This window comes from Helianthus annuus, chromosome 14, assembly GCF_002127325.2.
Source record: "Helianthus annuus cultivar XRQ/B chromosome 14, HanXRQr2.0-SUNRISE, whole genome shotgun sequence".
Classification (NCBI taxonomy): Eukaryota; Viridiplantae; Streptophyta; class Magnoliopsida; order Asterales; family Asteraceae; genus Helianthus; species Helianthus annuus.
Genome location: NC_035446.2, coordinates 154,820,769 through 154,956,031, shown reverse-complemented (window position 1 = coordinate 154,956,031; position 135,263 = coordinate 154,820,769). Strand labels below are relative to the sequence as shown.

The 135,263-nt window shown below is 38.7% G+C and overlaps 2 protein-coding genes, 1 non-coding gene and 2 pseudogenes across 4 annotated transcripts; 3 read left to right on the top strand and 2 right to left on the bottom strand.

Annotated features, from left to right (window-relative positions):
- Nucleotides 1-16,567: 16,567 nt before the first annotated feature.
- On the top strand, nt 16,568-75,415 carry LOC110907637 (annotated as a pseudogene).
- On the bottom strand, nt 46,998-47,089 carry TRNAY-GUA. The gene is given in 2 exon segments: nt 46,998-47,033; nt 47,053-47,089. It is a non-coding gene; the product is annotated as a tRNA-Tyr (tRNA).
- Nucleotides 75,416-75,600: 185 nt separating the features above from the next.
- On the top strand, nt 75,601-80,115 carry LOC110907636 (annotated as a pseudogene).
- Nucleotides 80,116-87,430: 7,315 nt separating this feature from the next.
- Nucleotides 87,431-91,944, top strand: LOC110904493 (FAD synthase). The gene is made up of 16 exons (XM_022150338.2): nt 87,431-87,736; nt 88,643-88,688; nt 88,768-88,937; nt 89,109-89,226; nt 89,359-89,441; nt 89,551-89,610; nt 89,698-89,952; nt 90,048-90,144; nt 90,253-90,303; nt 90,391-90,471; nt 90,613-90,684; nt 90,805-90,867; nt 90,943-91,092; nt 91,193-91,250; nt 91,350-91,402; nt 91,483-91,944. The coding sequence occupies exons 1-16, from the start codon at nt 87,636-87,638 to the stop codon at nt 91,558-91,560; spliced, it is 1,536 nt and encodes a 511-aa protein (XP_022006030.1). The 5' UTR covers nt 87,431-87,635; the 3' UTR covers nt 91,561-91,944.
- Nucleotides 91,945-93,339: 1,395 nt separating this feature from the next.
- Nucleotides 93,340-95,810, bottom strand: LOC110904492 (S-adenosylmethionine synthase 2). Of its 2 annotated transcripts, none has more exons than XM_022150336.2 (2): nt 95,684-95,810; nt 93,340-94,834 (listed from the first exon to the last, which is right to left on the bottom strand). In XM_022150336.2, the coding sequence occupies exon 2, from the start codon at nt 94,825-94,827 to the stop codon at nt 93,655-93,657; it is 1,173 nt and encodes a 390-aa protein (XP_022006028.1). In that variant the 5' UTR covers nt 94,828-94,834; nt 95,684-95,810; the 3' UTR covers nt 93,340-93,654. The 2 variants fall into 2 exon arrangements, with proteins under 2 accessions (XP_022006028.1, XP_022006029.1); XM_022150337.2 differs by having other exon boundaries at nt 95,689-95,771.
- Nucleotides 95,811-135,263: the final 39,453 nt, after the last annotated feature.

Below are 135,263 nucleotides of genomic sequence, written 5' to 3'. Positions count from 1 at the left end.
TCTCTTAGCACACGATTGTGTTAAGATTGTTTTTATAGGATAAACCAACAAAGCGGATTCAATATAAATAAATAAATAAATAAATAATTAAATTCGTATATGATGTATGCAAACGAGATTAACGCAAGCTTCAAATTTGGGAAAACGTCACCACAAGGTGATCGTGATCAAAGAAACAATTTAATGAAGTCGAGGACCAAACAAGCCTGTTATGGTTCAAAACAAATGAAGTGCTTGTTGGTACTATTTTGAATATGATAGGGACCTTGAATTGAATATGTATTGCGAGCAAGTTCAAACAGTTGAACTTGGTTTAAACAAAATGAGTTCATGTATTAATAAGAAAGTTCTGACATGGTCACAATGAAAACCATGTATGCCAAAGAAAATTGAGTTTTTCAAGAAATTCCTTGACTCGATATCAAAGAGTTATTGTTTTGCAAGAAACGCGGTTTACAATGCAAAGATCAAGTATAGCGAAACGATATTTGAGTTTTGATAAAACAACAAATTAGAATGAAGCCCTCCAGTGGTCTTCATAAATCAAATGAATCACATGCGCAACAATAGTGCATGTGTAATGTGTGGATTTACCAAGAAATGAAGCAGATCAATATTCGCTACTATGAAAGAAATCCTCATGGTATGATGACCATTAAGGGGAAGTAGCAATGCAAAAGTCTATTTACAGAGGTCAGAATTTTAACAAAAGAAATTTAAGAATTTTATCTGGGATTTTGTGTGATAACCGTTGTTTAAATGACATTACCAAGGAATGTCGAATGAAATAGGGGATTGTAAAGGTATGTGACTTCTTTTCCAGTGTCAAGAATTGGATTAGACTATGCGCCGATTGTTGTGAAATCTTGTTCTATCGTACCTCAGCAAGCTTCATGTCATTTGTAGGATCATGTGGCAAAATGCTGCTTTTTTTTATTAGTAGCTTTTCTACTGACGGGATTCGCATTGGTGTCGTCGTGCCCAATTATATTTTTCAAAGGTCTTGCCTTGAAAGTCGTGTGTGATATACTTCAACGTCTGTGGACGTATAATTTACGTTTTCATGTGTTTTCTTGTGCACTAGCACAATTTTACATGCTTCTTACTTGTGTTAATAGTCTATGGTAATGCATTGGAAATTTTTATACTTTTGATGGTGTCCCAACTTAAAGGGTTTCCATCGTTTATTTTGTCGCACGAGTTACGAGACAGATGATCAAACGAAATAATGTTTGATATCGGAATTATAGATATATGCAAGAGATTTCTGATAAAGAAATTTAGAATTATTATTGACACATATGCTTGTGTTTTATTCTTAATTATCAATCGTTATGGTTTTTGGAATTTCTTATAGATATACATATCTATATAATCATATATTTCACATGCTGTAATATACATACCTTTTATAAGGTTAATGTATTTAACAGATACATATTTCTAAAAACAAGTCAAATATCAGATCATGGTACTATTTAGGGAAATTTGTCACTTGTTTGGCATATTATACTCCTTCTTACCCGGTTCTCGCCGGAGAGGTAATTATTATGTTTCCCATAAATAGTATATTTTCAAGATTTTAAAAGTGCCTCTTTTATTAAGGCTTTCATCCAGAATCAAGGAAATTTGTATTCCCCTAACATATCTTATTCTAGACCAAGTAGTATCAATAAACAAGAATTAGCAGCAATTAAGTGTTATTGCTTATTTATCGTACCTTGCAATGTTCTAATTATCATTCTTACGGCATACCCATACCCATCACCCTTTATTTGCACAAGTATTTAGCTTATCTCAAAGCTTATACTAAGGCATCTTTTCTTAAGTTCAAGTCTAAATGCTATCATGTGTGCTACCAGTTAATAGCAATTTCCTAACTCTTTTATTTAAGCTTAGATATTATTATCACAACACCTATTGGCTTAAATCAGTGGCTCTGATACCACCTTCTGTCACGACCCCCGACCCCACCCTGGACGGAATCGGGAGCCGCGAGCAGCCAAGTGGTACCGGTGGTTATTTTGAAAAGTAGTGCAGCGGAAATTTCATCAGGACCGTGAGTTAGGAAAAATATCAGAGTTTAGAAAACACCGGATTTTATTTATTAAATAGATGGGACAAAATGATGTTTGGAAAGTTAGCTTTAATATGGGATAACCCGATTACATAAAACAATTTTCCTTAATTTAATTTAATTGACAAATCAAGCCACTTCTGTAAGCCTTTTTGGGTGCCGTATCCAACTCTTACTCCAATCTACCTGAAACGCGTTTTAAAAAGGTTTTGTCAGCAGGAAATACTAAGTGAGTTCATTCAGGTTTTATAAAAATATATTTGTTATAATTTACAGCATTAAGAGTTTTTATATTTGCTTCTTTAAGATTGGCAAAAACTTAATCACTGCAAAGTATAACTAGAAAACAGTGTTATAAGTTACAGTATTAAGAGCGATTACAATGTTTATATCTATCAACCGTCTACCCACGGTATTTGTCACTCGACCACCTATTGGCTATCTCGTTGTCCAATGGTGTCTGTGACTATGGTCATATCACCCCTTGGCTAACCCGTTGTCCAATGGTGACGGTTATCAAGTAATGTATACAAAACCCCACATACCGGCTGTAACTTGGTGATTACAAAGACTTAATCCCTGTAATTATAACTTTGAAAATAGGGTTTTGGAAATAATTTGATAAAAAGAGAATGACTCACAGTATAAGCATGATTTAGCAAGCTTCTTGATTCTATTCCTTCTGATAATTAAGCGTATACTTTATTGTTCTGAATCTTCTGATGATTTAACAGCTTGTTTGATTGTAAGTGTGTAGTTGGGAGTATTCTGGTAGTTAAACATATAGATTAACAGAATGGAATACGTATTTGTGTAAAACCCAAATCAAACCTTAACGGTAGTCACGAGATTCGAACCTTAACAAAATTCACAAAGTATAGCACTTTGGATTCCGTTTACCGAAATTCACAAAGTACAGCACTTTGGCATTTATTAGATGGTTCCTGAATCGATCGGACAGAACATCGCATCGGTGATTATTGGTTAGAACACTAACGTATAGAGAGAAGAATAGAAGAAATGAACAAGGAAATGAATTCCTAAGCTTCCTATTTATAGGTAAGAAGTATGAAACTTCTAGGAAGTTTCCTATAGCTTTTCTAGGAAGCTAGCTATACATTTTCTAGGAAGCTTCCTACCCACATATATCTATCCTCTTACACCTTCCTAGCACCTTCCTTTTGATATTATCTATTATATATATATATATAATATATATATATATATAATCCTATATAGGGTAGGGTTCCAGCGTGAACCTAATCACTGCGTGAACTAATCTGGACCATTGATTTCCTTTTTAGTTGTTAAGGGTATGATTGTAATTATATAAAAAATTAGATTTAAATCATTATTTTAATAATTGAATTAAGTTACATCTTTCCTATTTTAAATTCATTATCCACATTATCTTTTATTTCATTTTTATTTTTTAGATTTCACCACCAGAATTCGGATTATGATTTTTAAGATTCACGTAACCTTCATATTTCAACGGTATACACATGTGTACTTTGATATGAATTGAACAGTACACATGTGTACTCAGCATGGTACATATGTGTAATTAGCTACATAATACATACATATAAACAAAACTTGTAAACCTATTTTATATTAAGCAAATAACAATTTCCATAATGTTTGCCAAACCAAAAAAAAACATACAATTACAAGTTCAAGTTTCGTGAAAACAATAAACGCAACATAATCGGAAAAATAAAAAAAGACATAGTCTTTTACAACTATTCGCCGCGTTGTATGCTGAATCATCCTTATCGACCAAGCAAACAAACATACGTGAATCATCCTTATCGACCTCATACGTGAATCATCCTTATCGACCTTCCATCTCCACTTTCCTCGTTTACGACGTCTCCTATAATAACATAAAAAACTCAGCAATTAGTATGTTGCATAATTCACAAGTGTACATCAACAACTTTACACATTCAATACACAAAAAAATATGAGATATCACAAAAACAAACGCTATACACATGTGTACATCGCATTAAAAACATAGCAAAACCAGAATACACATGTGTACAACGCTTTAAAAACAGAGCAAACTCAGAATACACATGTGTACAGCGCCTTAAAAAAAGTTGATTATGTCTTTGCAAACAGGTAAATCTAACAGCATGATTATGTCTTTTTTATTAACAAAAATAAATAAATAAAATCTAAATTTAAAAAAAAATAATAATATTAATAATAATTACCATCCATGTTCCATCTTCCATCTGAGGAAACATAACCTTTTTTAATTGAAAGGTTAAGATCTGTAAGAACTTGAACAGCCTCAAGAAGAATTCCATCGTTTCTTGCACTGTCAATCTGAAATCAAAAAAAATTAATTAATTATTAATTATATAAATATAAATTTATATAATACACATAAATTAACTTTAAAAAAAATATATAGAAAATTACCATGATGCGTGTTGCGTCTGCACATCCAGCATTATCAATCATGACCCTAACGAAGAAAAATTATACAGACAAGTCAACAAAAGCACGAAATTCAAACTTTGAAGTTTTGAAGATGAAAATTGGGGCAAACGAATTAGTCAAAATTGAATCGCTTAAGAAATTTCTGGAAATCGGTTTAAATGGATCTGCGAAGAACACCATCCGGAATGGTTTCGAAACGAAAAAATGAGTTGAAAACTTACAGATCTGGTGTTATCACGGGTTGTGAGAGTTCGTCGATACCCTAAAACCTCGCCGCCGCTGTCGGCACTCCTCTCCGCCGCGAGCCACTTCACCCCTGTCGTCATCCATCACAATCACAGCACCACCGATTCCGGCACAAAATTCAATCTTATTGGATCTTTCTGGTACGATTCCGGCGAGCTCGGTGGCGGTGGTGCCGTAACCGTGGTTGGTGGCGACGCCGCACTGCCAGTGCCAGGGGTCTAGATCGATAGGTTTTCATCACAAGCTTCAACAAGTTATTACTTTGTCTCAATATAGAATAAAATATTTTCTTATAAAACTGTGCTTAAAATAGATGAATTCAAGTAATTATTAGATATAGTAATAGCATTGGTTTTGGTACGTATTTAATATAATGGAAAGAATTTAGGTTTCTTTTTTTGAATTATTTTGATTGCGTAATTACGGTTATACCCTTTTGTATTTAATTAAATTAAAAAAAATTAACCAAATAATTACCATCATGCCACTCATTTAAATCTTAAGATCATATAAATTAACGGCCAAGATTAGTTCACGCAGTTCACGCTGGAGAAATTGTTCACGTTTGAACCTAATCCTATATATATATATATATATATATATATATATATATATATATATATATATATATATATATTCTTCATGTATATCTATTTAGGTGTTTAATAAATTTTACTTAGCTGATTAATTAATCTTACTTGGCTTAATTAATCTTGCTTAATCTTAATTAATCTAGCTTAGCTTAATTAATCTTGCTTAGCTTAGCTTAATTAATCTTGCTTAACTAATTAATTAATCATACTTAACTTAATTAACAGATTAATTAATCTACTCAGCTAACTTAACTGCTAAGTTTATTTAACTATTAAGTTTACTTAGCTATTAAGTATTCTAGTAGTTCCCTGATTACGAGTTCTAATTTCTAGACACAATGGAACTCGTATTAGTGTATTAACTCAATTCAACTTTAACGACAATTCACGAGACTAAAATCCTCACAACGAATGACAAAGGCATAGCCCAATTACGGGCAGCACTTAAACATCCATCGGATAGTTTCAATCGATCGGACATTGAATCGTACCAGTGACTAGAGTTATCACCCTAATACGGGCAGAGTTTCGGGATTTAGAATATAATACCCGAGCTATTACTTTGCTATAAAAGAAGCTAAAAGAAGAAAAGAATTGAGCGAATTGAACTGAAACTATCGACTGCTATTTATAGGCTGGAAACGGGGCGCCTCGCGGCCCGCATAACTTTAAAGGAACACTTACGCGGCCCGCGTGGGAGTGTGGATCAGATCAGAGGTTGTTGAGTCATCGGTGGTCGCGAGGCGTGGACAACACGTGTCCCTTAAGCTTATCCGGAGATCTGCCTTGCTGTCGCGGTCCGCGTAGACTACCATTATGTCTTACGCGACCCGCGTGGACTCCAATTTCTTGATTTCTTGGTTTTTTTCACAAGGATTAGGGTTTCAGGGGTCCGGGTTTCCACTTACGGAGCGTTTTAGGATATTTTTGTGCGAGTCGTTACACTTAGTGTCATAACCTCCGACAACATCCTAGGCGGGAGCCGTGAGCCAGTTACAGGTGGTGTCGGTGTTTATTAAAGTTGTAGCGGAATATATATCATGAGGATCGTAGCTAGGAAACAATTTCAGAGTTTGCAAAACACCAAAGTTTAATATTGAACAAATGGGATAAAACCCATATTTCATTCAAATGTTTTTATAGGAATAAACCCTAATTGACAAAACATAATTTCTTCTTTTTATTCAGGTAATCCTAGTCACTTTATTTAAGCCTTCTGTGCTCCACAACGGGCTTCTATTACCTTCACAGTAAGTTACCTGAAACGCGTTTGGAAAATATTTTATCAGCGAAAAATACTGGTGAGTTCATTCATTTGTATAAAAAGATAGATTATTATATTTTACAGTATCAAGGGTGATTACATTGTTTATATCTATCAAAAACTCAATCAGTATTTGTCATACGTTGGCAGTTCTGATGTGACGGTGGTCATATCACTCATTGGCTAACTTTCATCCAATAGTGAAGATTATCAAGTACTGTATACAAAACCCCACATACCGGCAGTAATTTCAAAATACATAAACTTAATCACTGATGTTTTATGCGATTTAGGCGCATAGTATGGTTAAAAACCATATTTGGCACCTAAAAGCTTGTTACCTACTGATGTTATGAATAATCTTTTATACTTTAACAGTAAGTAAAAGTTTTGAACTCAGATTTCCAGATTTGACCCTAAAGCTTATGTAAAATGACCAAAATGCCCATTCGGTGCATAGTTTGGTCACAAATGATAAATTTCACATATATACAATATCTTACTGATATAACCTACTAAAATAAATATTTTTACTGATCAGTTTAGACTAGAACCTCAGATTATTATTTAACCTCTTTTATAATCTTAAAAATGACCAAAATACCCCTACGGGGCTTAAATTGATTTTAAATCTGTTTTGGGCATAATGGAAGGTATCCTACTTGAAGGGGTATGGTCCCAGATCTCGCGTCAGCATGACCGCGAGTGACCATTACCCTTATCAAAACCCCCACTAGCTAATGACCTATCTGTGTCTGTGCGGGCACGCGCGAACACAGAGGTCGAATCCAATTTGCCCAATGATGGAGGAGGACTTACCTGGAGTATGAGAACGGTACCGCATCTAGTGTATGAAAACGGTGTACGCATAGCGATGCGGCCTAGCACCGCATCCTGTGAACACTTCTATCAATACAAGGGATCGGGACAACAGCAACAGTCACCACAAGTGGCGATGCGGCCTGGCACCGCATCCCACAAATCTTAGCCAAAGTAAGAACGCGGAGACAATAGTGGTTACCGCAGGCAGCGATGCGGCACGGCACGGCACCGCATCCTGCCCACGAGGCAAGTGGGGCTGACCCCACAGATCAAGTGGCACTAATCACAGTCGCATGTTAGGCCATACGTAAGCGACAGACTGAAACTGCAGTAGGACGTGGCTTCACCTCCATAACCGACAAGCCTGACACACCTGCATAAGGGCAGCACGTCGTCAGTCCGCCCATTCAACTCCTCCTTCAATCCTCGGCTATAAATACCAACCCCAAACCAGGTTTGAGGTATCTCTTCACAACTCTCTCACTACTACTACTATCACATTTTGCTTCCCAAGCAAACTACTGATTCTCACGCCGGAGAGTGGTAACAAGGAGCACCCCCCACCCCTTTCTCCTTGTTACGAGTCACGGTGTGTTTTCCTTGTGCAGGAGACAGCCCAGCTGACGGTCAAGCCACCGATCCTCAGAAAGAAGGGATTAACCCTACTTGACGAGACCAGTGAGTTAACCCCGCCCGGTTAACCATTGTTTCATCATTGGCGCCCACCGTGGGGCCCGAACCCACGATCAAAATCATCACACACAGATGAACGAAACTACTTCAAGGAAAACTGATTCCCATTGAAGCATGAAGGAAAATGGCTACAGAACAAATGCGGACGAGATTCCAAATCATCTAAGGAGATCTCGTTGAGCAACAAGCAAACGAACAGAGGTAACAAGTCTGCTTATGACTTTGTTTACCCCCTTATGAGCTGCATAGATAAACAATGGTGGGCATCGCCATGCCTATGACCATGTTTATTTGACCATTATCCAGATTCAAATTGTTCGACCAAACAAGGCCAACAATGACGCAAGTACCCAACTTTGCAATAACGCAAAGCAACGAGGTAACCGCAAAGGACGTGCGGTTACTTGAGAACTAATTGGAAGAACACGAAAACCCCATAGAGTAGGGTTCATCATTACATGTCCAATTGCTGAACATAGAGCTTGAGCAAAGCTACTCACAGCGCTGCATCATCTACCGCAGAGGTTACAACTAAATTTGCGGGTGCGGACATCTTCCGTCACCATTACAAATGTTGGTTCGAAGCCTACTCTCTTCTTCATTCACCACCCCAAAGGTTGGTTCGAAGTTTGTAGACATCTTCAGCCACGATCTCAAAGGTTGGTTCGACACACCAACAGGTGGCACCCAACCCTGATGACATCAAGAAATGGTAGACCATACTACCAGATCAAAACCCTAGGCTGAGAATTTCGCATCAGACGAAACTTGCTCACCGGTACGGAAGCGACGTCACATGACTCTACCGGACCCTCGGTTTGATTTACTAGAAGCAGGAGCCATCCACATGGCCTAGAATCTTCTACAACATACGCACTACCTTCTAGACACCATAGTCCAGTACTCCTCCCACATGCAACTTGCATACGGAAACAGCACTAGACTGGGGGGACTTGAAGGGGTATGGTCCCGGATCTCGCGTCAGCATGACCACCAATGACCATTACCCTTATCAAAACCCCCACTAGCTAATGACCTATCTGTGTCCGTGCGGGCACGCGCGAACACAGAGGTCGAATCCAATCTGCCCAATGATGGAGGAGGACTTACCTGGAGTATGAGAACGGTACCGCATCTAGTGTATGAAAACGGTGTACGCATAGCGATGCGGCCTAGCACCGCATCCTGTGAAGTGTGAACACTTCTATCAATACAAGGGATCGGGACAACAACAACAGTCACCACAAGTGGCGATGCGGCCTGGCACCGCATCCCATAAATCTTAGCTAAAGTAAGAACGTGGAGACAACAGTGGTTACCGCAGGCAGCGATGCGGCGCGGCACCGCATCCTGCCCACGAGGCAAGTGGGGCTGACACCACAGAGCAAGTGGCAACAATGACAGTCGCCTGTCAGGCCATACGTAAGCGACAGACTGACACTGCAGTAGGACGTGGCTTCACCTCCATAACCGACAAGCCTGACACACCTGCATAAGGGCAGCACATCGTCCGTCCGCCCATTCAACTCCTCCTTCACTCCTTGGCTATAAATACCAACCCCAAACCAGGTTTGAGGTATCTCTTCACAACTCTCTCACTACTACTACTATCACATTTTGCTTCCCAAGCAAACTACTGATTCTCACGCCGGAGAGTGGTAACAAGGAGCACCCCCACCCCTTTCTCCTTGTTACGAGTCACGGTGTGTTTTCCTTGTGTAGGAGACAGCCCAGCAGACGGTCAAGCCACCGATCCTTGGAAAGAAGGGATTAACCCTACTTGACGAGACCAGTGAGTTAACCCCGCCCGGTTAACCATTGTTTCATCACTACTGATATCACAACATGTTTAAGGCATATTAACTTGTGAAACCTGTACATGATTCTTTTGGTTACCCGTTATGCATTTTTTCGCGTTCAGTATGGTTTATGTGACTAGTTTGCATAAATTGACCGAAACGGGTCAAACCTTATCATTTTCACTTCAAAATCCAGAATGTGTTTAGTTTACCCATATTGTACAAGTCTTCATACTTGTCGGGTCTAAATCACATTCTAATCCGGTCTTCGCTTAATCTTGCGTTTTGAACCGTGTACCTTTCTTTAAAACTAACCGGTCTAAGTTTAAACTTAGGTAAGACCCGTTAGGAATCTAATAGGTTACTAAAACCTTAGTTCCAAATTTAGGAGCCTAGTAAAAGATAATTGCACTTGCTGATTGTTATACGGCTGAGATAAATTTGTATTTTGCTCAGGTAAATACTTTTAACTTAATTTCCGTTATACGGGCTTGGGATACGGTATTATAATAATACCGCTTGATCGGGTATGAAATCGTATAATCGGATTGTGATTAAAAAGATGCATAACCCGTTTTAATCCGTTTTGTTTGATGCAATGCCCTTGGGGGGTTAATGACCATGTCCTGAATATCCTCGGCTCATTTATAAATGGCCACGGCTTAAGCACGGGTTGTAGGCATACACCTGATAGATGCGTATGTATAAATGGCATCTCACATCTCTTGTGGGCATATACTTGTGGCGTGTCAATTAATCTTGTCTCGGCTCTTCTAACCGAGCCCTGAATGGACGACAAACATATAAAACTGTATACAAGATTATTTTTAAATAATTGTCCCAAGTTATAAAAGATTTTATGCCTGGAGCATCCAAATCACTTTTATAAATACTTTTCAAAATGAGTCAGTTAATTGTATTTACCAGTGTCAACTGACGTATTTTTAAAAAAGGTTAAGTGCAGGTACTAAGTGAAATGGGCTGGCTACTCCTAGTATCAAATAAAGAGTCTTGCAAGCTTTTGATGCTTAAATCTGTTGAACAATATCTCTTTTTGTTTTGATCCGCATGTGGATCCACTTTACAACCATTATGTAATAATTTATGTTACTTTCAATCGGTTTGTAATATTTTTACTTTAGACTTCCGCTGTGCATTAAAATGTGATTATTTGACTATGATGATATCAACTACGTCACAATACTCCCCACCGGGCCCACCGGTAATACGTGGAAATATCGGGGTGTGACATATCCCTATCAGAATTAATAGATACTGGCACTCCGTGGAGAGATACTATCTCATCCACGTACAACTGAGCTAACTTATCAGAGTTCTGCGTTTCTTTAATAGGTAAGAAGTGAACTGACTTAGTCAGTCTGTCGACTATAACCCATATCGTATCATTCCCACGTTTTGTTCTTGGTAACTTAGTAATAAAATCCATAGTTACCATTTCCCACCTCTAAGTGGGAAGTTCAGGTTGTTGCAGCAAACCTGACGGCTTTTGATGCTCGACTTTAACCTGTGCGCACGTCAGACACTTAGCCACATGTGTGGCTATAGATTTCTTCAAACCTATCCACCAATAGTTTGCCTTTAGATCCTGGTACATCTTATTACTGCCTGGATGGACTGAAAATTTTAAACTATGAGCTTCCTGAAGGATCAAATCTCTAAGTCCTCCATGGATTGGAACCCAGATTCGACCATTCAATCTAAGGATTCCATCCTTTCCATAAGACAATTGATCAGCAGTTACGCCCAATTTCTCATTTGGAAAGTTAGTTTCCAATACGGCTTCCTTCTGAGCAGCTAACAGCCTCTCATTCAAGTTATTCTTTAGTTCAATACTTTTAGCGTTGATCCTTATTGGTTTAATCCTTTCCTTCCTGCTCAAGGCATCAGCGACAACATTTACTTTGCCCGGATGATAGCGAATTTCACAATCATAATCATTCAAAGTCTCCATCCAACGACGTTGCCTCATATTGAGATCTTTCTGATTAAAAAGATGTTGAAGGCTTTTGTGATCTGAATAAATCACACATTTGGTTCCATATAGGTAATGCCTCCAAAGCTTTAGTGCAAATACAACGGCACCCAATTCCAAATCATGGGTGGTGTAGTTCTTTTCGTGCACCTTTAGTTGACGAGAAGCGTAGGCAATAACCTTGCCTCTCTACATGAGCACACAACCCATACCAGTGTATGATGCGTCGCAATAAACAACAAACTCTTCTATCCCTTCTTGCAATGTCAACACAGGAGCATTGCTTAATTTCTGCTTGAGGATCTCAAAAGATTCTTGTTTCTTGGAACCCCAGTCAAACTTCACATTCTTGCGAGTTAACGAAGTTAGAGGTGCAGCAATCCTAGAAAAGTTTTCAATGAAATGTCTGTAGTAACCTGCCAAACCTAAGAAGCTGCAAATCTCTGTAGGTGTTTTTGGTGCTTGCCAATTCATAATCGCTTCAATCTTAGCGGGATCCACCTAGATACCACGCTCACTTACCACATGTCCAAGAAATTGGACTTCTCAGAGCAAAAATTCACATTTAGAGAACTTTGCGTAGAGCTTCTCTTGTTGCAGAAGTTTAAGAATACACAGCAGATGTTTTTCATGATCGGCTTGACTCTTGGAATAAATAAGTATGTCATCGATAAAGACAATGACAAACTTATCTAGATACGGCTTGCAAACGCGATTCATAAGATCCATGAATGTTGCAGGTGCATTAGTGAGCCCGAAAGGCATCACTAAGAACTCATAATGGCCATATCTTGTTCTGAATGCAGTCTTGTGTACATCTTCGGTTCTGACCTTCAACTGATGATAACCTGACCTCAAATCGATTTTTGAAAAGAAACTTGCCCCTTGAAGCTGATTGAATAGATCATCGATCCTTGGCAATAGATATCAATTCTTGATTGTAACTTTATTCAACTCACGATAATCAATGCATAAACGCATTGAACCATCTTTCTTCTTCACAAATAGAATAGGCGCTCCCCAAGGAGACGAGCTAGGTCGAATAAAACCCTTCTCCAATAAATCATCCAACTGTGTTCTTAATTATTTCATCTCGGTCCGTGCCAAACGATAATGAGCTCGTGCTACTGGTGCAGCTCCTGGAATGATATCAATCCTGAATTCCACTTGTCTGTCTGGAGGTAAACCAGGTAATTCTTCAGGAAAAACGTCTGAATATTTAGAAATAACAGGAATATCTTCAATCTTGGGCTTCGGCTCATCCATCGTGACCTGTGCCATGTAGATGACACAACCTTTCTTTAAACACTTTGATGCCTTAAGCATAGACACTTGTTTAGGCAATCCATGCTGCATATCTCCTTGAATAGTAAGTGGCTCACCATAAGGAGTTTTGATAACCACTTGTTTCTTATCACATACAATTTGGGCTTGGTTTAAAGATAACCAATCCATGCCTATAACTATATCGAACCCTGCCTATTTCAACGGAAGCAAAGACAGCGGAAAAGAGTGATTCTTAATGGATATGAAACATCCATCTAAAATTGTTGAAGCAGTCTCTATGGTACCATCGGCCAATTCTACCTCATATTTTATGTTTAGGGCTTTAACAGAGAGATTTAACCATTTACAAAATTTATTGTCTACAAAAGATTTATATGCGCCAAAATCAAACAAAACTCTAGCATAAACATCATTGATGAGGAAAGTACCTGTTATCACATTATCATTCTGTACCGCCTCCTGAGCATTCATCTGAAAGACCCGAGCATTGGTCTTTTTAGCCTCCTCAGGCTTCTTTGGGTTTTTCGGGCAGTTAGTCTTTATGTGCCCCTTCTCGTTGCAACCATAACAGGTTGCATCCTTTATTTTCTTGCAATCCAAGGTTTTATGCTCTTTTGACTTGCAAATCCCACAAACTTTAGGATTTGTCTGTGATTGCGATTGTGATTCGAGTCTGCACTTCCCAAAATGGTGCTTCTGGCAGGTTTTACACTTGGGCTTCTCACCTGTCTGTTGGGTATCCTTCATAAACCCAGAACTCCTCCTATGATCTGAGTTCCCCTTTCTTTTCTTATCGGAGCGATGAGAACTCTCATCCTCCCTTTTCCGTTTTCCTTCATCAGAAGCTTTGACAGATTTATTTCTCACTGCATCGAGTGTGAGAGATAGAGACAGATCCACCACTGACCTGTATGTAGTAGGTCTGGAAGCTTTCACATTACCCTTGATTTCTGGAGCCAAGCCTCCAATAAAACGTGCTATGCGCTTTGGTTCCGGTGTGACCAAATAAGGAACCAATAGAGACATGGTGTTAAAACTTGTAACATACGCCTGACAATCCAAATTCTTCATGACCAGAGTAAAGAAGTCAGTCTCGATTTTCTCTACCTCATGCTGAGGACAGAAGTTTTCCTTGATCAGTGCTACAAATTGTTCCCAAGATAAGTTATACAGTGGAACCTTCCCTGTGGCTTGGATTAACGACCTCCACCAAGCCAAAGCTTCCCCTTTAAATGATTATGAAACAAACTTCACAATATCCTGTTCCGCACAACCACTGATATCAACTACAGTATCCATCTCATCAAGCCATGTCATACAGTCAATGGCTCCTTTTTCTCCTGTAAAGTCCCTTGGCTTGCAAGAGACGAAGTATTTGTAAGAACAAGTCTTTGTGCGCGGTTCCTGATTCAGCACAATTTGTTTAGATGGGAGACTCTTCTGATTCGACGAGTGACGGGAATCGTCCTTATTTAACTCATGTGTTTTAGAAGGGGGCCTACTATGAGCCACAGATTGAGTCTTTGTGCGAGTATTACTTGGTTCCTTGAATTGTCTGTCAATGGCTCTAGTAACAGCATTATCTATCATTGCTTGTAGGTCTGCACCAGCTACATTTATTCTGGTGGTATCATTTCTCTCCTTTGGATGACTATTGACCTCTTCTAATTCAGACATGCCGAAGCTTGACTGCTATAAAACAATTAACAATATTTTATTCAGAGGTTTATTATGGAATCATCATTTTTGATGATTCATTAACTATAGTAAACATACACCATATTGGTTAATTTGTTAATCAAATTTATTTTAAATTTTTCATTATAATTTATTCCAGTTATAAATCATTAAGGATATTAGAGTGGCACAAAAGGCGTAGTCACAAGGACAGTTTTAATTTATAAGGCATGATCTTATAAGATCGAGGCTTTAAGGTTTGAACATAGTTCATCACCTTTGACAGAAAGTCATAGACTGTATTGTTATTTGAAAATATGGCCCGTAGGCACTTCATCACTAATGGATGTTTATAATATGATCATCTTAATGATGATACAAGCCATGATTTTCTAGATCATTGGCTAAATAAAGAACTTGGAAGAATCCAATATAAGAATGACTAGTGTGACTTTATCGAATCACATTCGTCAAGAGTGCTAGCATGTTTTCAGATGTTAACAAGGATTTATTATCTTAAAAAGGCTTTACCATCATGGCCATGTCTAAAATGACATATGGGCAAGGTTACACCTTTAAGATTTTCTTTTAATATTTATTGGCAGATCAATTAAAAATTGAATTAATATTTTGATTTGTTTTATATAGTACATGCATATACATAATGACAAATAAGAATTTAAAATGAAACATTCCATAAATTGTCTTAAGAAGTACAATGGTTGCCCTAAACGGGACTTTGAAGAAATAACATTGTCCATGCAGGGACTAAAATAAGAAAGACAAGTCCACGCAGGGACCAAATACATAAATGAAATGTCCACGCAGGGACTTAATTGAAAAAGAAATAACAAAACAATAAATAAGGATTTCTAATAATCCCTCTTCTTCTTCCCCTTAATAAGGTTTGCCAAACCCTTTAGAAGACCGCGGCGACTTCTATGCTCTTCATCTACCGTTTGTTCCACCTCGTGCAACCTTTAAAGGATTTCTTGCTCCTGCGGTGGTTGAATTTGTAGTGGCTGTGGCGGCTGCTGCTACTGAGGTTGTGGAGGTGGTGGGTATTGATACCCATATGCAGGGTAACCCAGTTGGGTACGTAGGTGGAAAGGGTCCGGGGTAGAGAGTATTGTAGTTTGCCGCTTCAATGTACGGGTTAACTGCAGGTGCATTGTTGTAGTTATAACCCGAATAAGCTGGTTGCTCAAACGGGTTGTACCCAGCTACACCTGGGTAAGATGGAATTGGGTTTTCATAACCCATTGGTGGTACTGGTGCGACTGGTGCAGAGTCGACTTCAGAAACTGCATTTGAAGGCCCACCCATTTGTGGGTCTTCATGAAGCGGCGGGTAGTTGCTGTTGCTGGAGTGTTGGGGGTGCTGAAATGGAAACTCCCACGCACGGACATCCGTGCAGTTCTTCATCGCCTTGATGGTTCGGGAGGCAGTGGATGCTCTGGCGCTGGTGGTGGCGTCGTAACCGCCTGAAAATGTGGGTCCTCAGAAGGGACCTGGTGGTGTGGTGGTGAGTTGCGGTGAGGGGGAGTATACTCCCACTTGTATGAATCCTATCTTTCGGCCCAGATATCAGGGCCCTATAAGGCGAACCATGAAAGGATGATCCACTAGAAATTTCAATGGGATGCGTCGGCGTCCCAGATGGCGGCATCTCAGGATCTGGATCTTCGTCCATATCCATGTTTTGGTACTCCTGAAAATGATCAGCCAGTCCCAAAGGGTTTTGACCCTCTGGTTCTTCTATCTAGTTCATCGGGTTGGACCGACTTTGAAAATAAGGTGTCGGGTTCTGGAAGGAATGGTGTGAACCCGATCGCTGCAGAGGAATGTAAGAATGGTGAGAGTCGTTGGGCTCGTCCTCCTGCTGTGGCCCAAAGGAATGATGATAAGACGGTGAGGAGTTGAGCGAGACAGAGTGTCTCGCAGGCTCGAGGTTTGTCCTCCAGTCTTCGTGAGGACTTGATCCGAATGATGCGGATGGCGTACGCTGGTGAGATGGTTCGGCTTCGTGATCGTTCCTAGTCAGAATTGGTGCTTTTCCTTGTCTGCCACGTCCTCTTACTCTAGGTGGCATGTTTGCTTGTGATCCTGACAAAACAAACAAAAGAAACAAACAATTAGGATTAATCCTAGGTCCTTTACCTAGACTCGGAAGTCAAGGAATGTGCAACTGTGTCATTGAGATTAAACACAAAAGACTAGTGTTTAATTCACTCAATGTTGGCTCTGATACCAACCTGTCACACCCTGATATTTCCACGTATTACCGGTGGGCCCGGAGGGGAGTATCGTGACGTAGTTGATATCATTATAGTCAGATAATCACAGTTTAATGCACAGCGGAAGTCTTGAAAATAAAATATTAAAACAACCCGAAACACAAAGTATAATGAAATATTATACAAGCGGTTGTAAGTGGATCCACAGGCGGATCTAAAACATAAAGTAAATTGTTGTTCGAGAGATTTTAAGTATTAAGAGCTTGCAAGACTCTTTAACTAATACTCAGGAGCTTCCAGCCCATTTCATGTAGTACCTGCACTTAATGTTTTTGAAAAATACGTCAGTTTACACTGGTAAATACAATTAACCGACTCCTTTGAAAATTTTTATGAAAATTGATTTGAAATGCACAAGGCACAAATATTATTTTATATGTAACACCCGTCTAATTTTCTTAAATTTTTTTTTATAATAGATTATAAATTTACAAAATAAAGTATTGATTAAATAACATAACTTTCATTGAAGAGATTCATAAGTAGCATTAACCTTAGTCAACTAACGACTAAGTTAAAACGTTACCAAAAGTTGTTTAACAATTGTTTACAACCCATACACAAAAAGTCTATTAAAGATTTAAAACATTGCGGAAGCTTCAAAATGTAGTGTTCGGTTCTTCATCATTTGCTTGACCGTCCTCCGTAAGAATCCACCTTGTTACCTAGGGTCAAAACCATTAAAACATTAGTTTTGACATTGTTATATAGTACATAAACACAAGATCCAACATCAAATTTTAAATAATAAAATACTGATTTTTCTGGTTCCACCGTAACTTACGGTGTCACCGTAAGTTACAGTAGGTCCTGGAAATTCCTGGTCCGCCGTAAAACAGGAGTAACCCACCGTAAGCACCTGACCTCTACCGTAAGTTACGGTACTACCGTAACTTACGGTAGTCCCTGGAAATCCATAATTATGTTTGATTTGTTCCTTTCACTCAACCCAACTCTCGGATTTCGCTTCTCTAACATACCAATACATTAAATTCTCGTATTCCTAATATGTTATATATTAACCAATATCAAAGATCAACCCATCATATTCCAGAGCATTAACCATGCCTTACTTGATTATTCGACCCGTTTGGCTCATCTAAGGAATCCTCCCATATGACGACTACCAACGAGTTCCAACCAATTTTGACCTACTATTCAATGTAGCGACATCACCGCTTTAATTCAAAACAACTCTTATTCTAAAATTCAATTACGTATTATATAATCATCAAAATCTACTTAATGTAACGGGTCAAGTTACATACCTTCAAAGCAAGCCCTTCAAACGTGTGTCCACACCGGTTTGCCCGCTAGATGCCCCGGCTTCCTTTCCTATAGAGTTCAATCACTTTATGTTTAGAACTCTTTGTTTCACATACATAACGCACATTTTGTCATACATCATAATTATGCGTTTTTAACTTACAATTCAGTTTCAAGCCTTCTTTGAGGCATTTCAACAAACACTATAAGGGCAGGATTTTTTTTACATGTTTAAACATCAAATCTCTAGTTTATTATTTAGCCCTAATTTCACATCATTCAACCTTTTTACATAATTGATAACTTCAACTTTTCTGGAATCACTTCAAAATGGTCAAATTACACTAGATTCACAATCTATTTCCTAGTGTTCATCAAATTACACATAACCCACTAATCACCTACAATGGTGTTTATGGATTCACCAAATTTTCTTATGATTTCAACTTCTATTTGTCTAGGGTTTGTCCCTAAACATCATAGTTATTCCTAAATCATCATAAGGCAAACATGCAACTAGAATTTCAGATTTTTCCCAATTCATGAGAATTTCAAGTTAAGAGTTTTCATTAAATTTTACATACCTTATAATCCTCTTGCGATGAGGATCACGATTCTAAGCTCGGATTTTCGTTTGGACCAAATTTGCACCTCCAATTTGAGAGTTTAAGTAGAATTTTAGGGTTTGAGAGTGGGGGTGTCGCCCCTTGCTTGTTTTGATCGACCAGACCCCCAAAATGGGGTGTTTGGTTTGTTTTTATTTGTTTGATTAAAATCAAGTTTCAATTTTAAAAACTTAAACCCCTCCACTTTGATCAACATGAAATTTGGTTGCTTTTTAATCCTACGATAAGTTATTTCTAGACTATTAACTAACTAGGTTATAATTCCTAGTTAGTAAATTCTTGTTTATTTATACTTTATAACTCTAATATAAAGTTTTATATTTTCGGGGTGTTACATTATAACTTGAGACAATTATATAAAATAATCTTGTATACAAATTTATATGTTTGCCGTACGTTCAGGGCCCAGTTAGAAGAGCCGAGATAAGATTAATAGACACACCACTAGTATAAGCCCACAAGAAGTTTCCTCACGAGTGAGATACCATTTTACATACGCAACTGTCAGGTGTATGCCTACACCCCGTGCTTAAGTCGTGGTCATTTCAAATGAATGAGCCGAGGATATCTAGGACACGGTCATATTAACCCCCAAAGGCTTTGTATCAAACAAAACCGATTAAAACGGGTCATCTCAATGATTTAACCACTAATTGATTAAATATTCAATACCCGACCAAGCGGTAATAATTTACCGTATCCCAAGCCCGTATAAGGGAAAATAAGTTAAAAGTATTTACCTGAGCTAAAATGTAAATTCTACTCAGCCGTATATTCTAATCAGCAAGTGCAGATAGCTTTTACTGGGCTCATAATCTTGAACGAAGGTTTTAATAACCTATTAGATTCCTAACGGGTCTTATTTAAGTTGTAACTTAGACCGGTTAGTTTTAAAGAAAGGTTTACGGTACAAAACGCAAGATTTAGCGGTGACCGGATTGGGATGTAATTTAAACCCAACAAGTATGGAGACTTGTATAAAATGGGTAAACTAAATACATTCTGGATTTTGAAGTAAAGATGATAAGGTTTGACCCGTTTCGGCTAATTTATGCAAACTAGTTACATAAACCGTACCGAACTCGTATATGCTTAACGGGTAACCGGATGAGTCATGTACAAGTTTCACAAGTTAATATGCTTTAAATATGATATGATATCAGTAGGATATCTTTAATTATGCCCAAAACGAATTTAAAACCAATTTAAGTCCCGAAAGGGTAATTTGGTCATTTTAACGTTTATAAAAGAGGTTTAATAACAAACTAAGGTTTTGGTCTAAAATATTCAGTAAAAAGATTTATTTTATCAAGTTACATCAGTAAGATATCATACATATGTGAGGTTTATCATTTATGGCCAAATTATGCATCATAGGGGCAATTTGGTCATTTCACATATGCTTTTAAGGTCAAATTTGGAAATCTGAGTTCAAGACTTATACTTACTGTTAAAGTATAAAAATTTATTTATCAAATCAGTAGGTAATAAGTCTTAGGGGTTAAATATGGTTTTAAACCATACTATGCGCCTAATTAGCGTAAAAGTCGGTATTTGACGATATTTGAGATGTTTACAAAATTTTGAAGTTTTGATCAGTCTTGAATGTTAGAAATATTTTATTTAACACATGACATCAGTAGGAAAAGGTTTGGCATATAAAAGATATGTAAATTTCATTTTATTAATGAAAAGGGCATTATCATCAATTACCGAATTTATGCTAGAACTCTACGTTATAGTCAGTATAAAATTTGACAAAAATTTCCAAAAATCCTTAGATATTATATTATACCAGGAGGTAACAAGTTTGGTGGCAAAAATTGGGTTTAAATATGATTTATGCCAAAAATACAATTTAATTAACAAAAAGTTTTGTTTTACGATATCTTGCATAACTTTTATTTTAGACCAGAAACTAATGTTAAATTTTTATGATATACTTATATATCAGTAATAAAGCTTTTTGTCCTCTCACATTTTCAAAAATCTCGTTTTTATAACATAAGGGCATAATGGTCCATTTTTAAGCATTTAACGGAAACATGCAAATGATATCTGATTTCTAAGGGACCATGTAGTATGACCTCAGAGGGTTATACTAACATATAATATGGTCACAAAGAAACCCTAAGGCATAACTAAACTAAGTTAATTCGGGTCAGAACTGAAAGTCAGAGCAAAAGTCTACTTTTGCGACTTTAGGTTGTGAACCGAGCCTAATACTCAGAATTGTCGGGTTGAACATGCCTAAACATGTTATTTTATTATTTACCAAGTTATTTAAGTGTTAAAATGTATTTTATAGTTTCTACATTATCAGTTCTAATTTATTTAGTAAAAACTGACTCGTTTGACTTTTCTGTTAAGTAGTTTGACCCGACAATTGACCAAGTAAAAGTGATAATTAGGAGGTGCCCTTTTAAGAGTTTAACGCCTACATCATTTGTAACACCCCGAAAACGGGTTTGGTGATTTAACCACGTTAACACTACAGGACAGGTAAAATACAGTTAGTGGTAAAACTTACCCGGTAAATTTTAGGATTTGAATAAATAAATCTAATATTTATTAAAAGGATGAGAAAAACTTTGAGAAAAGCAAAGTATGTAAAAGGCCCGATATTTAACGGGACTTAAAATAAAACGGGTCGAGAACAAGATAAAGTAACTAGGAAATAAATAACCTAGTACAAGTCTTGTAATTAAATGAAAGAACAAAATATCAAGTTATAAACCAAACTAAAGTTGAGGGGCTTATGTTGTTAAATTTGAAACTTAATAATAAAAAAAACACCAAACACCCATTTTGGGGTGTCTGGTCGATCAAGAACACAGGGGGCGACCAAGACTCCCCTCACAACCCTAGTTCTTGCATTTTCACCAAATTGAAGGCTCAAATCTGCTCCGAGTCGAAATCCAAGCATAGATTAGTGATCACCTCAGTGAAGGGATCATGAGGTATGTGAAATTTTACTATATGGTTCCATCTTAAATTTTAGATGAACTTGTGAGATTCGAATCTGAGCTTGCATGTTCGTTGTTTGGATGAAATTAGGGATGAAACTATGTCTAGGAGTAAACCCTAGTCATTTATTTGTTAAATTGATGTTCATGATTGTGAATTCATGATCATACTCTCATGTGTCAAGTGGGTTTTGGAGAATTATGTTAAACACTAGGATTATCTTTGTTAACTTAGTGTATTAGAGCTCTATGAAGCAAATCCAGATTTGTTGATACGAAGATTTGTCATGAACATGTGAAAAGATGTTTAAATCTTGGTTAAATAGTTAGTCATGAGTTTGATTTCTAGTAGTAAAAATTTCATGCTCATAAGGTGTTCGATGTAATGCCTAAGTGAAATTGAGTACCTACTAGTTCATATCAAGAACTTGATTATATAAGGTGTTGTGATGAATGCTAGTGATATGATGAACGGGTCTCACTTATAGGTGAGAACCCATAGTTCTTGTGAAATGAATGAATAAATTAGTCTTGATAATCGCTAGAACTAACTAAAGTGATTGAAATGTGATAAACATGGTTAGAACTTTGGTTAAAACGGTGGTCTAAATATAACGCCTACCGGGTAATTAAAGAATGCTAAAACTAGTTGATGAACTCGAATATGCAATTAGTATACTAATGGGCATTTGACTTTTAAAAAGGTCAAACTGACCTACGATGTGATGAATGATAATTAGATATAGAAATGTGTAAGGTGGAATAATCGTACTAAGTCATGATTAAACTAACCACCTTGTGAATGATGAATAATAGTTGGCGCTTAACCAGCTAGGTGAAGCTTGGGGAGAAAGCGGGTCAAATAAATCAAGTACGAGATGAAAAGCGTAAGCCGGATGAAAAGTAAGTAAAGCTTACACCCTGTTTAGAAGTTATGCATTTAATTCTCGGTTACAATTACGACAAAGGTTGTATTCGAACTTTGATTCCGACATGAAGTGGTACGGGTCGGAATATATCAAAAAACGCGAAATGGAAATTTGGTCATAGATGACATATATAAATTGAATCTTTGAATGGCCACTTTGTAAGTAGGCCTAAATGAATAAAAACAAATGGGAAATGGTGATTTCGTCAAGTATAAAAATGGGTAAGGGTTGAAGTTTAAATCGACACCAATTGGCATAAGCCATGTTGGGTTAACGTGTACGAAACGGATTTAAAAGTCATAACTAAATGGTAAGGAATCCGAAGTGACTTACTTAATAAAATGGTAAATAAACACCATTGGAATATAAGCGCAAAATGGTTGGTCGTTTAGACTAAACGGGTCAAATGGTAATGTTAATACCATTTGAAAAATCACGACTAATAAGCACTTGTCGAGTCTTATGCTTACAGGAAAAAGCGGCTTACGAATTAGTGTTGCTATGAAATAGCAAATTGTTGAAGCAAGGTATTAAAACGGGTCAATAGTCTGACCCGAGCCAGGTACGCAAACATAAGGATGTAGTTAGAAGTGATATTTTGGTCAACTATTAGCGAAAGTCCTACGTTACAAAAAGAAGGACTAAAATTGACCAAAAGGCCCTTGAGGGGTAAATTGGGCAAACAACCTTTAAGAGTTGCTTAGAGTTAAGCGTTTTGTTAAATGGAGTCCTTGGGATACGTATAAAAATGGGGATAGGATGTAAACTAATAGAAGCGTGATTTAAAGCTTGCAAATGTTAAACACCCTTAACGGGTCAAAACAAGTATATATGCAAAATAGGATAAGATTGCATAAGAAGCCCGTAACTAGAACCTAACATAATAGGATATATCGAAAATATGAAGATCATGAGAATTTGGGATCAAACAAATATGTTTGTTTGATAAAGTGCATAATTGGGTAAAAATTCGATAAAAAGGTAACGAGTCGAAGGCTTAGAAGTCTCAAAATTTATTATGTTGGATGTTGGATTTTAACTCCATATGATGGAGAATTAAATTACGGACGCGTAGGAAAAAGAAACGGGTAAAACGGATTAAAAACGAGAGAGTTATGCTCGTTTCTGTGAAAACGGGTCATGCTGGGAATGTACAGCAACTGTTTAAGCAACATTCTGTGAAAACAGGGGCTAGGCGTCACGCGACGCCCCCTAGTTCTGGAAAAATGTTATTTTTTGTTTGTTTGACCCATGGAACTTGTTTAAACTTATTATTTAACTATCAAAACTAACTTTTAAGTTGGTTTCGATCATAGGTGAATGCCAAGAGTGCCCGGATGAAGATCAAGCTCGATGAAGAACCGAACACGAGATTAAAGCTTCCGCACGGCGATACGTCGTAACTTTTAAACGACGAACTCAATTACATTATGTTGTACTAATTTTTACTTTTAAATTGTAAAAGTTTTAGTAAACTCGTATTGTCATACGTATGTGTAATCGTATAAATATGTGTTTATACGAAACTTATATAAAATATTGTATTATAACAAGCTAGGGTCTTACAAGTTGGTAATCAGAGCTCATGGTTAAAAAGTAAAGTGTGTTCGGTTCGAGGCTTGATCGCAAATCCGGTAAGTACATGTATGTTAATGATTTAGCATGTTAAAGTGTTGTAAACAACACATATGGTTATCGTGTAATACACGTTACACCAATAAAAACGATATAGAGTAAATATAGTCAACGAAATTACACGCGTTGATGCGTATAGTAGAAAAGCCCTGTATTATAATGTGGGCATTCATTAATGTCGATATTGCTAACTTTTGTGAATGTTTTAATTGAAGGACACTCGCATCTGAAGATGACGAGAGTTGAACGAATTGTGGATATGACGGTGGAACGGTCCGAGGTATGACGAGAAGAGCATACTCATCAAGGACCTAAATCGCGTAGTGATCGCAAACAAGGATAAAGGCATGGAAAGCCCGTTAGGGCAAGCATTACCAGTGCACGCTTTTAAATTTAATCGCACAGGTAGTAATATGCAACAAATATGTAGAAATTGAAAGTTGCATACGTAGATTAAAAACTTGAAAAACCCCGAATAGAAAATGTATTCGGGATATTGTTTCCAAGAGAAACAAATAGAGGCATTACTTACATAGGGCGTGATGTGAAAACTATAAAAAGGTCATGCGTGTCATGTGTTAATCACTTACTCTGGCCAAGTAAGTAGTGGCATATGATACCATGAGCTTCTTGTAGGGACACATTTACGTCCGATGTAGTAAGGGCGGGGTGAATGGGACTAACTTAAATGGTACCCAAATGAATCAAATAAATAAGATGTTTGATAGTAAACGTAAACGCAAACGCAAGTCGGACGACGGAAGCGTATTACGTTAAAATGACGAGCCCGGGAGAAGGGACAAAGATCGAAGTAAATGAAAATACAAACCAACTAACGAGAATGTTAAGGCATGGGGATAAAGGTTTGACTGACATAAGTGATGAAATTCACGTGGACAAGTCAAACGAATTAAATAATGAATAAAGAACTTAATTGAATAAAAGCGATAGATTTCGCTAAGACGACCAAATAAATTAAAATGATGTCTAAAACCATATAAGAATGGTTACTTGATAATGATTATGGTAAAAATACCCGATGGACGGGTAGGATTGTGGTGAATGCGCAAACCGAGAGAAGGGAACGCGAAATAGAAAGTCAAAAGACTCGGAATAGGAGTCATGACTAAAGGATGACAAGAATTTTTGCAAACATAAATTTTGGTAATTACGTTCAACCATTTCAAAGTTGGACGGGTCAAATAGAGAATGAAGTTTGACATTCATAAGTGATGAAAATTCATCCAAAATGAGTCAAACGAGTCAATTAAGGAATAACGCTTAATATAATAGGAAACGCAAACCGGTGAAACCGGAAAGCTAAAAAAAACAATAAGATAGAAGGACCCGGGTAATGGGTTGTAAAGGAGTATAAGTATGAGCCGGGTAACGGTAAGTGTAGGACAAACCGACGTGTAAATGACGTTAGAAGTCGTAAAGTCGGAAAGATAGTCCGAAAGTAAACAAATGAAACCTTAGACTACGGTCAAGGTCAACTAAAGTTCAAAAGCAAAATTAAATGATTCCAAACATAACAAAGGATGCTTTAAAGCTATATAAGTATAAATAGACATTTGAAGGTAGACGTGAATAAAAGACGATCCATGGGATCATCATAACCTACGGGATAAAACGTAGTGATAAGGTCTACGGGACCAAGGAGACCGTTGGGTCATAAATAGAAAGAAACGAATTGTTGGGTCTCACCTTAAAAGGTGAAACATATAAAGAAATAGCCCATGAGGCTAAGTGAAGAAACCTACGGGTCAATATTGTAAAGCAAGGGAAACTGGTTACAATTCTCCGTGTAAAATAATAACGGTCGGGAATAAAACTTAGAACGGAAATTCCTACACATGAGAAAAAGATATAAGACAAGGAGAAAATGTAAACTAAAAACTTAGTTTTTAGTCAAAAGCAATATTTTAACAAACATAAGTAGTATAAGATGGTTTAGAAAATATTAAACACACATAAGGCCGGAGATGGCAAAATAGTATACTCGTGTGACAGGGTATGAAGTGACGGTGGCTAATTAGTCTAGCCGGCAAAACTACTCAAAGTTAAGAAAATGTCATGACAAATACAAAACGCTTGTTAATATAAGACAAGCGCGTGATAAACCTGTTAACAGACTAATGAGACTAAGCGGACACGTGACAACTCGGACAATAAAGATAAAGGATATAAGCTGAAAGTAACGGCCCGCGAGACCTTACACATGAAAGATGTATGTGTAAAACGAGAACGGAAAACAATAAATTGTGGGTTGTCAATTTCCTTGATATGATTAATTGACATAGTTAAAGAGAAAAACGTTAGACTAAAATTCAGTTTTACTAAGAAATAGCGTTTTTACAAATATAAATTCTGATATGAATTCAAATAGTAAGCATGAAGGATACAAGTTTTGACACTAATAGGCGCAAGACGATATATTCGAAAAAGTGATGTTTTCGAAAACAAAAGGTTGATATGAATTAAACATGATGTGACACGATCACGGTCAAGAAATGCAATGTGAGGTAGAATAACATTATAACCAAGCGAGCGGTAAAAGTAACTGGACTAATAAACCTAGTTAGTGAGACCGATTAAGGTCAGCAATTCAAATCAAGAAATTGGTTTACTTGTAAGCGGTAGATTCGGTATAACTGAACCGAATAAATAAATTTGAAAACAAAAGAATTTGTTGCTAAAAGTGAAAGATTTCACTAAAGACATTTAAACGGGTCAAAGTTGTCACACCCCCAAAATACCACCCAAGGGAAAACCCTATTAGGCGTGTGACAAACCAATAACGAGCCACCAATCATTTTGAACCAATCACAAGTTGTTAACTATAATCATCAATTGTTAACGAAAAGTGCCTTAAATAAGTTTAAATGTGACATGTTCAGCGGAAGCAAATGTTAAACCAAAGTTAAACAGTTTCAAAACCAAGGTTTAGTATCAATGAATCAATCACATGAATCCACCCAGTCGACCCATGACCACTCCAGCATCTCCAGACAGCAAGTTCCCAAGTCCAAGATATCTAACGACCTGCGAGCATGCAACAAGTGTATCAGACAACGCTGGTGAGTTCATAGTTTTACAAAAACGTTGGTTACCAAGTGTTTAGTTAATCCATTGAATTTAATTCCGAAAGTAATGTTGAAAACAATGTTGATAATACCCCAATACAAGACGGCTTCTGATTATTTTGCCCTTTCTCCAATGCTCCTATCAAAGCATTGGTCATGACTAGGTCATTAGTTCAACACCCGTCCTCCCAGGAACGGGGTGAGGTTGCCAAACCTAAGTAGCGCTACTAACTAATACCATGTTACCTCCCAGGTAACCAAACAACACGGAGGGACTTTAAAGGTGATAGGATGAGTATATTATCCAACATTCCCATTTTTACCCAAAAGACTTACCCCTCCCAGGGATACCCACTGACTGTCCCAACCACCGGGACGCATGCTCAATAGAGATGAACTCACCTGTGGTTTGCTCGGTAGAATTAATTATGTGTTCACAGTTTGATCAATCCAATCTTAGTATCAGTTCCAGTTATGGTCAGTTTTATAGCGTGTAATCATACGTTCCACATACACATTTCACATGAAACTCATACATAATGATATGCAATTCACAACAAGAAATCATGCATCGCACTAGTTACAGCATTCATTGGACACTCAGTTTCATCTTTGCTCATTGGTTTTCATCATGTGTACATGTATTGCATCACACTTAGCAAAACCACGCATGCATTCGTCAAATTATAACAACAACATCCACTAATTTATTCACTCAAAATTATTCAATCCTCACGTTTTACACACCACAAAGTTTCATACAAGTCATTACTTAACAAGTCAAACGTAGCTTCCCGTACTGTGTGGCCCAACTAGTTCCTGGCCCACTACGACATGTGACCCAGCCCATTGTTGTGCAACCGACTTGTGGTCCCCCTACCCGGCCCAGTTCGCGTGATACCCAACAACGTTGCAGGCCCAACGAGATACATGGCTGACTTCGAGTGTACAACCCAATACCTCAATTTAATCCATCCAGTGTGTGTTACATTAGATTCTAATCAGATTTCACATGTTATCAAATCAGTTTTGCACACCTCACATGTTATTAAATCAGATTTCAATGAGGAAAATTCAGCATGTTACCACTAAAACTAACATATTATAAACACTATCAACAACACAATACAATCGGTTCAATCATTATTTACATCGGCCCAATCATTATTTTATGTGATCAGATCCCTTTTCAATTTGTAGATGATTTGAAATTGATTTATAATAGTCAGCCACTTTCTCAATAATTTGTCAGAATTGCATGTGATCTATATAAAGTTGTCGGTCATCATATAATATTGCATGAGAAATCTATTGAGGTCCAATGAAAAATCAAATACAATTAAACCAAAAGTTGATTGTTTGAATTGTGTTAGTTGTTATCACCAGAAAGTGTTATTAAATCATATCACATCCGAAATCGTTCTAACAAATCATAACAATCTACAAGTAATTAAAATCAATTAACAAGAAACTGAAATCACATGCTCATCATATAATACGATACGAATACAAACTATAATCAAGAACTATAATCATGTAATCAGTCAAGGGTTGAGGACAATTATGAATACACTAACCGAACGAACTATGCTTCGAAGGTGGGGGGTCTGCTACCGTCGATTACTGAAGATGAGTAGGGGATGTGTTAGGGTTTGTAACTAATGAAATACAAACCACCTAAATTACGTAAATAAGGGGGCGAAAGGGATTTGGGCCGGAGAATAACAAACATGAGAGATTTGGGCCGTAGGGTAACAAACATAAGGAAACAATTTAAGTAGTTGGGCCGAGTTGTTTATGTAAAAAAATATGGCGGCCCAATAGTACATGTTACAAGTGCGGCGACCCTCCTTCACAAATATGTATTATTTACCCGAGTTGTCATACGTTAAAGTTTAAGCTTAACGGGGTTGCCACAAGATTAAACGTTACTAACCTTTTCAAGTTCGGGTTGTCACATCATCCCCAACTTGAAAGAAATTTCGTCCCGAAATTTGACAAGTAATCATAGAGGAGTTAAGTAACAGAAACTCACATTAAACTATATGCAACACTACTCACATAATAATCAAGCATTTCACACAATCGCTAATCATCCAGATAACTACGCAGACACAACGTAAACCAAATTGTAGGAACAGGATCGCGAAGTCAGTGGGGTGTCACATCATCCCCAACTTGAAAGGGAATTTCGTCCCGAAATTCGCCAATGATGTTAGTAGTTGATTCCATCGTTTAAATAAGTTGAGGACACCAAAGCTTCCTCTGATCATTGCGTTTAAATAACAAAGAAATCACAGACGTTTCATCGGACGAACACTGCCTTAAATTCGAGACTTAAATGGCATTGTGCACGTTACCCAATTCGTCGGTTATCCCGAGTTTGTAAGTCACGTTATATATTCTTCCCAGAGTGTTGTATGGCTCAAAGTGATGTAGATTAAGCTCGCAACGCTTCCCAAGCGTACCACACCCTCCCAGGGTGAGACTTTCAACATGATACGATGGCTTACAGCGATCTTCCTGTGTTTCCTAAGCCTATCAGCTTTCCTGACGGTCGCTCGTTGCCGCCAGACGATTTCCGATCCAAGCAATCTTCCCAAGAGTTTCAAGTACAATTCGTGGACCTGCGATTGCATTGTCAACCACCTTAATCCAATAAAGGGGTTGGTGACACTGTCCATGCAATATCTCAAACAGAGCTGTTTGAATACTAGAATGGTAACTGCCGCTGTAGAACTCAGCCAAAGGTATGCGTCCTTCCAATTTTTACCAAGTCAATCCCACACATGCTCACGGCATGTCTTTGAGTGTCAGGGGGTTCCGTTCACTCTGACCATTTGTCCCATGGTGATAAGTATTGCTCATGCCTAGACATGAGCCAAGAGCGTTGCGTAGTGTCCGTCATAAATCAGGCATAGCTCAAAATCAAAAGTAACAGAAGTTGGCACCTCGTGCCTAAATCCGCCTCTCAGAGGGGTATTCACAAGCTGTGAAGACTCGTCAGTTTCCTTGATTGCAATAAAGTGTGCTGATTACGTGAGACAATCGACGATCGCCCAGGTGATAACAATAACGTTTTTGTTTCGAGTTTTAGGTAGACTAGCGACAAAATCCATGGCAGTTTGTTCTCATTTTCCATATAAATGTTGTCGGTTGCTGATACTCCACCTCCCACAAGTCAAACGTCATTCACATACTTCGCCGGGTGGGCCTTCATGCCCGACCACCAGTACAAGATTTATAGATCCTAATACCTCCTATCGAAACTCAGACGACTAAAATATCGAAGCCGATGTGCTTGGTCAACACAAGTTCCCTATAGTTTCCGTATAATGAGGCCCACATTCGTTCCATGAGGTAGCGAATATCGTCCGAACCGCCAACGGGTACTTCTCCATGCCCCGCATGGGTTTAACTTGAAAATATTCTTCCTTCTGAGCAGAGTGAGTCTGATCAGGCAGGTTAGAGTCGATAGTGAGCTGCAAAACTCGTGCTCATTCAAGTTTCACAGTCGTAATCCTCCAAAAATTCCATCCAGCAATGCCATTAACTGATTTATCTCTTTCAAAACCCAGGCATACGGGAGGCCCTTGTGATCGGTCTAAGTAGTGCATTCGGTACCGTCCAAGTAATGCCTCTATCTCAAATCCAAAGACCACGGTTTCCACCGCAGATTGTGTGTCGTGCAGTTCCTCCTCGTAAATCCATCCTGTAAGTCATCACCCCCCCCCCCCCTCGTGTTGCAATCAGTGTGCAACTGGGACTCTGATTCGGATAGAAACGATGCTCAGTGCATTGCAGGGTCGGAATTCGAAAACTGAAAAGACGTTCTCCTGTTTTGTCTCCCACAAATACACAGCACCCTGCTGTGCTAAAGAGGTTAGAGCTGCGCGATCTCGAAAAAAAGAAATCCTGCGATGAATCTGCGATAGTATCTTGTGAGACCAAGAAATTGCCGTATCCTCGAAGGGATCTTTGGTGTTGATCGGTTTCTAACAAAATGGACCTTAGCGAGATCCGCGTGTATTCCCACTTCGTTGCTTATACGACCAAAATGTATCTCTCGAATCCAGAAGTTACCTTTAACAAGACTTCGCGTGGAGTGGATCCTCCCTCAGGAGCTCTAAAATAAGATACAAATGTCGCCCATGATGTTCCTTCCTCTTGGAAATGATCCAGGACGTCATCCATAAACGCGGTCGATTCATGTGGTCCATAAGGCTGTTGGTGTGTTGATTAACTCAATGGTCATGGTGTACAAAGTCGCAATGGCCGCATTACGTTCGCTATGCCGTTTCAGGAGCATTCTCCTCTTGGTCTTCCGTCAATACATGGTCGGGGCAAGCAGTTCTTGATTGACACCTAGCTGAGTTTTAGATAATCAGTACACATACAAGAAGGCTTTATCTTCCCGAATATAGCTGGGGCTCCCCAAAGCGAACAAAAACTATGTCTAATAAAACTCCTGTCCAGCAGTCCTTGTAGGTAGTCCTTGCAGCCCTCCTGGTACAAGACGGTATGTAGCGCGAGTAATCAGGGCTGCCCCTGTCGTGAAATCAACCTGAGATTCTGCCTAACAGTGGTGGAAGTAAATCTGAAATCTCCTCGAGTAGCACACTGAGAGGAATCATGAACAATTGGTGGATCCTCAATCCTCTTTTCCATAACCTTAGCATCAATGACAGTTGCTAACATAGCGGGGTAATCCCTCCGTAGACACTTCTGGGCTTTCATTGCCGAAATGATGCTATCCATTACACTACTCTGACATATTAGAGCATATAGTGACGCGAAATTTCTTCTCACAGGGTATATCTGCACGATTTCTGAATAACCAATCCACACTAACTACTGCATTGTAACCATCAGGGGTAGTAGAAGGAAGGTCGATGTCGAACACCAGTCCCCCAAGGTCGAGTTTGCATCCCAACGAACATATAAGGCTTCAATTGGCTTGCATCAGCCAACACCACAACAGGTTCGGTTTCAAGGAGCATCAGGGTTAAATAGAACAGAGACGAAGCGAATAGCTACCCATCCAAGCTATCGTGACTAAATGTCCTTCCATGAGTTTCATTTCCAGTGTTGTCTTTGTCATGAGAATTTCCAGTACTGCCGTCATTCCCTTGGTTGTCGTCACCTTCGTTTCCATACTGTGAGCTACGATCACGAGTACCTTGATGTTGCCGCGACTGTTGCCTCTAATATTGTTGCCTATAACGGTGTCCTGCGTCCTTTCACCAACAAGGTCCAGCTTTTCACATTCCGTGCCACGTCCTAAGGCACTACTCATGGTGCGGGCGGTTACACAGTCCGCTCTACAGTCACTCGTCATCGATTTTATCCCAATTGGTTCGTAAGAGTCGACTCCCATGAGTCGCTGGCAGGGGTTAAGGATTCGATTGGAGTCAAATCGTTGTTGTTCGTTGCCGGTAACTAGGGTCGTTCAAATGCTGAAGTCGGTAAAGTACTACGTTTACCCTTTTGTCCATCGTTCTTGCAAGTTGACTGAGTAATACACGGTATGTCACGAAAGTGTTGCAGAAGTGATCGCACTTCGGGATCTAAGGCGTCAACACGCTATGTTCCAGCAAACAAAGATAAGTGAGGGAAGTATGGTCTAATCATTTGACGCTGAGCCATCCAACTCAGGGACGTTCGTACTAGCACCTAACATTCTACACAGTTCGCTAGGCGTTCAGATGTGTGATCAGGTGGTACTCGATAACGTCGAGATACGTAAGGATCAGAAAGGGGTGAAAAGATCAAGTTCGAGTAGGAGACAATCACTGCTATGACTCCTATAGACCGCTGAGTTCTAACATAACATCAATTAACAGAGCGGAACCCCTCTCACACTCGTTAAACCTCACTGGGACTCACATGCACCCCACATTATTATTATGTGTGCACCCATAATAATAAGTTGATTTGCATGCTTATCTCAGTGCCTCTTAACTTGCGCTAAAAGGTTCCCCCACATTCAAATAGCAAACGAAAGGTTTTACAGGATCAAGAATCACAATAGTCAATGGGTAGTGTCACACTAACAGATCACAAGGGGTTGGTAACATAAGGGCTCATACTACTGTGCCAAGTGTGCATTCACGTGTAGTGTTATACATAAGTGTACACTAGATATACTATGCAATAGTAAATGAGAAACGAACCTTGCAGTCTGGAGCTGAGTGTCGTGGTCGATTTTGGTACTGTTCGGTTATAGTCTGGTTTTATGAAAACGTTTTAAAACCAAGTTCACTATAACCAGTGGCTCTGATACCAAACTGTCACACCCCCAAAATACCACCCAAGGGAAAACCCTATTAGGCGTGTGACAAACCAATAACGAGCCACCAATCATTTTGAACCAATCACAAGTTGTTAACTATAATCATCAATTGTTAACGAAAAGTGCCTTAAATAAGTTTAAATGTGACATGTTCAGCGGAAGCAAATGTTAAACCAAAGTTAAACAGTTTCAAAACCAAGGTTTAGTATCATTGAATCAATCACATGAATCCACCCAGTCGACCCATGACCACTCCAGCATCTCCAGACAGCAAGTTCTCAAGTCCAAGATATCTAACGACCTGCGAGCATGCAACAAGTGTATCAGACAACGCTGGTGAGTTCATAGTTTTACAAAAACGTTGGTTACCAAGTGTTTAGTTAATCCATTGAATTTAATTCCGAAAGTAATGTTGAAAACAATGTTGATAATACCCCAATACAAGACGGCTTCTGATTATTTTGCCCTTTCTCCAATGCTCCTATCAAAGCATTGGTCATGACTAGGTCATTAGTTCAACACCCGTCCTCCCAGGAACGGGGTGAGGTTGCCAAACCTAAGTAGCGCTACTAACTAATACCATGTTACCTCCCAGGTAACCAAACAACACGGAGGGACTTTAAAGGTGATAGGATGAGTATATTATCCAACATTCCCATTTTTACCCAAAAGACTTACCCCTCCCAGGGATACCCACTGACTGTCCCAACCACCGGGACGCATGCTCAATAGAGATGAACTCACCTGTGGTTTGCTCGGTAGAATTAATGATGTGTTCACAGTTTGATCAATCCAATCCTAGTATCAGTTCCAGTTATGGTCAGTTTTATAGCGTGTAATCATACGTTCCACATACACATTTCACATGAAACTCATACATAATGATATGCAATTCACAACAAGAAATCATGCATCGCACTAGTTACAGCATTCATTGGACACTCAGTTTCATCTTTGCTCATTGGTTTTCATCACGTGTACATGTATTGCATCACACTTAGCAAAACCACGCATGCATTCGTCAAATTATAACAACAACATCCACTAATTTATTCACTCAAAATTATTCAATCCTCACGTTTTACACACCACAAAGTTTCATACAAGTCATTACTTAACAAGTCAAACGTAGCTTCCCGTATTGTGTGGCCCAACTAGTTCCTGGCCCACTACGACATGTGACCCAGCCCATTGTTGTGCAACCGACTTGTGGTCCCCCTACCCGGCCCAGTTCGCGTGATACCCAACAACGTTGCAGGCCCAACGAGATACATGGCTGACTTCGAGTGTACAACCCAATACCTCAATTTAATCCATCCAGTGTGTGTTACATTAGATTCTAATCAGATTTCACATGTTATCAAATCAGTTTTGCACACCTCACATGTTATTAAATCAGATTTCAATGAGGAAAATTCAGCATGTTACCACTAAAACTAACATATTATAAACACTATCAACAACACAATACAATCGGTTCAATCATTATTTACATCGGCCCAATCATTATTTTATGTGATCAGATCCCTTTTCAATTTGTAGATGATTTGAAATTGATTTATAATAGTCAGCCACTTTCTCAATAATTTGTCAGAATTGCATGTGATCTATATAAAGTTGTCGGTCATCATATAATATTGCATGAGAAATCTATTGAGGTCCAATGAAAAATCAAATACAATTAAACCAAAAGTTGATTGTTTGAATTGTGTTAGTTGTTATCACCAGAAAGTGTTATTAAATCATATCACATCCGAAATCGTTCTAACAAATCATAACAATCTACAAGTAATTAAAATCAATTAACAAGAAACTGAAATCACATGCTCATCATATAATACGATACGAATACAAACTATAATCAAGAACTATAATCATGTAATCAGTCAAGGGTTGAGGACAATTATGAATACACTAACCGAACGAACTATGCTTCGAAGGTGGGGGGTCTGCTACCGTCGATTACTGAAGATGAGTAGGGGATGTGTTAGGGTTTGTAACTAATGAAATACAAACCACCTAAATTACGTAAATAAGGGGGCGAAAGGGATTTGGGCCGGAGAATAACAAACATGAGGGATTTGGGCCGTAGGGTAACAAACATAAGGAAACAATTTAAGTAGTTGGGCCGAGTTGTTTATGTAAAAAAATATGGCGGCCCAATAGTACATGTTACAAGTGCGGCGACCCTCCTTCACAAATATGTATTATTTACCCGAGTTGTCATACGTTAAAGTTTAAGCTTAACGGGGTTGCCACAAGATTAAACGTTACTAACCTTTTCAAGTTCGGGTTGTCACAAAAGTAACGGATTCATAAGGAACTCGATAGTATATGAAAGCGATGGATATCGCTAAGTTAACTAAACTTGTGGAAATAACGAGATTACGTTATTCCAAGTTGCACTATGTCGTATGAAATACGTAGACAATAAGTGACCGAAAAGATGTTACCATACTTATCTGGTAATATTAACAATTGGTTAAAAGTATAAGTAATATTTAAAAGATTTCTCGGATCAAATGCATTGAGTTTAAACTCAATGAATTATGTAAGAAAAGGTTTCGAGGACGAAACCTCTCTAAGGGGGGTAGACTTGTAACACCCCGAAAACGGGTTTGGTGATTTAACCATGTTAACACTACAGGACGGGTAAAATACAGTTAGTGGTAAAACTTACCCGGTAAATTTTAGGATTTGAATAAATAAATCTAATATTTATTAAAAGGATGAGAAATACTTTGAGAAAAGCAAAGTATGTAAAAGGCCCGAGATTTAACGGGACTTACAATAAAACGGGTCGAGAACAAGATAAAGTAACTAGGAAATAAATAACCTAGTACAAGTCTTGTAATTAAATGAAAGAACAAAATATCAAGTTATAAACCAAACTAAAGTTGAGGGGCTTATGTTGTTAAATTTGAAACTTAATAATAAAAAAAACACCAAACACCCATTTTGGGGTGTCTGGTCGATCAAGAACACAGGGGGCGACCAAGACTCCCCTCACAACCTAAGTTCTTGCATTTTCACCAAATTGAAGGCTCAAATCTGCTCCGAGTCGAAATCCAAGCATAGATTAGTGATCACCTCAGTGAAGGGATCATGAGGTATGTGAAATTTTACTATGTGGTTCCATCTTAAATTTTAGATGAACTTGTGAGATTCGAATCTGAGCTTGCATGTTCGTTGTTTGGATGAAATTAGGGATGAAACTATGTCTAGGAGTAAACCCTAGTCATTTATTTATTAAATTGATGTTCATGATTGTGAATTCATGATCATACTCTCATGTGTCAAGTGGGTTTTGGAGAATTATGTTAAACACTAGGATTATCTTTGTTAACTTAGTGTATTGGAGCTCTATGAAGCAAATCTAGATTTGTTGATACGAAGATTTGTCATGAACATGTGAAAAGATGTTTAAATCTTGGTTAAATAGTTAGTCATGAGCTTGATTTCTAGTAGTAAAAATTTCATGCTCATAAGGTGTTCTATGTAATGCCTAAGTGAAATTGAGTACCTACTAGTTCATATGAAGAACTTGATTATATAAGGTGTTGTGATGAATGCTAGTGATATGATGAACGGGTCTCACTTATAGATGAGAACCAATAGTTCTTGTGAAATGAATGAAAAAATTAGTCTTGATAATCGCTAGAACTAACTAAAGTGATTGAAATGTGATAAACATGGTTAGAACTTTGGTTAAAACGGTGGTCTAAAGATAACGCCTACCGGGTAATTAAAGAATGCTAAAACTAGTTGATGAACTCGAATATGCAATTAGTATACTAATGGGCATTTGACTTTTAAAAAGGTCAAACTGACCTACGATGTGATGAATGATAATTAGATATAGAAATGTGTAAGGTGGAATAATCGTACTAAGTCATGATTAAACTAACCACCTTGTGAATGATGAATAATAGTTGGCGCTTAACCAGCTAGGTGAAGCTTGGGGAGAAAGCGGGTCAAATAAATCAAGTACGAGATGAAAAGCGTAAGCCGGATGAAAAGTAAGTAAAGCTTACACCCTGTTTAGAAGTTATGCATTTAATTCTCGGTTACAATTACAGCAAAGGTTGTATTCGAACTTTGATTCCGACACGAAGTGGTACGGGTCGGAATATATCAAAAAACGCGAAATGGAAATTTGGTCATAGATGACATATATAAATTGAATCTTTGAATGGCCACTTTAAGTAGGCCTAAATGAATAAAAACAAATGGGAAATGGTGATTTCGTCATGTATAAAAATGGGTAAGGGTTGAAGTTTAAATCGACACCAATTGGCATAAGCCATGTTGGGTTAACGTGTACGAAACGGATTTAAAAGTCATAACTAAATGGTAAGGAATCCGAAGTGACTTACTTAATAAAATGGTAAATAAACACCATTGGAATATAAGCGCAAAATGGTTGGTCGTTTAGACTAAACGGGTCAAATGGTAATGTTAATACCATTTGAAAAATCATGACTAATAAGCACTTGTCGAGTCTTATGCTTACAGGAAAAAGCGGCTTACGAATTAGTGTTGCTATGAAATAGAAAATTGTTGAAGCAAGGTATTAAAATGGGTCAATAGTCTGACCCGAGCCAGGTACGCAAACATAAGGATGTAGTTAGAAGTGATATTTTGGTCAACTATTAGCGAAAGTCCTACGGTACAAAAAGAAGGACTAAAATTGACCAAAAGGCCCTTGAGGGGTAAATTGGGCAAACAACCTTTAAGAGTTGCTTAGAGTTAAGCGTTTTGTTAAATGGAGTCCTTGGGATACGTATAAAAATGGGGATAGGATGTAAACTAATAGAAGCGTGATTTAAAGCTTGCAAATGTTAAACACCCTTAACGGGTCAAAACAAGTATATATGCAAAATAGGATAAGATTGCATAAGAAGCCCGTAACTAGAACCTAATATAATAGGATATATCGAAAATATGAAGATCATGAGAATTTGGGATCAAACAAATATGTTTGTTTGATAAAGTGCATAATTGGGTAAAAATTCGATAAAAAGGTAACGAGTCGAAGGCTTAGAAGTCTCAAAATTTATTATGTTGGATGTTGGATTTTAACTCCATATGATGGAGAATTAAATTACGGACGCATAGGAAAAAGAATCGGGTAAAACGGATTAAAAACGAGAGAGTTATGCTCGTTTCTGTGAAAACGAGTCATGCTGGGAATGTACAGCAACTGTTTAAGCAACATTCTGTGAAAACAGGGGCTAGGCGTCATGCAACGCCCCTTGGCGTCACGCGACGCCCCCTAGTTCTGGAAAAATGTTATTTTTTGTTTGTTTGACCCATGGAACTTGTTTAAACTTATTATTTAACTATCAAAACTAACTTTTAAGTTGGTTTTGATCATAGGTGAATGCCAAGAGTGCCCGGATGAAGATCAAGCTCGATGAAGAACCGAACACGAGATTAAAGCTTCCGCACGGCGATACGTCGTAACTTTTAAACGACGAACTCAATTACATTATGTTGTACTAATTTTTACTTTTAAATTGTAAAAGTTTTAGTAAACTCGTATTGTCATACGTATGTGTAATCGTATAAATATGTGTTTATACGAAACTTATATAAAATATTGTATTATAACAAGCTAGGGTCTTACATCATTACCAATACATTGCCACTTTCAATTCGAACAATGGCTGGACCGTTAGTGATTAATCACAAAGTCAGAGTGTCATTACGACATCTTTGACTTTCGGTCATTAAGCTAAATAAACTTAACTACATGAGCTAATAACGCTTACAAGGGTCCTTAGTACGAAGATTAGACTTAAGAGAGCTTCCTTTATGCTTAGGATGCTCCAAAGAATGCTCCAAAGATTTAGAAGTTGTGAGAGTAAGAAAATTTGAAGTGCAAGTGAATGAGACTGCCCCAATGCCTCTATTTATACTACTTCAAGGCATCCTATGATCAATCCAGGTGTTATATGTTGAATTCAGATGTTAACAAGTGTCCTTGATGGTATTAGAAACCAGCAAACAGTCCCTAGTTTCGAGTTAAAGCTGAAATGGGTGAAGAAACATGCAGAACCTGCACCTGTGCATTGTTGCTGTGAAAATCAAGTCGTCGCGTCGCGCGACGGCAGGGGGATGTTGGTGTCGCGCAGCGCGTCCCCTGGGGGGACCAGCATACCAAGTTTCAAACTTGGCAGAATCAACCCCTGGACCTTTAAAACCTCCTAACTTCTATTTTATGCACTTTTAACCCATAAAGTTTATATTTGGATGATCTTTAGGTATAGGTATCGTTAGGTCCGGTTTCGTTAAATGATAACCGAAAACACTAGTTTTGCTTCGTTGATGCTTTTAACCCTTTATTTACGAAGGTGAACGTATTTAATATCAAAACCTCGTGAATTTTTCGTCACTTGTTCTTAAGAGTATAAACAATCGTTACAAAGCCCCGGGTTCGTTAAAAGGTCACTCAGAGGTAGTAATTTAACATGTTAACACATTTAACCCTCGCGTCTTGTAAACTTTCATTTTCTTTCACATACGGCTTCATACGTTTCACAATTTATTCGTTTATGAGTATAAACATCATGTAGGGTTGTTGAAAGACATAGTTTTCAAATGTTGACACTTTGGATCCTTCTACACACATACTTCCGTTGTTTGTCAACTTTAGTCCCTCAAAATCAATCCATTTCACGTTTAGAGTTCATGACACGTGTCTTTATTATATTGGACATGGTTTTGCGAGGTGTTACATCTGCTCATTTCCTACCAATGAAGGAAACTTTCAGTATGGAACAGTTAGCTAAGTTGTATGTAAATGAAATAGTTTCATTACATGGAATTCCTTTATCAATTGTTTCTGATAGAGATAGCCGTTTTACTTCTCATTTTTGGACAAGTTTCCAAAAAGCAATGGGAACCAAGCTGAATCTAAGCACAGTTATCATCCTCAAACGGATGGACAAAGCAAAAGGACAATTCAAACCATGGAAGATATGCTTAGAGCTTGTGTAATTAATTTCGGAGGAAATTGGGACGACCATCTACCATTAATAGAATTTTCTTACAATAACAGCCAATGTTTTAAAAACCGGTTTTTAAATCAAACCGGATCACGCTAAAAAATGGTTCAACCGGTTGAACCAGGTTGTACCGAGCGGTTCAACCGGGTTGACTAGCTAACTCTATAATTTTATAAATTACAAAATCAACTCAAAAGTTAATCTAAAAAATGCATGATTATTACATATTAAAAGATGATCCAAAAGTAAATTCATTATAAAAAATAATTCAAAAGATAATCGAAATCATTCAATTTTCCAACGAGCTCTTTTAAATGAAAGTGTACGACATGTTTAAGCCATTTGAGTGTTAAATACATCAAGTTCATGATCGCATAAAAGATGAAATTCACTATTATCGTCATCCTCATCAACTAGAGGATATCTATTTTCGTTTCATACAATATTAAATAAGAACTTTTAGTTACGAATAATCATAATATATAAAAATTATGTAAGATAAATAACATATATAATAAAAATAAGTAACAAACCAAACTAAAATAACCCTGGGCCGGTACCGGTATTACGTTTCAAACCGGTATACCGGATTTTACCGCCGGTACAAACCTTATGCCGTTTCACTTATTTACCGGAGTGTTTCGTACCGGATTTACATCTGGAAACGGTAATACCGGTATAACCGGCCGGTATTTACCGGTTTTTAAAACATTGATAACAGCTATCATACCAGTATTAATGTTGCACCATTCGAAGCACTTTATGGACGAAAGTGCCGAACTCCAGTCTGTTGGGCATAAATTGGGGAAAAGCAATTATCTGGACCAGAAATAGCACAAGAAACAACGGACAAGATTATTCAAGTCAAAGAAAGACTGAAAGCAGCACACGATCGCCAGAAGAGTTATGCTGATAACAGGCGAAAGCCGTTAGAATTTCAGGTAGGCGATAAGGTATTATTAAAAGTTTCTCCTTGGAAAGGAGTAGTCAACTTCATCAAGAGGGGAAAGCTATGCTCCAAGTATGTTGGACCTTTTGAAATTATTAGAAGAATAGGACCAGTAGCCTATCAGCTACAACTGCCAGAGGAAATGGCAGGAATACATGATGTATTTCATGTATGTAATCTCAAAAAGTACTTAGCCGATGAATCACTAGCAGTGCCTCTTAAGGACATAGAGGTAAATGAGAAGCTTAAGTTTGTAGAAAAACCTCTACAAATTGAAGACAGGAAAGTCAGGAATCTCAAACACAAGAGATTGGTATTAGTCAAAGTAAGATGGGATTCCAAGAGAGGACCAGAATATACTTGGGAGCTTGAATCAGAAATGCAGAGGAAATACCCACACCTGTTCCAGTAGACCTCGAGGACGAGTTCTAAAACAAGGTGGGGAGGATATAACAACCCTCCTAAAATATTTCGGACACTTCTAAAATATTTATAACACCCTTATACGTCCTAAAATACACCCCATATACGAAAATCGAGCCCAAAATACCTTTATATAATTAAAAATAAAATAAAAAGAAGGAATTAGGGCGCTCGCGGGCCGCGAAGACTTTGTCTTCGAGTTACGCGGGGCGCGACAACTTAAGACAAGGGCGCACCCGGTGCCGCCACATGGCACGAACGTGTTGGGTCTAGTTAGAGGTGTACAAAAAAACCGATTTTAGAACCAAAACCGGGAAAAAAACCGAAACCGGTTTTTTTTAACCGGACCGGTTTTATAACCGAACCGCCGGTTTGTGACTGGTTACTAATCTTGATCTGAAAAAACGGTTAATAACCGAAACCGGTTTTAAAAAAAACCGGTTTTTTTTTTGGAAAACCGGTCCTAACCGGTTACACTGGCTATTGTTTTGGAGTTGAAAAACCGGTTAGTAACCGAAACCGATTTTCGTTTTGGGTGAAAAAAACTGGTTCGGTTAATAACCGAAACCGGTTTTTGAAAAAAACCGATTTGTACACCTCTAGGTCTAGTGTTTGAGTAAGCCAAGCTAGGGCCTACCCTAGTTGGCCTCGCGGGACGCGAAGCCTGTTACTGAAACCTTCGCGAGGCGTGACAAAGTGTCGAACAGACACTATAAATAGCAACCATCGGCCTTCAGTTGCAATTCGTTCATTCTCTCGATCTCTCTCTTAATTTTCTGCATAGCAAATATAATATCGGGCATAATACCTCCCTAAATAACGAAGTTCTGCCTCGTTGTAAGTATCATAACCCCCGGTTACGTATTAGATACGCTGCCCGATTGATCTAGCACTCCGTAACGGCTGTTGAGGCTCTGCCTGACGTAGTCGTTGGAGTTCTGTCTCGGGGAGGGTATAACTAATGTAAATATTGGGTTATTATACTAACGCGTGTGCATTGTTTAATTAATAAATTATAACCAGGAAAACACAAAGAAAAACCCTAAAATAGCAATGTGAGTAATCTCCTTTTTGTAAACCTTTTTATAAACTATTTTTACAAAACCTTAAATATTTTACAATGTGATTAGCAGTGATTGAGTCTTTGTAATTCTTCAATTACTGCCGGTATGTTGGGGTTTTGTATACAAAATGTGGAACACGTTACCATTGGACAATGAGATAGCCAATGTGTAATATGACCCACCAGTCAGGATTGACAGTACTGAATGAGTAATTGTGTAGATATAAACATCGTAGTCGCTCTTAATACTGTAAATTGATAAAACCTGTCTTGATTAAATTGGGATTCACTCACCAGTATTTCCCACTGACAAAATGTTTTTAAACGCGTTTCAGGTAACAAAATGTGAGAGCCAAATAGAAGCCAGCTGGACAGCACTGAAGGCTTGGAAATGTGGCTATAAAAGCTACCTAAGTAAAGAAGATATTTTATTCAATAAAATAGGGTTTATCCCTATAAACATGTTTGTAATAGAAACTTGGGAATTTTCCCATGTGTTTAATATTATAAAAATATGGTATTTTACTTTGATAAAATATTTCATAACTACGGTCCTGATGTAAATTCTACTGCAAAATTGATAACACTGATACCACTGATACTGGCTCGCAGCCACCCGCTCTCGGGTGAATAGGGGACGGGGGTTGCGACAGTATAGCCTTACACAGGCAGCACTTTGTCATCCGTTGCTATGTTTCAGATCGATCGAGCAGGGTATCGAATCAGCGATCAGAGATAGCTCGGTGTACCACCTCATTAACGGGCTGAGGTGGCACTCTCATTATTCAACAACGCACGGTCTTATAAAATGTAAATGCTAGTCCTATGTCGCCTATTGAACTTCCCAACCTACTTCACATCTTTATATAATAGTTAGGCATGATGACTTTATTCAGAAGTACGGGTGTAAACAACTTAAGCCACTTGTAACCTCTACTCGAGTACTCATGATCGGCTCGTTAAAAACTCAAATCAAGACGAGATTAAATAAGCTTGTGCTTAAAGTAAACTTGATAAATAAATTAATGTGAACCTAAGCTTTACTTATCGAGATCGAGTAGCCTACATGATCCCATTATTTTTTCTATAATTTTTATTTAATGTATAAAAATATAAACTCACGTTATAATTATATGAAAAATATGATAAATAACTAAATATAATATAGAGTAAATTACAAGTTTTGTCGTTTATGTTTACGCCAAATTGCAGGCGTTGTCATTTAGCATAAAAGTTGACAAGTTTCGTACTTAATGTTTCAAAATCTTGCATGTTATGTCCTTTAGGCCAAACCCAGTTAGATTTTTTTGGTTAAATCTAACTTTTGACCAAAAAATCTAATGGGTTTGGCCTAAAGGACTTAACGTGCAAGATTTTGAAATATTAAGTACGAAACTTGTCAACTTTCGCGCTAAAGGACATCGCCTGCAATTTGGTGTAAACATGAAGGATAAAACTTGTAATTTACTCTATAATATATGTTATGTATAATATCTATAGTTATAACCGTGAAGAATCATATTCGGATTACAACATTCTGGGTATTTAACCGTGTAGAATCGTATTTCGATTACAACATTTTGTACCCATGAATCCCTTTAATTCTTGAAGAAGAATGCAAAGTTCCAGAAGCTATTCTCAGCACAAACAATATAATTCTTCAGGACAATGACACAACGGTCTTGCGCATCACCAATAAAAGCGGAGAAGACAACGTCTTATTTAAAGTAGTATGACAACCTGTAGTGGGGCGTTTTGTGGCTGGGTTTTGCCCCATAGCGCCCAATGGCGCCTGAAACACCATGACGAGGGGCTTTATGGGTCCAAAAAAAAATAAGCAACGCTATCTCCTTCGCGGTGCCATGTTGCTTGCTTTTCAAATTATGACCGTTACAAATGGTCAAATCTAAAAAAAATAAATTCAATTAATTTTCAATATTCCTTTTAAATACTAACCCCTTCTCCCATATTTTTATAAACCCACACACTCTCAAACCTTTTTTCTCTCTAGCTTTTTTTTTAAATCCACAAATTTTATACAATGCATCCCTTCAACCGTGGTTTTATTCCTCCCCGATCGAGTGCGGACCCAAACCAAAGTGGTAATCCTACCCGCCCCGTGTCTCCGGTTCCCACTCGACTCACCCCTTTTGGATTTGGTTTTGTCGATTACAATCAACAAAATACCGGGTTCATGAATCTTTTGAACCAACCGCTCTCATGGGACCCGGATCTCTACGGGTGGAACCCGAATTAAAACACCGACGGAATGGGGTCGTCTCAAGCGTTCGGATCGGCTCAAGCTTTCGGCTCCCCACTACACGAACTCGGGACTAAACGTATGGAGGAGAACCGCGAAGTGACCGAGATTATGCGGGATAGACAATGGGCTCACGACTTTGAGTTCTACTCGAAATCGCACGACCACCTAATGGGAAAAGCGTTGAAGATGACGTTGGCACAAAAGGAGCAAATAGAAAAAAAAAATATAACCTTTGATTGTGTAATGTTTTTTTTTATTTTATTCTAGTTTAATTTTTTTTTATTTACTTTTTTGATTTTATTGTAATTTTTTATTTAATGAAATGATTTTTAATTTTAAAAAATTTAGAAATTAATTAAAAATGAAAATTAAATAATTAAGTAATGATGACGTAGGGGCTTTATGACTACGGCCTCAAGTGACATAACGCCCCATAAAACCCCTGTGTGACGTCGCACGACACGTGTCGCATAACGCCTACAAAAAGACTTTATGACTACGAATGACCTAATAAGTGAGGTCAGTGTGATAATCACCTTCTACTTTTTAAATTTTATAATCTTTTACATTCACCTTCTACTTGTTAGATTTTATAATTTAAATTGGTTTAAGGGATTAAAGTAAGTTGGATAGATTAAAGGTAAACCCAATCCCACCTAATACTTAAAAGGCTTAACATTTTCTTCTTGCTCAGCTGTACTAAACACATTAGCTATAATGCCACACATCAGTCCAAAATCCAATAGGAAACAAAGTGACGGGTGATCAAAGGGCATGTGGTCTAGCGATGTCAAGCTTTCTCGTATGTTTGAAAGTTCGAGTCTCATGATGGACAAATGTGTAGATTTAGAAGTAGAATTAGAAGGTGCGAGTATCCCTTAAAAAACAAGTAAAGGATTCTTTATGTCGACTACAGTGAATGCCAAACTTATATATGAAGGAACATGTGATGATAGTACTAAATCTAGTGTCAATGCATATCAAATGTTAAATGCAAGTATAAGAGGTTGTTGAGAAAACTAAACGATCTCATAGTCAGAAGAAATATGCATAGTTTTAACAGCAACATGTTGATTTCATATGAGTTTATAAAAACAAAAGTAGTTAACTAAATACATAATGTTAATTATCTTTTATCATTCTTTATACACCAAAAATTAAAAATATCAGAACTATAAGCATTATATCGAAAGACAGTAAGGGTCTCTTGCAAATAGGCACACGTAAATTAATTAAAAAAAAACAATAGATTTTATTTAATTAATAAGTTATATATAAAAAAAATCCGACCTGCCGGATTCGAACCAGCGACCTAAGGATTTCAGTCAGGTGTTGCCTACTACAGTCCTCCGCTCTACCAACTGAGCTAAGGTCGGTTTTTGTTTAGTTTCGTTAATAAATCTTTATATTATAACAATTACTATATTAATAGATTTCACTCATATATATGTTGTTTCGTTTATTCATATTTCATAGTTTCCCGATTTGTGCATAGAAATTGAAAACGTGGGTTTAAGTCTACGTTTGAGACGTGGATGTATTAAGTTGTATGATTGTACGAGTCTTTAAAGTTAAAAATAAGTGTATAGAATATATTATGATCCATTTCTTTTAAAGCGTGTACGTAAGTTAATAAAAGAAAGTTCGACCTAAAAACGCAATCAAATCTTGTGAATCAAGTTTAAACTTGCTAACATCATATAGTGATTTGCAATAGACAAAATAAAAAGTTTAAACTTGCTAACATCATATAATGATTTTCAATAGACAAAGTAAATACGATTGGTGTTGGTAGTCTAATGAAAGAAGCAAAGCTTCTAGAAGCACTTAAATTAAGTCCATGCGTAGTGGGCAATATTCACATTTGAGCGTTTTGCGTCATGTGGCAGCCTAGTCAGCAATGGGGCATTATTGGGCGTTTTCTAAAATGGGTGTAGTGGAGATGTGGAGATTGTGGAGCATTATGTTTGTAATAAAATAAAATAAAAAAACATGCGAAAAATCTTATTGGCCAAATAATAAAAGCTGAAATGTGATTGGACAACAAAAACCCCCATTAGGCGTGATTTAAAAAACGCCTCAACAACAAAACTGCCAAACATGCCCATGCGTAGTGGGGATGGGGGCGATATGGGCATGATTGAGCTCCAAAAACGCCTAAATTTACAACCACTACGGGTGATCTAAGAAGGTCATGGACTCAAGCCTTAAAAAGAAATAAAAATAAAACTTTTTGTTAAAAAAATAGACAAAATAAAATTTAGATAGAAGACATGCTTTCCATTTTTCAAGACAGTCCAAAAACAAGTGTTGCTTCTTTCATTTAGTGAACCTTTTTACATAATAAAATCCTCCTTAGAAGTAGGGTTGTGAAAAACTAGGTGGCTTGGAGTTTCTTTGGATTTAATTTGGAAAAAGTTTGCTCAGTATTGTTTGGTTTAGTTTGTTTGTTAGCTTGGTTTGGTCTGACTCAGATTATTTTACCTTTAATATATTTTATATTTAGTTATTTACGCACATAACAAATTATAAAAATAATGATTATTATTTACGGGTCTTTAGGTGTGTAGTTGAATATCTATGACATATTTTGGGGTTGATTAGGATGCTAATGAACTTATATTTGAAACTTATTTAACATTTGGTTAAACTTGATTTGGGCTTGTGAAACTTATTTTGAATATGTTCTTTTAAACTATTAATGATATATTAGACTATTACATTTTAAAAGTTGTGTATTATTTTAGACTATTAAATTTTAAAAGCTATGCATTACTTTTGTTAATTCAAGCCTAAATAAATCGAGCCGAGTCAACTCGGTCAAAAACCAAGCCAAGCTCGAGCTTAGATTTTCGTCTCCATTTCAAATACAAGCCGAGCCCAAGCTTACTTCTGGCTCGGCTCGGTTTGGCTCATGAACAGACCTGCTTAGAAGCATAATCATATTCCAAATCATATGAAATTAATGGGATTCCCTTGCGGTACGTGACGTGAATTTGATTGGTATCGATGTTGGTCCATATGATACTGACATTCTCTATAATGACCGAAAAAGAAATCAAAAAAATAATGTCGGATAAAAAATTATGAACGTTTAAAAAATCGGGAGGAATATGCATGTGTCTTGCATGTGGAGAGAGCAAGTCAACAAATAGGTTTTTCCAAAATGCCCTTTCACTCCTCTTTTTTTCCTAAATTTCCATCTTAGCCATTGATTTGAAAACTGTAAGGTTAAAATATTTTCTTATCCTACTTAGATAAAATTAGTTTTTATTTGATCCTACCCATATATATATATAGTTATGAATTATGGCTATCCGAAATTCCGAAAATAAATTTATGTTTTTGAATCTCAAGTTTCAACTTCTATGTTGGACTTTCAACTTGTGGAGGCCCACTTTTGGATAAGATAAGAAAAGCCCATGAAGATATTTGCATTGGACCACAAGTTTAGGAGTTCATCATGTTCAAGATGAGCCTCTTTGTGAGTTGTGACTAGGAATGGCAATGGGCCGGGCTTGGGTCGGGTATTAGTAATTCCAGGTCCGTACCCGGTTGTAATTATTTATCCCATACCCAGCCCGTTACCCGTCGGGTATTTGTCGGGTATCGGGCATACCTGCGGGTATCAGGTATACCCGTTAATTTCTTAAAAATACCCGTTGGGACAAATGTGCAATTTTTACTTTGATGTCTATATAATTTACTGTTTTAATGACTATAACAATTGAAGATATGATTAATAACTTACATATCATATTCAGACCACATATATCAAACTAAATCAAAATGATTACTTAATTAAGTAATTGTATCAGGACCACCTAATTGCATAAACATCCACATAATAAAGGGAGATAGCTTCCGTATCTAATATACATGCTCAAAAATAAGTTATATGTTCACTAAACACTTGCCAAATACATATCCACATATGACTATAGAGAAGGTAATAAGTACATGTACTAAGTTAATATATAGGGAAATCTATAATATGATACTTTCGGGTATTATTTGGGTAAATGGGCCGGGTATTTGGCGGGTGTCACTAAATCCCATACCCGTACCTGTACCCGATTTTTTTTCTTTTTTTAAGCCCGTACCCGACCCATACCCATTAGGCTTCGGGTATACCCGACCCGTATTTTTCGGGTTTCGGGTATACCCGTCGGGCTTGGGCTTTTTTGCCATCCCTAGTTGTGACGACCATGTGTCTGCTAGTTGATGGTTGGTACTTGGTCGTAGTAGATCTTTCAGTCATCATTTGTGTTGAAGAGGGTTTTTACAATTTTCCTTTAATGTCAATAAAATTAAAATTAGTTTAAAAGTAACAAAATGGGTAGAAATTCTATTAATCTATTGTCTGAATGCATACTAATCTCTTTAGGTAAACTAATTTGTTAGTATTAAAGTAAAAACTTTTTTTTACTTTTATTGCCATGAAATACACGAATAAACAAACTCCATGTATCTAGTCAGTTCAAAATGTACAAACTATGCATGGCTTTTGAAAAATAACGTTGATACGCGAAGGTGGATACTAAAAAATTAAATATTCAACAAAAACTTCATGTATAAATAAGAAAAATAAAGTAAAATATGGGACACGTTTATATGACATTTGCTATGATACTTGAACATACACTATAGACATGAAATAATTACGTATTTCACGAGGCTAGATGTAAAAAGTGACACCGATATAAGATTTAGGGTTTGTTAAAATGTAAAAAGTTATAAACCTATAAATTTTTTTGTTGGTTATTAATCCCTAAACAATTCATAATCGATATAATCGATAAATATAGAAGAAAACTTAAGACACGATTTTCCATTTCAAGAATATTTAGTTAATTCTCCTATATATTAATAAAGGAACGGAATGAACAGTAAAATAGAGAGGTATTTAAGGGTTTCTTTTATCACATAAAAATACCACCGCCTCCCATTCTTGCGGTTGAAAGAGATAGAGAGTGCACGAGGGAGGGAGGGAGAGAGCGCGACGGAGGCAGAGTAAGATAGAGAGAAGCACGGCGGTGATGGGGAACCGGCTATGGTCTCCGGCCGACTGTAATGGTGTCGATCGTCGCTGAATGGGAACTTCACGGTCGGGGGTTCTAGGGTTCCGGCGGCGGTACTGGTCACTCTAATCAGTCGAATCTGGAGACGGAATGGGAGGCTTGAAGGTGATCTTGAACGACCACAACCTCAGAGACTTGAATCGTGTTTCAGCGACAATTTCGGTAAGCACTTTTGGTCTGCATTGTAAGCTTTTTGCTTAAAGATTTCTAATTACAATTAATGTTCATGTGGATTCTTTGATTGATTTGATTTACCATCTTTTTGAGTTGGTTTCGAATTGAGATTCGTGTCATCTCTGATGATAAATGTTCAAACTGATCATCGTTGTAACAAATGGATATGGACAAAACGGTTTGAAACTATTTTCATTGTACAGTGGCCCCATTGGGGATCCATATTTACACATTGGGAAACCTAAATATCGGGCTTCCTTCAAATTGTTTTTTTCTTGGAAATCAATCTATCCTGTTAATGGAATGCATGTAACATTTATCAAAGCTGTTGTTCCTAAAGAGAAAAGTATGTTTGTCATGTCTGGTGATTGATATAGTATCAGGTCTGCATTTTATTAATTAGTTTCTTATAGAGTTATAATTTAAAAAGATACATAAGATATTAATTAGTTTCATATTGAGTTATAATTTAAAAGAGATATAAGATAATAATTAGTTTCTTAAAGAGCTGTAGGAAAATATATATGAAATGTTTAAAAACGTGTATAATATGACACATTCATGATGCACCTCATTATTTTGACAGTTAAAGGTTAGCCCAAGATATCTACTTATAAACTTGGTAATTGAGGTGACACAACCACAGCCCCTCACTTAACCGTGAAAACCACCGAACCCTTTAGTCACGTTGAGCATGCACACACCCACAATCCCTTACTGAACCACCCCGAACCACTACCAGCTGCAGTTAGAAAGTGGCTCTTCATCGGGGCTCCGTTCAGTATCACATTGTTATTCATTTTATCCATCTTACTCGTCATTCTGAACCAACAAGTTTTAGCCATGAATTCAACATTGCTGGAAAAATATTCCCAGAAACACTCGCAAGCTGATCGCTTGAAATGGCAGAGAACAGCTTTCCATTTTCAACCCGCGAAAAATTTCATTTATGGTATAGTAAATTTACCCGATCGAATTCGCTATTTTTGTTTTTATTTCAATATTAATTGGTTTTTTCTGTTGGTTTATTTCATGGCTATTGATAATATTCTTGGCTGGACTATGCTTCAGATCCTAATGGTATGTCATCATTCCAATTTTACTTTGCACTTTTAAAGTGAATAAATAAATTTATTATTGTGTTTTTAAATAGTAGCATTTAAATAATGCTTACTTAAATAATCTCTTGTAACAATTATACTATTGTAACTGTTTATGTGATAAAATAAGTTTTATTTGTATTTAAACATTAATCTACACATTAAATTATCCAATTTAGTTTATTTGAGAAATTCCTCAAATGCAGGTCCGTTGTTTCACATGGGTTGGTATCATTTATTCTATCAACACAACCCGTATCTACCGGTTTGGGGGAACATGCCATGAGGTCTGTCACACCCCGATATTTCCACGTATTACCGGTGGACCCGGTAGGGAGTATCGTGACGTAGTTGATGTCGTCATAGTCATACAACACAAATTTAAATGCACAGCGAAAGCAAAAGATAAATATATTACAAACCGATATAACGTAATATCAAAGTACTACAAACGGAATGTAAAGGGATCCACAGGCAGATCAAAATAAAGAGGAAACTTTGTTCAACAGACTTCAGGCATCTAAGCTTGTTAGACTTCTATTTGATGCTAGGAGAGACCAAGCCTATTACGCGTAGTACCTTCACTTAGTCTTTTTGGGAAAATACGTCAGTTTACACTGGTAAATACAATTTAACTGACTCATTTTGAAAATGTTTTAAAATTGATTTAAATGCACATGGCACAAAAGATTTTTATAACTTGGGATAATTATTTGAATATAAACTTGTAAAAGAGTTACATGTTTCTCATGCGTTCAGTAGCCCGGGTCTACATCGGGTTAAAGATCAATAGACACACCACATGATATAGTCCCGCAATGGTTAATCCCAAAACCGGCGGTTATACCTTAATATTTATTTATGCACCAACGGGTGTACGCCTACACCCGCATGCTTAGGTCGTGGCCATTTCATAAAATGATGCCAAGGATATCCGGGACATGGTCATTAACCTCCCAAAGGCTTTAAGCAAACAAAACAATTTTAACAGGTCTTTTCAATGATTTAACCAACATTTGATTAAAGATTCAATGCCCGACCAAGCGGTATTTATATACCATACCCCAAGCGCGTATAGGGAAAATAGGTTGAAAGTATTTACCTGAGCAAATTTATACAATTTATCCCAGCCGTATACCACCAAGCAAGTACAGATAGCTTTTACTGTGCTCCTAAATCTGGAACGAAGGTTTTTAATAACCTATTAGATTCCTAACGGGTCTTTAATTAAGCCTAAGCTTAGACCGGTTAGTTTTAAAGGAGGATACGGTTCAAAACGCATGATTAAGCGAGAACCGGATTAGAATGTGGTTTAGATCCGACAAGCTTGTATACTTGTTTAATATGTGTAAACTAAACACATTCTGGTTTTTTATATAAAAATGATAAGGTTTGACCCGTTTCGGCTAATTTATGCAAACTAGTTACATACGCCGATCCGAACGCAAAAAGGGCGTAACGGGTAACCACAGGAGTCATGAACAGGTTTCCTAAGTTAATATGCCTTGAATATGTTGTGATATCAGTAGGATACCTTCCATTATGCCCAAAACGAGTTTAAGACCAATTTATGCCCCGTAGGGGTATTTTGGTCATTTTAAAGGTTATAAAAGAGTTTAAATATTAATCTGAGTTTCAGGTCTGATATAATCAGTAAAAATACTTAATTTAATAAGTTATAACAGTAGGGTATCATATATATGTGAAATTTATTAATTATAACCATACTATGCACCGTAGGGGCATTTTGGTAATTTCACATAGGCTTAAAAGGTCAAAACTGAAAACCTGAGTTTAACACTTTTCCTAATTGTTAAAATATATAAGTTTACTTAAAATATCAGTAGGCATCTAAGACTCGATACAAGACGAAGTCGACAGATGCATGCACTAACAGACTCCCCTCAGATGTTGACGAGCCTTTCATGTCGAGTCTTTGCGTCTTCAATCTTTATCAGTCTTTGGGCTCTTTTCTTTCTCTCAACACCAACAAACTCCCCCTAACAATGTGCTGGCATTCCTTCAGTTCATTAGCATCATCTGCTTCAGGATCATAATCTGGCTCTTCAAAACCCATTCCAAGGTCGTGCTTTGGCTCTTAACTAGCTCAGGTAATCTGCACATTCTCTACCTCAAAGTAAGTTTTACAAAATTTAAACATTACAAATTTAGGAATTCAAACTCCCCCTCAAATTTAACTATAATCTTGATGAACCACATGTAGATTTGATCAGAACACATTTATTTTCAAACACAGATTCTCCTTCATAAAAATGTCTTCATGTTTAGCACTTGGAACTTTGAAAATCAGCTTTCCAACATCAGTTGTCGAAAATCTTTTTGAATTTTTCACAAAGAAGAAATAAAATGCAGTAAAGAAATATATACAAACAATATTTTTTGTAAGTTTGTGTAAGAGGATCATATCAGTTTATGAGACAAATCACCAACACCGTTAAGCTTTATTTCATTTTAAGTTTTAAACAATTCACTTAGATTGTCAGTATACTGGTCCACTTAAATTTTCACACAAAGTTCAATTGTTTCGAGATACGATATTAATGTCTTAAGAAACTTAAACTTACTCGCGTGTCCCACTACTTGAATATACTCCCGTATCCAGATCCCAATATTCAGTCTTACAGGTGAGTATACCACAGATGATATCTGTAAGGGGTTAGATGCGAAATCGTGAGAGCTCAGGTCCAAACTTCCGTTCAGCAGAGAGATGACAGCTCGACTTTTGGTGTATCCCCTTTAGATGATCTTTTTTACAACAACAATGATTATCAATTTTATTGTTTCATCAATTTGCTGAGGGCGGCGCTATATTTCAAGCAATGCGAAAAGTATTATACGAGGACTAGGTCAGAATTTTCATTCAGCAGAAGTCCCGGGATAATACCCCAGATATCACTGAGCATAAAGACCTAGTATCTCAGAAAGAGGGACCTTTCAAACAAGATTTCGGGGTTACCCATATATCCAAGTTTTCTTACCCACGACGTAAGCAAGTTTGAAATTTAGATTTATATCTCATCACAATCTACTAAATGTGCAAAAACCTACTGGCATATCCGCAGTGAGATTGTTTATCACATTTTTAACTTTCCAAATCTTTAGCATGTTGTGACAGTCCACCGATGTACTATCATTTCCTCTTTTAACAACAAACCTCATTTTGGTTTTATCATGTTTTTGACTTTTTCAAATTTTCTAATGTTTTGGATTTTCTGAAATTTTCTGCTCCCCCTAAAATGCAAACACATATAAAGAAATTTGAAAACAAACTGTACAAGAAAATTGACAACCAATATCAAATCGCTTCAATTCGCCATCCACTTTGCATAAACAATCAGAACTTCCCCTTACAACAAACTCTTTTCTCAATTTGATTTCAAAACACTTAAATTTGTTTTAATCAAAATGATTTTTCCGGAAAATAAGTTTGTTTGATTTTACAACTTGTAGGGATAGATTCATCATTTTGTTCATTTAATCACATATATGAAGATTACATCAAGTTCAAACTAATGACCTTGACGAATCACTTGTAAAATCCAACCTCTTACCACTTGTAAGAATATCCAAAACATTTAACAACATGTAGGAATAAAACATATACACAAAACATTTTATCAATCAAGATGCCGATTCCTGCTTCACACTTACCACCATGGAAGCTCCGGCATAGTCCATTACCTATAAAAATTTAACCATTTCAAAATCTTTCACACAATCAATTTTGTCAAGAAAGATGCCGATTCATGATCCACGATTACAAACTTGGGATCTCCGGCAAGTCAGTTTTTTTTTTAATGAAAGAAAATGTCCACCCAGGCCTGACCAGCCTTGGGTGAAACCAACTCATCTGCTGTTGGGGTGTAAGTTGCTTTCTTTGTAGCATAAAAATCTTTTACCCCTTTAACCTTCTTATCAATCATTTTTCCAAAAAGCTTCTTTACAATTCCATTAAAAATTTTCTCAACATCAAATTCATCCTTTTTAGAATAAAATTGATTCGAGATCTCAACTTTCCCAATTTTTCGTTTAAAATTTTCAGTCCTTAATTGTGGAAAGTTCTCATCATCCATTTGAGGAACTGAGTTTTCACTCTTTTTAACAACATGTGGCTCCTCTGATTTTGTGGAATTAGATTCATCGCCAGATTTCACATCAGATTTCTTAACAACCCATTTTTGGTTGTCAAGCTTCACACTTCTCCTGTAAAATTTCTTTGAACATTCGCCAACTTCATATGTTGAATTTTCAAACACTTTAAATTTTTCAGTTGGTGGTTCGGTTTTATCAACAACCACTTCTTTCAGTTTTCCAGAAATTCCCTGTTTAGTTTTTGTTGCTAATGGACAGTTCCATGCAATGTGACCAACTTCATTGCATCGAAAACAGGTTCTGGTTTCTTTTCCCTGAACTGCATTTTTCTTCTTCTCAGTAAGAAATTCTTGATTTGATTGTCTCCAGAATGAGTTCTTCTTTTCTTCCTCAGCAGACGATCCTGAAACAAATTTTGTATTTTTAGAAATTTTCTCATTTTTATAGTTTTCTGGTGGAATAAAACCAAGACATTTCTTTTTGAAGTTACCGTTATGGTTTGGTTTCTTTTGAAAACCAGAACCAGAACTGTAACTCTTTTTCTTGTTTAACCGTTGTTGAACTCTTGAAGTGTATTTTTAGGTTTTTCATTAAGATTTAAATCTTTTATTTCAGAAATATTAATTTCTATCATTTTGAAAACCTTTTTGATCATTTCAAATCGAACACTTCTTATTGGAAACTCTTTATCAAAATATAATTTGTCAAAATCCTTCAAAGTATATGCAACTTCAAATGTTTCGTCATTCAAATTAGATTTTGACAACAAAAATTCTTTACTATAAACCCGTTTTTCCGACGATTTTGAACTCCTGACAGACAAACTCGAACTCCTGACTGACAAACACGAACTTTCAGACTCGGACTTTGACTCTGACTCCTCATCCTTATCCAACACCTGATCGGCCATTCTTTTTATTAATTCGAACTCATGATCTGTGTCGGACACCGTGAATGTTATGTCAATGTTGTCTGGCAATACATTGGTTAACTCAGATTCTAACTTTATATTGACTGCCTTTTTTACTTGTTCCTCATTTGGTTTTCTAGGCGAGTACCCTTCCCAAACTGGAGGCGGACACTTGTTATAACAAACACTCTGTTTCTTACCAGTATCCTTTTTCTTCGACTTCTTGTCTTCAAAGGCTTCAAAACCTGCAGCAGTTGGATAAATTCTGTCAATTATATAATCAGAACTTGTATAACTTCTCAACAATCTTCTGATTCTTTCATTTTCAACTTTCTCAGCTTCCAACTCTTGCTTCCATTTCGCACATTCTTCGATGTAAAAGTTTATCTCTTTCTGCTTTGACATCATTGTTGCATTCATCATCTTCAAAGCATTTTCTCTTTCTGAATTTGTATTTTGAAAATTATTCACTGTCTTGTTCAAAACATCGTACGACTCTTTTACATTCTTAACATCGAACAACAACTTTTCTTTCAATTTTTCAGATTCACTAAACCTCTCGTCTTTTTCTTCACATTGTTTGCAAGATACAGAACATGTAAGACATGGTTTTGTGACTTCAACGATCTTTTCGACCTCCACTGTGACACTTCGGAATTTCCCGGACAATCTTTCGATGTAACATGCGTGTACGTATACTATTAAATGAAAAAGTTGTGTATTGTTTTGATGTTCTATGTGATCTTTGTGCTAGTGTGTTATACGTATGTATATATATATATAGATATAAGAGAGTGGGTGTGTATGTGAGATGAACCGGAACCCGAAACCACAACCAAACCCGAGACCCGACTCGAGACCACCCGGTCTCGAGTGAACCGTGAACAACAAAAGGAGCCGGTTGTTTGGATTGGGCCGTTTGGGCCTTGTAACCGAGAACCCAACCCGGAAACCCCCCTAGCCCAACTCGGTACATTATATAAACCCAACCCCACCTCCCTTAACCATTTTACACACTCTCTTCTCACACTCTCATCTCTCACACAAAAACCCTAAAGTTTTAGCAACCAAGACCACTCTTCTCATCCCTCTCGGATCGACCCACAACAAGACCGCAATCGGATCTTCCCTTTTCTTCTCTCGGATCTTTGAGCTTCACACAACCGGTTAGCATAAACATCCCTATAGTTGCTTCGATTGTTTGTGTTGTTACTAAATGATGCTTGATTATTGTTAATAATGTGATGGTAGCTAAATGATGGTTAAAAATGCTTGGTCTATGTTGAAAATGCATGATATCCGATTTGTTTTGGTTTTTGTTAGAAGTTCATGATAGTCGGTTATAATGACATATTTTGGATGATTCGGATAGCTTATAAAATGTTGTGATATTCGGTTGTTATAATGAGGGTTTAGATAGATTACTATTGCATGTTCGGATTATTGTTGTTGTTCGTTTAGGATGAGGGTCCGATTGGAGGTTCTATGCAAGGTTTTGTGTTGTTTATGGTTGAATGTTGTTTGATTATGGTATGAACATCATGAAGAACAGTTTGAATGTGTTAAATATTTTGAAAATGCTGATTTTGATCCAAATTTGTGCACAAAACGACCAACAGACATGTTTAGTGGCATAGTACAACATTTACATGAAAATGCAATTTCATTGGATAGTACACTGCAGGTTCTAGAAGTTTGCCATGCACGTTATCACGGATTACGAGTCGCAACCTTTGGTTGCTACTCGAAACCACGCATGACCAGTCGAAACCTCCCAGTTGCGAGTCGCAATCAGCACCATCAAACCTGGTTGCGAGTCGCAACCACACCTGCTAAGTCGCAATCTCCGGTTACGAGTCGTAACCAAAACGTGACGGACCGAGACCGCAGTTACGAGTCGCAACCTCGGTTGCGAGTCGCAACCACCTTAGTTTCGACTGGGCTGTTTTGTGTATTGGGCTTTGACTGTTTTGCTGTTTTGGGCCTTAACGGTTGGGCCATCTATTGTTTGGGCTGTTTACTGATCTGCTACTGTTTGTATGTCTACATGTTACTGTATGTATACGTGTTCACTTGTACCCGACTTGACCCATGCTTGGTAACCATGCTAGGACGTGGTAACCAACGAGCTTAACCAAGTAACGTATCTTACCGAGCAACCCAAGGTGAGTTCACAACTTAAAAGCATGCGTCCCGGTGGTTTGGGACACGAGACTAAAACAACCCTATCCCCTTGTAAGGGGGATACCGTCTACATTCCTTCCCTAGTTATTGGGAACAAACTTACTTTATCTTCCCTTGTATTGGGAAACCTTTTTAGTTAATTACTGTTTATACGGAATGCAATCAACGGCACTAAACGCAACTCTATCACTCAAGTCCCTACTACATAATACCGATTAGTCGCCGGTGCCAGGCGAACGGGTTATTAGTTGATAGCGCTATTTAGGTTTTACCAGCCTCACACCGTGCCATGGTATGGGATCGGTCGTGAACTAATGTACTCAGGCATCCGTCAATGATGATAGAACATTGACATCGGGGCATCCTGCGGAAACGCAAACGGTTACCTAGTGTTCGGTATTGGAAAAACAGTTTAGTCGCTAACTTTTGGGGTAGCTCCCCATGGCATGTATAAACGGATAAATTAACTGGTGAAACGAGTTTTTGGTAATTAAAACTGGACAACTAGTGAACTCACTCAGCATTATTGTTGACCCCTTACTGCATGCATTGCAGGTGGCCAGTGACTGGAGCAGCTGCTTGGGATGTGTAGTGGTCGTCTGCCCGTGTGTTGGGCATTTACTATGTTTACCTTACGAACAATGTTTAAAACTGTTAATTATGCTTCCGCCACATTTACTCTGAACTTAAAACTTTGAACACTGAACTTGATATTTGCTAATCTTATGGTTAGTAAGTATTACTCTTGTTATTAATTTAAGTTGTCAGTATAATTGGTGGCTGGATCCTGGTCAGTCACGCCCTCGAAGCGGGTGTTATCCGCGGGTGGATTTTGGGGGTGTGACAGATTGGTATCAGAGCCATTGGTTATAGTGAACTTGATTTTTTTAAAAAGGGAAAAATCTTTTTGAGAAAAACCAAACTATAACCCGTGACTCGTGACGACACTACACTCCAAGTACAAGGCTCGACTTATCTGACCTCATAGCTCGGACCCATAGTTACTTGCTTAATTGTCTTATGTTTTCTGCTTTACTATACGTACTAGTTGCCTGATTAGATAGATACATCTTCTCTCTTCTATCTTATTCTCGCTATCACGCACTCATACTATGTTTTCTGGTTATGAAGACAATGAGTGGACGCGGACGAGGAAACGTCAACATGACTCAGGCTCAGTTCACTAACCTGCTCAACACTGTGGCTGCAGCTTTCGCAGCTCACCCTATAGGTAAACTCGTTGTTTTAGGATGTTTAGATCCTACCGCCACATCGTCTTTTCGCCTCTAAACCTATTTCGCTTCACTCCTCACAACAGGTCAGCCTGCACCTGTGCAACCACGTGTTTGTACCTTCAAGACCTTCATGGATTGCAAGCCTCTTCCGTTCAGTGGCACTGAGGGTGCCATAGGACTCCTACACTGGATCGAGAAGGTCGAAGCTGTCTTCGCTGTCTGCGAGTGTCCCCCTGCTAATTGGGTGAAGTTTGCTACTGGTACTCTTGAGGGAAGCGCACTTTCATGGTGGAAGGCGCAAATTCAAATGCTTGGTTTGGAGACTGCTAACGCTACTGCGTGGGAAGATTTCAAGGATATGATCAAGGAAGAGTACTGTCACAGGGATGACATCCACAAGCTTGAGAATGAGTACTATGAACTCAAGATGGTTGGGTCAGAGATTGAGACCTACACCAAGCTGTCCAACGACTATGCTGCTCTTTGTCCAAACATGTCTCGACCTATGTATCGAAGGATCGAACTGTACATCAAGGGTCTGGCTCCAGAAATCCGAAGCCATGTAACTTCAGCCAACCACACTACCATTCAGCCGATCATTCGACTTGCTCACAAACTTACTGATCAGGCTGTGGAAGAGGGCAGGTTGCCCAAAAGGATCAGTGCTGCGGAAGGAAGTTCTAGTGATGGCAAACGAAAGTGGGATGGAAATCAGGGCAAGGATGCTAACCCTACTCAAGCCCCAGCTCAGCAAAGGAAAACTGACAACAGCAAAGGCACTCAGCAACAGGGTGGCTACCGGGGAAACTACCCTAAGTGCAACAAGTGTAACAGGCACCACAATGGGGCATGCAACAAGGGTCAGTGTCAGCGATGCCACAAGATGGGACACGAAGCAAAGGATTGTAGAAGTCAGTTCCCGGCAAGGCAGAATCAGCAACAACCCCAACAGCAGCAGCAGCAGGGAAACAACCGGGCATGTTTTAAATGCGGGGCAACAGGGCACATGCGAAAGGATTGCCCTGAACTGAATCAGAATCGCAACAACAATCAGGGGGCTGGGAACAATGAGCAAAACAACAATGCTGGGAATGCAAGGGGCAGAGCTTTCGTGATTGGAGCTGGAGAAGCAAGGAACGATCCCAACGTCGTGGCGGGTAAGTTCCTACTTGATGATCGTTATGTTTCTGTGTTATTTGATTCCGGTGCCGATGCCAGTTATGTATCCCTTCGCATTAGTAAGAAACTTAAGCACTCGCCCGCATTATTAAGTTCTAAGCACATCGTCGAGATAGCTAATGGTAAGAACATCGAGGCCACGCATGTGATCCACGACTGCACCCTAGAATTGTCTGGCCATACGTTTAGTATCAATCTTTTCCCTGTCAAACTTGGAAGCTTCGACGTCGTCATTGGTATGGATTGGTTATCCAAACATCGCGCTGAGATCCTCTGTCAAGAGAAAGCAGTTCGTATACCTCGTCGTTCTGGTCAACCCCTCATCGTCAAAGGCAACAAAGGTGGAGAGGTCACAGGCATTATCTCGCTTCTAAAAGCCCAGAAGTGTTTACAAAAGGGGCACACCGCTATCCTAGCACTTGTCACCAACACCCACGAAGAGGAAAAGAGGATTGAAGATTTTCCTGTAGTACGCGACTATCCCGAGGTATTTCCTGAGGAACTACCTGGACTCCCTCCTCACCGTCAGGTCGAATTCCAAATCGAGCTAGCTCCCGGAGCAGCACCCATAGCTCGTGCACCGTACCGTTTAGCCCCTGCAGAGCTGAAGGAACTCTCTACGCAACTACAAGAACTATTGGATAAAGGATTTATCCGTCCTAGTTCATCACCCTGGGGAGCCCCAGTGCTCTTTGTCAAGAAGAAGGATGGCACATTCCGAATGTGCATCGACTATCGTGAGTTGAACAAGGTTACCATCAAGAATCGTTACCCTCTCCCGCGCATCGACGACCTATTCGATCAGTTGCAAGGATCGAGCTACTATTCAAAGATTGACCTGCGATCAGGCTATCATCAGCTGAGAGTTCGTAATGAAGATATTTCCAAGACTGCATTCAGGACTCGTTATGGTCATTACGAGTTCCTCGTCATGCCTTTTGGAATGACCAATGCGCCGGCAGTGTTCATGGATCTTATGAACCGCGTATGTAAGCCTTACCTCGACAAATTCGTGATTGTGTTTATCGACGACATCTTGATTTATTCGAAAAGTCATGAAGAGCATGAACAGCACCTACATCTTATTCTGGAACTCCTTCGCAACGAGCAGTTGTACGCCAAATTCTCTAAATGTGACTTCTGGCTTCGGGAAGTCCATTTCCTCGGCCATGTAGTTAATAAGGACGGAATTCATGTCGACCCAGCTAAGATCGAATCGATAAAGAACTGGCCTACGCCTAAGACTCCCACTGAAGTTCGCCAATTCTTGGGTTTAGCAGGCTACTACCGCAGATTCATTCAGGGATTCTCAAAGATTGCACAACCCCTCACGACTCTTACTCAGAAAGGCGTCGCCTACAAGTGGAATGCAGCACAGGAATCTGCTTTTCAGAGGCTTAAGGATAACCTCTGTAGCGCTCCTATTCTCTCGCTACCTGAAGGTACTGACGACTTTGTGGTTTACTGCGATGCGTCTATTCATGGACTCGGTTGCGTGTTAATGCAACGCGAGAAAGTTATTGCCTACGCCTCTCGACAACTCAAGACGCATGAAAAGAACTACACGACGCATGACTTGGAACTGGGAGCAGTGATCTTTGCTCTTAAGATATGGAGACATTACCTGTACGGTACCAAGTGCACTATTTACACCGATCACAGGAGTCTCGAGCATATCTTTAGGCAAAAGGAATTGAACATGCGACAGCGTCGATGGGTCGAACTCTTGAATGACTACGAATGCGCCATCAAATACCATCCGGGCAAAGCCAATGTCGTGGCAGACGCCCTCAGCCGAAAGGACACCGTACCAAAGCGCGTGCGAGCGCTGCAACTTACCATCCAGTCTAACCTCCCTACCCAGATTCGAAATGCTCAAGTTGAAGCATTGAAGCCGGAAAACATCAGGGCTGAGTCTCTGCGAGGGTCGAGACAGCAACTAGAACAGAAAGAAGATGGTGCTTACTATGTAACAGGGCGCATTTGGGTTCCATTCTATGGAGATTTACGTGAACTCGTGATGGACGAAGCCCACAAGTCCCGCTACTCGGTACATCCTGGTTCGGACAAGATGTACCACGACTTGAAGACTACATACTGGTGGCCCGGCATGAAGGCCCACATAGCAACATACGTCAGCAAATGCTTGACTTGCGCGAGAGTCAAGACAGAATACCAGAAGCCGGCAGGCCTACTCCAACAACCAGAAATCCCGAAATGGAAATGGGAGCAAATTTCCATGGATTTTGTTACAGGGTTACCTAGATCTCAACGCGGAAACGATACTATTTGGGTAATCGTAGATCGATTGACCAAGTCCGCGCACTTTCTGGCTATTAAGGAAACGGACAAGTTTTCTACCCTGGCGGAGATTTACTTAAAGGAAGTAGTTTCGAGGCACGGAGTGCCAACCTCAATTATTTCCGACCGAGACGCTCGATTTACTTCGGAACTGTGGCAAGCTATGCACAAATGCTTTGGCTCACGTTTGGATATGAGCACTGCTTATCACCCGCAAACGGATGGACAGTCCGAACGCACCATCCAAACCCTAGAAGACATGCTTAGAGCGTGTGTGGTCGACTTTGGCAAGAATTGGGAGAAGCATCTACCGCTAGTGGAGTTCTCTTACAACAACAGTTACCACACTAGTATTCAGGCAGCACCTTTTGAGGCATTGTACGGTCGTAAATGCCGGTCACCTCTCTGCTGGGCAGAAATCGGTGATAGCCAAATCACAGGCCCAGAGATGGTGGTAGAAACAACGGAAAAGATTGCCCAGATCAGACAACGCATGGCGGCAGCTCGTGACCGTCAGAAGAGCTACGCTGATAAGCGTAGGAAACCATTGGAATTCCAGGTCGGTGACCGGGTTCTACTTAAAGTCTCACCCTGGAAGGGTGTGGTTCGCTTTGGTAAACGGGGCAAGCTTAATCCGCGATATATCGGACCATTCGAAATTACCGAGAAGATCGGTAAGGTTGCGTATAGATTAAACCTGCCTGAGGAACTGAGTGCGGTACACAACGTTTTTCACGTATCCAACCTGAAGAAGTGTTTGTCGGATGAAACACTTGTGATTCCTTTTAAGGAACTAACGATTGACGAACAGCTACACTTTACTGAGGAACCGATTGAGATCACTGATCGAGAGATCAAAATCCTCAAACGTAGCCAGATACCTCTTGTACGAGTCCGTTGGAACTCGCGACGTGGCCCAGAGTATACCTGGGAGCGGGAAGACCAGATGAAGCACAAGTATCCCCAGCTGTTCCCTAACGAAAATCCCAGCACTGAAGCTACGAACGAATTTCGGGACGAAATTTCAAACTAACGGGGGGATGATGTGACACCCCGTTGAAACGCTTTCACTTACACTAGCTTGACAGTGGCTGCCTTAACTTTCGGGACGAAAGTTCCTAAAACTTGGGGATAATGTGACACTTCGGAATTTCCCGGACAATCTTTCGATGTAACATGCGTGTACGTATACTATTAAATGAAAAAGTTGTGTATTGTTTTGATGTTCTATGTGATCTTTGTGCTAGTGTGTTATACGTATGTATATATATATATAGATATAAGAGAGTGGGTGTGTATGTGAGATGAACCGGAACCCGAAACCACAACCAAACCCGAGACCCGACTCGAGACCACCCGGTCTCGAGTGAACCGTGAACAACAAAAGGAGCCGGTTGTTTGGATTGGGCCGTTTGGGCCTTGTAACCGAGAACCCAACCCGGAAACCCCCCTAGCCCAACTCGGTACATTATATAAACCCAACCCCACCTCCCTTAACCATTTTACACACTCTCTTCTCACACTCTCATCTCTCACACAAAAACCCTAAAGTTTTAGCAACCAAGACCACTCTTCTCATCCCTCTCGGATCGACCCACAACAAGACCGCAATCGGATCTTCCCTTTTCTTCTCTCGGATCTTTGAGCTTCACACAACCGGTTAGCATAAACATCCCTATAGTTGCTTCGATTGTTTGTGTTGTTACTAAATGATGCTTGATTATTGTTAATAATGTGATGGTAGCTAAATGATGGTTAAAAATGCTTGGTCTATGTTGAAAATGCATGATATCCGATTTGTTTTGGTTTTTGTTAGAAGTTCATGATAGTCGGTTATAATGACATATTTTGGATGATTCGGATAGCTTATAAAATGTTGTGATATTCGGTTGTTATAATGAGGGTTTAGATAGATTACTATTGCATGTTCGGATTATTGTTGTTGTTCGTTTAGGATGAGGGTCCGATTGGAGGTTCTATGCAAGGTTTTGTGTTGTTTATGGTTGAATGTTGTTTGATTATGGTATGAACATCATGAAGAACAGTTTGAATGTGTTAAATATTTTGAAAATGCTGATTTTGATCCAAATTTGTGCACAAAACGACCAACAGACATGTTTAGTGGCATAGTACAACATTTACATGAAAATGCAATTTCATTGGATAGTACACTGCAGGTTCTAGAAGTTTGCCATGCACGTTATCACGGATTACGAGTCGCAACCTTTGGTTGCTACTCGAAACCACGCATGACCAGTCGAAACCTCCCAGTTGCGAGTCGCAATCAGCACCATCAAACCTGGTTGCGAGTCGCAACCACACCTGCTAAGTCGCAATCTCCGGTTACGAGTCGTAACCAAAACGTGACGGACCGAGACCGCAGTTACGAGTCGCAACCTCGGTTGCGAGTCGCAACCACCTTAGTTTCGAGTGGGCTGTTTTGTGTATTGGGCTTTGACTGTTTTGCTGTTTTGGGCCTTAACGGTTGGGCCATCTATTGTTTGGGCTGTTTACTGATCTGCTACTGTTTGTATGTCTACATGTTACTGTATGTATACGTGTTCACTTGTACCCGACTTGACCCATGCTTGGTAACCATGCTAGGACGTGGTAACCAACGAGCTTAACCAAGTAACGTATCTTACCGAGCAACCCAAGGTGAGTTCACAACTTAAAAGCATGCGTCCCGGTGGTTTGGGACACGAGACTAAAACAACCCTATCCCCTTGTAAGGGGGATACCGTCTACATTCCTTCCCTAGTTATTGGGAACAAACTTACTTTATCTTCCCTTGTATTGGGAAACCTTTTTAGTTAATTACTGTTTATACGGAATGCAATCAACGGCACTAAACGCAACTCTATCACTCAAGTCCCTACTACATAATACCGATTAGTCGCCGGTGCCAGGCGAACGGGTTATTAGTTGATAGCGCTATTTAGGTTTTACCAGCCTCACACCGTGCCATGGTATGGGATCGGTCGTGAACTAATGTACTCAGGCATCCGTCAATGATGATAGAACATTGACATCGGGGCATCCTGCGGAAACGCAAACGGTTACCTAGTGTTCGGTATTGGAAAAACAGTTTAGTCGCTAACTTTTGGGGTAGCTCCCCATGGCATGTATAAACGGATAAATTAACTGGTGAAACGAGTTTTTGGTAATTAAAACTGGACAACTAGTGAACTCACTCAGCATTATTGTTGACCCCTTACTGCATGCATTGCAGGTGGCCAGTGACTGGAGCAGCTGCTTGGGATGTGTAGTGGTCGTCTGCCCGTGTGTTGGGCATTTACTATGTTTACCTTACGAACAATGTTTAAAACTGTTAATTATGCTTCCGCCACATTTACTCTGAACTTAAAACTTTGAACACTGAACTTGATATTTGCTAATCTTATGGTTAGTAAGTATTACTCTTGTTATTAATTTAAGTTGTCAGTATAATTGGTGGCTGGATCCTGGTCAGTCACGCCCTCGAAGCGGGTGTTATCCGCGGGTGGATTTTGGGGGTGTGACATCCACAATCTTCTCTACTTCAACTATCTTTCTACTTCAACAATCTTCTCAACAATCTTGATTTCTTTCATTTCTTTTGCAGCTTTTCTCTCTTTGAATTTCTTCAGTTTATCTGCAAAATAAAATTCAAAACTGTCAGAAGATAAATGAGTTTTTTCAACATTAATCTGTTCAATTTCTTCATTATCATCACTGCTTTCTGTTGAACTGTTTTCTGAACAAACAGATTCTTCATCTTGACTTTTCTCATCATTAGATAACACAGCTATCCATTCCTTCATCAACTCTGGCTTTTGAACAATCTGAGCAATAAAAGCTCTAACATTGGAATCAGCTGGAATGTACTTGTCCCAGCTAAATCCTTTAGCCATTTTCTCATCATCTTGATCAATAATGCCATAATAATCCTTCTTATTTGCATCTTCGATCATTTTTCCATGTGCAGTTTGAGAATCTTTCTGTTGATGTGGTTGATGAGTGATTTGCTTATATATAGCCTTCCGATAGTAATCATCTTTTCCAAAAGGATTCTTTGCTCCACTATTCTCCTGATTTTTGCACTCTCTTTTGAAATGACCTCTTTCCCTGCATTTAAAACAAGTAACTTTAGATTTATCAAAACCTAAAGCTGAAAGATGAGCATCCAAAAAGTCATTTCTTCCTGTGATCATTTTGAACTTTTCAGCTCTTCTCAGTACACTAGCTAAAGCCCATTTTATATCCATAAGCTCCAATTCTTCTGCATCAATTTGGTCGTAATCTTCTGATTACCAATTCTTCCAGCAATCAATCATTCGTAAGATTCAATGCAGTAACCAGCAATGCCATATGATTTTTCACAATTTCTTTTGAAAAGTTCTGTCCATTTTGAAGATGCAATGCCACATTACACTGAATCAAATGACCATTACCAACATTGTCACTTTGAACACTTGGAGGATTAACACTTGAAAATCCACTAGTGTTGACTGAACTTTGACTAGCTGATCCAGATGAATTTCCTGTACTAAATGCAGTTTGGATCTTTGGACTTGTTTCAACTGTTTGAACATTTCCTTTGTAGTACAGTTTGATATCTTGTTGATGACTTGAGCTGTTCATTCTTGCAATTTTCTACTGTTCAAGATCCTGTGCCTCAAGCTTTTCAATAAACTGACCAATTGATAACCTGCTAAACTCTCCAGAATTCTTTAAGATCATGAGATAAATACTCCATTCTTTCTGCGGTAAAGCGTCAGCTAGCTTTTCGACCCATTCTGCTGGAGTTTTGGTGATTTTCAACTGAGACATAGTTCGCACAAGATGACAGTATCTCTCAATGAGAGTCTTTGTAGTCTCACCAGGCATACTATTAAACAATTCAAATTCCTTTTTCAGCAAAGATGCTTTACTTTTGAGCATTTCTGTGCTTCCTTCAAACTTTTTCTTAAGTGCTTCCCATATCGAAAACGCACTCCCATCATGCTGAAGCAAAATGAAAATATCCTCTTTGACAGCTTGCTGTAGAAGACTAATCATCATTTTCTCTCCTTTATAACTGGCTCTCTCTTTTTCTAAAAATTCTGAGATGATTTTGTCAACATTCAACGCAGACTGTGGCCTAACATACTTTGTTTCAATACTTTCCCAAGCTCTCAAATGGTTTGCCTGAACCCAATTCTCAAAAAGACTCTTCCATCCATGGTACTCCTCAATTCCCATGAGTTTCGGGGGCTTTTGCAAAGTTCCGGTTTCATTTTCTGCATTCATGTTTTGAGCAATAACAGACAGAGTAGTTGAAGGTGTAGCAAACGCGTTATAGAATTCTTCTTCCATGATTCGGCAAAAAATTCACAAATAAACAGTTTTCAAGCGAAATAACCAAGTCAAGCGGAATCACCAAACACAGTTTCAAGCGGAATATGTAACTTGGAGCGAAATCACCTACTGACTTTCAAGCGGAATTCCAACAAATAGGTTCAAGCGGAATACCCTCTATCTATTTTCAAGCGAAATACCAACTGAGTAGTTTCAAGCGAAATACCAACAGTATACTTTGGAACGGAATAAGCACTTATGTTGAAGCGGAATCGCAGATTTCGAGCGAAATCTCTTATTTCGCTTGAATATCTCAAGAGGAATATCAGTTTTGGAGCGGAATCAGGCTGTTGCCCGTTCAAGCGGAATCACAAAAACAGTCCATTTGATCACTTTTAGGCCGTATTTTGTTCTTAAACTTTCAAGGGTTTGTTAATATGTAATTTTACACAATCTGTGAGAAATTGAACCGATTTTGACCGTGAAAATTTGTTCTATTGAAGAAAGAAGGTGTAGAAGTCAGAAAACACAGTGAAAACCAGTTGATCTCGGCAGAACTCCTCCTCCTGAGCTCTGATACCACTTGTAGGATCGTGTACGGACCCGAACGAGTTGTTCAGAGGAGTTTTAATGAGTTTCAGAGGCGGAAACTAAGAAACTGACTTCGAAACAGCAAGAAATTCACTTTAAACAGCTTTTATATTGATCTAACAGCTTGTACAATCACAGGATAAACCGACAGCACCTCGGTATCCAAATCAGCAATCGATACAAATGATTTCGCTTGGACACATATATATAGACTCGAGATTCCGCTTGAAACAACTTCAAGAGAAATACATTACAAGCGAAATCACACACTAACCTACTCAAGCAGAATTAACATGTTTCTGATTTCGCTTGAACAGATTCAAGCAGAATCATATGAACATCCACTTTCAAGCGAAATCACATATAAAACCTCCTATTTTCTCGATCTACGTGCCCTAATCTAACAATCCTAGTCTAAGACTCGATACAAGACGAAGCCGACAGATGCATGCACTAACAGCATCAACTCTTATATGTTTAAAAATGTTTTTAATACATACTATGCGTTAAAACGCTTTAAAAGACGATTTGGAGCCATTTCCGGGTTTTCTAAGGAAAGCTGATATTTTTATTATTCCAGAAGGCTCAAAATATTGTATTTATCATATTTGATCAGTAGAAAAAGGTTTGGGGTCAAAAGGATTTATAAAACTCATTTTATAGCCCAAAAGGGCAAAACCGGCAATTACCGAATTAGAGCTAGAACCCTATGTTATGCTCAGCCTAAAAATAATTAAAAATCTTTAAAAATCCTAAAATATTATTTTATATCAGTAGGTAAAAAGTTTGGTATCAAAAATTGGGTTTATATAGGCTATACGCTAGTTATGCCGTTTAATTAACAAAAAGCTTTCTAATTACGCTATTGAGCATAACTCCTAACCTAGACCTCAAACTGATGTCAAATTTTAAGGAAAAGTTTATAATTCAGTATTGAAGGTTTCTAGCCTCTCACATTTTCAAAAATATCGTTTTAAGGTCAAAAGGGCATAACGGTCAACATCTAGGCATTTAACGGAAACAAGCACGAACTAGGATTTCTATGGAACCAAGTTGTATAACCTCGGAGGATTATACTAACCTATAATATGGTCCTAATGGAATCCTAAGGCATATCTAAACTAAGCCAAATCGGGTCAGAACTGAAAGTCAAAGCAACAGTCAACTTTCGCGACTTTCGGTTCCGAACCGAGCCTATACTTAGAATTGTCGGGTTGAATCATGCTTAGGCATGTTCAACTAATATTTACCAAGTTATTAAAGTGAGAAAACTGATTTTATGACTTTTATATTAATAGTTATGTATTTTATTTAAAACTAACCCGTTTGACTTTTATTTGATCCGACAATTAAACTAAGTAAACGTGGTAATTAGGAGGTGCCCTTTTGAGGGTTAAACACCTACCTAATTACGGTCACGTAGCCATGTTCGTTGCGAACAATGAATCAACCATTTAAAAGTCAAAGCGTTTATCGAAAACGCTTGACTTTTCGGGTTAAAACGCTAAATAATTAAACTAGGCATGAAAGGATTACTTACAAGAGTCCAAAGGACTGAAAGAGGTTCTCAAGAAGCTCAAGACCCTCAAAGAATTCAGAGCAATCAGAAATGAAGGAAGGTGCAAGTGAAAACCCAAAACAAAGGGGGTATTTATAGGATTTTGAGAGCCGTTAGGATCGTTCCTCGGTAAACAGGATTCGATCTCAGCCCTACAAGTATGCCCCTTGTTTTAGAAAACCATGGGTGTTCCAAATTCAGCCCATAGAATCAATCATGTGAGACAAAGAGCAAAACCAAAGCTGGTTTTCTGATTTCTGGAGTTGGGCAGGTTATACGGTCCGTAAGGGTCAGTATATACGGTCCGTAAGGACCAGTACAGTATACATATACTTTCATTTGTTGACAATTTTGGCCCCTGCACTTTCAAATGTCATTTTCGACACATCTAAGACCCGTTAAACCATTTTTAAGGCTCTACAATGATGCCTAAGCATAGAGAACATGAAACATGCTCAAAAATATGCCGGATGTCGGTTCGTTTGGTCGTACGATCACGTTGTTCAGCTAATTACGACGAAACACGGACGGACGCGAAAAACGAACCAAATTACGCGACTAATGGAATTTTATCAAGCCAAACACTAAAATAAAATATTTTAGTGCTTACATAAATTTTTGGGTGTCCGGGGATATTCAGAATGCAAGATATGAGCGAAAATGCAAACTTGTGCACTTTTTGACACTTTTAGTCCCTACATGACGTAAAAGTTTATTTTTGCGCACCAACACCTCTAAGCCTATATCTAAGCTATATAAAGAATAAATAGGGTATGTTTAACTCACGGTCATATACCAGAAGGTCCGGTACCCTACGGATCGGCATACTTTAGCAGTTTGACGCAATTAGTCCCTTAACTGCGCAAAGTAGCGCGAAATGTCGTTTACTGACATCCAAGCCTTCCATGGCTCATAATGGGCATTCCCAAGAATATACTTAAATATGACTACGCTCCCGTTTGCTTAAATGGTCACCGAAAGGCGTAGATTCAAAAGTTGATGCTTTAGGTCCCTCTATTGCGCAAACTTGCGCATCTCATCATTTAATAGCATTGAAGCCTCATCTAATCTATATTTGACATTCTTGAAAGTATTATTAAACATCAAGATGCTTCGGGTTCGCTAAAAGGCCATTCAGAGGTATAATTAAACATATTGACACTTTTAGCCCCTCTAACTTGCAAAGTTGCGCGTAACTTTACTTATAGGCATAAAAACCTTAGACGGCCAACATTTGGCATTCCCGAGAGTATAATCAAATATCATGAAGCTCCCGGTTTGTTAAAAGATCACTCAGAGGTAAGAATTAACATGTTGACGCTTTTAACCCTTTATTGCGCAAACTTTCAATTAATTACGCAAACGGCTACACTTGATCAACAAGTGGCTCATTTGTGAATATAAAACCATAGAAGGTTATTTAGAAACTTATTTAAGTTATGTTAATACTTCCAGTTCTTTCATAATTAATGTTTTTCGATTTTTCGAAAAAAATTAGTCCCTCAAATTCAAGGCTTGACTTTATTAGGGTTTATTACACGTGTCAATACATCATTGGACGTGATTTTACGAGGTGTTACAAGGTCACTCCGTGTCGAAAGACTTGATCAATTGGTTTGAGCTTCCTGTTGCTCTCAGCCCATCCGAATGGTACGATATTGAGGGGTTTTTTATCAGGGTCGACCACCGTCCTCCCCAACGGTGAAATCTTTGCATTGTACACGGGAAACACTAATAATTGTTCCCAGTTTCAATGCAAAGCGGTACCAGTCAACATATCTGGCCCACTTCTTGTAGAGTGAGTCAAATATGAGGGCAGCCCAATCCTTTACACTCCACCATGGATTGGGTTTAAAGACCATCGGGACCCCTCAACTGTTTGGAAGGGTCCCGATAGAAAACACAGGATGATCATGGGATCTAAATAAAACAAAATAGGACTTGTATTTGTTTACCATACCGATGATTTCACGAATTACAAGTTGATGGATGAGCCATTGCATTCGGTTCCCAATACCGATATGTGGGAATGTGTCGACTTTTATCCGGTGTCATTAACCAACAATAGTGTCCTTGATATGGCCGCGTACGGGCCGGGTATAAAACACGTTATTAAAGAAAGTTGGGAGGGACATCGTAAGTATTGGTATTCAATTGGGACCTATGACGCAATAAACGATAAATGGACTCCCGATAACCCGGAACTAGACGTGGGTATCGGGTATCGACGTGATTACGGAAGGTTCTTTGCATCCAAGAGTCTTTACGACCTGTTGAAGAAAAAGCAGGTCACGTGAGGTTATGTTGCCGAATCGGATAAACATAACCAAGATCTCACTAGAGGAAGGGCTACCATTTTCGTATGTTAATTTCGTCTGGGACCCATCTACTTCATTGGCCCGTTGAGGAGATCGAGAGTTTGAGATACAACGGTCAAGAGTTTAATGAGATCGAACTTGAGCTGGGTACGGTCATTCCACTAGACATAGGCACACCTACAGAGGTACAAGAAAATTACAAATGTTTTATATATTTATATAATATAATGTAACATATTATCAACTGGTCAAATACTATCTTAAGAAAATAATTGCATAAAATGTGGTGATTGCAGTTGGATATAGTTGCTACATTTGTGGTGGATCAAGATGCATTAAACGCGACAAGTGAATACTATTAAAAAACATACCTTAGGAATAGTACCAGGCTCTCCCTGGCACATATCTATTGGGCCACACAAGGGCCACAAAATCGTGTAGTGTTTTTACTGGTAATTTAGACGGTTGTATACACACATCCTCTTCTCTCCCTTCCCAACCTCCTCTCATTAGTTTTACTCCTTCAAATGTGGGCGGAGAAAGTATAGGGTTGGCAGGGATGGTTTTAATAGGGTTCTGGTAACCACCCAAATAACACCTGCAACGAGCTTCTTTCATGCTAGAAAGCTTCTACTTTCATTCAGGTATTTCTTCCCTCTATACATTTTATTCCACGGCTGTTCATAGATTTAGGATTTGTTTAAGATCTTTATAATATTGCAAAACCTATATGTTTTTTGCTTTGATTTTGTTGATTTAAACTGTGTGTAGGGCTTCATCAAAGAGAAGGTTCCATTTTACAGATTACTAGATTATCATTTAAGAGAAGGTTTCATACTTTTATTTATACAATTTTATAACTTGAGCATTCATTCATTTTACTTATTGGACTTTAAATGTTGATAGAGTTCAGATTTAGGTGTGTCATATGCTGATAAATAATCTATATGGTATTTCCTAGCAGGATTTTGTGTTGCTTTTCATGATTAGTTTGATTATTAAAGATACTCTAAAGAATAGTAGTAGAGGATGGGTTGATTGCAGTTCGAATCAAATTTCATTGTTGTTAGTATTGTTATTTGAGGAACAAGCGCTTGACAAATTGTCTTAGATCATTAATAAGGAATAAATCTTTTGCATTTGTAACCAGACCACAAGATCTAGATCAAGAAAACAGCAGTCGCAGCTGCAACAGGAGCTGAATATGCAACAGCAATCCAAGGTTGCATACCCAGACGGAAACTAAGCTCCCACTCACGACCCATGTAACAAGCTACACCAAGTAAGAAGTGTAGAGCAATTAGTTCATAAGGACCACCATTGTATAACCATTCATCAACGGATGCTGCTTCCCATATTGGGTAAAAGTGCAAACCGATTCCGCTCGTAAGAATTCAATTAGTTCTCCGGGCAAAAAAACATTAGACATTTCATCTTCTGAAACCAACACTTTTGATGTTATTTGACGTACAATAATTTCTATATGCCTATTATGTATCTGCACCCCCTGGGATCGATAAACCTTTTGGACCTTATTAACCAAAGAGATACGACTTTGTACAGCTTGAACTTAAACTGATGGAATATCGTCGTTTTTAACTTTTAAGTTAAAGTTATGTTTATTTTTTTTGCAGGTTGATTTTTTTTCAACCAAACTTCCTTGTATTTAGCTCATGTTTTGCATAAAATAACAACAATTCTTCACGGATTACGTTGATCTAAACGTGAACAACCCATTTGTCTTTAACCAGCAGATACATCATGATATCAGGTCGCGATACCAGGTTTGTACTTGATTTTCCGTTGATGATTTTCCTCCTCCTGTCTACTGTCTTCTTCCCAATCCAATCATTCCATTTCATCATGTCTGTTCTTAACCACAATCACGTAATCCCACTCTCATCTTCCTCATCTGCTATCTTTGCCAAAAACACCTTCACCGGCGTAAGGACTCAGATTGTAAGTGTATCTTCCAAAAAGGCGGGTGTTTGTAAATGTGTGGCTACTTCTCCGGCTAAACAGACTGCTTAAAAGACTAAAGTTTCTCGCAATGGGAACATTGCTAACCTTCAAGCTGGTTATCTCTTTCCAGAGATTGGAAGAAGGAAAGCTGCGCACATGTTGAAATATCCCGATGCACAAGTGATAAGCCTTGGTATTGGTGATACCACCGAGTCCATTCCTGAAGTCATTACTTCTGCCATGGCTAAGAGAGCACTTGGCTTATCTACCATTGAGGGTTACACTGGTTACGAAACTAAACAAGGTGAAAAGCAACTGAGAGCTCAACTTGCTTCTACGTTTTATTCAAACCTTGGCATAGAGGAAGATGACATATTTGTATCTGATGGTGCAAAGTCTGACATTTCCCGCCTTCAGGTCTTGTTCGGGTTTAATGTTACAATGGCGGTGCAAGATCCATCATACCCGGCTTATGTAGATTCAAGCGTGATTATCGGACAGACCGGGGAGTTCCAAAAGGATATCCAAAAATTCGGCAATATTGAATACTTGAAGTGCACACCAGAGAATGATTTCTTTCCTGATTTATCAAAAGTTTCTCGAACCGACATCATATTTTTCTGCTCACCTAACGATCCAACAGGCTCTGCTGCATCCAGGGAGCAACTGACTAAATTAGTGAATTTTGCCAAGGATAACGGGTCCATTATAATTTACGATTCAGCGTATGCCATGTATGTGTCAGGTGACACCCCTAAATCTATCTTTGAAATCCATGGAGCCAATGTCACGGCCCCCGACCCGGTTTGACCCGTTTCCGGAGCCGCGGGACAGAAACCCCGTGATATTTGTTTAATTGAGTTTAGTAGCGGAAATGATCGTTGTAAAGCTAAAACTTTTCCCGATTATTTGTATTTCACAATTCGGGATAAAACCCCGATAATTTACAATACATAAGTTTAGTGATAAATTCTTATTTCAAAACATCTTTCTTTATTTTATACTGAGCCACTATTTTAAGCTTGAAATGCTCCTCAGCACTTTTCCTGATTTACAGCAGATTACCTGAAACATGTTTGAAAAAGATTTTGTCAGCGGGAAATACTGAGTGAATTATTCTAGTTACTGAAAATGACACATTTTATGATTATTCACAGTGTTAAGATCTTTTACGCATGTTTCTGATATCAACCAACTACCCACAGTATTTGTCACTCGACCGGATCTGTGACAGTGGTCATATCACCATTGGCTGCCCCAATGAATGACGTAAATCAATTAAATTAGGTTCGCCCACCTAAAATGATTTAAACTGTAGTAATGTGCACAATACCCTACATACTGGCTGTAATTTGGTGATTACATCAAGTTAATCACTGGTATTATAATCTCGGAAAAATGAATTTGGAGTATTGTAAAATAGTTAACACTCACAAACGGTGAGAAAAGAGTTTAGAAAAGAAGAATAACTCACATTGCAGATTTACTACGGATAGAATAGGATTTTAGCCCTGTTAACCTAATTTCACAATAATGCACACAAAACAGGGTTAGTGATCAATACAGCAGTTACGATAACTTACGAGATCAAATTCTCACAATGAATGACAAAGTGCAATACTTCAACTCGTTTATCAAAATGACAAACGACAAAGTATAATACTTCAACTCATTTATCGAATTATCGACAAACGACAAAGTATAATGCTTCAACTCATTTATCGAATTATCGACAAACGACAAAGCATAACCCAATGTGGGCGGCACTTAGACATTCTTTGGATATATTGATCCCGGAAACTGAATCGTAATAGCGATCGAGTAATTACCCTGTTCCGTGGCAGCACCTCGATAACAGTGTGTGTGTAGTTGTAGTATAATTGTGATAATTCGTCGTACAGAAAGCGTTTGGACGACGTTTTAACTTCCAATTTCAAGTCCCAAGGCCCTCTATTTATACTGAAAATTGGCTTCTCCCGCGTGTCGCGGCAGAATTCGGGGAACCTCCCGCGTATCGCCTGAGATGCCAATTTAGGGTAGGGTAGGTTTCGTGTCCAGTAGCTTGGGTGAGTTGATAGTTTTATAAAATTCAATTCAGACAACGTATAATAAGGATAATATCGATTAGGGTTTAACCCCCCCCTGAGTTTTAGGGGCCCTGATCCTGATTTCGATTGTTTCGAAAATTTTAGGGTTAGTGCAGAATTACTTGGGTGTCTCAATTAGGGTTTTCTTAATAGCTAATTAGCATTCTAATTATTAATTTTTAATGAGAAATGTTACATCCTCCCCACCTTAGGAAAAATCTCGTCCTCGAGATTCACTGGAATAGATGAGGATATTTGCGCTTCATTTCTGACTCTAATTCCCAAGTGTATTCCGGTCCTCTCTTGGAATTCCATTTGACTTTTACCAATACAAGTCGCTTGTGTTTGAGAAACTTGATTTTCCGGTCTTCTATTTGTAAAGGTTTTTCTATGAATTTCAGTTTCTCATTTACCTCTATGTCTTGAAGGGGTACTACCAGAGATTCATCTGATAAACATTTCTTAAGGTTGGATATATGAAATACATCATGTACTCCAGCTAGTTCTTCTGGTAGCTGTAAGCGATAAGCAACTGGTCCGATTCGTTGAATCACTGGAAATGGTCCAACATATCGGGGACTCAGTTTTCCTTTCTTACCAAATCTTACAACTCCTTTCCAAGGAGATACTTTCAGTAGTACTTTGTCTCCTATTTGGAATTCAAGTGGTTTGCGACGATTGTCTGCATAGCTCTTTTGGCGATCTCTGGCTGTTTTCAATCTTTCCTTGATTTGAGTGATCTTGTCTGTAGTTTCTTGCACAATTTCTGGACCTGATAATTGACTTTCTCCTATTTCTGCCCAACATACGGGTGTTCTGCATTTGCGTCCATACAGTGCCTCGAATGGAGCGGCTTCAATACTTGAGTGATAACTATTGTTATAGGAGAATTCAATTAATGGTAAATGGTTATCCCAATTACCTCCAAAGTCAATTATACATGCTCGGAGCATGTCTTCCAGAGTTTGGATCGTCCTTTCACTTTGTCCGTCGGTCTGTGGATGATATGCGGTGCTTAAATTAAGTCGGGTTCCCATTGATGTTTGAAAACTTGTCCAAAATCAGGAAGTGAAACGACTATCTCTATCCGATACAATGGAGAGCGGGACTCCATGTAAGGATACTATTTCATCCACATATAGCTTGGCTAATCTTTCCATGCTAAAGGTTTCTTTTATTGGTAGAAAATGAGCTGATTTGGTTAATCGGTCTACGATTACCCAAATTGCATCATTATCTTTTCTGGTTTTGGGTAACTTAGTAACAAAGTCCATTGTTATGAGTTCCCATTTCCATATAGGCATTTCTAACTGTTGTAATAAACCTGAGGGTTTCTGGTGTTCGGCTTTAACTTGTAAACAAGTTAAACACTTAGATACATATTCAGCTATATCCTTTTTCATTCCTATCCACCAGAAATTCTTTCTTAAATCTTGGTACATTTTGTTGTTTCCTGGGTGTACAGTATACCTAGATTTATGAGCTTCTTCTAAAATTTTCGATCTTAAATTTCCTTGTTTAGGTACCCAAATTCTACTTTTGTGGAATTTCCAAATTCCATCATTTCCTTGCTCCAATTCTTTTAGATAACCTTTCATTCCTTCGGCATCGTCTTTGATTGCCGTTTTCTGGATTTCCTTCACTTGTTCCCTTAAATCTAATTGTAGATTTATTCTAAGAGCACGGACTCGCCTTTGTTTTTCATGATACTTACGACTTAAGGCATCTGCTACTACGTTGGCCTTTCCTTCGTGATATTGAATATCACAGTTGTAATCACTCAGGACTTCCATCCATCTTCTTTGTCTCATGTTTAATTCTTTTTGCCCGAATATATACCTTAAACTCTTATGATCCGTATAAATAGTAAACTTACTTCCATACAGATAATGTCTCCAAATCTTAAGGGCAAAAATTATAGCTCCTAATTCTAAATCATGAGTCGTATAGTTCTCTTCGTGCTTTTTCAATTGTCTGGAAGCATACGCAATTACCTTCTTGCGTTGCATCAACACGCATCCATATCCTAATTTCGAAGCATCACAATATACTTCAAAATCTTCTGTTCCTTCTGGTAAAGCTAAGATTGGAGCATTGGTTAATTTCTGCTTTAAAATTCTAAAGGCTTCTTCTTGCTTTGGTCCCCACTCAAACTTAGTGGCTTTACAGGTTAGCTTAGTTAATGGTACAGCTATCTTGGAAAAATCCTTAATAAACCGTCTATAATAACCGGCTAAACCTATAAAACTTCTAATTTCCATTGCAGTTTGTGGAACTTTCCAGTTGGTAATGGCTTCGATCTTAGCGGGATCTACGTGTATACCTTCGTGATTCACCATGTGGCCTAAGAATTGCACTTCTTGTAGCCAAAATTCACACTTTGAAAATTTAGCGTACAACTTTTCTTTTCTTAACAAAGTTAAGAGTGCATGTAAGTGTTGACAATGCTCGACTTGACTTTTGGAATAAATAAGTATATCGTCAATAAACACGATCACAAATTTATCCAAATATGGTTTACAGATTCTGTTCATCATGTCCATAAATGCAGCTGGGGCATCGGTTAATCCGAAGGGCATGACTGTAAACTCATAATGACCATACCTAGTTCTGAAAGCAGTTTTAGGTATGTCTTCTTCTTGAACTTTCAATTGATGATATCCGGATCTTAAGTCTATCTTAGAAAAATACCTAGCTCCTTGTAATTGATCGAAAAGATCATCAATCCTAGGTAATGGGTATCGATTCTTGATTGTAACCTTATTCAACTCTCTATAATCAATACACATTCTCATTGATCCATCTTTCTTTTTCACAAACAACACTGGTGCACCCCAAGGGATGAACTAGGTTGTATAAATCCTTTGCTTAGTAATTCATCTAATTGTTTCTTTAATTCTAGCATTTCGGTAGGAGCTAATCGATAAGGTGCTTTGGCTATCGGTGTAGTTCCTGGAATTAGATGAATCCTAAATTCTACCTCTCTATCTGGTGGTAATCCAGGTAAATCTTCTGAAAATACATCTGGGTATTCTGAGACTACCGGGATTTCCTTGAGTTCCTTACCTTTAGTACAGATGATTACGGAAATCATATATAATGTTCCTTGGTTCCGTTCATAATTAGCAACTTTCATTACTGATATGAACTTTAATGGCTTCCGAGGTTTATCTCCTGAAATCTTAATTACCTGTCCATTAGGTGCTTGAATTTCTATAGAGTTCCCATCACAAATGATTTGAGCATGGTTGGCTATTAACCAATCCATTCCTAACACAACATCGAACTCAGCTAATTTCATAGGCAATAGGTTTGCAACAAATTTATGACCTGAAAGTTCTATTTCTACTTTTTGCAAAACCTGATTGATTTTAACTGAATTCCCATCTGCAGTTTCGACTGTAAAAATATGCCTAACGGTAGTTAATGGTAACTGAAGAGCTTGACAGAATGAAGTATTTATAAAACTTTGGTTTGCACCAGAGTCAAATAATACTTTTGCATAGACGTTGTGGACTAAGAACGTACCGGCGATCACATCCGGAATGAGTTCTGCTTCTTGAGTAGTCAGTTGGAAAGCTCTGGCATTCTTTTTAGTAGTTCCTTCAGCTGCCTTGGGTTTGTTGTCTACTGGGTTAACTAACTTAGGACATTCAGTTTTGAAATGGCCAGCTTCTCCACAATGGTAACAAATTACAGATTTCTTCCTACAGTTTCACGATGTCCTGTTGTTTTGCAAAAATTGCAAATTCTATTGCATCTTCCAAAATGGTTCTTACGGCAAATTTTGCAAAATGGCACAGTTACAGATCGTCCTGTCCCTCTCTTCTTGGAATTACTACTATTACCCATCCTAAATCCTTGGGTAATTCTCTGAGATAATTCCTTCTTCTTATCTTCGTCCCTTGTGCGTATCAGTTCATCCGTTAAGGTGTTAGCTAATTCTACTGCATCGTCAATAGTGCGAGGTCTCGCAGCTTTAACGATATTGCGAATTTCGCTAATTAATCCCCAAATATAGCGAGAAATGAGTACCGGTTCTGGCGAAGCCAGTGTTGGTACCACCCTAGCATATTCGAAGAATGTTGAAGTATAACCACGACAATCTACCCCGGTCATTCGATGATTTAGGAACTTATTTGCCATCTGTTCCTTCTCATACTCAGGACAGAATTTCCTTTCGACAAGATTTTTAAATTCGTCCCAAGTCATAGCATAAGCCATCCGTCTGCCTTTTGCCTGCAGCACTGTGTTCCACCATTCTAGTGCTCCTTCCTTAAACAGGTTTGAGGCATACATGACTTGATCTTCTTCAGCACATTTACTTATTGCAATTACTGCTTCGGTTTTCTCTAACCATCGCAGTGTTGCAGTTGCTCCTTCGTTGCCTGCAAATTCAGCAGGTTTACAAGCAAGGAATTCTTTGAAAGTGCAACCAGGTGTTGCGGCTTTTCGCTTTTTAGGGCGCGGCGAGTGCTGAGATTCATTGTCATGATTTGTATGATTATTGCCCCCGTTTATACTATTACTGAAATTATCTTCGATAGTATGTTTACTAGGAACGATATGTTGCGGATCGTTTGGATTTTTCATAGCAGCAACGAACATTGGAATTGCGTTGGCTATTCCTTGGGCAACCATATTTTCAATATCTTGTTTGGTCATATATTGATCTTCTGGGTGTTGCTCTGATTGATTAACTTCATTTACTGGTTCGTTATCATTATTTGCCATCTGATGATAATTTTATTAGGAGTAGTTAGCAATTAGCAATTTATACAAATAATTCAAACAATTTAAAGCACATAAAGCCAAAATTATCGATTTCTCGATTCCATTTCATATCAGTATAGTATGCATCAATACACACCGATATTTTACAAGGTTTTATTCATTATGTTACAACTGATTTCACTATTTACTTTTACTATTATACAAAGATAGTTTTACCACCCTCCTATTTGTCATTCTAGAAACGGAGTTCCCTCTCGTCATACTTCCAGGCAATCTGTCCCCCTATTTCCCTAATTCTATTCCCTGCATCCATCAACTCTTCACCGAAATGGCGAAGTTCAGCCAGGTTTTCATTGCTCATTGGTGGATTAGGTAGGGGTTCTGGGTCGAACTGTGGAAGAAACGAGTAAGGGCTATTGACAATATTTTGAAATTGCCAATCGTTTGTCCACCATTCTTCCATTTCTACAGGTTGGTCATGGACTATTGGTTCAGTGATGGTTGGTGCAAAATTCATAGGGATTGGGTTTTCGATAGGATAGGTAAAAATACCCGGACTGGCAGGTTGCATAGTCTCACATTTTTCTAGTAAAATATCTATCTGCTCTTGAAAAGTAATTCTCTTGTTTTGATTAGAACTTTCTCCAACTTCTACCTGAGTTGTTCTAGACCCTTGCCCTATTTCTATTTCTATTTCTTGAGAATACTGATCAAACTGTTCCTCCATTTGCCTAGACTCATTATTGGCTTCAGTTTCCTGTTCTCGCTGATTAGGGTTTTCCTGGATTATAATCGCCTTTCCTTTCTCTAAAGGTTTACTAGTTCTAGGAGGTTTTGTAACTGACTTTTTCTTACGTATACGGCTTCCCCATACATAATTTTTCTTTGGCCTTCTTTTTGGTTTGGTCACTGGTGGAGTAGGGAATTTTACAGGTTGGTCCACATCAGCAAAATATCCCGTAAATTCATGAGAAACTTCGATATTTACTGGGTATAGATTGAGGTTCTGAAAAGCTTCAGATATCTCGTTCATGCTGTGTAGCACATATGCAAAATGCACAAAATATCCGGTTAAAACTTTGGAACAAAGTTTAACAAATAACATGGAAGTTTTATTGCACACTATTTGTACTAAATACAAGGAAACACATACTCAGTTTTATTTATTTACTTACTGAGAAATACTAGTACTAGATTTAGAGTACTTTAAAGATTTGCATTTTCTGCTACAGTAGCTAGCATATATAAATTTGCCCATTTTTCATCTAACTTATCTTCCTAAGGTGATTTATTGATTAAATCCTGGGTTTCCTTTTTAATCCTCTTTTCTCGGATTTGCTCCTTACTTTTCTTAATAATCATACTCCTTTTTCTAGGAGATAATGGATTCTCATACTGTGCTTTACGCACAAATATTCCTTCCTCAGGAATCGTAGGGAGCTTTGAAAATTTAGTTTTGGACGAACTTCCCTCTTCGTAAATTGATCTATCTAGTTTAAGATAGATATCTTACAACTTTTGTTTACCCATACTGTAACTAACAAATAATCAGTTAAAAGCACATAAACACATAATCACATAATAGTAATCAGGAAAATTAAGTATTGTTTAAATACTTAATTAGCTTAACTCAGTGGCTCTGATACCACCTTGTTTCTGTCACGGCCCCCGACCCGGTTTGACCCGTTTCCGAAGCCGCGGGACAGAAACCCCGTGATATTTGTTTAATTGAGTTTAGCAGCGGAAATGATCGTTGTAAAGCTAAAACTTTTCCCGATTATTTGTATTTCACAATTCGGGATAAAACCCCGATAATTTACAATACATAAGTTTAGTGATAAATTCTTATTTCAAAACATCTTTCTTTATTTTATACTGAGCCATTATTTTAAGCTTGAAATGCTCCTCAGCACTTTTCCTGATTTACAGCAGATTACCTGAAACATGTTTGAAAAAGATTTTGTCAGCGGGAAATACTGAGTGAATTATTCTAGTTACTGAAAATGACACATTTTATGATTATTCACAGTGTTAAGATCTTTTACGCATGTTTCTGATATCAACCAACTACCCACAGTATTTGTCACTCGACCGGATCTGTGACAGTGGTCATATCACCATTGGCTGCCCCAATGAATGACGTAAATCAATTAAATTAGGTTCGCCCACCTAAAATGATTTAAACTGTAGTAATGTGCACAATACCCCACATACTGGCTGTAATTTGGTGATTACATCAAGTTAATCACTGGTATTATAATCTCGGAAAAATGAATTTGGAGTATTGTAAAATAGTTAACACTCACAAACGGTGAGAAAAGAGTTTAGAAAAGAAGAATAACTCACATTGCAGATTTACTACGGATAGAATAGGATTTTAGCCCTGTTAACCTAATTTCACAATAATGCACACAAAACAGGGTTAGTGATCAATACAGCAGTTACGATAACTTACGAGATCAAATTCTCACAATGAATGACAAAGTGCAATACTTCAACTCGTTTATCAAAATGACAAACGACAAAGTATAATACTTCAACTCATTTATCGAATTATCGACAAATGACAAAGTATAATGCTTCAACTCATTTATCGAATTATCGACAAACGACAAAGCATAACCCAATGTGGGCGGCACTTAGACATTCTTTGGATATATTGATCCCGGAAACTGAATCGTAATAGCGATCGAGTAATTACCCTGTTCCGTGGCAGCACCTCGATAACAGTGTGTGTGTAGTTGTAGTATAATTGTGATAATTCGTCGTACAGAAAGCGTTTGGACGACGTTTTAACTTCCAATTTCAAGTCCCAAGGCCCTCTATTTATACTGAAAATTGGCTTCTCCCGCGTGTCGCGGCAGAATTCGGGGAACCTCCCGCGTATCGCCTGAGATGCCAATTTAGGGTAGGGTAGGTTTCGTGTCCAGTAGCTTGGGTGAGTTGATAGTTTTATAAAATTCAATTCAGACAACGTATAATAAGGATAATATCGATTAGGGTTTAACCCCCCCTGAGTTTTAGGGGCCCTGATCCTGATTTCGATTGTTTCGAAAATTTTAGGGTTAGTGCAGAATTACTTGGGTGTCTCAATTAGGGTTTTCTTAATAGCTAATTAGCATTCTAATTATTAATTTTTAATGAGAAATGTTACAGCCAAAAAGGTTACAATTGACTACATAAATAAAGGAGAGATAATTTCTCTCTATACAAAGGTTACAATTGACTACATAAATACAATTAATGAATTTAAGAGGTAGGAGGATATTGCTCCAAGAGATTTGTTATTTCCTAATAGTTTCAATTCGTATGTAACCCAAAGGTTGAAAAACCCAGTTTTGATTTTCGTTATTTTGATTTTTGTTTCAACCGGGGTGCTGGATTTGGGTTCCGACAAGACGGGTTCTATGATGACGAATAAACCTTTAGAGAGATTGGTTGTAAGTAGAGCAAGTGTTTGATGTGCAACTATGTTGTTTTTTGATTTAGAAATTAGAATGAATGTTATATTTATGTTGTAAAATTTTGTTCTTTCTTGAAGAAAATGTAATTTCTTCTAGCAACTAAATGAAAGTTGTAATAAAGAGTTGATGAAATAATATAAATACTCAAGTTAGCATTATAATAATATATTGCTCGAAGTATTAGAACACAGTATGAACATAATGATTATATCATGTAAGAACTTTTTGGTTTTAATCCATCTTTGTTAAGTGTCCCTAGCCCTTACTCAAACTTTTCTGGACAAAGATTTGGTTATAGATATTTCTCTCTTTGTGATATTGCTCTCATGTTCATCTAAACAACGTTATTGTAGCAACGTTTGAACCAACAACTAAACACCTTTTCTTCACATTGAACCAAAGTAAACAAACCCCTCTTCTTCACATTGAACCAACAACTAACACCTCTTCTTCGTATGAAACCCGCTGCGTGGCGTAACGCGCGCGGGGAATAAAACTAGTTAATAACTTAATATTGATAAAGATCCGATCCCAGAAATCCACATATAGCTTGCTAGCGTCATGGTCCATAACAAAATTTGGTCTTGTTTGGGCAGAGTAGATCAAGGGCATGTTTGGCTAAGCTTTTTCAACCAACTTATTGGCTTATTGACTTATCAAAAAGCCAATAAGCAGTTTTTAGTGTTTGGCAAATGGAAAAGTGCTTTTTAAAATGACTTTTTGATATAAAGGAAAAGGAGTTTTTGAAAAGTTAAGAGATTGTGATTTCTTGATCAGCTTATAGCTTTTCAAACAACAAATTACCAATATACCCTTTATTTTTTAACATCCCTTATGAAAGAATGTCCCTTTTAGTCATTTTACATCAATAAGCTAAGCGAAACACTTTTTAAAAAACAACTTATTAACATATTGGCTTTTCCCACCTCATAAGCTAATCCAGACACTTTTTTTAAAAACTCATTTTCAAAAAATTCTTTTCCCAAAAGTACTTTTTGACTTAAGGGCATGTTTGGCTAAGCTTATTTAACTCAAAAAGAACTTTTTGTTAAAAGGACTTATTGACTTATGACTTTTTGAAAATGAGTTTTTAAAAAAGTGTTTGAATTAGCTTATTGGGTGGGAAAAACCAAAATTACTAAAAAGGATATTCTTCATATTGAAAAGTTGTTTGGTAGGGGGTAAATTTGTAATTGTGTTGAAAAGCTCTAAAAAGTCACAAATTTCTGACTTTTCAAAAGTGACTTTTTCTCCTTACTGAAAAGTTGTTTTGAAAAAGACTTTTCAATTAGCCAAACACAATTTTAACTTATTGACTTTTTGAAAAGCCAGTAAGTCAATAAGTTGGTTCAAAAAGCTTAGCCAAGCCCTATATATAAGCTTAGCCAAACATGCTCAAAATTTGGTCTTGTTTGGGCAGAGTAGATCAAATACGACCAAACAAATCTCGATCCATTAAAACCCCTTCCTCTACTTGATGAGTTCTTGATAACACATTCGCAAAATATCCCATCCCGTTTCCAAATTTCCAAGAAAATTCAACGCAGAAAATCCTCATTTCTTTAACCCCCTTTGACCTTGGCTTCAATTAATGTGATTAGGGGTTTCGTAGATGGAGATCGATAAAGCTATTAGAGATAGCGATGATCGGAGGCTAAAGACCAAGTATCACAACGCCATTTATGTTATTCAAAGAGCTCTTGCCCTCTACTCGTAAGTTCCAATTTCATATCCAATGAGTTTCAATTTCAGTAATCATAGTATGCTTTTAGGGATTCAAGATTTTCCCTTTTTTATTCAACTGTTTTTGGGTTGGGCCCAACACAAACTTATCAGTTATGACCTTGTCTTTCACCACACATCATTCATTCCCTTTTTTATTGTTACTTGCAATGTGGGTTTGAGAATTATTTGGAGTATCCTTCTGTTTTTATGGAATTGCAGGTAAACAGCGTCCCTGCATAAAGTTTGTGTCAATCTAATAGTTTGTTTCAAATTGTGTTATATGATGTTGCTTGTTGGCTATGGCGATTTGTGTTAAATTGTATATATTAATGGTTAATATCTTTTAATGGAGTTTGTATTATAGCGTTAGTGAACAATCTTAGGATTTTCTTTCGAAAAAGATTCCCTGTCTAGGTTACCTGTGATGAACTGATTGTTTCACTTCAATCGAATGTTTGGTCCACTTTGTTCAAATCCATATCCCTATGGTCTTTGCAGAGAGGTTGATATTTGGTGAATTCAATCGTAGGTGACACCAAGTATGATTTCTCATTCTTCATTGCTCTCATGATGATCATCAATGCCGTATTTCTAATCTTTTATTCGTCATTTGTTGATAGATAATTAAAATTTATAAATGGTTGACTTTGTAAATGAGCATGCTTTAGTTACTTAAAACTTGTCTTCAAAAGTTATGTTTAACGATTACACTTAATCCCCATGGTAATAGATATGTAGCTATGTAATAGATATGTAGTTGTGCTGAACTTTTGTTATATGGGTATTTCTTCTATTACACAATTAACATTTACATTCAGTAGGCGTATTACTTTTGTATACGTTAAGTAGAGATATCAGACTCACGGCTCACATGATGTGGTTTTTCCTTATCAGTATCGAAGAGGTGGCATTCAGCTTCAATGGAGGAAAGGATTCAACTGTAAGTAGTTATGTGCATATGAAACTGTAAAAGGTAATTAGTTCCCTCAGTAAATTCTAATGCTTAGACCTTCCTGTAGGTTTTGCTGCACTTGCTTAGAGCAGGATACTTTTTGCATCAAGTGGAACGTGGACATTCAAACGGGGGTCTATCTGATGGTGAATTTACATTTCCAATAAGGACAATATATTTTGAAACCCCTTCTGTCTTCCCTGAAATCAATTCGTTCACTTACGAAACAGCTGCTAGGTAAGATATCAATGCTATTGATATCATGTTATCCAGGAAGCACAAAAATGTTTGGTGTTTTTGAAAATTCTATAATTTGATTAAAATTTTGCCAAACGAGGAAATGTTGCATAAAATATTCCTAGCGTATAATTATTAATTATTAATATTGCGTTGTTGTTGATGTTTCAGTTATGGTGTGAAGTTAGATATCATTCGCGAAGATTTCAAGTCTGGTTTGGAGGCTCTACTAAAGGCAAAATCAACCAAAGCTATTTTTCTTGGTGTTCGAATTGGTGACCCCACTGCTGTAAGCAAATTATTCTTTAAGAATTAAAAATTTTAGAACACCTAGATTTTAAGCGTCAGTTACCATGTGTGTCGGACTTTATCTATCAACAGAAGAGTGGTACACTGGTAAATATTGTCAATTTTTTTGCAGGTTGGTCAAGAACAGTTCTCTCCGAGCTCCCCGGGATGGCCACCGTTCATGAGAGTGAATCCAATCTTGGATTGGTCATATAGGTGTGCTCATATGCTTGCTTTCGAGTGGACCAATTTACGTTGATATTAATATTTTCCGTTTTCTCATATCGCTTTAAAACACTCTGATTTCCATAAACTTCTCCAACAGAGATGTCTGGGCTTTTCTTTTGACATGCAAGGTTCCGTACTGTAGCCTTTATGATCAAGGGTAAGTTTAATTCCAATTCGTATTTTCTTTAATTTTTTCATTTAGGGGTAATTTAGGTATTTCATTATAACATTTCCTTCTTTACAGATACACGTCAATTGGAAGCATCCATGACACAGTTCCAAATGCATTACTATCTATCAAAGATCCTGGTGTTGAAAAACAAAAATTCCGACCTGCGTATATGCTTTCTGACGGAAGATCGGAGAGAGCAGGGAGAGCAAGAAAGTTATCTGCGGCTGCCGCCTGTGTACCTGCCGCCAGCAACGGCCTGAAATGTGCGGAACCTCATCAGGGCAGCATCTACACAGCCTCCATTGTAGCCGTTGGTGATGAAATTCTGTAAGTTCTTTGTTCTAGTTTATCAAAACCCATGATTTAATAGTATTGTTTTAATATGCGTTTACTTATGTTCTATTGTTTGTTGCATAGCTCAGCTTTGGAATTGTTGAGGATCAATTGGGACCATCGTTGTGTAAAAAGCTTCATTCAATAGGTTGGTTGGTATCGCAAATGGCTACTGTACGGTGTGAGGTAAACATTAACGCGTTCTTGTTAGCTAGTCACGCACATGGCATTTAGAAACAAAGAAAGTAAAACGTTTATTGACCCTGCATTTGTCATCTGGTTATTATCTTACAGGTAGATTCTGTCGCTGAAGAAGTCGAAAGGCGAAAGTCCATGAGTGATCTGGTTTGTCATCGTCGATTGTGATTTTAAGACATATCTCTGTTTTCAGTAACTTTTTTTATGTTATTCACTTGGCAATTGTGGATACAGGTGTTCATATATGGAGGGGTTGGCCCGTTACATACAGATGTTACTGTCGGTGGAGTTGCCAAAGCATTTGGCGTTCGCTTGGTATATATTATGTTTTGCTGCAGTGTTTTCCTTTCCTTGTCCTGTAACTATCACAAATCATGGGGAAGTTTAAGGTTTTACTAGTGTTACGGCGCATACGTAAATTTGTCAATATATGTTTATAGCTTTGTGTAATTACAGGCTCCAGATGAAGAATACGAAGAATATCTTAGCCACCTGTTTGGTGATAAGTGCACTGGCAACCGCAACGAGGTAACTGAATGCCAAACTTAGTAACATACTAACATTACAGAAACTATTAACCAAATAAAAAGAAACCGAAAAACGTATTCTTGGTCGAAAATATGTATTTAATTATTTATCAATTTTCAGATGGCCCAGCTGCCTGAAGGCATTACAGAACTGCTAGAACATGAGAAGCTTCCGGTTCCACTGGTATGTGTTTGAAGTTCGATATTACTTTCTTCGTTTCTAAGGGACGTCATTTGTACTATGTTTATGTCTTTGTAGATCAAGTGTCATAATGTCATTGTGCTCACTGCAACAAATGTTGATGAGTTAGACCGACAATGGGATGCTTTGATTGATTTAAGGTCTACTAATCTGCTAGCACCAACAGGACCGTTTGTATCGAAGCATTTAGAAACGTCACTCTCAGATGTATGTATTTGTCTATCTATCTATTGCTTATTCAGTTAACCACCTTCGGTGAGCTGTCTAAAAAGGCGTAATTCCTATACCCTTTGATTTATTGATACAGTTAGAAGTTGCTCAGCCTCTATCCAAGATTGCTATTGAATTTCCTGATATCTACACTGGTACAAACTACATATACGATTTTATCAAGTTATGATAGTTGACCTTTATCTTCAGTCTTCCTAACTTTTTGTCTTGATCTTTTTGTAAATAAAATCAAGGGTGTTATCGGAAAACCAGAGCTGGGCCTCTCATCATAACCCTTGAAGGGAAGGTAATGGGTTGTTTGGTATTAAATAGCTCTGAAAAATACAATAGAATTATCTCAAAACCGCTGGTTGAACTGGTTTGCAGGATCAAGAAACAGTAGAAGCAGCAATGGAAGCACTTTCCAAGAAGTTACCATCTGGCGTCAAACAAATGTCGGTTTGAGGGTTCATTTCTCATCATTATAATCTGCTTCGTGACTGCACTTTAATTCATGTGTTGAGATGATGAAATGATTCAGGAAGAAATTTTCGCTACGTTGAGTTCAGATGATAGGGAATTTGAAATTCCGTGAAAATGGAATGAAAAAGGGATTAGGGACCGAATGACTTTTGTTATCAGGATGTATATATAGACGACACCAAATATATTGGCATCATTGAAGGGCAATTGGTTATTGGACGGTTTTGCATTTACCTTTTGTTTTCAACTTTATATGTTTGTTCTGGTGATTTTTAACTAGAGATGCTGCTAATCTTGGGTTGTCTTAGTGCTTCAAAGGCCTAAACAGCATACTTTGTACAATTAAAAGAATCTTTTTTTTTTAAACGTTTGAGTCGAAGGTCTTGTGATTCCGTCGTAATTTTGCAAAAGATTGGTCATCTCTATGTTCTACAAAAGATTGACACCGTTGATGTGTTTATCCTCCAGATGAATAACAACTAATCTTACCTTAACCAATTTAAAATATTGCTCGAGTTGTACAACCATGAAGAGCTTATCACCTTTAATTTAAGAAGCCAAGTTTGATGAGTCAAGAAGAATAGTTGTAACGCGTTTCGAAATTGCCTTCACTATCGACGGTGTGAGGACCATTTGTGTGTTGCAAAGCGAGGGTAACAACGTGTTTCGACATTGCCTTCATTATCGATGGTGTTATCACCTTCAATCTGAGTCGCTTGCATTGCTAATCCTGTTGTAAAATCACAGATTTCTGAAATTTCCATCAATTCTAGAATTATTGTGTAGTTGTTGGTTATCACTTAGTTCTGTGTCGTTGTGATTATCTACCAACGATGTATCGACCAATCCTAATGAAGCAAATTCGTTATTTTACTTTCTTGCCATGTTCCTTGTGTTAGTGATTTTAACTTCAGAGGATTGTGAGCACTCTAATACCGCCATGGTCGAAGCTTTTAAGGGGGGGAGGGGGCGGCCGACCCTCTGAACTTTTCTCTCTGTAGTGGAGAGTATGTAGTTTTCGTATAGAAATTTTTGGGTATATACGCTTTCGACCCCCGGTTTTATAGAAATTTTTAAATCCGGTGACATGAATCGAAATAATAGTTACCACCTTTTATTAGGAAAAAAAACTAAAATTGTAACATATTCTTTTGGAGTTTGGAAGTTCACTCCTAAAGGGAGCAATAGCAATACAGGCATATGTGGAGGATCTTGTAACCAACTGGGGCAGCCCGGTTGGCCACCGACACCCACCTCTTCCTAGAGGTACCGGGTTCGAGTCTTGGGAGTGGCATATGTCGCCCAGGGTAAGAACCCGGCAAGGGGAATTCACCGCGGAGCTAGCTTGGTAGGGTAGCAGCTCCCGGAGTGGGATCACTCCGGCGGTTGGGAGGACCGTGCTCTACCCCCCCCCCCCCCCCGGGGGGCATCCCGAATTGGAGAAAACACAAAGAAGGAATTAAGGAAATGCAGTAGCAGGATTCGGAAACACAATCTCACAGCTTCGGGAAAGAGGGGCGGCACCCACTCCATCAACCCTTAACTAGTAATCATCACCTAACTTGTTATGGACTTGTAGCTTTAGAAGATGATATATTTCGAGTTTTAAAGGCGTACATTAGATAAAAGTGAGTAGTAATCTTTCGTATATTAAACATATCCTGTAAGGATGTAATGTGTAATATTATCTAAAAGTAAAAATTCTAATACTAAATGAACCATAAAATGTAAAATGCGTAATACAAGCTTGTACCAAATTGATAGCAAGTTAATAACTCAAAAACTTCAAGTAGATAAAAATTTGTTCAAAGAGTACATATAACATATAGGCTTCTCATCAAAATACTGAAAAATAAGAAATTCTAAATGTTCCCCAGCAAGATAAGATAAAAAAAGACAAACAAACAAACACAGACATTTGACCCAGCAATCAAAAGCTCGTAACGGTTCCTACGTATGTTCTCAATTGTTGTCCACCTTATGGCTTTAAGAAAACAACATGCCGAGTGAAAGCGTGATTATTCTCCAGGGACCAATATAGCGGACAAAATAATCATTCTCGTGAAACTGTTACATTCAAGCTTTGGGCTTCAGCTCCTTGACGGTCTCCCAGGTGAAGTCTGCATCATCACGACCGAAATGACCGTAAGCAGCAGTCTTCTGGTACCTTTTGTTGCCACCCCTCTTGAGGTCAAGGTTGATAGCCATCATCCCTGGCCTGAAGTCAAAGTTCTCCTTAATAAGAACAAGGATGTCCTTATCCGGGATAGTTCCAGTCTTGTATGTGTCCACGAAAACAGAGAGTGGCTCAGCGACACCAATAGCGTAAGACACTTGAACGATGCACCTGCGTGCAAGTCCTGATGCCACAATGCTCTTGGCTGCTTGCCTAACAATGTAAGCACCACTCCTGTCCACCTTAGTTGGATCTTTCCCAGAGAAAGCACCACCACCGTGAGCTCCCCATCCACCGTAGGTGTCGATGATAATCTTCCTGCCGGTCAAACCTGCATCACCGTGTGGGCCACCAATCACAAACCGACCTGATGGGTTCAAGTGGAAGATGGTGTTCTCGTCAAGGTATTGAGCTGGGATCACAGGCTTGATCACATGCTCCTTAAGATCAGCAGCAATTTGGTCGTTGGTCACAGTCTCGTCATGTTGGGTGGAGATGAGAACGGTGTGAACCCTGATAGGGACCATGGCACCGTTGTCGTTACGGTACTCAACAGTCACTTGGGTCTTACCATCAGGCCTGAGCCATGCGCAAGTGTTGTTCTTTCTCACTTCAGTAAGCTTGGCACCGAGCTTAGTTGCAAGGACGTGAGTCAGAGGCATGAGCTCGGGTGTCTCATCAGTAGCATAACCGAACATGTGACCTTGGTCACCAGCACCGATTTCCTCTGGCTTCTTGGTGAGATGTCCGTGAACACCCTGGGCAATGTCAGGGCTCTGTTGCTCGATGTTGACCAAGACCTTGCAGTTGTCGGCATCAAGACCAACATCAGCAGATGTAAATCCAATTTCTCTGCAAGTGTCACGGACAATCTTCTCGTAGTCTACATTAGCCTTGGTGGTGATCTCACCGAAAACCATGACCATGTTAGTCTTGGTGCAGGTCTCGCAGGCGACCTTGCTGTCAACATCTTGCTCTAGGCAGGCATCAAGAATGGCATCTGAGACTTGGTCGCAGAGCTTGTCTGGGTGTCCTTCGTTGACAGACTCGGAAGTGAATAGGAAGGTCTCCATCTCTTAACTGAAACCACAACAGAGTATATTTAATAAAATGATATAAGCACTCAAAATTAAAAGAGTAAAGAATATTCTATCTATACAATATATAACTAACACCAACTATGTTATAACAGCAAGTAAAAACTTTTACTTTTATTCCATAAACATCGGTTTGCAGCTATCGGGCTAGAGATCACACAAACAATTGTTCAAATCAATCACAACTACATGGTTTTCTTGATTCACATAAACAATTGTTCAATATGACACCTTACCTTCAAGCAATTACATATATCTTTAGCAAAAGAGCCAGAACATACTATGAATGTGAATGCCAATGTTACTACAGATACTCTGTGTACACACACTGTACCCTAAAATGATGGAATCTACAACTTTAAGTCCACTAGCAATGAGAATCAAATTCACAAATCTAAATATGCTTTCTTCCATAGATTCAAGATAAGGAATATTTTGATTCTACAAATACCTAATCAAATCAATACTGTTCATATACTTTCAATTAACGAATTGAATAACTTAAACTGTTCACATGCTTTTTAACTTATGAAGTATCATAATATCACATAGATCCAGAGTAATACTAACTCATTATTTAGGCACTAACGACAAGATCTGTCACCTAGCAGTTAAAGTTTAGCACAAAAGTAGAAAATATCTTGGATCTGATGCCGACAGAGTAACGAGTGACAAAATCGTCATGACATAACTCAGATCTAACAATTAACGGCACAAACTAAACAGATCACAAGTAAAAAAACAAGTTTACGAGTAAAATATCGGAAGATAAATAAGAGAATGAAACAGATCTGCAGGTTGAATCGGAATAAACAGGTGGAAGAAATGGTACCTTACGTGGGAAGGATGGGAAGAAAGATGTGATATGAGATCCAGAAAGTGATGAAAGAGAGTGAGACGATTTGGTTAGGAGTGAGGGGGTGTGGATTTATAGGCGTTCTACAGCCAGAAACCACCAACTCTCTAGATGTGGACCCCTCACCAACCCCCCTTTCTGTGGGTCCTACTACTCACCAACTCTATCCACCAACGCGGAAGTTTTTACTTCCTACAATTTACGGTTAACCACTTAACCCAACGAGAATGGCTTCAACCAAACATTCAACAAAAAGTTCATGAATTCTTCGATTGAAAGTTCGTTTGTTTATTAAATAATTGAACACAAACATTTTGTTCGTTTAGTTAAATGAACAAACATGAATAGAGGCTACGTTCGTTCATTTATGTTTGTAAACGTTCACTAATGTGTTTCTTTGTGTTCGATGGTTCAATAATGTTTTTAGTTTTTATATTTTATTTAAAGGCTTCTAAATTCGGACAAATAAAATACTTAATTAGTGTCAGTGTATATATATTTTGTTCATGAACGCTTGTTTGTGTTCATGAACATTAGTTTATGCATATTTGTGTTCATCAACGTTCGTTTTCGTTTGTTGCCTAAAATTAATAAACAAACATAAACACGAACGAGTTCATTTACTTAACAAATAAACACGAACATAAAATCTTGTTTGGTAAGTGTTAGTGAACACATATATTTTCTTAACAAACGAACACAAACAAGGTCTTGTTCGTGTTCGTTTGCAGCCCTACCAACAATGTTAATTTGGTGAGTTATTGGCTTATAATAACGATTTGTTGATGTTTATGGAAGGCATGGAACGAAGCAGTTGTCTTGGCTAAACTGGTTTCAAGCTCTAAGGTGATAGAAGCGGTCAAATCTTTAAGCTTCTTATGGATAAAAAACACTTTCTCTTTTAAGTCTTTGTTTTTACAATTTGGAAGGATTGATTTTTTTTTTTTTTTTTTTTTGTGATTGTTGTGTTTGTGTGGCTTTAACGTGATGCTAGTTCGCCTTTGATTGAAGTATTCTCATTCGAAAAAAATGTATCTGAGTCACGTGTGCTCTAACACAAGAAGTACCATTTGTTTGTATCGTATGATAGAAAAAGTAGTTATACATGTATCTTGTATGTATGTTAGACCGTGGGGTATGGTGGGGCGGGGGTTTGGGGCATGGGTTGACACGTGGGTTATGGGACACTCAATACACAAACCCAAGTTCATAGGGGTATGGTGGGCATGGCTGGGCTGGCGTGGCTAAGCCACATCATTTTTTTAATATATATATATATATATATATAAACCATTAAAAACTACATAAACAAACATAATAATTACAAAAAAACATAGTATCAAAATAAAAACAATCATTCTTCGTCGTCTTCGTGGGTTTCGAACCCAGGAATCGTTGAAACATGATCCACCAAATCAGATCGAAGGTTGTGATGTATATCCCTTGACTTGATCAAAAATTCATTTGACGATTTATCTTCGTCTGTAACTGTTACGTTATCTGGTTGGGGGTCATCGTCATCATAGTAGGTAACGACCGCTCTACCTTCATCCTCCAAAATCATGTTGTGAAGAATGATACATGCGTACATTACGTTTCCAATCTGATCCTTGTCCCATAGTCGACAAGGCATTGCCAATATTCGCCACCTTTTCTTCAAAACACCGAACGCTCGCTCGACGTCTTTACGTGCAGCCATTTGGACCCTGTTAAACTTTAATCTCTTTGGATCTATGGTACCGTGTCTTGTGAACGATTTTACGAAAACCCACCACTCCGGGTAAATCCCATCAACTAGGTATTACCCATACACGTACTCAACCCCGTTTACAAAGAAACTTGCTTTGGGTCCTATACCATTTATCGATCATTGAAAAGGGGCGAGTGGTTTATGATGGTAATATCGTTATGTGAACCTTGCATACCGAAGAACGCATGCCATATCCAAAGATCTTGGGACGCAACCGCTTCAAGCATGATGGTTGGCATCCCGTGAAATCCACTCCTGTGAGCGCCTTGCCATGCGGTTGGACAAAGTTCCTAAGGCCATTTCATACAATTTAAACTACCTAGCATCCCGGGTAGCCCATGATAATCGGCGTGATGTTCCAATATTTGTTGCATGTCACTGAACGAGGGCTTTCTCAAATATCTTTTCTTATAAAGTTCTAAAATACACGAACAAAAGTTGTGAAGACTTTCTCTAGCTACACGTGCAGACATTTTTAAATAGTCATGCATAATGTCCGAACTATTTTTGTACGCTAACTGTCTAAGTGCGGCCGTGACCTTTTGCCACGTACTAAATCCTAATTGCCCGGTTACATCCGGTTTTTGTTGGAAATAAACATACTTCTCCTCAAGATCCCTAGATATACTTAAAAATAAGTTTCTACTCATACGAAAATGAGGTCTAAACATTTTTCATCATACTTAGGTTCGGCTGAGAAATAATCGCTTACCAACAAATTGTTAGCGGTGTGCCGTTCACGAGCGATGTACCTCCTCCGTTTAGGTTTCGAAGTCTCTTCCTCATCGTCTTCCACGATAGCTTTCATCACCGTCGCGATCGTTTGTAGAAATATTTCCGCACCATCGTCAAATCATGATGACGATTCACTTGAACTTGAAGAACTCATGGCAAGATTGTGTTTTATGTGTTTGATATTGTGTGAGAAAAATGTTAAATATGGTAAGGTATTTATATAGGAAAAAATGTTTTTTTTTTTTTAAATTAATGCCCAACGGCTAGCCCAAACGACTAGTTTTGTTGGCCAATGACATCCCGCCATGTCAGGCTCGTAGCCTCGCCCCACGCCCGGGCTGAAACCCCCGCCAATGGGGCCACGCCGAAACCCAAGCCCACCCGGGGTGGTGGCTTGTGCGTTTGTACCCAACTCACGCCCCATACCCCATAGTCTTAGACTATGGGGTATGGGGCTTGGGTTGGGGCGTGGGTTGGGGGAAAACGCCCAAGCTAACACCCCGGGTGGGCTTGAGTTGTGGCGTGGTGTAACACCCCCAAAAATACCACGTGCGGGGACCCCGCGAGGCGTGTTACGCATCAGAGTTCGAGCCACCAATCACATTGAACCAATAATAAATACTTAGATAAAACGTGTTATTAATTACCAATAAAAATGTCAAACATGATAACAATTCCCAAAAGTTGTGTAGCGGAAGCATGTAATAAGTTATTTAGCAATTGTTTCGTAATAACACTTAAACCAATGTATCAATATAAGATAATACGAGAGCCTCGATCCATGACCACTCCAACACTCCCAGATAGCAAGTCCATGCTTCAAAGTTAACGACCTACAAGCATGCAAACAAGTGTGTCAGACTACGCTGGTGAGTTCAAGGTGTTGCTTACGTGTGAAGTTACCAGATATTAGTTAAATCAACTCGTTGTTTGGTTCAGATGTCGTTGTTAACTCGTTTTATTGTACCGTATGCAGCGTCAATGATGGGAATGCCTAACCCCAATGCCCTACAGGCATTGGTCAAAGTCAAGGTATCAAACAACCTTGACAAGCTGTAGGAGGTCTTATATCCGCGTTATATTCACAAGTTGTCCCAGTAATTAGTTCACGCCCGTCCTTGCGGCCCGGTGTGAGGGTGCCAAACCTAATAGCGCTATCAACTAATTACCCCATTGCCTTACAGGCAATCCGGTAGATGATTGTTTCTATGTTCCAGTTGTTTACCCCAAGTTTCCCTTCCAAATGTTTACCAGTTGTCCCAAACCACCGGGACGCATGCTTGAGAAAATGCAATGAACTCACCTTGGTTTGCTCGGCAGATTATACCAAAGTTACTTGAATTAAAGGTAGTCAATCACGTCCTAACAGGGTTACCATATAAGTCAGGTTTGGTTCAGGTAAAGCACGCATGTTTCACACAAGTTATCACGTATAGATCATGGCAACAGTTTACAGTTAAAGCAAATCCATCTAACTTGTGCAACTAAATAAATCAGCCCAATAACATTCTCAGCCCAAATCAGAAAGCACACAAGAGCCTTGTGCGATCCGGCCGGGCTTGTACGATCCGGATGGCCCTTGTGCGACCCGAACAGGTTGTGCGATGGTGATTTAGGTTGTCCGGCCGAACAGCGTATCCAAGTTCAATTGTGTGTGTGGCCCAACATCTTGTGCGATCGGCTACATCTTGTGCGATCCACAAGATGTTGTGTGATTGGCATAAATAAACACAATGTGCGACCAGTCTTGTGCGTGTGGAATCTTGGGCGATCCGGCCCAGTAGCAATAACGGCCCAACATGGACTATAATCACGGTCCAGTTAACAATCCTTGTGCGACTGGAGACCCCTTGTGCGATCAGGGTCTCTTGTGCGATCAGATCAGCTTGTGCGACTGATCTAGTTGTGCGAGTAGGCATCTTGTGCTACCGAGATGCCTTGTGCGAGTGGACCTCTTGATCGTACAAGAGGTCTTGTGCGACCGGTTCAATCATTCCACAAATCAAGCAATTCGGTTATAACAATTTATCAGTTTCCAATTTAACATGCTATCAATTAACATCTAACAGTTTCAAAACTAATCAATTATCGATCAAACAAGGCAATTATAGACTAACCTATAAGAACCCTAATCATGAACAATATTCTTAAACATATTTTCCAGATTCTTATGAACCCTAAAGATCTACCAACATGAACAATAATCATCCGGTTTATACTTCATCATGGCCGATTTCTAAGTGTTCGGCTCTTGGTTAATATCATGCAAATCCGATTCATAACAAGCCGATTTCATGATCATTATCATTCAACCTATATGTGAGCCGATTAACAAGAACATCACATACGATAATCATGCCTACACACTAACCATCATATCAAAACATGGATCACAGTAACATGTAACAAAACATAGGGCACTAACCGTTTCAAGGAAAGATCTGAATCCTATGAACTTCGAGGAGGGTGGCTGCCTTCGGTTCGTGAGAGGGAGAGAGAGAGAAGAGCTAGGGTTGTGTGTTTTGTTTGAGAGTTGTGACAAATGAGAAAACAAAACTCAAGGGTGAGTTCTTGTTGCGTAGAAAAGGAGTGGGCCGGCCCATCACGGGCTGCCCCTTTGGTCCGATTACAAGGTGTGGCCCAAATGGCCTTGTGCGTTCCAGTAAGTGTTGTGCGATCGGTTCGTATTGTGCGTTTGAGCCAATATATACATACATTCATCACATTACACAAAGCATTAAATCATAACGTTTAATAATCGTAATAGTTCACATAAACACGTAACGTTACACAGAAGTAGGTTCGAATTACGAGTTGTCACAGTATCCCCAACTAAAAAGAAATTTCGTCCCGAAATTTGGTATGCACTCACTAACGTAAGCTATATTGTTCACTAGTTTTCCTGGGGTGTCACATCATCCCCCACTTGAATGGGAATTTCGTCCCGAAATTCACTAGTTGCATCAACATTAAGTTTGCTAGGTTCTGCCTGATCTGTGGGGAACAAATGTGGGTACTTAAGTTTCATCTGGTCCTCACGTTCCCACGTGAACTCTGGACCACGTCTTGAGTTCCAACGAACTCTCACAATCGGTATGCGGCTGTGCTTACGAACTTTAACTTCCCGATCCATGATTTCAATTGGTTCTTCGACAAACTGCAATTTGTCATCTATCTTCAGCTCTTGGAATGGTACTACTAGTGTTTCATCAACCAAACACTTCTTTAACTACGATACGTGGAACACATCGTGGACATTACCCAACTCAGCGGGTAATTCCAACCTGTAGGCCACCTTTCCAATCCGTTCTAAAATTTTGAATGGTCCTACATAACGAGGGTTTAGTTTGCCGCGCTTCCCAAAACGCACCACACCCTTCCAGGGTGAAACCTTTAACATAACGCGGTCATTAACTTCAAATTCCAGTGGTTTACTGCGCTTGTCAGCGTAGCTTTTCTGGCGGTCGCGAGCTGCGGCCATACGGTTTCGGATCTGCACAATGCTTTCTGATGCCTCAAGAACAAACTCAGGGCCTGTGATCTGACTATCACCCACCTCATGCCAACAGAGAGGTGAACGACATTTCCGTCCGTACAGTGCTTCGAACGGAGCTGCCTTAATGCTTGTATGATAACTGTTGTTGTAGGAGAATTCTATCAGTGGCAAGTGTTTCTCCCACCCCTTCCCAAAATCAATCACACACGCCCGCAACATGTCTTCAAGTGTCTGGATGGTGCGCTCGCTTTGACCATCCGTCTGCGGGTGATAAGCGGTACTCATGTCGAGTTGGGAACCGAACGATTTATGCATTGACTGCCATAACTCTGAAGTGAAACGCGGATCTCGATCTGAGATGATAGAAGTTGGCACCCCATGCCTAGAAACCACTTCCTTAAGGTAGATTGCTGCCAATTGAGAAAACTTGTCTGTTTCCTTGATTGCTAGGAAGTGTGCTGACTTCGTGAGGCGATCGACAATCACCCAAATGGTATCGTTCCCGGCCTGTGTTCTGGGTAATCCTGTCACAAAATCCATAGCGATCTGTTCCCACTTCCATGTGGGTATCTCTGGTTGCTGCAGTAGACCTGATGGCTTTCGATGCTCCGCTTTGACTTTAGCGCAAGTCAAACATTTGCTGACGTAGGTTGCTATATGAGCTTTCATGCTAGGCCACCAGTACGTAGTTTTTAAGTCATGGTACATCTTATCTGATCCAGGATGTACGGAGTAACGTGACTTGTGTGCCTCTTCCATTACAAGTTCTCGTAAGTTGCCAAAGAATGGGACCCAAATGCGTCCAGTTACGTAGTAAGCACCGTCTCCCTTTCGTTCTAGTCGTTGCCTCGAGCCACGTAAAGCTTCAGCTCGAACGTTCTCTGGTTTCAACGCTTCTAACTGAGCGTCTCGTATCTGGGAAGGAAGGTTGGACTGGATCGTGAGTTGCAATGCTCGCACACGCCTAGGTGCATTATCCTTTCTGCTGAGGGCGTCAGCTACAACGTTCGCCTTGCCCGGATGATACTTGATGGCACATTCATAATCGTTCAATAATTCCACCCATCGTCGTTGTCGCATGTTCAATTCTTTCTGGTCGAAGATATGCTGAAGGCTCCTATGGTCGGTGTAGATGGTGCATTTGGTACCGTACATATAGTGCCTCCAAATCTTCAACGCAAATACCACCGCTCCTAACTCCAAGTAGTGTGTCGTGTAGTTCTTCTCGTGCACCTTCAGCTGACGAGAAGCATAAGCTATCACTTTCTCGCGTTGCATCAACACGCAACCAAGACCCTGAATCGAAGCATCACAATAAACCACAAAATCTTCGGTACCCTCTGGTAATGACAAGATCGGTGCACTGCAAAGTTTCTGTTTTAACAACTGGAAGGCCTCTTCCTGCTTCGTTCCCCAAGAGTACGCCGTGTTCTTCTGTGTCAGCGAGGTGAGAGGTTGCGCGATTTTCGAGAAATCTTTAATGAACCTTCGATAATACCCTGCGAGACCAAGAAATTGTCGCACCTCAGACGGAGTCTTTGGTGCCGCCCAATTCTTAACTGCATCCACCTTCGCAGGGTCCACATGTATCCCTTTCTCGTTAACAACGTGCCCAAGGAAATGCACTTCTCGAATCCAAAATTCGCACTTAGAAAATTTCGCATACAGCTGTTCTCTTCTCAAAAGTTCCAAGATGAGACGTAGGTGACGCTCGTGATCTTCTTTGTTCTTGGAATAGACTAAGATGTCGTCAATAAACACTATAACAAACTCGTCGAGATATGGCTTACATACGCGGTTCATGAGGTCCATGAAAACCGCTGGTGCATTGGTCAATCCAAACGGCATGACCAAAAACTCATAGTGTCCGTAGCGCGTTCGAAAGGCTGTCTTGGGAACATCCTCTTCTCTAACCCTTACCTGGTGATACCCCGATCTTAAGTCGATCTTGGAATAGAAGCTTGACCCTTGCAACTGGTCAAACAAGTCGTCGATGCGTGGTAACGGATAGCGGTTCTTAATGGTCACTTTGTTGAGCTCTCGATAGTCGATACACATACAGAATGACCCGTCTTTCTTCTTTACGAACAGAACTGGGGCTCCCCAAGGCGAAGAACTGGGTCGGATGAAACCCCTATCCAACAACTCCTGCAGTTGATTAGACAGTTCCTGTAACTCTCCTGGTGCTAACCGGTAAGGAGCTCGAGCAATTGGAGCCGCTCCCGGTGCAAGATCAATCTGAAATTCTACTTGACGGTGAGGAGGTAACCCTGGTAGCTCCTCTGGAAATACATCAGCGAATTCTCGCACCACTGGTAGATCCTCAATCTTACTCTCTTCAGTCTGAGCGTTGGTAACTAACGCTAACATTGCTGGATACCCCTTTTGTAGGTACTGCTGTGCACGCATGGCCGAGATAATACCAACCATCGTCCCACTACGATGCCCCTGAACTAATAATGTCTCCCCATCAAGGAGAGGGATATGCACGATCTTCTCTTTACACAAAATTTCTGCTTGATGCTTAGACAACCAATCCATGCCTACCACTATGTCAAAACTACCGAGCGTAACGGGAAGGAGGTCAATATCAACCACCTGACCCACGAGGTCTAGTTTGCACCCGAAAAGGACATTCGAGGCTTCTATCGTCTTACCATCTGCTAGTTCTACTACTTGTTTAACTTCTAAAGGTGTTGGGGTTATCCCTAATCGTTGACTAAACTCTAGGGACACATAACTCCAATCGGCACCCGAATCAAATAATACAGAAGCAATACGATTGTTAACAGGAAACGTACCAGTTACAACGTTGCCGTCATTCCTGGCATCCCCTGCTCCAAGCTGGAACACTCTGCCTCGAGCACCATTTCCCCCATTATTGTCGTTGTTGTTGTTGTTGTTTCCAGCATTGTTGTTACTCGGGCGGTTGTTGTCGTTAGCGTTCTGGTTTAACTGAGGGCAATCCCGCTTAAAGTGACCCTCATCCCCACACTGATAGCACCCCCTCCTAAAACCCTGGTTCTGCTGGGGTGGTTGTCCCTGTTGTCTCTGGTTGTGCTGGTTCTGTTGCTGCTGGTGTTTGGGCTGTGGGGCCCTACAATCCTTGGCCTCATGGCCCACTTTACCGCACCTACGACATGTGCGACTACACGGCCCGAAATGATGGTAGCCACACTTATTACACTGTGGTTTCTTCCCTGCATACGAGCCCTGACTTTGGCCACTTCCCTGGCCTTGATTGACAGAAGACGACTGGCTAATGTTGCGGTTGTTGTTGTTGTCTGGCCTTTTCTGAGTCTGACCAGCACTGGATGCTCGATCATAATCACTCCACTTCCGCTTGTTATCATTAGCGGACGCAGTGGCAGTGGGTGTAGCAGCAGTAGTGGCCGAAATACGCGGGGGTAACGAATCGCTTTCTACTTCTTGGTCCACAATCTTATGAGTCAGACGAACGATCTGTGTCAAATCATTGAGATGGGCTGCAGTGACCAAGCTCTTCACACGCGGAGGCAACCCTTTAATGAATAACTCAATCCTCCGAGACATAGGCCGAGACAAGTTCGGACACATGTCGGCCAGTTCATACGATCGCTTCACATACGCTTCGACTTCAGATCCAACCATCTTCAAGTCGTAGTACTCGTTTTCCAACTTCTGGACCTCGTCCCGAGGACAATACTCTTCCCGAATCAATTCTTTAAAGTCTTCCCAGGTTGTGGCATTCGCTGCCTCGATGCCCAACAACTGTACCTGGGCGTTCCACCACGTTAGGGCACCATCCGCCAAGGTACCCGCAGCATATTTCACCCTGTCCCCAGCGGGACAGTTACAGATAGCAAACACAGATTCTGCTTTCTCGAACCATCTCAGAAGTCCCACAGCCCCTTCTGTCCCGGTGAAGGTCTGTGGCTTGCAGTCCATAAACATTTTGAACGTACACGCAGGCTGGTTGGGTTGAGGTTGCACTTGCTGACCTAAAGGGTGAAAGGAAGCACATTATAGAAATGAAAGGATGGGTACGCGATATAAGAGTAAGGAGTACTTGGTACATTCCGTACCAGCTTGATAGGCTGCTAAAGCCTCAGCCACACGGGTATTGATTAGGTCAGTCAACTCAGCCTGAGTCATGCTGATGTTGCCACGTCCGTGTCCTCGTCCACTCATGATTCTATATATAGAGATGAACCAACTCAGGAAATCGAAACGAGATGGATATCAAGTATCAGGTTGATATCTACGTACTACCAAGTTCACACATAATAGTAATAACGCAGAACCCTTCTCACGCTCGATAAGCCTCACTGGGACTTGCATGCACCCCGCGTTATTATTAAGTGTGCACCCATAATAATAAGGCAATTTGCATGCTTATCTCATTGCCTCTTAGCTTGCGCTCGAAGTTTCCCCCGTTCAAATAACACAACAGATGGCATCACAGTTCTATGGTTCACATGAGTCGAAGAGTAGTGTCACACTATCAAGTTACTATGGGGTTAAATGTTTCAGTTCATATACGTTGTGAGTGTGTGACTGCTAAGCAATTAATGTATAAAGTGAGAGAGACGAACCTTGCAATCTGGAGCCGAGTGTCATGATCGATTTTCGAAGATGTTCGGTTATAGTCTGGTTTTACAAAACGTTTTAAAACCTAGTTCACTATAACCTGGCTCTGATACCAACTGTAACACCCCCAAAAATACCACGTGCGGGGACCCCGCGAGGCGTGTTACGCATCAGAGTTCGAGCCACCAATCACATTGAACCAATAATAAATACTTAGATAAAACGTGTTATTAATTACCAACAAAAATGTCAAACATGATAACAATTCCCAAAAGTTGTGTAGCGGAAGCATGTAATAAGTTATTTAGCAATTGTTTCGTAATAACATTTAAACCAATGTATCAATATAAGATAATACGAGAGCCTCGATCCATGACCACTCCAGCACTCCCAGATAGCAAGTCCATGCTTCAAAGTTAACGACCTACAAGCATGCAAACAAGTGTGTCAGACTACGCTGGTGAGTTCAAGGTGTTGCTTACGTGTGAAGTTACCAGATATTAGTTAAATCAACTCGTTGTTTGGTTCAGATGTCGTTGTTAACTCGTTTTATTGTACCGTATGCAACGTCAATGATGGGAATGCCTAACCCCAATGCCCTACAGGCATTGGTCAAAGTCAAGGTATCAAACAACCTTGACAAGCTGTAGGAGGTCTTATATCCGCGTTATATTCACAAGTTGTCCCAGTAATTAGTTCACGCCCGTCCTTGCGGCCCGGTGTGAGGGTGCCAAACCTAATAGCGCTATCAACTAATTACACCATTGCCTTACAGGCAATCCGGTAGATGATTGTTTCTATGTTCCAGTTGTTTACCCCAAGTTTCCCTTCCAAATGTTTACCAGTTGTCCCAAACCACCGGGACGCATGCTTGAGAAAATGCAATGAACTCACCTTGGTTTGCTCGGCAGATTATACCAAAGTTACTTGAATTAAAGGTAGTCAATCACGTCCTAACAGGGTTACCATATAAGTCAGGTTTGGTTCAGGTAAAGCAAGCATGTTTCACACAAGTTATCACGTATAGATCATGGCAACAGTTTACAGTTAAAGCAAATCCATCTAACTTGTGCAACTAAATAAATCAGCCCAATAACATTCTCATCCCAAATCAGAAAGCACACAAGAGCCTTGTGCGATCCGGCCGGGCTTGTACGATCCGGATGGCCCTTGTGCGACCCGAACAGGTTGTGCGATGGTGATTTGGGCTGTCCGGCCCAACAGCGTATCCAAGTTCAATTGTGTGTGTGGCCCAACATCTTGTGCGATCGGCTACATCTTGTGCGATCCACAAGATGTTGTGTGATCGGCATAAATAAACACAATGTGCGACCAGTCTTGTGCGTGTGGAATCTTGGGCGATCCGGCCCAGTAGCAATAACGGCCCAACATGGACTATAATCACGGTCCAGTTAACAATCCTTATGCGACTGGAGACCCCTTGTGCGATCAGGGTCTCTTGTGCGATCAGATCAGCTTGTGCGACTGATCTAGTTGTGCGAGTAGGCATCTTGTGCTACCGAGATGCCTTGTGCGAGTGGACCTCTTGATCGTACAAGAGGTCTTGTGCGACCGGTTCAATCATTCCACAAATCAAGCAATTCGGTTATAACAATTTATCAGTTTCCAATTTAACATGCTATCAATTAACATCTAACAGTTTCAAAACTAATCAATTATCGATCAAACAAGGCAATTATAGACTAACCCATAAGAACCCTAATCATGAACAATATTCTTAAACATATTTTCCAGATTCTTATGAACCCTAAAGATCTACCAACATGAACAATAATCATCCGGTTTATACTTCATCATGGCCGATTTCTAAGTGTTCGGCTCTTGGTTAATATCATGCAAATCCGATTCATAACAAGCCGATTTCATGATCATTATCATTCAACCTATATGTGAGCCGATTAACAAGAACATCACATACGATAATCATGCCTACACACTAACCATCATATCAAAACATGGATCACAGTAACATGTAACAAAACATAGGGCACTAACCGTTTCAAGGAAAGATCCGAATCCTATGAACTTCGAGGAGGGTGGCTGCCTTCGGTTCGTGAGAGGGAGAGAGAGAGAAGAGCTAGGGTTGTGTGTTTTGTTTGAGAGTTGTGACAAATGAGAAAACAAAACTCAAGGGTGAGTTCTTGTTGCGTAGAAAAGGAGTGGGCCGGCCCATCACGGGCTGCCCCTTTGGTCCGATTACAAGGTGTGGCCCAAATGGCCTTGTGCGTTCCAGTAAGTGTTGTGCGATCGGTTCGTATTGTGCGTTTGAGCCAATATATACATACATTCATCACATTACACAAAGCACAAAATCATAACGTTTAATAATCGTAATAGTTCACATAAGCACGTAACGTTACACAGAAGTAGGTTCGAATTACGAGTTGTCACACGTGGCCCTTGGGGCTTAGGTTTGAAGCCGGGCGTGGGGCGGGCTTGAGATCCGATGTGGCGGCCTCCTATTCGCTGTCCACCGCCATGTCATAGCGGGTGTTTGAATGTTAGGATTTTAAATTCCAACCGTTTGGTCAAGCCAAGCGGTCACCCCAACCCCCAACATCCCCTATAAATGTAACCCCAAACCCCACTGGCTACCCCATCCCAAACCATCGCTGTCCACCGCTACCCCACCGGCTAACCCACTTGATCCCACAAACCCGCTACCCCACAAACCCGAAGAAGATGACCTCTTGGACCCATGAAGAAGAATTGGCTCTCGTCACAAGCGTCGTTGACCCTATGAAGGGGCGACAACCCGGCCAATACACGATATTGGCCGGAAGTATTGCAAGCTACCGACATAACGTCGGACACGACCGACACAACCTCAACGCGTGCCAACATAAATGGCGCGAGCTACGGCCCAAGCTCGATCGTTTCAAGGCCTACTACGAAGCCGTTTCGAGCGGCGAGTTAAGTCACGTGACCGGGTGGCGGTGGCGAACATTGAGTTTCGGGGCAAGGAGCGAAGGCCGTTCGACAAGCTCGCGCTTTTTGAAATTTACCTAACGCTCTAGGTTTTTTTTTATTTTGTAATCGTTTTTAGGTTTTTTTTTTATTTTGTAATTAATAAAATTTTAGGTTTTTTTTAATGTTGTATGTATTTTTTTGTTTTAGTTTTTTGTATTTTTTTTTAATAAACTGCCAAGCCACGCCCCCAACCCAAGCTCCGCCATACCCCACGGACACGTCACTCACCGGTGGGGGGACTCCAACTCCACATGTCAACTCATGCCCCCAACCCAAGCCCCACCATACCACACGGTCTTAGTCGAATAACATTTAATGCTAAAGATGTTGAAAGTAGGTGGAACTAACGTAACGGGTAGTCATAAAAACATAGATTTTTGTAGGAATGAGTTGTTTTCAAGAGTTTAATAAGTTAAAATTTTGTATGTTTTTCCCTATTCATGTTTCTAATAGAGGGATCAAATGAGTCTATATTGTCCCAATTACCAGGAATAACTTGACTAATGTGATGGTGCCAATGGTTACATTCAAGATTGGAGGTACGTGAACCGAAACTATCGAACTTTCCAATGATGCATGTTTTTAATTTCCTAATTGGAGACCATGTATAATGTGCTTGGTTAAACACTTAAATGTGTTAGATAAAGTTAGATTACAACGCAAGGTATGTTTTACTTGGCCTAAACTCTTATTGGTACAAGGGTATTAGTGATCGAGGTTATAGAAAAACGCTATATTTTTATAACCTTAAACCCACCGACATCCCAAACAAACTTTTGTATAATGTCAATTTGTAACCCCCTAACTTTTGTAATCTACCCTGATCTTTTGTGTAATGTCACTTTGTAGCCCCCTAAGTTTTATAAAAACAAAGTAACCCTTACACTTTGACCCTCTTAAGTTTCTAAAGTTTCAAGTCTATCCTAAAACTAATTTCTAACATTTTTATTTTTTATGTACGTGTCAGTGTAAATTCTAATCCGTCTACGCTTTATCGGAATTTTTGTCTGGAAAGGAGTTGGTTCAGTTATAAAATGTTTTATTTTATGTATGTTTTGAGTTGAACTACGTTTGACATAAATTTTGTTTGGAAACAAATCGGGTCTACTATATTACATTCTCATTTTACAGTATAAATTTGAGTTACTATACATTTCAACGTAAATTTAGTTCGAAAACGAGTTAGGTCGATTGCAGTCTATACTTTATCATGCCGCATACAACGCCACCGCACGTGTTTATTTTATGTATATTTTGAGTTGGTCTACGTTTCAATGTAAATTTTGTTGAAACAAGTCGGGTCAAATATAATACATTTTCATTTAGCATTATGAATTCGGATTACTCGACGTTTCAACATAAATTTAGTTCGAAAATGAGTCGGATGATTGTAGTCTATAATTTATCACGTCGCGTATAGCGCCGCCGCAACGCGCGGCAGGTAACAAACCTATTATTATATCATTAAGTAGATTGCTTATTTTCTTAAAATGTCTATTTGAGACTGAACCAATTTTCTTTTTGTTTGATGTTTTTTAAACACCTCCATCTTAGATGTGACATTAGAGATAACAAAAAAAAAAAAAGGTTTGGTTTATAAACTCCACTAAACAAAAACCAGATGACATTAGAAATAAGATAAACAGGATTAGACAATTTTGTTTATGAAGTTTTAGAAATAAAACCCAAATGATATTAGAAATTACAAAAAGCAGATCAAATGACACTGTTTATAAAGTTTAGAAAAAAATGGATCAGAATATTGTAAGTTCAAATTACTTTTGTTTTAAGAAGTTAGAAAAAAATGGATCAGAATATTGTAAACTCAAATATTATTTGGGTGAAGGACTGAAATTGGAAAATGTTGGAATTTAAAAGAGAACATGTGAAGTAGTGGGTGGGGTGTTTATTTGCACATGGAAGATCATGAGACAACATTCAATTTTCTGTTAGGTTGGCCATGTGGTTCCACTTGTTTTATGCTCTTCACATCAGATCTATTGCCCAAAATAAATTATACATACTCTATACGACATAATGTTTTCTTGTTTATACTTAATTTTATTTATTAGGTAAAATACTTGAGAATTATAAACATGCGATCACGATTAGTAAATCATGTTCATAACCAGAAAGTTTTCCAAAAAAAATGTTCATATCCTGAAAAATATGGTAATAAGTTACCAATTTTTATAGCTAATAAAAATGTAAAGCTGTTAATTATTCCTTATTAAATTGAAACTGTATTTGAAAGGAATGCTGGAGATAACGACTATTGTAAAGAAAATTTAAAGGTGTCGGTGTAATGAGATGCACTAACATTTATATTATTTATTCAATTTTATTATTATATATAGAGGTCAGTTAACGTATAAAATGACTTTATCGTACATTGCGTACGCGATAACCCCAGCAGTAAGATTTTCATTATCTATGCGATTTCACCCCATGCGATTTCATCCACCATGCGATTTCACCCCATAAAACACAACACACGATTTCATCTATGCGATTTCCCAGATTCATGAACGTGCTTTTTTTTATAACGTGCGATTTATACTCGCGTACGTAATGTACGTTAAGAGCATTTGTACGATACACTTTTCCTATTTTTTTAATTACTTTTCATCATATTTTGTTTTCTCTAATAACTTTTAATATACGATGTTCTATAAAATTCCGAGTATGCCGTTGCGACGTATGAAAATATTCTACGGATGGACACAACAAAAAATTTCAAATCTGAGTTGTGAATATTATATACTATAATTTTGTAACATTTGTTGGCTTTATAGGTTGTACTTTGTGAATCATTGGTGTGTTGTGCATTAGAGTATTGTATGCTAATGGTACAAGTTCTACAACAACTCATAGGTATGTATTGTACCACATGTTAAAGCACATGATACATCCTCTTGATCCAGTTTTTCTTGGTTACTTGACACGTTTTCTCCACGTTCCACGTGTCCCTGACTTCTTCTTCTGTTACCAAGTTGATTGATGTTTTTTTAAGTTTTGTATGGTCATAGGTTTTACATGGTTAATGTTTGATGTCATTTAACCTTCACCACGACAACGCGGGGGCTTCCATCTAGCATTTTTTTACGTTTTGTCTTAATTTGTAAGTTGTCGGCCGCAACGTGACGGGGTTCCATCTAGTTAATCTATAAGGCACAACAAGTATACATGTTGTCAAAACTAACTATTATATTTTTATATAATATAAAATTACAAATAAATCGTTAAGATGTGCTTATTTTTGTACTTTTCAAATTTTTTATTTATATTCGAATGGGTCAAATAGAATTAACTTTTTTATTCTTTTTTGTGACGAACCCATATTGTACGAACAACATCGGCACTGGTACCAATATTCATTTTTATGGTTTTATCGCCGTTTCGGTATAAATTTTATTAAAAACGGAATTGCACTCGTAACAGAGTATCTTTTGTATCTAAGTTACAGTGAGCACCGATACCGTAATGCAACCATGGCGATATCTTCTTGGGCATATCTTTTTGGTTGCACCGAGTGCAGATATCGTATTTGCACTGTAACAAACTAGCTGATACCATCCAAAAGGTTGCCGCATAGCACGACGAATCTCACTAGTTAAAGCTAAAATCCATAACATCGTAAAATTGGATAGTATATATATATATATATATATATATATATATATATGAATAATTTCTATCAAACAAACCATTTTCTTTTATTCAGAATTTATTATTATTGCCAACAATGTCGATAAATAAATAACTTTACTAAACATAAAATGTCTATAGTCGTGTGAGCATCAATAATTACGAGCCCCCTCCCTTACCCTCTCTCCACGTCCGCCACAAACTTCCTTGTCTCACTTTTTTCCAAACTCACTCACATTTTACATATGGGGTGGTCCATGGCCACAAACTTCCATTTGCCTATCTCTTCCCTGTCTATAGAGTTTATCATCACAATGAGAACATGTCCATTTCAAGTGCCATGGGAACATTTGTTTATTAAGATTTTACTATACCGGTCATAGGTGGATTGTCTTTTGGTGACCCAAAGGCGAAGACTTTCAATGTTGGCGATGCAATGTGTTCAGGTGCTTTTTGTGTCCACTTTTAAATGTTTCGGATCTCGCTAATGTTTTATTACTAGCATGCAATAATGAACATATTACTTATATATGTTAGTAGTTATCTCTACTACTTGTTTACCTATGTGTTCATGTTTATTGTTGTTTGGTCTTTTGGCGAGTGATTGGACCTAATTACGGTACCAAGGGAATTTGGAAGGAATAGCTAATAAATTGAAACTGTATTTGGAAGGAATGCTGGAGATAACGACTATTGTAAAGAAAATTTAAAGGTGTCGGTGCAATGAGATGCAGTAACATTTATATTATTTATTCAATTTTATTATTATATATAAAGGTCAGTTAACGTACAAAATGGCTTATCGTACATTGCGTACGCGATAGCCCCAACAGTCAGATCTTCATTCCCTATGCGATTTCACCCCATGCGATTTCACCCACCATGCGATTTCACCCCATAAAACACAACATGCGATTTCATCTATGCGATTTCCCTGATTCATGAACGTGCTTTTTTTATAACGTGTGATTTATACTCGCGTACGTAATGTACGTTAAGGGCAATTGTACGATACACTTTTCCTATTTTTTAATTACTTTTCATCATATTTGTTTTCTCTAATAACTTTTAATATACGGTGTTCTATAGAATTCCGAGTATGCCGTTGCGACGTATGAAAATTTTCTACGGATGGACACAACAAAAAATTTCAAATCTGAGTTGTGAATATTATATACTATAATTTTGTAACATTTGTTGGCTTTATAGGTTGTACTTTGTGCTTCATTGGTGTGTTGTGCATTAGAGTGTTGTATGCTAATGGTACAAGTTCTACAAACAACTCATAGTTATGTATTGTACCACATGTTAAAGCACATGATACATCCTCTTGATGCAGCTTTTCTTGGTTACTTGACACGTTTTCTCCATGTGTCCCTGACTTCTTCTTCTGTTACCAAGTTGATTGATGTTTTTTAAGTTTTGTATTGTCACAGGTTTTACATAGTTAATGTTTGATGTCATTTAACCTTCACCACGACAACGCGAGGGCTTCCATCTAGCATTTTTTTACGTTTTGTCTTAATTTGTAAGTTGCTGGCCGCAACGCGGCGGGATTCCATCTAGTTAATCTATAAGGCACAACAAGTATACATGTTGTCAAAACTACCTCTATTTGTTTGTTATATAATATAAAATTTCAAATAAATCGTTAAGATGTGCTTATTTTTTGTACTTTTCAAAATTTTTATTTATATTCGAATGGGTCAAATAGAATTAACTTTTTTATTCTTTTTTGTGACGAACCCATATTGTACGAACAACATCGGCACCGGTACCAATATTCATTTTTATAGTTTTATCGCCGTTTCGGTATAAATTTTATTAAAAACGGAGTTGCACTCGTAACAGAGTATCTTTTGTATCTAAGTTACAATGAGCACCGATACCGTAATGCAACCGTGGCGATATCTTCTTGGGCATATCTTTTTGGTTGCACCGAGTGCAGATATCGTATTTGTACTGTAACAAACTAACTGATACCATCCAAAAGTTTGCCGTATAGCACGACGAATCTCACTAGTTAAAGCTAAAATACATAACATCGTAAAATTGGATAGTGTATATATATATATATATATATATATATATATATATATATATAGGGGAAGGTTCATTTGAGAAGAAAATTTAATTGAGAAGAAAAATAACAAAGGGTAAAATTGTAAAACATTAAATATTTTTTCACTTATCTCATTTATTATCATCTTTGACTAATTAATTAGTCATAAAAACTATCATCCTTCACACTAATGTTTTTTGACTACACACATCAGACGTTACCCTACACCTTTCGAAATTTACCCTACACATGTTGAAATTTATCCTACACAACCCGTAATTTATCATATACACATTGTAATTTATCCTACACTCTAAATTATTTTTTTTTTTTTGAAAAAATATATATTTTGAAGATAAGTTACAAATTTTAATGTAGTTAACTATTAAAGATGAATAATCCTAATTAATAATCTTTGTAGGTTTACCATATTACCCTTATAGTAACATTAAATACTTATATAAATGAATTAAAATGAAGCATTCTTATTGGTTGAAATTTCTTCTTTTTTCTTCTTACAAAAAGTTTCTTCTCATTTGAACTCTCCACTATATATATATATATATATATATATATATGAATAACTTCTATCAAATAAACCATTTTCTTTTATTCAGAATTTTTATTATTGCCAACAATATCGATAAATAAATAACTTTACTAAGCGTAAGATTTCTATAGTCGTGTGAGTATTAATAATTACGAGCCCCCTCCCCTACCCTCTCTCAACGTCCGCCACAAACTTCCTTGTCTCACTTTTTTCCAAACTCACTCACATTTTACATATGGGGTGGTCCATGGCCACAAACTTCCATTTGCCTCTCTCTTCCTTGTCTATAGAGTTTATCATCACAATGAGGACATGTCGGTCACATACGTCCCCATGGCTTCCATTTCAAGTGCCATGGGAACATTTGTTTATTAAGATTTTACTATAGCGGTCATAGGTGGATTGTCTTTTGGTGACCCAAAGGCGAGGACTTTCAATGTTGGCGATGCAATGTGTTCAGGTGCTTTTTGTGTCCACTTTTAAATGTTTCGGATCTCGCTAATGTTTTAATACTAGCATGCAATAATGATCATATTACTTATATATGTTAGTAGTTATCTCTATTACTTGTTTACCTATGTGTTCATGTTTATTGTTGTTTGGTCTTTTGGCGAGTGATTGGACCTAATTAGGGTACCAAGGGAATTTGTGAAATATTCCATGGTAACTTGTAATGACATGAGTATTGAAAGATGACTTTGTTGGATATTAGATGTCTGATGATTGATTGATTAATCAATGTTAATATCGAGGTACGATCCAAAGAGTTAAACTTTGGATGACAAATAAGTTATAATATTTAATAGTTAAATATTAGTTCACGAAATGCGGTATTTAAAATGCGGGAATTATATATTTGGTGAAATATCTAATAGGTTAATTATTTGGGACATAATTACGGTTTATTTGTTTAGCTAAATAATTAACGGGACTAGGACGTTTACGATTTAATTGTTAAATATAATTAGTTTTATATCAATATGATAAAGATAAACTAGACTGTATGTTTTGTAATTTGTATTGTTATAATTACAAGGTTTATGTAAACCCTAATAACGATTTTGGGAGATTAAAAGAAACCTGATTCCACACAACCACCCATCTTACATCGCCAACCTTCATCGGATCCCGCCGCCACCATCGGCCAACTCCTCATCGCACGCCGTTTGATAGCTGCACCCACTCGGCAACATCGCCTATTCCGCAGAGCCTCCTTCCGACCGCCGTCGCCGGCCAGCACCCGACAAGTCGTCGCCACCGTCGGCCTAATCGCCACCCGTGCTGCTGTAACACCTCATAAATGTATATCAAATCATAAGACAACACGTGTCCGGAAACTCTCCAAATATTCAAGATTTGTTGGAGGAGATGTGCAAAATTCATAAAATGGATATGGAAACAAGTTGAGGGTCAAAGTTGTAAAAATGCCAAAATTTAACTTCTGAAGGTCCCTTACGGACCGCAATGGGTAATCCCTTACGGTCCGCAAGGGGTTCAATATTCTGTGTGCTCAGAGTGTGACAACCCGTAATTTCGAGAGTCTTTCGTTGTACTGGGTTCTTTGCATGCATGGTGATTTGATGTAATTTACGTGTATGCTATATGAAGTGTTTAAGTAAATGAGAATGATTACGAGTCTATGCATTTCATGAACGTTATAAGTTTGTATGTCATTACATGTATGTGTTGTGAAGTAAATGAGGTGATTGGTTTTATAATAATGTTACGGATTTTTAGATGTTGGTGCTTCAAATGCTTAGCCACACAATGCATAAGGGCCGCACACCCTACTGCACTCGCACCCCCCTGTTGTTGTAGACTTGTACTTAGCCCAAACCAACACCCTTGTGTGTTAATGCATGGTTTAAGTAAAGCCCAAACAAAGCTTGGAGGTTCGGCTGACCTTTGTGGTAATCGTATTTACGCACACACACAAAAGGATTGTGTGTGGTTTTCATAATTTAGCATTCACAATCAACAAACCCTAACTGCCTCTCTTCTACCTTCCCCGTAACTCGACGGAAGCTTTCTTTTCCACTCTCGAAGCTCTCTTATTCCCGACATCTTTCAGTCCTACCTTATTATCAGGTTAGTGTATGCCTTTGTCCGATTATCTAATGATCGATATAGGTGGATATTTGATCATTTTCTTACGTGGTGATTGTGTTAGACTTGCATGATTGTAGAGTCTACTTGCATGATGATTCGTGTAGAGTTGTATGTTAATAAGAGTCTTGTTGTATTGTGTTCATAGAAATTATTGTAAAAGTCATGAATGCGTTTAGATGGAACGGATGGATGCTAATGATCGATGGTTCTGATGTTGTGTGTTTTTGGTTAATGATTTGTGAATGATTAGGAATGTATATTGATCTGAATCGAATGATTAGAATGTGTAACTTGCTATTCATGATTTAATAAATGGTTAGGGTTTGCAGAAGATCACGTCGGCGGTTAGGGTACAACGATGAAAGATCCTCAACGAGAGATGATTCTTCGCCTAGAAGGAGTTCTTCGTCGTCTCACCTCGACGAATATGATCCTTCGTCAGGAAAGGTCTTTCGTCGCCATTGCATATGACGAACAACATGATCTTTCGTCACTACCCTCTCTCGACGAAGAATGTCTTGATGTTCAATCCAGGACCTCGTTTTGCATGATAATGGGTAGTGTAGGAACGATTATATTAATTTATTAAGGTGGGATAATAGTTAAACAATAACTGTAGATGAATGGATTGAAGTATGTAAAGCTGTTTTGGCTATGAAACTGTTAGACCACTCTTGGGCCGGACCTTCACTTTGGGTCACACACACACATCAGTCGGGCCTCATGTCTTGTTGGATCAACATCACTATGTGACTACTTGATGAAAATGGGATGTTTGTGTTTATGAATGTTAACTGTTGCTTGAAAACGATACTGACCATGTACGGAAAATCTGACTTGTCTGGAATGGTTAGAACATTCACCTGATGATGTGTTGATTTGTGATAATCACATTGGATATGGTCTTGCATGAGAAATTGAGTACTGATACATGCCATGCCATGATTTTATGATAAAAGCATTCTGTGTAACCATACGTGAATTACTGTGTGCAAATGTATGACGTGAATGATTGTGAAACTGATATTGTTTGGTAACCATGGTAGGGTTTGGGTTGACCAACTTGGATGGGTAGTTAAACATACCGAGCAAATCTAAGGTGAGTTCATTCCTCTTGAGCATGCGTCCCGGTGGTTGGGACAGTCATTGGGTATCCCTGAGAGGGATAGGTTTTTGGGTAAATCAATTGGGTATTCTTGAGAGGAATACGTCTGGTGGGTAAAATCTGGGATGTTAGATAATACACTCGTCCTATCACCTTTAAGTCCCGTCTTGTTTGTTACCTGAGAGGTAACAGAGTATTAGTTGGTAGCGCTATCTAGGTTTGGCACCCTCACCCCGTACCTGAGAGGACGGGTGTGAACTAATGACTCGGTCATGCCCAATGCTTTGATAGGAGCATTGGGGAACGGGCAAAATAAATCTGGAGCCGTCTTGTATCCGAGGTATTATCAACATTGTAATCAATGAACGGAATTAAACATTTGGTAACCAGCGTTTTCGTAAAACTATGAACTCATCAGCGTTGTCTGATACACTTGTGTGCATGCTCGCAGGTTATAGGTATGTGTGGGTGTGGAACTTGCTGTCTGGGATGCTGCAGTGGTCATGGGTTGAGATACATGGAATCGCCAGACGAGTCTAATGATTATCATACATATGGTTTATGAAACATTTAATTAATGATTTATGCTTCCGCTGAATAGGATGATTTGTATTTACTGTTTTGTAACACTTTATGTTAATGAATGAAAGTTTTATTCAAAATCTTGTATGAGTTCAATGTGATTGGTGGCTAGATCCTGGTATGTCACATGCCTCGCGGGGGTTTCCGCTTGGGATATTTTTGGGGGTGTGACAGTTTGGTATCAGAGCCACTGGTTATAGTGAACTTGGTTTTAAAAATGTTTTTATAAAACTAGATTATAACCGAACGGTTCTGAATACGTGAATACGACCATAACACTCAGCTCCAGATTGCAAGGTTCGTCTCTTGTTTACTCATTGTAGTGCATAACTAGTGAACACTTATATATGATATTGCATGTGATTGCACGTTGAGCACAACAGTATGGATTCATGTGTTACTTGCATGTGTTAAGGAGTTGATAGTATGGTGTTACCTTAGACATTCGTGACTCATGTTTTGTGATGTTCTTTGTTTGCTACTCGAGTCTGAGGGACTATTTAACACGAGTTAGGAGGAGCTGGGATGAGCATGCAAATCATGTTATTATTATGTGTGCACACATAACAATAATGCGGGGTGCATGTGAGTCCTAGTGAGGCTTAACAATTGAAAAAGGGGTTCTGTTCTGTTATTTAATCAGTGAGAAACGTAACAAATCTATAGGAGTCCTAACAGTGATTGTCTCCTACTTGAACGTGATCTTTTCACTTCTCCCTGAATCCTTACAAATCTCGATGCTATCGATTATCACCTGAACACTCATCTGAACGTCTAGTGTATTGTGTAGAATGTTAGGTGCTTGTACGAACGTCCCTGAGTTGGGTGGCGCAGCGTTGAATGATTGGTCTATACTTTTTTTCACTTTTTCTTCGTGTGCTGGAACTTAACGTATTGACGCCTTAGATCCCGAAGTGCGATCACTTCTGCAAAACTCTCGCAACATACCGTGTATTAATCAATCAACTTGCAAGATCGATGGACAAGAGGATAAACACCGTACCGACTTCAGTACTAGGATGAGCCTGATTACTGGCAGCAAACACCAGCAAAGTGACCTCATTCGAATCCTTAACCCTAGTCAGCGGCTTATGGGAGTCAACTCTTACGAATCAATCGGGACACAATTGGTAACAATTAACTATAGAGTGGAACGTGTAACTGCCCGCACAGTGAGTGGTGCCTTAGTACATAACTCGGAATGTGAAAAGATGGACCTTGTTGGTGAAAGCTCGCAGGACACCGTTACAAGCAACGACATTAGAGGCAACAGTCACGACAACATCAAGGTATTCGTAATCGTAGCCTAAAGCATGGAAACGAAGGTGACGTCAACAAGGATTAACTGTTGATAAGTCAAGACGTCAACAACCAAGGGAATAATGACAGTATTGGGAATCCTCGTAACCGTAACAACAACACCGGTAGTGGTGCTCGTTGAAGGGTATTTGGGATTGGCATAGGCGACGCCAGGAATTTAGCAGCATGGTGGCCTGCACGTTCTTGATAACTAATCGCTTCAACTCTGCTCTGTTTAACCCTGATGCTTCTTGAAACCAAACCTATTGGGGAACCGGCTGATGGCAAGTCCATTGAAACCTCATATGTTCGTTGGGATGCAAGTTCGACCTTATGGGACAAGTGTTCGACACCGACCTTCCTTCTGCTACCCTTGATAGTTTTGATGCAGTAGTTAGATATCGCGCAGATATACCATGTGAGAAGAAAATCTTACGTATCCCTCTCCCTAGTGGAGAATCGACATCTGACCTAAGTGTCAGAGTGGTGTAAAGATTAGCATCATTTCAGCAATGAAAGGTTAGCATCGTCGTCTGTCTACGGAAGGATTACCCCGCTATGTTAGCACACGTCACTGATGCTAAGGAAAAGATGATCGAGGATCCACCAATTGTTTGTGATTCCTCTCGGTGCGCTATCCGAGGAACTTCCAGGTTTACTCCCACAATTGTAGGGAAGAATCACAGTTTGGTCTCGCGCTAGAAGCAGCCCTGATTACTCGTACTCCTTACCGTCTCGCACCAGGAGGGTTGCAAGAATTGTCTAATCAACTACAGGAACTGTTGGACATGAGTTTTGTCGAACCTAGTTTTCGCTTTGGGGAGCCCTAGTTATATCCATGAAGATAAGTCTTTTCGTATGTCTACTGATTATCGAGAACCCAACAAAGTGACTGTCAAGAACCATTTGCCTCGATCATGTATTGACAACCTGTCGACCAGTTACGAGGGTCAAGCTCCCATTCGAGGATTGAATTATGAACGAACTATTATCAGATGGAAGTCCAAGGGTAGAAGGTTCTTAAAAAACGGCATATCAAATGCAATGCGGCCATTGCGACACTGTACTCCATGACCTTTGGGTTAATCAACACACCAGCAACTTTATGGATCACATGAATCGACCGTGTTATTTGATGACGTTTTGAATCATTCCCAAGAGAAAAGGACATCATGGGCGGCATTTGTATCTTATTTTAGAGCTACTGAGTAAGGAGCCACTCCGCGCGAAGTCTTGTTAAAAGTAACTACTAGATTCGAGAGGTACATTTTTGGTCATGTAATCAACGAAGTGGGAATACACGTTGATCTCGCTAAGATCCATTGGTTAGAAACTGATCGACACCAAAGATTCCTTCGGGGATACAACAATCCCTTGGTTTCGCTAGATACTATCGCAAATTCATCATGGGAATTTCGAAGATTGCGCAGCTTTAACCTCTTTAGCACAATGGAGAGCTGTGAATTCATGCGAAACAAATCAGGGGAACGTCTTTTCAGCTTTTGAAACCCAACTCTGCAATGCACTGAGCATCGCTTCCATCCGAGGGTACTGATGACCTAGTGGTATACCATTATGGTATGAATCAGAGTCCAGTTACACGCCAATGCAACACGAGTAGGTGATGGATTATGTGGTGGATTAACAAGAAGAATGGCACGACTCACAACCTGGGGGTGGAAACCATGGCCTTGGATTTAAATTGGGGGGCATTACTTGGACGCTACCAAATGCATTACTTAGACCGATCACAAGGGCCTCCCGTGTATTGTTGTTTCAAAAAGAGCTAAAGCATGCAATGACATCGCCCGATGGAACTTTTGAATGATTACGACTGTGAAACCTGAACGTGCACGAGCTTTGCAGCTCACTATCGACTCCAACTTACCTGATCAGACTCGCTCTGTTCAAACTGGAAAACTGAAGGAAGAGGATTTTCAAGTTGAACCCATGCGGGGCATGGAGAAGCAACCTTTGGCAGGTCGGACGATATTCGCTACCTCACGGAACGAATGTGGATCTCATTATGTGGCAACTATAGGGAACTCATGTTGAGCAAAGCACACTGGCCTAGATATTCTAGTCGACTGGGTTTTGATGAGAGATATTAGGATCTATAAATCTTGTACTGGTGATCAGGCATGAAGGCCCACGTAGCTATGTATGTGAATGATGTTTGACTTGTGGGAAAGTCAAGGTGGAGTATCAGCAACCAGGAACACCCATATGGAAATGAGTACAAACTGCCATGGATTCTGTCACTAGTCTACTTACAACATGAAACGGAAACAATATCACCTGGGTGATCATTGATGGTCTCACGTTACCAGCACACTTTCTTGCAATCGAGGAAACTGACGAGTCTGCACAGCTGTGAATGTTCCTCTGAGAGAGGCGGCTTTTAGGCATGAGGTGCCAACTCCTGTTACCTCTGATTTTGATCTTTGCTTGATCTATGGCAGACAACACACAACACCCTTGGCTCAGGTCTAGACATGAGCATTGGACAAACGGTCAAAGTAAATGAACCATCCTGACACTCGAAGACATGCTGCGAGCATGTGTGTGTTTGGCTTTAGTGAGAATTGGGAGGACACTTATCCTTGGTTGAGTTTTACTGCAACAGTTACCATTCTAGTATTCAGACAACTCTGTTTGAGGCATTGTATGGACAGTAACGCTAATCTCCTTGTTGGATTAAGGTGGGTGACAACCTAATCACAGGTCCAGGACTTGTACTCGAAACTCTTGGGAAGATTGCTTGGGTCAGAAATTGTTTGGCGGCAACGCGTGGCCGTTAGGAAAGTTGATAAGCTTAGGAAACGCTGGGAGTTCACTGTAGGCGATCGTATCATGTTAAAAGTCTCACCCTAGGAGGGTGTGGTACGCTTGGGAAGTGTGGTAAGCTTAATTTACGTTACGTTGAGTCATACAGAATTCTGGAAAGAATCGGTCACGTGGCCTACCAACTCGAGTGACCCGACAAATTGGGTAACGTAAACAATGCCATTTAAGTCTCGAATCTAAGGCAGTGTTCTTCCGATGAAACGCTTGTGATATCCTTATTAGAGTCTGAGGTTAATGACATGTTGCCGTTTTTGAGGAATAGATGTGCACAAAATGCAACATATAAATTACATCAGTTGTGGCATAAAACTAACCTTTTTTAGTACTAATGTTGGAAAAAGTGTGTTTTTGTCTTCCTTTTGTATTTTCAGGATTAAATGAGCTCAAATGAACAAAAGAAGCAAAAAGGCAGCTAAATCTAACATAAATACAAGAAAAGGAACAAACGTGGCATGCCCGACCCCCCGAGACTGAACACGCCCCGTGCTCACTGAGCACGGGGGCGTGCCCAAGTGTCAGCAGAAAAGACAAAGTTGTAGAAGCTTCTATAACCCACCACGGGGGCGTGCCCAGCGGACACGGGGCCGTGGTAAACTCTAAGATTCGCAAAATCTAGGGAAATATTGATAGTACAGATACGCTTCTGCACACGGGGTCGTGCTCAGTGGACACGGGGGCGTGGTTAACTAATGCAGACAAACTGCAATTAATGAAGAGAGAGAAGAAGGATGGACACGGAGCCGTGCTCGAGCTGCTGTTTAGGCTATAAATAGGGGTGCTTGGCTCATTTGCAAACCATCCCTTGGCACACCACCTCTCTCACACTTCACCCACCACCCACCACCCACCACCATCACAACACCATCATCCACCACCATCATCCATCATCCATCATAGAGTGTGTGAGTCGTCTCGGGATCCAAGATTGATCGTAAGAGTTCTTGACAATCAAAGGCCATGTTTGCCTAAGTCTCTTACATCACTTGGTGAAGACAAGTGTTTAGTGTAATACTTTTTATTTTTAATCTTTTCGCACTTTTTATTTGGTTATGTATTAATGACTTTAATAACTAGTTTCTTATGTTGAAGGTGATTCTTCCTTATCGTTTGTCCATGGTGTCTTAACGTTATTTTACTATCTATATAAAATAAAAGATTTTCACCATTCATATCTCCACGGTCTATATGGAGATATGTTGGCTACCTGGTCGGGGGTTAAGGGAACGGTTTGGTAAGAGTCTTGCCATTGTTCAGTGTATAGATCCTGCAAAGGATCTAGGTCAAATTTAGTAGGACCTCCTTCAATACCCACCGGTATTGGATGGCGGGGGTCCAAACTCTTTGATCCCTCATAAGTAAGCTACTATTAAAACTTTAACCCGGCTACTTAGGACTGTATCCCTGCTGACTCAGACTACTTAGCCGAGGGTAACGTCACCTTCAAAAGAGGGGCCTACCACATTATGAATTAATAACTTAATTAATTATCTTTCAATAATTCGACCCTTTAGGATTGTATCCTTGCTGACTCAAACAATTGGGTTGAGGGTAACGTCACCTTCAAAAGAGGGGCCTACTACAATAACTAAGATAATCTCTTAAAAAGTGCTAAAATAATCAAAGGTTACACTACACACGAGTCAGATCCAAGTGATTCATCTTGTCTATCTGTTTTTACTTTTATTTTATTTCTCAACATTTTAGTTAGTTTTATTTTTATAGTTTAAAACCTTTTTCTAACTTTTTGATTTGATTAGACGTCGAGGATAAACCGCTACTAAAAGCTCTTGTGTCCTTGGACGACCTCGGTATCTTACCAACACTATACTACGTCCAAGATGGGTGCACTTGCCCATATGTGTGTTTAGTGTTAGTAAATATCGTGTTTTATAAATTTAAAACTTGGCTAAAAGTGTAAAAGGGCTTAAAATATATATAACACCCTATAACACACGACACGCATAAGGAATCAACTGAAATCATGGACCAGGACGTCAAGATTCATTAGCATAGTCGAATTCCAATCGTGAGAATTCGTTGGAACTCAAGACGTGATTGGAGTCCACGTGGGAACACGAGGATCAGATGAAGCTCAAGTACCCTCACTTATTCCCAACTGACCAATCTAAACCTGATACAACTGGTGAAATTCAGGGGCGAAATTCCCTTTCAAGTTGGGGATGATGTGGCACCTGCGGAAAATCCACAGTCATCCTGATGTAACACCTTGTCGCTTTGGATTACTTGTCAAATTTCGGGGCGAAATTTCTTTCAAGTTGGGGATGATGTGACAACCCGTAATTTCGAGAGTCTTTCGTTGTACTGGGTTCTTTGCATGCATGGTGATTTGATGTAATTTACGTGTATGCTATATGAAGTGTTTAAGTAAATGAGAATGATTACGAGTCTATGCATTTCATGAACGTTATAAGTTTGTATGTCATTACGTGTATGTGTTGTGAAGTAAATGAGGTGATTGGTTTTATAATAACATTGCGGTTTTTTAGATGTTGGTGCTTCAAACGCTTAGCCACACAATGCATAGGGGCCGCACACCCTGCTGCACTCGCATCCCCCCCCTGTTGTTGTAGACTTGTACTCGGCCCAAACCAACACCTTTGTGTGTTAATGCATGGTTTAAGTAAAGCCCAAACAAAGCTTGGAGGTTGGGCCGGCCTTTGTGGTAATCGTATTTACGCACACACACAAAAGGATTGTGTGTGGTTTTCATAATTTAGCATTCACAATCAACAAACCCTAACTGCCTCTCTTCTACCTCCCCCGTAACTCGACATAAGCTCTCTTATTCCCGGCATCTTTCAGTCCTACCTTATAATCAGGTTAGTGTATGCCTTTGTCCGATTATCTAATGATCGATATAGGTGGATATTTGATCATGTTCTTACGTGGTGATTGTGTTAGACTTGCGTGATTGTAGAGTCTACTTGCATGATGATTCGTGTAGAGTTGTATGTTAATAAGAGTCTTGTTGTATTGTGTTCATAGAAATTATTGTAAAAGTCGTGATTGCGTTTAGATGGAACATTGTGGATGCTAATGATCGATGGTTCTGATGTTGTGTGTTTTTGGTTAATGATTTATGAATGATTAGGAATGTATATTGATCTGAATCGAATATTTAGAATGTGTAACTTGCTATTCATGATTTAATAAATGGTTAGGGTTTGCAGAAGATCACGTCGGCGGTTAGGGTACAATGATGAAAGACCCTCGACGAAAGATGATTCTTCGCCGAGAAGGATTTCTTCGTCGTCTCACCTCGACGAATATGATCTTTCATCAGGAAAGGTCTTTCGTCGCCATTGCATATGACGAACAACATGATCTTTCGTCACTACCCTCTCTCGACGAAGAATGTCTTGATGTTCAATCCAGGACCTCGTTTTGCATGATAATGGGTAGTGTAGGAAGATTATATTAATCTATTAAGGTGGGGTAATAGTTAAAGAATAACTGTAGATGGATGGATTGAAGTATGTGAAGTTGTTTTGGCTACGAAACTGTTAGACCACTCTTGGGTCGGACCTTCACTTGGGTCACACACACACATCAGTCGGGCCTCATGTCTTGTTGGATCAATATCACTATGTGACTACTTGATGAAAATGGGATGTTTGTGTTTATGAATGTTAACTGTTGCTTGAAAACGATACTGACCATGTACAGAAAATCTGACTTGTCTGGAATGGTTAGAACATTCACCTGATGATGTGTTGATTTGTGATAATCACATTGGATATGGTCTTGCATGAGAAATTGAGTACTGATACATGCCATGCCATGATTTTATGATAAAAGCATTCTGTGTAACCATACATGAATTACTGTGTGCAAATGTATGACGTGAATGATTACGAAACTGATATTGTTTGGTAACCACGGTAGGGTTTGGGTTGACCAACTTGGACAGTTGTTTAACATACCGAGCAAATCTAAGGTGAGTTCATTCCTCTTGAGCATGCGTCCCGGTGGTTGGGACAGTCATTGGGTATCCCTGAGAGGGATAGGTTTTTGGGTAAATCAATTGGGTATTCCTGAGAGGAATACGTCTGGTGGGTAAAATCTGGGATGTTGGATAATAAACTCGTCCTATCACCTTTAAGTCCCATCTTGTTTGTTACCTTAGAGGTAACGGAGTATTAGTTGGTAGTGCTATCTAGGTTTGGCACCCTCACCCCGTACCTGAGAGGACAGGTGTGAACTAATGGCTCAGTCATGCCCAATCCTTTGATAGGAGCTTTGGGGAACAGGCAAAATAAATCTGGAGCCATCTTGTATCCGAGGTATTATCAACATTTTAATCAATGAACGTAATTAAACACTTGGTAACTAACGTTTTCGTAAAACTATGAACTCACCAACGTTGTCTGATACACTTGTGTGCATGCTCGCAGGTTATAGGTATGTGTGGGTGTGGAACTTGCTGTCTGGGATGCTGGAGTGGTCATGGGTCGAGATACATGGAATCGCCAGACGAGTCTAATGATTATCATACATATGGTTTATGAAACATTAATTTAATGATTTATGCTTCCGCTGAATACGATGATTTATATTTACTGTTTTGTAACACTTTATGTTAATGAATGAAAGTTTTATTTAAAATCTTGTATGAGTTCAATGTGATTGGTGGTTAGATCATGGTACGTCACACGCCTCGCGGGTGTTTCCGCTTGGGATATTTTTGGGGGTGTGACCCAGAGGTCCTTACAGACTGCAAGGCACCACCCTTACGGTTCGTAAGGGGTGTGCTGACAACAGAATGCAGCTGTCAGCTGCAGCCTTGTCTTGGTGCCACCTTGCTCCGACTTGTGCCACATAAACCTCCTTCCTCCACCTGGTATGCCATTTATCAACACCAAGGAACTCATGGGGACACTTGGCATCACCTTGTAATCCTTGCCCAAGTTAAATAGAGGTGTTCATGGACCTCACTCCTTGCACCTTTCAATTTCTTTCTCTCTATCACTTTGGAGCTACTTCTGATCTATAAAGCCCCCCCCCCCCACTTAAAGCTATAAACTTCTCTTGAACACTTATAAGTGTTCTTCCTCAGTCTCTTTCCATTATTAGTCTAATTATTAGCCGAAAGTCAAGCAAATTGACTTTTACTTTGAATTTCGGTTTTGACAATTTTAGTCAAGTCAAAGTTCAAACTGAACTTTGCAACGTGCTCGTAATAATGAAGGTGTTAATCCCTGTGATTAAACCCTCTGATTATCACGTTAAGTAGGCGAAATGATGAGTCAACATGTATAAAATAAAAGTAAAAAACACAGATTTTTCAAATTAGGATAAATGAACTTCTAATTATCAAAACTCTAAATTTTAACATCATAACAATTTATATAACATATTAGGACATGTTTTATCATGTCTAACTCGCCAGTTTCAGTTAGTTCTCATTTCCTAGTCGAAAGTCAAACAATTTGACTTCTGCTTTGACTTTCGATTCTGACCCGTTTGGTCAAACTTAGAACCTGATTAAGGCTTGTTATGTGACCATAATATTATAGGGAATAACCCTATGAGGTTATACCTTCTGGTCATGTCATTTGATGGGTCAATTGACGAGTCAACATTATATACTTTTAAAAATGTCTAAAATGTCAAAAATGCCCTTATGGCATAAAAATGGTTTTAAAACCTACATGGCATATTGTCTGACCTTTAAACTGATCATGCAACTTTATAAAATAAATGATAGTCTCGGATTTTGGAAAGTTACGTGTGCGTGTGACAGTCGAGTTGATTTCCGGTATGTAACATGTTTAACTTGGTGTTTTATGCCTTTATTGTCATGCGACATGTTACTTTGTGATTGTTTATTGTTTTCAAGTATTAACATGCAGATACATGTGTTGAAAGAATTTAGAGGTGTTTGGAAGGAGGTATAAGAGTTAGAAGGATTAAAGCATTAAATAGGGAAGCAAAACGATCCGTGTTCATGTTTCGAAGATCCGCATCAAGATTTGAAGACGTAATCAAGATGATGCAAGGCTAAATCACCTATAGTCATTCCTGGGTGTAGGGTTTGTGAGATAGTTGTTGTTCAACCGATGTTTAGCTAGTTTTGGATGTGGATTAGAATTAATCTTTCGGTGAGTTTGATTTACATATTTATTTTGAAATTGTCTTAAAGTTGATTTCCATCAGTCTTTAGTTTGAATCTTTAACAACTAGGATTATTGTTCTGTCTTTCTAAACTAGTAGTTTGCTAAATTAAAAACGTAATTGTGATATTATTTGGTTTAACTACATGACATATAATCTGACCTTGAAACTGATCATGCAACTTTATAAAATAAATCTCTCGGATTTTGGAAAGTTACATGTGCGTGTGACGGTCGAGTTGATTTCCGGTATGTAACATGTTTAACTTGGTGTTTTATGCCTTTATTGTCATGCAACATATTACTTTGTGATTGTTTACTGTTTTCAAGTATTAACATGCAGGTACGTGTGTTGAAAGAATCTAGAGTTGTTTCGAAAGAGGTATAAGAGGTGGAAGGATTAAAGCATGAAATATGGAAGCAAAACGATCCGTGTTCATGTTTCGAAGATCCGCATCAAGATTTGAAGACGTAATCCAGATGATGCAAAGCTAAATCACCTATAGTCATTCCTGGGAGTAGGGTTTGTGAGATAGTTGTTGTTCAACCGATGTTTAGCTAGTTTTGGATGTGGATTAGACTTAATCTTTCGGTGAGTTTGATTTACATATTTATTTTGAAATTGTCTTAGTCAGTTGATTTCCATCGGTCTTTGGTTTAAATCTTTACCAACTGGGATTATTGTTCTGTCTTTCTAAACTAGTAGTTTGCTAAATTAAAAACGTAATTGTGATATTATTTGGTTTAACTACATGGCATATAATCTGACCTTGAAACTGATCATGCAACCTTATAAAATAAATGATAGTCTCATATTTTGGAAAGTTACGTGTTGGTGTGACGGTCAAGTTGATTTTCGGTATGTAACATGTTCAACTTGGTGTTTTATGCCTTTATTTTCATGCAACATGTTACTTTGTGATTGTTTATTGTTTTCAAGTATTAACATGCAGATACATATGTTGAAAGAATTTAGAGGTGTTTGGAAGGAGGTATAAGAGTTGGAAGGATTAAAGCATGAAATATGGAAGCAAAACGATCCGTGTTCATGTTTCGAAGATTCATATCAAGATTTGAAGACGTAATCAAGATGATGCAAGGCTAAATCACCTTTAGTCATTCCTGGGTGTAGGGTTTGTGAGATAGTTGTTGTTCAACCGATGTTTAGCTAGTTTTGGATGTGGATTAGACTTGATCTTTTGGTGAGTTTGGTTCACATATTTATTTTGAAATTGTCTTAGTCAGTTGATTTCCACCAGTCTTTGGTTTGAATCTTTAACAACTAGGATTATTGTTCTATCTTTCTAAACTAGTAGTTTGCTAAATTAAAAAAGTAATTGTGATATTATTTGGTTTAACATCGTTAATCATCATAATTTGGTAATCAATTTTAGAATTACTCATTGATCAGGTATGATCCGGCCAGGTCAATCTGGGCTAGTCAAACCTATATTTTAATAATATAATATATATTATTCTAGAACATTCTGATAGAAGATACAAATAATATATCTACAAAATCTCCAAAATGTTAGGAAGATCTGCATGATCTCCTAGGAATGGGCCTGCTACCAAGGTAACCTAATTCCTAAATATGAGAAACCCTAAAACCACCAAACTATATAAATAGGGAGCAAACATCAAGGTAAGGATTCATTTACTCTCGTTTCCCTCTCTCAAACTCCATTCCTTTACCAATACTTATTCCCACGCTGGAGGGTGGTTACAGGAATAACGACATTCCTGTAACGAGTCCTAACGATGTCCCATTTGCGCACTTAGTTACCGGAAGTCTAAAATTACAGAACTTGAAGAAATCGGCAAATAGGGTGATCTTCCCTTCTTTCAAAGGAAATGCGACGTCTTTTTCAGACGGAAGAATTGGATGCCATTCCGACCTAATTCCATATTCTCTTAGGTAGTGTTTGGTATACAGGAATGAGAGGCATAAAGGAATGTAGCATTACGAGTGAATAAAGAAATGGGTGCTTGGTTGGTCAATGGAATGAAATAACCCATTACATAAGGCATTCCATTCCCTCAAAATCATTCCATCCACCCACCATGTTTTTGTCATTCCATCCCCTCTTGCACCCTTCATTAACAACACCACAACCACCACTGTTGCTGATGCGTGTGTAGTGTAATATAATTTAGATGTATAATTAAGCCCCTTTTTACACTTTTAGCCAAGTTTTAAATTTATAAAACACGATATTTACTAACACTAAACACACATATGGGCAAGTGCACCCATCGTGGACGTAGTATAGTGTTGGTAAGATACCGAGGTCGTCCAAGGACACAAGAGCTTTTAATACCGGTTTATCCTCAACGTCTAATCAAATCAAAAAGTGAGAAAATGTTTTAAACTAAGAAAAATAAAAACTAACTAAATGCTGAAAAATAAAATAAAATAAAAACAGATAGACAAGATGAATCACTTGGATCCGACACGTGTATTAGTATAACCTTTGATTATTTTTGCACTTTTGCACTTGTTTAAGAGATTATCTTAGTTATTGTAGTAGGCCCCTCTTTTGAAGGCGACGTTACCCTCAACCCAGTAGTTTGAGTTAGCAAGGATACAATCCTAAAGGGTCGGATTATTGAAAGATAATGAATTAAGTTATTAATGCAAATTGTGGTAGGCCCCGCTTTCGGCGGTGACGTTACCCTCGGCTAAATAGTCTGAGTCAGCAGGGATACAGTCCTAAATAGCCGGGTTATAGTATTAATAGTAGTTAACTTATGAGGGGGTCAAAGAGTTTGGATCTCCGCCATCCAATACCTATGGGCATTGAAGGAGATCCTACTAAATTTGACCCAGGTCCCAAGCAGGACCTCTAAACGCTGAACAAGGGCAAGACCCTTACCAAACCGTTCCCTTAACCCCCGACCAGGTAGCCAACATACCTCCATATAGACCGTGGAGATATGAATGGTGAAAATCTTTTATTTTATATAGACAGTAAAATAACGCCAAGACACCACAGACAAACGATAAGGAAAGATCACCTTCAACATAAGTAACTAGTTATTAAAGTCATTAATACAAAACCAAATAAAAAGTGCAAAAGATTAAAAATAAAAAGTATTATACTAAACACTTGTCTTCACCAAGTGATGTAAGAGACTTAGGCAAACATGGCCTTGATTGTCAAGAACTCTTACGATCAATCTTGGATCCCGAGACGACTCACACACTCTACGATGGACAATGGATGATGGTGGTGGATGATGGTGTTATGGTGGTGGTGGGTGGTGGATGAGGTGTGAGAGAGGTGGTGTGCCAAGGGATGAGATGGAATGAAACCAAGCACCCCTATTTATAGGCTGAACAGAAGGCTGGGCACGGCCCCGTGTCCGCTGGACACGCCCCCGTGCCCGTCTGACATTCTCTCTCTTCATTAATTGTAATTCGCAATTACAATTAATGCGCCTGCTGTACTTTCACCACGCCCCCGTGCCCACTGGACACGGCCCCGTGGTGGGCAATGGAAGCTTCTACTGGTTTGTCTTTTCTGCTGCTTCTTGGGCACGGCCCCGTGTTCGCTGGACACGGGGCGTGTTCAGTCTTCTGTTTTCTCTTCTTTGCCTTGGGGGTTGCCGTTGAGGGTCCGGGCAGTCTACTTTTATTCCTTTTCTTGTATTTATGCTAGAATTAGTTGTCTTTTTACTTCTTTTGTGATTTTGAGCTCATTTCATCCTGAAAATACAAAAGAAAGACAAAAACACTCTTTTTCCAACATTAGTACTTAAAAAGGGTTAGTTTTATGCCTTAATTGATGTGATTTATATGTTGCATTTTACACACATCAAATACCCCCACACTTGAACTTTTGCTTGTCCTCAAGCAAACTCTTTAAATGTGGCTTACACTCCCAAATGGAATAGGTAGAAGAGAAAGTTTTTAGCTTGTCCTAGAGTGTCGGGAATCCAAGGTCTTTGTAGGTTTTATTTTTATTTATTTACAATCCTATTCGTTATGATTTATTTTGAACGTTTCATAAGATAAATTACTTATTCGGGCATAGCATGCCTTATTAAAATTCCATTTATATACAAGTTCACATAACTCGCGGGGGATCACTCAACACTCGGCCGAAGGTGTAGATTTTTTTTTTTAGTGAATCACTCGTGAGCGGCATGGAACTTACGCCTTCCATAGGCTTGCCAAGCAATCAATCCTCCTCCTTTTTAACTTTTTACCTTTGTAAATATCAAGAGGACTTTTGGGGTGAAGGGTTAGGCTTGGGTTAAAGGTGGTCGGTTGGGTTAGTTAGAAAAAAAAGGGCGAAAATCGTAAAAAGCGTCGGTTTCCGTGACATACCTTGTTTTTAGTGACTTTTTATTTTGAAGTATTTCTCCAAACAAGCCTTTATATAGCTTTTGTTTGTTTTTGACTTCATCATTGTTTTTTTTTTTCATCACATAAAAAGGCGAGTTTACGAAAAACCGAGCTTGTTACTAAAATAAAGGGTGAAAAATAAAAAAGGGTTTTTTTGGTGGGTAAAAAGGGTTTTGGGGTAATGAAATGAAAGGTTTAGGCTCAAAGGGGCTATCTAGGGGGATTTTGGGTAGGTGGTAAAAAAAAATGAAAAATAATGGTTTAGAAAGAAAAATATGGTTAGTCCTAATGCCTCCATTACTTACTTACTTGGGTTTAAGTTGGTAAGGACCGGGAATGTATCGTCGTGGCAAGTTCTAGAGTTGTAAGAACCAAGCGGCTATTCACACAAGAAACGAAAAATGAGCATTTAGTCTAAATATGTATATTTTTATGCTCAATAAAGGCTCAAAAACTCACTTTTGTGGGAATGGGTTTTTAATGTGATCAAGTATATATAATCGAATTTTTAACTAGACTTGTTATGCCGTTTCGTAATTTTCTTATGTTGGTTCTTTGTTATCACGACGCTATCGGTTGTAAATTTGTAAAAATATAACCTTTTTAGAACTTGTTATTCCCAACTTAAACTAAGACAAGTAAATGATAAAAAAAATGAAAAAGTTTTTGAAAAAATTTGGGGTGTTTAGCGGTTCCAATAGAGTTTTGTGTAAGGCTTGTATTTAGGATTTGCAAAATTCAAGGTTTTAGCATCCCCCCACACTTAAATTACACATTGTCCTCAATGTGTCCAAAAATAAGGTTTTTTTTTGGTTGATTAGAATGTGTAAAAGTAGGTTAAAAAGCAAAGATTTATGTTACTGGCAGTTTGGACACGGCCCCGTGTCTAATGGACACGGCCCCGTGGCGAACTGCCAGTAATGAAAACTTACAGAAGATGAACATGGGGGCGTGTCGGTTGGACACGGCCTCGTGTCTGGCAAATAATTGCAGGTCAGTAACCAAACAGCAGGTCTGGGAGATGAACACGGGGGCGTGTCGGCTGGACACGTCCCCGTGTGGACAGTCTGTGAGCCTGAAAAACAGGTTTTGTCTCCCGGTTTCTCCATTTTGGGGCTGCAAGTGCTAATGTTTAGCACTCTAACCCTTGCATTGCACCTGTTTAATCACTCAATACCAAACCAAACAAACATTAACCATCCTAAATTACCAACGTTAATTGTCTCCACGCATAAAGTAAAAATAAAACAAAGATAAAAAAAAGAAACAGTTAAAGAAAGTAAATTGTTCAACAAGCGGCACGCAGGCCGTAAATTGTTCGATAGAGA

What these genes read in the sequence shown, in the direction of transcription:
- LOC110904493 (XM_022150338.2), top strand. Translation starts at nt 87,636, where the DNA reads ATGGAGATCGATAAAGCTATTAGAGATAGCGATGATCGGAGGCTAAAG. An exon ending in AGAGCTCTTGCCCTCTACTC is followed by an intron (nt 87,737 to 88,642) that starts GTAAGTTCCAAT and finishes TTTCCTTATCAG; the next exon opens with TATCGAAGAGGTGGCATTCA. An exon ending in ATTTCCTGATATCTACACTG is followed by an intron (nt 91,251 to 91,349) that starts GTACAAACTACA and finishes AATAAAATCAAG; the next exon opens with GGTGTTATCGGAAAACCAGA.
- LOC110904492 (XM_022150336.2), bottom strand. Translation starts at nt 94,827, where the DNA reads ATGGAGACCTTCCTATTCACTTCCGAGTCTGTCAACGAAGGACACCCA.